We start from the raw sequence: 141,800 nt of genomic DNA, 5'->3' as shown, positions 1-141,800 counted from the left end.
CATTATTAAAAAAATGATGATGAAAATTTACATCAATGTTACTTCTGGTCAAGACCATGTAATCAATACATAAACATTACATCAAAAACGTAAACGATTAAAAAAAAGGTTAACGGTATCAAATACGTGATTCTGCATTGAAGTTAAATCAAGTCAATTTCAAAAACAAAGGTGAAAGATAAAAAAATATAAATTTCGCATACAAAACACAAATTAGTTATAAAGAAATGTAAAGATTACTATCTGCATTTAATAACTCAAAATAACAGCATTTCCGAAGCGATGCTTTCGTGACCGCCATTAAAAGATGCCAAATGTAACAAGCGTTGGTGCTCTCCAGATGGATAGAAGGGTAAAGAAAAGTCGAGAGAAAAGTGGAGGAAAAAAATTCAGAACGAAAGTGTAAAGAACGAAGGGAGGGAGTTGCAAAAGATGCCTGAAGAAATTGTAGGAGCCTCGAAGGAGTAACGAGGAAGGAGCAACAAGGAGCGAAAGGTAGGTAGTACAAGGAAGCGATAAAAATCGAAAAGATTGTAGTAGGCGCGAAGAAAGAAGCTCTGAATAAGATCGTATTAGACGAGTAAAGAAGAGATGTAAAAGAAGAAAGTGGCAGTGGTGGAAACCAAAAAGCAATCAGGAGCGAAGGAATCGTCCGTATCAGGTCCTGCGTGAGGAATGCTGGACGTAACTAAAAAAGCACGATAAAGGAAGAAAGATGGAAGCATCTGATATCTGAAGAACTGCAAGGGAAAAATCGCTTAGGACGCAGAGGTGTAGGAACCCTGAAAGAAGTGCGAAGAAGGCAGACTATGAGATTCTTTGATTCTTGAAATAAAATATTTGACAGGGATAGAACATAAACAATAATTTACGTCACAATCGAGGGTGGTTTAATGAATGATCTCAAAAATATTACAAATAGGACACTGTAATATAATATGTATATAGATCTGCACTGTCAATACTTAAATTTAAATTAATTTTTAGTAAAAAGTAAGTATTAATATCAAAGCTGGATTCTCTCAGAAAACAACGGAGCTATAATCGTTAAATGAATATCAAACACAACACATGTAATAGTTTCAATTCGATTGTATCGAAAACCAGTATGTAATTAAACGTTATATCAAGGAGTCGACGAAAATAAACCTTTGAACTAGTGAGCTCAAAATGGTGCGTTCAGCTTTATCGGTAACAGACCACAACACAACAAACAAAAAAAAAGGAGTAGTGAATAGCGCGGCACAGAAAATATTGCGTAAGCAATTCTAACGTCTGACACGGAGGCAATCGTATACTAAAAACCGTAATTAATATTTAAAAAGCAATTGCACCGTCAAAATTAAGTATCCCTTAAAAGTTAAGCATAACTTAAATCGTTGCCATAGATTCCAAGTTCGACTTAATTTTAAGCAAGGCTTACTTTTGTTGGTGCAACTGGGGTAGTCCCGGTAATTTCAAAAACTAATTTACAAAGCAACGATAGCTAATATCTCAAATAACACAGCTAATCTGAAGGATACAATGCAATCAAACTAACAGAAATGAATTCTCGTAGTAATTAGAAAATAACATGGACAAATTGGGTCTCGATAAGTGTATTCTTCGTAGCGGAACAGGTGGTATAAGTAAAATGAGACATATCGGAACAATTTACAAGATCGTAACACTTCAAGGTTTCTTTATGCTTGCGGTTACAACAGGAATAAATCGGCACATCTCCAAGAACAAACTTCGAGTAGGTCGTAATGTTCTAGAATGAAGTAGATGATATGTAGGTAGAATTTTTTAAGTCGGTAATGTAGAAACCATGGTGTACGTTTGCCAATACCAATTCTAATAAGGTGGCTGATCCAAGTAAATATGCGATGTCGTTCCGTACTGCGTAGGTAGTAAGTAAAATCCAGGCAGGTACAACTTAAAAGATAATCGAAAAGAATGAACGATAAGAACTTAAGAGAAACATATTTCGTATTGTTTATATGCAAATATAGATCCGTACAAACGCTTCAATGGAACACACCCACACACATCTGAAGAAACAGAGAAACCATTACAAAGTTCAGTTTATGAGAAGAATTTCATTTCAATGCTTTTCTAAATAAGAAAGTTGGAACTGCGCATGCGCAAACCTAAATTTTAAAACTAATGTTACATTTTCCTTTGTTCCAAGCGCCTAAGTATCAAATTTCACTTAAATGGTTCCATATATAAAAAAGTTGGCACTGCGCATGCGCAAAATAAAATTTCGAAATTGGCGCTGGATTTTCCTTTATTCCAAATGCCTATGTATCACATTTCATTTAAATTCTTCCATAAATAACAAAGTTGGCACTGCGCATGCGCAAAACCAAATTTTGAAACTGGCGTTTGATTTTCCTTTATTCCAAGTGCCTATGTATCAAATTTCATTCAATTACTTTTATAAGTAAAAAAGTTTGCAATTCGGTTTATAAATGGTCGAGATGCGAAAAGGGCACTGTGGATTTTGAATCGATTCGATTCAACTTTTGGCATTGCGTATTATATGGTTAAAGCTATGCCCATATTGAATTTCATGCAATTTAGTTCATAACTAACGGAGATGTAAAAGCGATCGAACATTTCTAAACAAAGTTATCGTTCACGCGGACAGATAGATGGACAGACAGACAAAGGAACAGACGGACAGACCAACAGGCAGGCGACAGATAGCAATGCAAAATTATAAACGATCTCTAGGATCGTTAATAAACGGCAAAAGTGTAAAAGTTCCATAAGTTAAAAACTCTGCCGAATTGTTGTTTTATAATTTTCTTTGATAAGTTTATAGTTATGCCCTCTCAACCTCTGGTTATCAGTAATTTTAATAAAGTTTTTGCAAATTTTCAGGGAATTGATCGTGCCTAATTCTAAAAATTTGGATGAGGTCTGCCCTGTTGAGTCTATCGGTCAGTAGGCAAGTCTTTCTTTGAAATTTTAACCATACATGCTTCTATAATAGTAAAGAAAAACATAGTTATGGCCTTTTGGGACATACTGATCAATGCATGGAAAATGCGCCGTATGAACTACTTAACGACAAACAGTGCGATAAGACAGCCGGTACATCATCTTATGGAGTTCTTGCGCTACAGTTTAACTCAAAATGTCACACATTTAAATCGTAAATACGTCGTCGGGCATTGCATTAATATAGAAAACTGTTTTTATTAATTTGTTTCGTCCTTAATTAATTCCAAAACAAACACCGCTACCCGAAGCAATAACAATAATTTTTCCACTGTATCCACGGGGTAATCCCGGTTTGAAATTAGCCGCAATTAAAACATCGTTCTCCTAAGCTACACGGATATGAGCCTACTTTATAATTAAAATTCTTCTATTGCCTTTGTGCGTTTAATAATAACGTTCAACTCCCCAATTATGGACGGTAATTGTTATATCAAAGGTTTGATGTCTTAACTCTGCCATATTTTTGGGACTTTTTTTGGCCCCTCTCGTTTTCGTTTGCTAATCTGTTGTCTCTTTCATTGCAGCTGGACGATGCCTCCTTACAACTGTACAAAGATGGAGATTACGGTTCCTATTTAGACCTGGACGCCTCGATTAGCGAACAACAGGAGGAATTCGAAGGATTTCAATTAAAGTAAGTCTTTTTATCGCGAGTCCATAAATCTTGCTCGAAGTCTCCGGTTAATTTAATCAGTTGAATCACCGAAAGTTCAATTCGAAATGAATTATGGCTTAATGAGGTGATACATTTGAAAAGCGTATAAATGGTACTTTCGAGTAAATGATAAATAGCCGTCGGATGCGTAGAAATATAACGAAGGTCCCGAGGGTATTTGAAAATGTTATTAACGATCTAGTGTAGTTGGAAAAATTTAATTGCAGTATTTATGACCGTACGTAACGGTTGTAACCTGCTGATTTCTTAATTGAAAGTACGTTATAACATTTAAGGGCGCTCAGAAGCTTAATGGAATTAAGTTAAGTGAAACATCATAATTAGTTCGACATTCCCACATCGAAGGGTAGTTTCTGAAGTAATCGATATCAAATTTCCAATTAACGATTTATTTTCAGCATTCCACGTTAGACATTTTAATGGGCGTTCCGTGGTCTCAAAAAAGAATGAGGAACAAGTATGTCACGCGTAGCGTGCTGAAGGAAGAGTTAAAAATCATTCAACATTAATATGATAGTTAATCTCGTGTGGCGATTGTAATTCATTCGTGTGCCAAGTTTCAATTTTTTAATTACCAGAGGGCAATAAATTACCTTTCGAAATCGGAAACTTTAAATTGCAATAGTTTAGACTTTACCTTGCCTTATGATATAGCTTGTTACAATTGCAATAAAGTCAACGAGTCTAATGATTAGTGATAGGGAAACTTGAAGGTCCGCTCGTGGAGGCGAAACTTCTAATGCGAATATCTCAAGAAATATGTCGAAAGAGGGTGCTCTCACAGGAAAACTTGACGGTAGGGACGCATTGTATCCGGCGATGGGGTCAAAACTTTAAATGCGAATATCTCGACAACGGGGTGTCGGGAGAGGTACTCACAAAGGGATAGAACGTATGACCTAGACGCAAAACTTAATTCTAGGACCTTTCACAAGCACACATGGATTTTTTCTATACGTTGACCATGACCATAAATAATGATACCCCTATATCGTGGCCACGTTTCTTAACTAACTTACCCCTATTTAACTCTCAATAACAATAATAATATGGTACTTTTATATTTAAAAAAACATAACTTTATGTGTAGCAAAAATGGACTCATTTGTTTTATACGAAATATTGAAAATACAACTTCAAAAGAAAAATTTAAACAAAACTATTTTATATGATATCTGTTCTAATTAGCCAATTTATTCAATAAAATGTAATGCAATTTCTTGTGAGAATGAGATAGAGGACAACAAGAAAAATAATGACGTGTCACGTCGTATTTTTATACAAATTTACAAGAAAAATATCAAAATCAAATTTTCATGCATTGCTCAACAAGACATCCACGGGTAACTAGATCTTGCTGAATCAACATGGCTATGATGGCGACGCATTCAAATGAATTTCTTTTTTGTCCTCTATCTCATTCCGTAAATATCCAATATGGCGTCCATAAGAAATAAGAAAGTAGTGGCCTGTAGCTTCTACTTCTAGTGAAATTCTAATAACAGATTCAGATTCTCCGAAAAGAGTGCCCATGGAAGGTACCAACGGGAACTGTCCATTTCCGACCGTCTACAGAAAATAAAAACGAAATTTGGCATTTTCAGTGTTTTGGTAATATCTCGGTTATTTTCAAAGACTTTCCAAAAATTTCAAATGCATTTTGTTAGTCACAAAAAGGGGTAACTTTGTGCCCATTTAACCTACATTGTATCTCTTACCGTTACGGAGATCCCAGTGGTAAACCACGAATTTGAACCACCGTGCACATATCCATAGTACAACCTCGTTAATCCGAATAGATTCGGACCACTGACCTTTTGGATTATCACATTTTCGGATTATCGTGAAACTAGTGAAAATAATAAATTTGGACACAAGCATTAAGAAATAAACTTTATTCTTTTCAACGTCTTCAGGGCATCGTTGTTACGAGGAACAAAATTATTTCGGACTATCGCGATTTCGGACTAGCGTGTATTCGGATTATAGAGGTTGTACTGTATAGTTTATTTTTAAACGAAATGTTACACATTTTGGGTATTGGGTAGCACAATTCCTGATATTATAGAAAAAAAAAAGGAAATATCTTGTTCCATTTTGGCGTAAATAGCAGAAAAGTTCTCTAAAACAGAACAAGCTCTCGATTATTAAGGTGCCACACCAATCATAAAACCACCCTAATAGGCAGTTAACCGCATTTGCAGCTGAACGCGAAGTATGACACAAATTAAAATCCACCCTACGGTAATTTACAGGTGGGTAACATAACGTTGCAAACGCAAACCGTTTCCATTAATAAAGCAAATTTACACAACCAATCAGCCATAAATCAACTCAATTTCCACACAAGCTCAGATAATGATGACTGCAAAATAAACAAAATCTTTCCTGTAATCTGAATAATGCAACAGTCCACAACTGACCGGCGTCTTAAGTTTTCAAATGCATTTACTAAGTGAGGACAGTATTTCAGGACCACTTATCCACGCACCACAACCAAAAAATTTAAGAATTTCTGCTAAATGATGAAATCGCCACAATCGAGAAGTAAATCATAATCCTTAAAAATCAAAATCCAACACCCTCGCCGTTAACTTCCTGTTGTTTAGTCGCCTCCTACGACATGTAGTGTTCTCTGACAAAAAACGTAGGACCGTACTGGAAAGTACCGTTACAGTTCCCCCCTCGTTCATATTATTGAAATTCTTCGGATTCATCTCATTTTTCAGATCTATGGACTAATTGAATTATTAATTTTTTTTTAATATTTCCATTTCTTTAGATGCTTTTGTTTCCTGGAGTTTTCTGAATTATGCTGTTTGAATTCTTAAGATTCATCGGCACCTTCAGATCCTTACGTTTCTTCAGATACTTCGTTTACTTCGAATTATTTCTATTTTGAAATTCACCCAATGTTTCGATTACATCACATTTTTAGCGCATTTTTTAAGAATTAAAAAAATGTGGTATTGCTTGCGTCCGTCCGTCCGTCCGGATCCACTTCTGCTGTTTCGAACTACTAGGGGAATGGTCCTAGAGTCCTGGAATTTTTTGCAGTAGGTAGCCTATACCTTGAAGGTTTCGCTATCTAAAAGCCCCCCCCCCCCCTCACGAATTATAGCCTGAGATGCTGTTTTTTGACAGTAAACGTGCATAACTTTTACATACGACAACCCAATTGGTCTCAGATTTTGCATACGTATGCGCTTTAGTGTACCAAGTTAAACTTTAGAAGGGGGGGGGGGGGGGGGTAACACTGTTTCTAATCCTTCATGGTCTCATCGAAATAAATTGGTTTGTACCAACTTATATACTTTCCCGTGCGACTCTTCTTCGAGATCAGTGAGCGACGGGGCCTGAGGGGTGGGGGGGGGGGGGGTTAAAATGTCTAATTAAGTTTCTAATTATTTATTTAATATTCTAATTAAAGGTCTCAACGAAAGGAACCGTTTGCTACCAACTATTACCCTTCTTTATGTCCTCTTATCAATGTACGGGATGGAGGGGAAGGGGGGGGGGGGGGGAATTAGTTTTATCCTTCATGGTACTCTAATGAAAGGTCTCAATACGAAAGGAACTAATTTCTACCAACCATAGCCCTCCTCCTCGACCTCTTATCGTGATCGGCTGAAAAGTAATTTAAACTTAAATATTGGCATTTCAGATCTAGATATTACAGTGTCCTATTTGAAATATTTTGAGATTATTTATTAAATAACTCTTGATTGTGACAACAATTATTGTTGTCCTCCCCGACCTCGTATCGTGATCGGGTATATTCCCTTATACCTCAAGAACGGATTGTCGGAAAAGGGTACTCGCAAAGGGCGATTGAGACGTCTGCAAGAAATATATCCATTGGTGATGTCAAATTTCGGTTAAAAAAAATGCGCTTTATCTGCACAAGAGTTGTGCACAATTTATACTTGTTTTGATTGCTTCCGTTTTTTTTCGATTTATTCCGATTCTTCTCTTTCAATTCGTCACATGCTTCAGACCCTTCGAATACTTCAGACCCTTCGAATACTTCAGACATTTCGGATTGCACACCTTCAGAGGAAAATGTAAGTGTTGTGTGACTTATGTTTTGTGTGCCTACTTCACGCATAACAGATTATGATCACTGGTCAAAAGATAGTGGTCACCACCAAATACAGAGCTTTTGCTAATGTTATTAGTTAGGAGTGCCTAGCAATAACAATAATTGTTGATACTGCTGAGAAATTTCCAGCTCGTAATTACTGAACAATGATGCAGAATTGTACTGAAAAACAAGTAAATACAAACTACCAACTTAATTACAAGTTGCCAGGCCGATTATCCATTGCGAAAAAAATTAATAATCTCGCAGAAGTCGATAATAACCCATCTAATTAATTGCACTATTAATTATAGTGGAATGTACTTTTACTTTGCAATTTAAATGGATGATTGCAGGAACGTTCTGAATGCAATAAATGCATTCACTTTCCTTGCAGCTGTGTAATTGTTTTTTTGAGCTAGTTTAGCACGCTTTTCGACGTGCGTTTTTTCGCAACATCGCTCTCGTGAGAAATCAATTGTTCATATCTCCCCAAGACGAAGTCATCATAGCCGATCGAATAGCGTAAGATTTCATTTTCGATTTCTATTATCTGCATTGTGCGTCTTGAAGTGCGCTAACAATGATCTTGAAGGGATTACAATTTTGTTCCGAGTGTTCTCAATTAAGTACCTACGTTTAGGTTGAGAGCGAACTTATAAATTGAATCTCACTTTCTCTAATCTCTCGAGAAGCGGGGAAACTGCTTACATGTTATGTTATTGAAATATTGGTAACCTAATTTCTTGTTACACTACATTTTTATAATCTCATTTTTGTGTTTAATCTTCAGTACTTCACCTAATCAACTTTCACTTTATGTTTCACATGCGATGCTTATAGAGGGCAATATCTTCCTTAAATCTCTAACAGAGAACAGTATCTGTAAATTGGTGTTTCGAACCACATAAAATTTTGTGTTTCGACCTTCCCTTTAGATATGATTATTGCATCTGATACGACTAAATGTGGGAAAATTAGGTAAAAAAATTGCTTTTTTGTTTTAAAATAATTACGTTTTTAGGGGAATTTTTTGAAGAGTTACGGACAACTGTTCCCCTGAGAATTCCTATCGGCCACATTCCGAACCCGGATCATTCGTCTTTGTTTTTCTAGCAGAAACATATTTTCAAACGCACCATTTTTTTTTCACTTGTAAAGTTGGCTTCCTCGGCAGTTCGTCAAAGTGGTTAATAATGAGGTGATTATTAGCTAGTAGTCAATAATTAGAACTCTCACGCTGTCACTTTTAGAGATCACGTTGGCACTGCGTTACCAGCGAGTCCGACCCTGTAACAAAGAAACTGCACGCACCTAAACTCAGTGGTACCGTGGTGAACTAATTACTGCCTGAAGGGCCAATGCATATTACTTGTAAGTCCAATATCGAAAACATATGCACTTGGTGCAGTAATCGGACCCGCACAATCAAATGTATCCCTTTTCTTTGATGACAAAATTTTATGTACCTCTTAGTTAATGAGAGGACGTAGAAACCAATTAATACGAATAACGATGCTATCAATTATTGAATTACGTCGGCTCAACCGCCAGATATAGGATGTCTAAAAGAAAATCCACCAAGATAACGAAGCGTTATGAAATTTTAACTGAAAATGCTTTTTGCAAAGGCGGATTGAAAACACAGGACAAGACAGGGAACATTGTGTATGTTCAAAATCAACTTTGTTAGTTGCAGGTGAATTGTTATGCGCATTTTGTCGTATGGTTTCGATCTTTTCATCTTCGAAGACACGCCATACCAAACTTTTTTGAAGTCAGAATTTTTTCCGTATCCGGATTTAGGGAATGCACAAACAGTTTGCCAAACTCGTTAATCTTCTATGTGTGATAACTACTGGGAAAGAAGTACATATGCAGCAGGCAGAATACGCTATAATTAAAAAAATCAAGCAGCAATCAATTATGAATACAAAATTAGCCTTGACCTTAGCCCTTAATTTTACACTACGCCTTCTGCTCTGCGGATACTGCTATGGATTAGCTTCATAATTAAAAGTGCTTTAAGTTTATGGGCATAATGTAAAAAAGACGGAAAATGTCGGCTTAGTGCAACACTTAAGTTAATAGAGTTTAATGGTGTTTTCTTACGAAAATCACGATTGGGCGCATTTATTTCAAAACGTAAAAAAAAGGTAACCTGATTACATTTCTCACAAAAGACTCCCCGATGAGGTATTTTATCTGTGACTACAGCAGGATTTTATTTATCAGACATTAAGAGTATTATAGGCCCTCGTTTGAGCACTCTTCACCCCCATTTTCGCTAGCAAGTCGTTTTAAGTCAAGGTGATTTTCCATCAACGAGGCCGAAAAAGTCATATTTTTTGACCTCGCTTGTAAATTGTTAACAAAACACTTCTTTTAAGGTTCAATTGTTGTTAGAAAATACTTAATTTGTTGGTTTGGTTGTCTTTACAATGTAGATATTTGAAAAGTTACCAATAAGAACATTACATTAGAAATTGCGAAAAAGTATCAAAAGTGTCAAAAAGTAAATACCAAAGAATATCTCAAAGAACTAAGAAATATCAAAAAGTAAACAAAATCAACAAAAACTACTGATGTACTCTAATCTTAAAGTACGAAGAAGTATATGTATGTACAGGGTGTCCCATTTTCGATACCCCGTGATGTGTTTTTTTTGGGTCAAACTTAAAATGGTAATATAACAATTTGAAAATTTTTTCTCGCTTAAGAGATACGGGGGAAAATCAAAAACTTTCTTACCTACTAAAAAGAGATACTGAACAATGTTTATAACAAAAGTTTCTTCCATTTTTAAAAAAGTATACGGGGTCAGACAAAAAAGTTATTGGACCTAACCTAATTTTTTAATGGGATTTTCTCTCCGGAATATTGCAAATTTTCCATTTCTCGCTTAATACCAAAACATAAATAGAAGTTTATGGTTCACATAAAAATAATGAAAAATAGAGCAAAGTAATGGTGGATGAAATCGGGTAAGCTAAAAGTAGTGTAGCATATAAGATCTACAAAATCGTGGTAAATTATTTAAACATTCAGATGGTTGTTGTCTACTAAAAATTTGTATAACTCGAAAACCACATAAGCACAAAATGCGTAATCATACGCCAAAATTAGCGCTCCCATGAAGATGATCGCGATAAATGGCCTGCTCCCGAATTCAATGAAATAAAGCGTTGCCCTTATTGTGACCCAAAAAGGTGATCGTCCTAGTTTAAGCGTCACCCCTAATCAATAATTTTCAAGTTCAACCAAATCAATTTTGTGTCATAATGGCGCATTAGAAAGGCGTCTATTATGCTATTTAACAAAGTTTATAGCCATGCGAGTATCCGATTGCTTCATGTGATAAAGCAACTGCTTCATTTGAAATTTAAATGCGATTGATTACAAAAATCCATACATTAAAAATGAACGAGTGACCTTATCAACTCTATAATTTTGAAACAATGGGTTTTAATTATTCATTTAATTATGGTGAATCGAGAGAGATTTTCGCATAAATAAATCGGTGTGTTTGTCCTTTTTGTTTTGAAGCTTTTCACCGAAAAGGATTTACGTGTAGGTATTATTTTCCTTGTTAATTATTTAGTATGGGTTCGGCGCCATTGATCCCCTTTTCTTCTAGTCATGCCAATGTACGTCTACAACATTTCAATCATTTCCACCACCGTCATAATTCTCTTCTCTTGATCGGGCGCAAATTCTTCGATATACGGGAGAAAATAAAAAAATGGTCAATTGCAGAACAACCCTAGATACAGAATGTTTACAACAAAAGTTTCTGTATAATTATTGCTGAATAATTTGCCGTTTTCAAAATGAGTATACGGAGCACGATGTTGTCGGACTTGACCTCATTTTTTAAATGGAGCAGCCTGTATATTTTAATCTGCGCCATCCACAAAACATCTGTTCAGCTCGCTCAAAACAAAACAACGTTTATTAAACTTAGAATTGTAATTATTTTCCTCGTAAACGCCCCGTCACAGTGAAAAATTTCAAATTAATCATTTGGAGGACTCAAAAAGCCTCGATCCACTTCCGAAAATTCCAAAGAATTAACTACACAAACTTTTCATTAACACCTGACATGGGCGCGAAAAGAAAAACCTATCCGGTTCGCACAATGGATTCGAATAAACACAATTAATTGATTGTCAAACATTTATTCCGAAACACAAGAAAAAAAGTAAAACAAGTTTTGACATATTACCCCACACGCACGCAGTCGACAGTTAAAATACGAGATCTTAAAATCGACATCTATCTAAACCTCAAACTACTGCCAGATCAAACAATTCAAGTGAACGACTTTTCCATTTATTTGAATATGTACCGGGTGATCCAATAAGACTGTTCCTCGGCCATATCTCGGGAACCGTTCGTCGTATGACTTAGGGGTAAAAAAAATTATTGGGTAAATCGGTCATGAAGAATCGCTGGAAAATATTTTCAAGTTCTAAAAATGACTATCAGAGGGCTTAACTGCCATCTTAAATTTTAAAATTGCATTTTCTTTAAATTTCGCATAATAAACTAAACATTCTTTCATCACATTTTTAAAGAGAACCAGTTTATCTATCATTTTCGTAAACACAAAAACTTAAAAGTTATTTCAAAAACAAAGATGGTGTTCAATTGTTTTTCAATAACCTACTTTAACTTCTTGACCGTTCGACCGATTGTAACAAATTTGGTATCGTTGAAAAGAGCATTCCTTGGGCAACACGAATCAACGAGAATCAACAAGAAAATATAGTTAATTTAGTTGAATCCTTCTCCGCCAGGGGTCTAGTTTTGACACTATGATCCAAAATCCTAAAAGAATCAACGAAATCAAATGGAATGATATGAATTTTTTTAATGAAAAAATAGCCAAATAACTCCCAAAGAGGCCAGTGAAAACCGTTTTCAAAATCTCGTTCCTAACCTCAAATATTGGGAAAATGAGATTAATTAATTAATATTAATTAAAATGCTTAAATTGTATCTTATTTGACGTATTTCCGGTATTTGTCGATGGGGCGAATAATTTACAAAAGCGCTAAAATTAAAACGAAAAATTACGAATCTAACAAATTTCTAAGAGGGAAAACAAATACAGAAATACACATATAAGTAAAACGAACTAAATCTGTGTTTATTCGTAAATAATCCCCCAAGTTTATTTAATAAATTGAAAAAATGTTTAGATCGAAGTAACTTCTAACATGATGTTGTTTAACATAACAAAATTAAATTCTCTTCTCAAAAATATAACCCTAAACAAATTCAATATTGATTCAAAAAGATTAAAAAATTAAAATGTAATTCCTAGTTTTTGAAAAAAAAATGTTACACGCTATCTTCTTAAATTAAAATATACAGGGTGTTGCATTTAAGAAAGTGAGGTTAGGTTCGATAATTTTTGGTTTGGTATTGCATTGGGGTAAATCTTCTTTTTTGACGGAAATACACGTTTTGAAGCGCCAGGAATCCGAATCAAACAAAATTTCGATGATGTTTGTCTGCGCGTGCGTCGGTCCATCTGTGCTCTCATTTCCGGCTAATTGACTGAACCGATTTGAACCAAATTTGGTACACATATTCATAGACAAAAAGAAAGGGATGAAAAGCTTTTGGATAGAACGAGCATGCGTAGGTGTGCGGGTGGTATCTGTGCTAGTCACAGCGAATTTTTTACCTGGCCTTGTAGAAAATGGCAGATTATTCAACAATCATCAGGAATTCAGGATTGCCAAAAAAATTAAAATCAGCCCCACAGATTTTGAGATTTGTTACCTTCTAACTAGACACCATGGCAACAAGGCCTGCGATCGTAACTTACTTTGAAAATATGCTTTTTAACACTTTGCTCTGCAGTGAATGGAATTCTTTTCCACTCTATAAATACAAATGAATAATTTTTAATATTATACTACTCTTCACCTCGAGCTACACGTGGAATATCTGTAACATAATCCGTTCCAGTCACAAAAAAGCATCAAGGAGGAAGTAAACTTATAACGTATTACTACAGTTTCCTTTGCCAAAACACAAACGAGTTCAACAGTACCAAATTGGACGCCGGCCAGAATATTAATTGCAAACTTACAATTTAAACTATGTGCATAAAGGAGATAAAGACAGTAACCTAAGTTAACGTTACATAATCTAACTCCTTAAGTATGTTAATAACAAACAAATTCGCTAAAACAAACCGGCGATGTTTATTGCCCGCCTCTTTGATATAGTATCAATGTTGGAATGGGGCCAAGCAGAATTAGTAATACATCACGCCGACATGAAAATTATTTTCGTTCTCTTACCTACTTTTAACAAAAATTGTGATTTGTGTAACTTAGAAATAATGGTCGGCCGTCCTTGCTCTAATTATAGGTGTTTTTCGTAAACTTTTCCGAAATATTGTCATTGGCTCTCGCGCTTCTTTTTATTTTAGTTGGTCTCTCAGTGTCCTAATGCAAGGTGTTTAGTGAGTTTATTCAAATTCCTTCCGCTTGAGATGGGTTATCTCGTGGACGCGAATTTTGAATCTAGCGAAAGGTAATTGGTGTTACTTACGCTTTGATAAATTAGCATGCCGTTTTGGCCTTAGTAATCGATCACAAGTAGACAGTGTTCCCAAGATCAAACGATTATGAATGGCGTACCTCAAGGTTTTGGATTGTGTCCTGTACTATTATAATTTCTTGAATGTCTGAAAACTAACACACCACACCAGCAGTGACTTGAGGTTGAGCGACCGGATGCGTGGTGGGTCTGTCAAGGTAGTGAGTTGGGAGAAAATCATTGGCAGAAGAACCAATTATCTGTGAATAGTAATTAATAAAAAATGAAGATAATGTAGGCAATAAAGGAATGATTTAAGTTAACTGATACACTAGTTGAACAGGGCTGGACTGAATAGGCGGATCCACCTGAAATGATCCTCTTGCATTCACTTACAGTAGATTAATCAAATCAAAGAAAAGAATGCATTTAAAACGATTATAATGATTATATCAAAGATTAAATATGGACACGAGTAATATATTCTTGGAACTCATGTTGCTATTTGGCAAAAATCCCAAAATTTGCTTTCATGTTCAACATAGAGATATGTCACAAACGGCACTAACTATCTAGGATCTAGATCTTTGCGACCTTTGTGTTATTTGGAAAAATGCTTGGTTCTTTCTTTCACTCAATTTATTTGCGTACTTTTATGTTACGCACTGTATAATATTTTTCAAAACGTGCTTTCATAACAAGTGAAGTGTTTTTGGCGCATTTTTATTTTTCAAAGGTTTCATAAACTGATGAGCGTTCGTTGTAGAATATAAATGAATCATTTTTTATTATTAAGCTGCCACTGTCTAGCTATTTTTGGAAAAAAACGACAGATCGAAATGTTTTGAAAGTTCCTTAAAGAGCTGAGTGCAACGTAAATAGATAAGAATGAAGGCTTTAGATTAGTGGAAAGGGGACGCTAGTCGCGAATGTTGCGGTGGTTCCATTTTTTAAGCTCGTAGCGCCCTTAATTGGGTTTGGGGGATTTCAACCGGCCCGGTATACATTTTTTGTGTGACCGCGGCGAAGGACGTTTCACAAAAAAATGGTGTCAATGACCTAGGATGACGTTGAGCAGGACAGTAACCTCAGATGGTGACCTTAAGAATGTAATTTGACAACCCACAAAATGGGACCAAGGGCCCTGAGACTGTAATTTCACACTCTTAAAACATTGGGTCAGTGACTTCAGTTGATGACCGTGAGAATGTAATTTGAAACCCAAAATAGACCAGTTTCCAGGGTCACAGCCACTTTCCAAGCTTCCTACCAGGTGACGAGCGACATTGAACTTACTTTCCAAGATCACCGCCACGTGACCTTCACCTGCTTCCTAAGGTCACCAGGTGGCTAGCGACCTTGAACTGCTCCAGGATGAGCTTGTATACTTACTTACGCAAACTAAGTCCATTGCAGAAAGCACATTTCTTTTAATTCTCATTGGGCAATTCTTAACCTCGTACTCGTGACGTTGCATATTTCGCACGAAGTAAAATACACCTTGACCAAACGAAAGCTGAAGCCCATATAAACAGAGTTGGACTGGGTAGAGTGACCCAGTGACCCGGTGACCCAGTAGTTTACTGACCCGGTGACCCAGTTGACCCGGTGACCCAGCTTGACCCGGTGACCCAGCTTGACCCAGTGACCCAGTTTGACCCGGTGACCCAGCTTGACCCGGTGACCCAGCTTGACCCGGTGACCCAGCTTGACCCGGTGACCCAGCTTGACCCGGTGACCCAGTTTAACCCGGTGACCCAGCTTGACCCAGTGACCCATCTTGACCCAGCTTTACTCAGTGACCCGTCTTGACCCGGTGGCCCAGTAATTAAATTATTGTTAGGTATCATCCAAAACAATTTCAAGTAACTTTTAATTTTAAAAAAAACTTCCTCAATAATATTCGGCAACAAGCACTTAGCCCAATTTCATTCAAGAGAACTAATACCTAAAAAAATCAAATGCATTTGTTTATAGTTTGTAGTCAAGTAGTCAATGAAAGTATTTAGAGAAAAGATTTATTTGGATTAAGCTAACTAGTAGAAAAAAATTAAATGTGAATGAACACCTGTAAGCAAACTGGTAAGCCCTGAAGCAAAGAAATAACATTATTCTAATACAATTCGGGACATGGAAAGTTTTTTACGGCAGTATTAAAGCAAACATCACAGAAATGGCAGTTGTCAAGCAATCGAGTATTATTTTCAACAAACCAGCATTTCATTTATTTCATAATCTGTACACTTGAACTGAGGGCACTGACTTAACTGCGTTATTCGATCAAACTAGGTGACTGGGTCGAATTGGGTCCCCGGGTTCAATTGGGTCGCTGGGTCAAACTGGGTCATTGGGTCAAACTGGGTCACTGGGTCTAACTGAAAAGAGTATGACGTGACCCAGCGACCCAGTGACCCAGTTTAATTTAGTGACCCAGGTGACCCAGTTGACCCAGTGACCCAGTCCAACTCTGCATATAAAAGCTGTATGGGAATCCCTTCTGGGCGGACCGTAAAGAAAAGTTATCTACGCATTCTGGAACATTGTCATATTCTGTAAACTTTGTATACCAGTAATACGAGCCTTAACCTAGCTAGGTGAATTCTGAGTCAAGACGGCTCTATGGAGATCGATGCCATCTCAAACCAAGACTTATTGAAGATATTGTAATATTTGGTATTGTTTGTATTTCAAACTTCGTGGATTAGGTATATTTAAGGGTATTAATTTTAATTTGCGGGAATTAGTTCGTCTTATTTTTATTGGTTCAATCAGTTTAAATTTGAAAAGAAAGAACCTTTAAGCTACTTCGCTAACGTGTAAATTTTCAATTAGCGGACAAGGTTTTTAATTTATGTGTAGTTTAATAGAACTTTTGAATGAATTAGATTTTTTACTGTTTATCATATTAGAATTCAGTTAATGAACCTACTCCCATTTAAGTACCCATCTAATTTTACGTTGAATTTCGCATGACCCCAAGTTATGAAAAGGGATTTGTATCTTATGGCCAATTGCACCGTCAAAATTAAGTATCCCTTAAAGTTAAGCGTAACTTAAATACCATAGCAACAATTGTCTTAATAATCATTGCCATAGATTTTAAGTTCGACTTAACTTTAAGCAAGGCTTAATTTTGTTGGTGCAACTGGGCATTAGTGTTTGCAGGAAAAAAATTATTATATATTATATTATTAGTGATTTCCTATGATTAGCAGGTCTAATGGAATCAGCAAAGAGTACCTAGATAGAAATTAGTTTTTATACCGATGTAAGTAAGAGTAAGCTTGTCGGTGCCATTAGTTTTAATAATTGTATCTCCTCGTTATACACTCAACTGTAGGGTTTTAAAAAAAAGGTGTCCACTACGACCCTTGGAGACACTTGTCAGACTCTTAAAAGCTCTTGAAAATCCAACCACAAAACATCTTAAAGACCTTCAAGGCCCTTTGAAGTCGAATGTGGCTTTTAAGAGAATATTACAGTATCCTAGAGACTGTTAAGGATTTACAAATACTCTTTAAAGGTTGCTCAAGATTCGGTTCTGAAAGAAGATAAACGCATTTTAAGTGATCCAAGAGCTTCTTGGATACTTTTAAAAATTTTACTAAATTATTTTCGTGATGAATGGGGGTATATCGAACAGAGGAGTCAGGTCTGAGAAAAACCATTCACAAAACTTACTAAATCGCATCCTACCGAGTCAGGGGGAATGATTCTTTCGCATACCCTGTCAGTTCTGAATTCGCTTTAGTGGCAACTATACCTAGAAGGGCTGAGGTTTACCACTTTTATTATGGCTTAAAAATCAATTATGCCATTTTTTCAGGAAATGTAGCATCAATTTCTAATTAATTAAATATGGCAATTGCAATACAAGAACAAATTCAATAAATATTTTACGCCCTCACAAAAAAGAAACAACACCTTCAAATCATCCCGCAAGTCGAAAACAAACTTCGTAATTGAATTTAAAGTCAACTGCTTAAAGTTGTTAAAATATAAAATACTACATACACCTGTGGAAAAATCTATACTATATATATACCAAGTGATAGACAAATCTATGTAACTACGTACAAAATCTTCAAGATACCCTAAATTATCTCACCCTGATTATTAATCTCCGATGAAAGACACTCACACCTATGGAAAATTCCACCCTATTTGAAAAGTATCAACAATTACAACATGCCCTAACTTGTATTAACACTCTGTACTAGAAATAAAAAAGATACGCGAAAAGTAGCTAAGGTAATCAGAGATTCCCCAAAGCGATTGCAACATAATTCGGAATGTTTGAAAGAAACTAAAGCGACATTGACAATAAAACTTCTACACGTACATGCGAAAACAGTACGTATGTACTATTGTTTTATTGTACCATGTGTACTATCTATAATAATTAAACAAATCCTCGGAATGTTTGAAAGAAACTAAAGCGACATTGACAATAAAACTTCTACACGTACATGCGAAAACAGTACGTATGTACTATTGTTTTATTGTACCATGTGTACTATCTATAATAATTAAACAAAACCCCCCCCCCCCACTCCTAAATCACTCATCCTGCTTAACTGCAAATTCATTTACAATTAGTGCAACTTTCACCACCTTCCTTTTCTCGCTTGAAGAAAGCCAAACCAATAGCCAGACATGGTCTTTGTGCAATTTGAATTATGCATTTCCCGGTAAAACATTTCTCAGTGGCGTATAGCATGCGTTTTTTCAGTACTAATTAAATGCTTAAAAGCGGGAACGATAAAATTCAAAAACTACCAGATATGTTACATCACAACCTTTTGTACCTGAGCCAATAGGTCCCAGTGCAAATCAAAATATTTTAAAAAAAATACGAAATTACGACCACTCACTTTCCTACTTGTGAAGATATTTTCCTGAAATTTTTATCATCGTTGTTTCTAATAAAGACAAACGTACTTTGTTATTTGTGCGGTGTAAGCAAACGTATTTCCCTTAGACAAGGAAAAAATATGGGCGCATAATTCGCAAGCGATAGTGTAAAGCCGGATTTATAGTTCCGTAGCCGTAAGAACGTAAGAACGGAACCGTAAAATCTTACGTTAACGAAAATTATACGATTTATAGTTACCGTAGTGGTAAGAGATGAGCGTGTGCATTAGTGCGAAACGAGATCTGTCATTGTATGTCATCTGTCAGTAAGAGTAACGTGCATTTCAAAAGAATAATAACCAACAAAGTGTCAATAATTATTGTAAATAAACGAAACGAACGTCAGCATAAACTCAACTGTTTGAATTATCCGAGTACTGCCGACGACAAACGCGTTAGCACGATTTACCGTAAGAAATAAGATTTGGGCATTTCCTACGTACCGTAACCGTTCTAACGCAACGTTAACGCGAACTATAAATGTTCACACGCAACAAGTAGGGTTTAATTCCAAACGTTACGGTACGGCGTTGCGGGTACGGAACTATAAATTCAGCTTTACTATCTGCCACATAATAAAATTGGCCAGTGGCGTAGCATCCGTAAATGGTAAATGCGAATAGTAGCAGAAGTACCTAAAAAACAAACTACTTTTACGTAACGATATAATAATAAAGCACGTTGAACATACGAATGAAATTCGTGCGTTGTGCTATTTATTAATCAGACACGGGTATAAACGAAACTTTTCTTTTCTTGGAAATGCCTTTCAAACTAATTGTCCCTCCAGTTAAAGATTGTAATAAAATATGAATCTTCATTGTTTTCTGTTTAATTTTTCACGTAAAAGCTGTTTCCGTACCAATTTTCTCTTTGAAAAACGCGGAGTGCTAATGACTACGCCTATGGAATTTATTGAATAATTCCGTCGTTGAAGACGTTTGTTATCAAAACTTGAATGCATAGGATTGGTTCTGTTGTGCGAAATTATGTATAATCGTTCATTAAGTTATGAATTTTAAAATATTAAAAGAAAAATATTAAAAAAAAACTTTATGATGAAAAATAGGAAAATACGTGGTAACGGCATTGGGCAGATTTTCAATATTTACGTCTGAAATGAAATTCCTGGTTCCTCCTTCTCACTCCGGCTTTTGCATCCACAATCTGTGCAATTCACCATGATTTTAAGTTGTTTTTTGTGTATTTTCACTTAATTTAAGCGCAAAAACTCATAAAAAACGATCTTACTTAAATGACATGTGTGTCACATATAAAATGGCAGACTTGTTTAAAAAGGTAACACGATTAATACACGGGCTGTACGGCATACGCGGTATCCATACTCTTTCATAATCTAAGGTATTTCCAATATGAAAAATAGTAGCGCCTATGTCTACGTTTGTACACCGCCGTTCTTGAATTCAGGTCCTGATAATAACAGCAAATAAAGTGCATATTAAAAATATGGCACTGGATGGGAAAAGTGCGACATATTTTGTAAAGGTAATGTTTTCTATAAGTGACCTATTTGCAAAAAATAGATTGGTCCTTCGAGCCAAATCGAACGACGATTACAGATACGGACAAATTCTAATGAGTATCCTTTCATTTCCATAACAACGTGGATCAAAGCAGATATAAGAGTACGCCGATTTTCTATTTGTCGTTTTCAGAGTCTAGTCTGGAGAATCATCTGTTCAATTTGGTCAGTTTAAGGGAGAAGGTGAGGCTGTAAGAATTCTACGAAACTAACCGTATAACTTAATTCATTCTTCTTCTACAGCTGTAAATCGTACAAATCCGCCCAGCGTGAAAAATTCTTTTAACAAAAAGCGCATCTGCGACACTGTCTAGCGTGAAATATTTTAACGATGTCGCTTCAATGATTGCATTCGCTAGCAATGCGTAAAATAAATAAAAGTACCGGTCCCTTATTTATGTTTATGTAAGAAATTTGGACATTTATCCGTTGAAGGAACCGAGACATTACACATCTTAAGCCAAGCTAAAGCCCATGGGGATTAAAGAGTTATTTTTATGGATTCTCCGATGACGAAATCGTGCGGGCTTCTCAAAGAATTCCGTGTCCGGTATAATAGGTAATGCAATTATGCGGCCGGATTTTTATTTATCACCAAATTGAGTCGGACTTAAAATAGCCACATTAAGCCGGCATTATGTGTTTCGTAAGCTTTTGTGCAATATTCAAAATATAAAACCTTCGTCGTTTGGGCGGCATTTCTAAGCAAATTCTTTCGGATTTGAATGGACACAGTTATAACCTCTGGCCAAAATACGCTTTAATCTATTTTTGATTACACGTTTGTCTTATTTTAATCTGTAGGTATTGTAGGTAAATGCAACACCTACCAAGTTATACTTCTGCACATCGAAAACGCTCGTGACTAATTTTTCTCGCAAATAATACGACAATGCTGCAACTCTGCCACAGGAAAAACATACAATTTACAATTTAAAAATGAAAGAAAAATATCTGTGATAGGTATGTCTGCCTGTGATCAACTCGTCACAGTGGCAGACCACGTGCTTTTATTCGCCTCACCGCAGAACATGCACGTTGGGCTATCCTACAAGGTAATGTTACCATCCACTGCCCCGTCTGGCCTCTATTCAGTTTTGGATGCCCAAAAAACTCAGATTCTCTCAGAGGTCCCGATAAGAAGGCCCTAGACTGTCTGAGTCCAGTTGTTGTTGCCACTGAGCCTGAAATTGACTGGGCATCCACAGTGTTCAATCCCGATATGTATTGCTGTGGCCCCACGTTGGGCGCCAAATAAATAATGCGTGTGTTAAATGGCGACCTAACTACATCACCCACAAAACACATGTCCAGGTAGCTCAAATAAATCAAAAATTGAAACTGAGAATTTTTATGATTTCTCCTCGTAAGTACATCTCCGGTATTCGCTACAAAACAAAATCCAAATAACGACTCGAAATTAATAATTAAGAGATTCGATCAACTTCCGAAAATTCTAAAGAAACAATTACAAAAATGTTGTTTTACACCTGTGATAAATCTTGGGCACAAGTAGAAAAATCTGAAAATGAGAACTCTATCTGTGACGTACAATGGATTCGAAATTCTTCAAAACTTTATTTCTTTCTATTACAGTGTACTCAATCACTCGAGCTGGTTTGTTAAATTACAGGGCAAAATTTCTGTTTTATGGCTATTCAGGCAGGAAACACTTTTGTAGTACAGATTATTTTGATTGCGGTAAAACTGCGCCTTCAAATAAGCAAAGCAAAAAGGACAATTATTTGACAAAATTCGCGGACAGAAACGTACATGCGCTTTCTCCGTCACGAGCTGAACAGCATACGGTGAGACAGTCGCCTTACGCTAACAAGCTCCGTTTTTATGTTTAATTTCGTATTTATTATAACACCACTTCCTACTTCCAACAATTTCAAATAGGGAGCGCTTGAGGAGACCCCTCTTCCATAACAAAATCACGCGCAAAAGAATACGTGCATCGCCAAACATACGTGCGGCTTTCGTGATAACAACGTCCTTATCGCATACGGACAGATAGCACTTAAATGCAGTCGACGAGATATTCCTTTATTTTAATTAACAACATCTTCAAATCTAGCAATTCAAATAAACAAATTTAGACGACTGATCAAATTCCGATGAAATAAACCAATTCTATGCTTATTTGTAATCCCCCAGATTTAATTCAAATTAAAACACTCGCATACACAGGGCGTCCCGTTATTATCTTTGATATTATTTCAGCCCAAATAACCTCCACGTGATGTTGTATACATATATGTATATATGCTGATTACGATAACCTTACATGAGGTTCTCCTGTGTACAAGTCATGGTGCCTGAAACTTGCTATGTCCTATGCTGACCAACAGAGAAGTTCATGTCAGTCCTCGGTCGATCACTATATACGTCTGTATACCGAATGACCCCGTCAGGTTTGAGGAACAGGCGGTTTGAGTTCAGCTGCTGTTCGCTGCCTGCTAGAGTGACTTTAAAACTTTTGATCTTAGGAGGGGTCGGATTCGAGGGTTTCCTCTCAGATCCGCCTGTGCCCAAGGCTGACGCGATGCTGTCACTCGCCCCAATCGTTTTACCGTATGGAAGCCTTCTCCCTGTAAGAGGAAGTTTTTAATGGGGTTGACTTTTTGAGTTGGGGGTTGAATTCCGTTAGGGTTAAGTATTTCCAAAATTTATTATTCTACATTTCTTTTTAAGCCAATTGACATCGTTATCTCTTTTCGTTCGAATAGCCAGACCGACAGATAAACATAATTTTCGCAAAATTTTCCTAAAAACTGCAAGTTCGGTATTCGTTTTAGTTCACGTGGATTTGACATAGCTGTCGGTCTGTGTACGGACTATTTTTGATTGGTAGCTGCTCGATCTCACTGATCGATTCGAGTCATATGCTCGGTGTGATTGACCTCGGAATTAACGGAGTGATGGGACAGGGTAACTAAGCTCGCGACTCGGGTCAAAGCGTTGAAATAGATCAGGTCAGGGAACGTGTATTGGGAAGTAATAAACACACTTCGTCAATTAAAGTTCGGGGAGATTTATTGACTTGGCTTCGAAAAGAAAAACCGCTCGAACGGCAATATAAAAAAGTGTAGAATACAGTGGAGAATGAAATTGAGAAAGAAACATTCATTCTATTCTCTTCGGACAAATCTACACGATATTGGTACAAAGAACCCATCTGGTTTTTGCAATAGCTTAAAGTGCATCGGACATAAATTGACTGGATTTCCGTGGATGCTAGTTCCTTTGGTTATTAGCGATATAGTAATCGCAAACCTTTCCACTGCTAAATTTAACACACAATTTCTTCAGTAAAAACAAAAGGACTAACACAAGTAAGCGAAGGCATAATGTCGAGGGTGTTCAGTTGCCCAAAGTACAATTGCTCGAAGGGTAGATTTAGACGTCACGTAAGTAAGGTAAACCAAATTTGTGTATTTATATTTCCTTCTAGAAATTTGACGAGTAGATTTTTTGAATGTTTAAATTCTTAGACACAGGTATCACTTTGTAAAGAGTTAAAAGTATAAATATTAAGATTTTCAATTTGTGTGTAAACCAAACTGACATTGAGTTTTTTTCCACTGTTCGTTTAAGACTTTAAGGGAGTTACTTTAATTAGTACAATAGAGCAGACATTATTTTTTTTGGTAAAATTTGCAATTTGCCGGTATAGGAAGTGTTATACAGAAAAGAGAACGGAATGCGACCATATAAACCGCGTTAAGATAAGAAACGAATGATCAAGCAGATAAGAGTCGAAAGGCTACAGTGTTGCCGGTCCTAAAAACCGTCGTGACGGAGAATGAGGGACGGTATTTCTGCTATCCCTTCGCATATACAAAAAAAGAGAGTGAACGCGTAGGTTTCATTGGGGTCGTTTCATCACTCGAGCTCGTCGAAACATGTAACGAGGTGTGCGCCATTTTTGAGATCGCGTGAAATTTAATTCGTAATTAAAAGTTACAACGAAAGCCGTATAACCGCAGTAAAACAATTTTTGACGAATTTATTGTCGTGTGCACTTTATCAATTCAGTGTGAGATATCCTTTCGAACAAAACCAATAATAAGGGGCTTTTTTAGGCAACAAGGGAACTTTGTCGTGTAGTGAAAACTAATGGATCACGGATTTTATGTTCAACTGTAGATACAGTGCTACTATGTTACTAATACATACGTGTATATTTGCGGGTCACTGCATGATCGGATTAAATTGATCGCATTTAAACAAAATGTTACTACGAAAGCGTTGGGGTCCAAGGTGAAAAACGTTCATTGCGGATATATTTAGAGCGCTTAGACGAATCAAAAAACAAGTTTGTCAATCATAGCTGTGCACCTCTCGTATATACGGGGTGTTATTAGATCTATATTAAACGGCAACCGGTGAAAAAGTTAAAGATAAGTAATTCGTGCTTTTGTTGGCTGTTAAAACACTAAGTTATAAGGGTAATTTTAATTTTGGAATGGACTTACCTTCCCTGAAATTTAATCCCTGTTATACCACAGACAGGCGAGTGTAGGTTACTTATCTGTTTTCTGTAAATTGCCTTACCTTACCTTACCACTACAGTATAAAGCCACAAGGTCCTCCATGTTCTTATCTGCCTTGCTAATGTCAAAAAATTGGCCTCTTTTCTTTAGTTTTGCGCTCGATATCCATAACACATAGACGGATGGGATTAGCAACAAGTAGCGTACCCCTAGGAGGTGTGACAGTTCTGATCTCCCTTTTGAAAATCAAAATAATTCCAAAACTGATTTAAGTTAGTGTGGTTCGTTGGGATTGCTTTCGATACTACCAACGTAGTGGTATTAATCCACTTGCTGATTTCAGAAGGGTGTTTGGGATGCGGTGACAAACCAAATTGATAACACCCACTTGGTGCAGTTTGATAAATTTTGGTAAACAATTACTCGATGGTTTCAAAACATCGTAAATTTTCGAATAGTATGGTGCGCAAAAAAATATCATAGCGAATAATGTCATTGCGTCAACGGCCAATTAACCTTTCGTGTGTTTGGAAACAAATCTCGTGAAGTTCTTAGTTCACGGTTAAACGCATCAAGTCAATATTAATACATACATCTCTTCCAATCGTGGCGCATTAAACCTTAATTAAATTTAATTGATACTCAAATTGCGCACTCTGCAGCAGTTACATTTAACACCTTCCTATTTAAGTTTTAATTAAATCCCTAACGTGCGTGCAATTGAAGGCTCATGTGCATCGCACAAAGAAACGCGATTTGTTTTGCAATTTAATTTTCTGTAAACTCAACCGCTGACATGCAACTATAACCATTGGGTATTAAATTCGTAATTTTTACTCCCAATTGTGGTTGAGGCCTGTTTGAATGGATTTTCGTACGGCTCGCCATTTCTAATTAAGTACGATTTATCCGCATTAGTGTTTTGTGTAGTTATGGGGTTGTTATGAAAAAAAAAGATTATAGGTACTGGCGAGGGTGCTGGTATATGAGTCCAGTATGATCCGGACATCAACAATACAAAATATGTACTTTAACGTCACGCGGAAATTCACACTTTAAAAATTAAAAATAACTGATCACTCGGGGTGTCTAAATTTACGAGAGACTCAAAATTTACGGGGTTAATAAACGCACGTGACAATCTTTTTTAATCACCTTAAATGTAAAATCTCTTCTAGAATTGAACCCTAACTTTCTCCGACACTACCTAAATTAAAGCTACCCAAAACAAATTTAATTTTGATCAAATAGCACAGACGAGTGTTAGCAGATGTGACTACTTCTTTCTCTCTTACGCTCCCTTGTTTTTGCTGCGATGTACTAAAGAAAAAAAACCCGCGCACTTGGATTTAAACCCGCACCATCACTTTCGAAAGGCAGCGAGCTTTGCTTTTGAATCAAAAGAGTGTTACCTTTATCTTCGCTTATACTGTGCCACAAACTATTACGCATAATTAACAAATAATCTTAAATTTATCTTATTTACTATCAAATACGCTTTAAATGTGTATATTAGTCAATTTCAAAGACAAATCGACGATTGTATATTTGCTTTTAAATGGACAAATGCGCTTTAATCAGTCGTGAGCCAGGCGAGCGGGCCGAGCTCGCCTTCCGCTGCGGAGCATTACGTGTGATGACCACAGAATATAGAAGCGTTACGATATTGTAAGTGGCCACTTTCTACTTTACTACGTTAAACAACCTCCTTAATATTGAAATTTAAATGTAAAACTGACTATATTAGCTTCTGAGTTCGAACACGATTGGTTACAGTGGAAAATTTCTTTTTAAACAAATTTGAAGAGGTACAAAATGATGAGACTGAGTCTTTAAAGGATATTTCTAATTACTGTTAAAATGCGTATTGAATACAAATAGAAAAATGCACTTTACCTTAATTATACAGCGTCTAAAACTACCCCCGGAGTCGCCCAAAGTTGTAAAAGTGAATCGCCCTCTATCTAAGATTCGTGGAATGGAACTAAAAACTGCTAACGTTAAATCCTGGATCGTAGCGGGTAAAATTTCGACGTTGCGTAATCCAAACGACAGAGTTAATTTGAAACGTATCAGTTGCGTGCAGGGTTGTTTACAGCTGATGAGGGACCCCTATAATTGCTCAGGAAACGACGTGTACAGTCACTAACGATACCGTCGCATAATTGAATAAGTCGTTTTTAATGTAAAAATTGGAGTTAGTATTGCACCCTCGATTGCACCATATTATTTTTTAAATCGCACGGGCTAACTTTGATTACATGTTTATTAGTATTTCCAATTGAAGTTAGTTTCTCTTTGTCAACCGAAACCGGACTACACACGTGAATTCTCCCAATGATTTCGACTGCTGGTCAATTTAACTTACTGTCTCAATTCAAATTCACGTGTTCTGCACTAAAACTATCTTTGATTTTACGTATTCCAAACGCGTAGCGTGATCTTCCTAACATGCACACGCCGGTGATTAATTTGCCAGACTCAAACACTTGGCTTTCCCGTTGACAGACTCAGTCCCTACTCTTTTTTAATTAACACGCCTACAAAATGGCGCTAATAGGTTAAAACGGCCTTCTTTAATTATTAACCAATAAACTGCACCTACCCCTACGCCAATTCTACTTAATGTTTTCGATATTTTACTCGACTGGCGGATACATCAAGTTCTTATTCTTTATATGTACTCTCTTCCGATATCCATCTGCTGTTGGTTCGACGTCTTCATGTGTAAGTAAGTCTTTCGACACTCCATTTTCTGAGACGCTTCAATATCGTTGCATCATAGGTTTTCATATCGCAGAAATTTGGTTGGTCTTACGGTCTTAAAGTTGTTCTATACGACTCCGATATTTACCTTACCAATTAGGAAAATTGCAGGAAAATCTAATTCGTAGTAGCCGGTAGAATGCTCGAAACTGGTCCAAGGAAATTCCCATCTCTACCACTGATGAAAAATTCTTATCACAGCCCAGGTTCGAACACACGACTTCCGGTTTTATAGCCCAATGCTCTACCACTGAGCCATATAGTCGGACCTATGAAGAAAAAAATCGATAACACTACTAACATAAACAACCGAACTCATGTGGTCGATTTAAAATGTTCTAACAATATTAACAATGGAAATAATCTCTGAGTTAAATGATTACACATGAAAATCTTTACGCAAATTCTTAATAAAAATGAATCATTGTTAATAAACCTTAAGATAGGCAGTCCAGATAAGAGCCGGGCTGTTATCTAAGTACCCATGCGGAATTTCGCGCGAATGTTAGTAAGATTAGCGACACGTCAACCGTGCACTGAATGTAAGTAGCACTCGCTCTACGTTATCGTTAATCAGGATTTAAAAACAAATTGCTGGTATAGTCACAGTAATAAAACGAGTTTGCATAACGGCTTAGCGCTTGTATTAATATCGTGTACGAGGTTATACATCTTTGCCGTTCTAGCACATGGCAAAATGCGCCAAAAAGAGATAACAACAGGTAAGGTATATTTATGACAGAATGGACAACATCCACTTAAAAGCGATTCGAATTCTAGGTCTAGGTTTTGTAGCAGAATTATTTAATGTTATTGCTTTTTTTATAGATAAGACTAGATTTATTCAGTTAGGAATTATTTAGGTATTTGTAAAAGTTATCTCATATTTTTTCTCCAGTCATAGATAAGAAGTTTTGATATCGTCGCATAGGCTAATTAGTTCCAAGATAAGAAAACACAAGTGCAGTTCATCTTTCAACGACTCATTAATTTGTTAAGAAAGTGGTACCGGAAATTGAAAAGAAAGAGAAACTGTTTTAAATAAAAGAGGAAGATGTTAATCGTGGCGTCTTTGCTTGGGGACGTTTGACCATGGATTTTGCATTATTGACACTTTAAGATAATTAAAATTTCATCTGTAAATTGTTGGTTTTGAGATTAATCCAGCCCAGATTACGACCCAGATAAGAGTTTCAAATTAAGTTTTTTTATTTCGTGCTCAGAATTCCATCAGGTGTTAATTGAAAATTTGTTAATTAATTCTTTGGGATTTTAGAGCCGGTTAAGGCTGGTGAATTTTGCAATTTAATAAAATTTAAGTCAATTTCGAGATTTTCGCCGTGGCGGAGGCTGGATTTGCCTTAGAAAAATTATAATTATTTCTTTTAAAGGTTTTGTTAGTACCCGAATTTGTTGCTAGTTGGACAGGTGTTCGTGAGGGTGGTTTGGTGACCGTTTGCATTTTTATTTGGCCCCAACGTGGGGCACAGCAATATGAATTATGAAGAGATACTAGTTGCCATCAAAGTATGCAGTACCAACTCATCATAACGAGTACTTCACTTGTATAAGTTTAGCACAAAATTTGCATATCAATAAGCAATAAAGTAGCATAAAATACTTAGGAACAATATCTGCTAGGATGCTTGCCTCAACTTATCATCACCAGTGCAAAAATGATTGCTCTGTAAATGCCGAAAACGAGTGGCGCTACTTTTGCGAAGTGTAGTCGATATTTTTCTATTCTAGCAACAATTATTTCGTAAATGAATATTAAGGTAATCACACGTGTTACATCATCCGCACGTCGTCGCCATATAAAAAAAATCCACGCGTGCTTGCGTATGCAAATCGCAAAAAAAGGGAAACTGTACTTACATCTTCTTCGTCGATCTTAGCCATCATGATTACTTCATTCATTAAACTGTTATTAATACAGGTTGTAATATAACGGGTATGCGAATGCAGAACCTGTAGTTCCTCATCGATTATGTCTTCGAGGGGCTATGTGGAAATCTGGGTTGTGGGATGTGTGTCATCAACTCTCAGCGAGTCGCCGAAGACGCCGCCGCAATCCACATCGGATATTCTCAAGTGTAGGTGATCTTGCGTGCGGTGTATGTTAACTATTACGTGCTTGGGTGATTTCAATACTACGGGGAGCTAGTGTGGAAAACTAGTGCACCGGCAGGGTAATTGCAATTTCACACACAATTATATCTATTTCAACCAATTTTTGAATTAAAGCGTATTCGCGTAAAGTGAAAAATTTGCCCCGCGGATCTAGGCGTTTTGTCGGGAATAGAAGTCACGGGTCAATAGTTATTGGCCGATGAAGTAATAAAAATTCTTAGTTTGCCATAAATGTCTTTGCACTTGCAGGAAAGAGAAAATCTGATTTAAACATCTTTCAGAAATAGGACATATAATTGATATTTGCGATATTGCAATATCGACTAATTGAGACTAGTCCTCTGCAGAGGAGGAAGATTTCATTTACTATAACGATCAGGTTAGTGCGCCTCGTAAATTGTGTCCAATTAGCAGAGTATTACAGTTATGCTCGGCATTTACTAAAGATTTGTTTTTTTCTCGTGTTTTTTAATTAGTGCGCCTCGTAATTAACTTCTCACGTTTTGTTTGTATGAGATTTATCTACTTAGCCGCAGGGGATCGGCATATTAGAGTACCAATCTGATTTCTAGAAAAAAAAAACATTTTATTGGTCACTTTAATCAGTAATTGAGTTATTGACTTCGATAATTTTGACGAAAATGTACATTTTTTGTGTTTTTTATTATATTTTTAGACATCAAATAAAAGTATCTTGGCCCACGTCAATTTTTTCTAAATTTTTAGTCCAAAAAGGAACTTTTTACCCAAACGTGTAAGGGTATAATAGTATAAGCATTCCGTCACTACCAAAATTAAGTCGGTATGGACGTGGATATTTTGTTTTTTTTTAAATTTATTTAAAACCTGTAAATTTTTTTTTGCTTAATGAAAAAGACTACCTGCGTGAATTCCGTCCTTTCGTCCCTCCGTCTGAGGGTTTGACATCAGTGCATATTCGAATATGTAGTGTTGACTCCATCGTCAGATGTCTTGTCCATACCTTCCATTTTCACTTTAAGCGTGCATTCTTGTGACTGTTTTCGAGGTATCCGAATTTGAAGTTTTGACTCGTTTTGATCTCAACGACGAATATATAGCTTAAGCGAATAAGTAACGATTTTTATATATTTGGATCTTTTTTTGGCAAATGACTCCCATTGAAATAAACAAAAAGATATTTCCGAGACGTACGGCCGTATAAAAAAACTACCGTACGTCCCCACTCGAACAGCGCACATGGCTACTTTTAGGAGGGTTAAGATAATGCATAATTTTTTTGAAAAGTTTTATGCACAGTTATTCTTAAACACATAAAAAGAGTGTATAAATATACCGTGAAAACCGTGCGGTTTTTTCTTGAATTTTCAAAACCTAAGCCTACTAAATCCAAAACTTTTAGTTCTATTCTTTTATGATTACTAAGAAAAAAACTAACGAGCAAACGGAAATTTTGAGACTTGCGATTTTCATAAATAAAATGAGTTGTTTTTCATTTTAGTTTTTCAAAAAAGTCATGTAAAAACTAATAGTTTCCTTCTTCTGTGGTTGCTGAGAATAAAGCCGAAAAAGAAACGTAAATTTCGTCCATAGATTTTGTGAATTTTGGTTTTTGAGATATCTTTCCATTAATTATTTTTCTAAAATCCCTGCGTTTAAACGGAACAGGAATAAATGTGACATAACACCTTCCTTTATAGTTTATACCAAGATCATCAGTTCGTTAACTGTAGAGAGTATCACATGAATACTTCAGATCACGGTAGAAACCGATGAGTTTTAATTTTGAATTTTTTGAAAATTTATTCTAATTTAAACATTGAATCTTTCTCTGAAATATTCTAGAAAAATTCTATGCAAATAGGCGAGTTCGAAATTCAGAATACTTACACTACAATTTTAAAGAGATATCAAAAAAATTAATTTTTTTAGGTTGATTGGTTAATCAAAAAAACTGAGAAATAATAATTGGTACCACTATATTCTCTTTGCTAAGGGGCAAATTAAAGTAACTAAATTTTAATTTTTAACTACAAATCCATTTTTTAAATAAAAATTTATTTTTGTTTTTGATTCTGTTTGCTATGCCGCGTTTAGTCTGGGACACACGGTATATTGCTGTGTGCAATGGCGTGCGGTCACTACACCGCCCACAAAATACCTGTCCAGCTAGCTCAAATCAAATTAAAATTGAAAGTTAGAATTTTTTATAATCTCTCCTGGTGTACATCCGGCATATCCTAATATTGACTTAAAACTTCTCAATTTGAGAGACTCGGTAGTCTCAATCAACTTCCGAAAATTCCAAAGAATTTATTACACACATTTTGATCAACACCGGGAATAAATCTTGGAATAGGAAAAAAATTGACATGAAAACTCTATCAGGGTCGCACAAAGTATTGGAATACACACAATTAATTGATTGACAATGGCAAACAAACATTTATTCCGAAAGAAATGAAACAATGAAAACAAAATCCCTGCAAGAAAGAAAAGCTTACAAAGCTTGTTTGCACATAATACCCCGCAGCAAGCGGTCGTAAATAAAAATTTAAAAAAGTTCAATTACTTGCAGTTTTTTCGTTAATAATCGAAATAATCTGGTCGTAAAAGGTTTGTGATATTCCGGCCCACTTATCAAAGACACAAAAACACTCGCCTCGTTTTTACGTTGATTCCCAGTATTTAAAGGAACACCACTTCCTCCCGCTACTTCCTCGGGATTTTATGAAACGCTACCAATTACAACTACACTTCACAACGCCAGCTTCGAAAGACGCGTTCCCACTTACACCTAACTAACGCGCACATCGCAACATCTGCATCTTCGTCATCTCTTAATAGCGACAAGACACGTGCGCCAATCAAATTTCGTCCGATAATAAAACCTCTTATCGCAACCTACCAGATGTCCCTACATTTTAACACGCAAGTTCACGTTTTAAGAGCCCTATATAGTCTTCTTATTGTTTCATCCGATTTGCATATGTAAGTCAGTTGGCACGATTGGACAAAGAAATCGGGAGTATATGGGTAGAATCGGACGTACTTGCACGTCGTGTAAAATAGCAACTTGACTTGGATTTTCGTCCGTTTTCCTGCCTTCCGATCGAAGAAGGTGTGTGAGCACAGTCCGTCGGGTAATTTCAGTGTCGTTGAAGCCGACAGTGGTTTAATTTAAATTGAATTCGTCTATCCGCAGATAATTGTACCAGTTGCCCGATCCGACCATCTTTCGTTCATTTTGAACGACCTCTGAGTCTGTTTCTTTGCTTTCGTAGCACTAACGCAGCTCTCGAAAACAATCACTTGGAGGAAACTGAAGTTGCTATTGTTATAGCCAAAAAGTCTTTATACTCATTCAACTGAGATCAGGAAATTGTCATTTCAAAATATTTTCTTGGTCGCACTGCCATGATACTTACTGTAACGTAATAGTTATTTACAAGTCCGGAAAATGACACACTACTGGCGAGATAAGAGTGAAGTGCGAGGCCCCTCTGGGGCAATTCCCCAGTCAAGTAATGTCAGTTTACTGACGAGTTTTGTATTAAATTTTATCCAAAATCGTATTTTAATATAAAATTCAATTTGTATATAAAACTTTTGATTAATGTCAATCTGTCAGTGATGACAGGAGTCCATTATAGACGTTTAGTAATGTCACAGATGCGGCCGGTAAAGTAACGATGGGGCCGGTAAAGTGACAAGCGGCAGGAAATGTAATCTGATCTGTCTCTGTCATGGAAATTAAAATTTCCTGACGGAAAGTAGGCTTGAAAGTTTCAGGACGCGAACTATTTATTACTTCGGCGTTGAAATTGGAACTGTGCTGCAACGCAATTCGCTTTGCTTATATAGCAAAGTCGAGTAGTCTCGAGAATAAAACACGTCATATTTCCTAGAAAGATTGCGTCATATCCGCCGTTCTTTATCGGCGATTAGTAATCTTTCTTGGCGTCCCGGTTCCTATCGAAATTTCTGGAATATTCGCTACAATACTATCGGTCGCCGAGTCGATATCGCTAGGCGATCGCTTTAATCACCGCACAGGGGAGTAGAACTAGTTTTATCCTTCATGTAATGTAATGAAAAAAAAAAAAGTCTTCAAACGAACCGTTTTCTACCAACTACTGCCCTTCTTTCTGTCCTCTTATTCAAAGTACGGGCTAGTGGGGGAGGGGGGAGTGCAACTAGTTTGATCCTTCATGGTACTCTAATGAAAGGTCTCAACGAAAGGGATTAATTTCTACCAACCATAGCCCTCCTCGTCGACCTCTTATCGTGATCGGGTACATTCCCTTATACCGCAAGAACTGATTGTCGGAAGAGGGTACTCACAAAGGCGATTGCGACGTCTGCAAGAAATATATTCATTGGTGATGTAAAAAAAAAACTATTTCGATTAAAAAAAATGCGCTTTGTCTGCACAAGAGTTGTGCACAATTTATACTTGTTTCTTTTGATTCCCTGCATTACGCATTGTAAAACCTATTAATCATAGCAAAACATCACTTTTCTACTATACCTGCACAAAATTTAGCCAGAGATTGGAATCATTTTTTCGTATTTAACAAAGCGATAGGGAGATTACATGTTTTGGAATAAGAGTCAATTAGTAGTTCCAAAATAGTATTTTTCCTCGTATCTCTACAGTATTATTAAAATATATCAGTTAATTATTTCCTTTGGTTAAAATCGCCTTCCGGAAGCTTTTTTTTTAAACTGTGTGTTAGAAAATGTAGTGAAACCCGTATACCTTTCAATCATCGAGAAGAAAGCTAATACGCTCGTTCATTCTTGGTTGAAATAGATTTGTTTGTAAGTTGCGAATATTGTTTAAGATGAACTTTTTTGAACGTGCAGACCGTTCGGTCAGTGGGTTACCTATGGCTGATGGCCCTCAATTCGAGCTGCAGGTGTTATGTTAATTTACTACGGCCGTACGTTACAAGACTATTAAGATTCCGGATTTAATTAGTGTGACGGACGTAACAGACTGATACCGAACGGAACTTTTATTGCCAGCGGAGATGCGAAAACCATGGCCGCCCAGACTCTCGTCATGAAGACCGTGCCGAAAAGCGACGCGACAAATAGCTCCTCCGATTTTCTGTCGAAGTGGTTCAATTCACTCGAAAGTATCTGCTCTGGCTGAATCTCGTTAACTGTTCTTTCATTGACGACGACAACGCCGGTAGCGCGGCGGCGGAAGAGGGGGATGCGACGAGGAGGCAACCTGTTAATAAAAGTCAAAAAAATCTACGAGTTCGAAATCGGAACGGATCTACATTCGACGATGATTTATTTAATATCGGCAGAGGATCGAACAAAACTGCAAGAGAATTTCCGATAGCACGATGCAAGTCGATCGCCCATAGAGACAATGAACTTCTATTGGCCCTGACCGAGAATTGTGCTCATGAACCTGTGTGTCACTTTTGCAGGTAACAATAATCATCTTTTCAGATAAACACGTTAACCGTTCAATGGTAAAATTATTGCATTCTCTTAAGGAAACGTTATGATTATTTAAATAATTTCCCGCTTCATTGCATCCAGTCTGCAGGACAAAAGTATGCTAATTTATTCTCGTGTCTACCTTCTAAATTATTATTTTACATTCTATCACATATTGCAATAATAATAAAAATAGTTTTACATAGGTAGCTATTTTGATGCACTGATAATGAATAGTTTGAATTCTCTTAGGAAGACAGTGAACCAGAATCGTGTTGTAACCCTTGAAATTTGGGTTTTGGGGTATTTTGGCAGTGCATTTAGCCATTTCGCCAAACAAATCGGTGATAAGTACCTATATGTTGACTTTGATCATTTAAATTCCACTTTAAATTCTTTCACTTGTAGCTTTATTATACTACTGCACCGTACGAAATACGAATACGCAAAAACTATCACCAAACACAGAATGTATTAAGAAATCTATGGATTTTATTGTCCTCTACCTTTCCGAATGGTAAATATAAAAATGACACTCTGGAAGGTTACTCCAGTCAAAACATCTTTGTGCTCTTGCATCCGAACAAGTGTAACGTGGTTTTTTGACTTCCAGACCAGTTTCGATTCGCACGTAAAGGCGGTTACTCGGATGTCAGTTGTTCCTCCCTTCCTACTCATTTCATAGACCTTAGCTTGAAAGATGTTGGTTCCACGGATTCAGAGATACGGCAATTTGGGACACTGATTCCTACCTCTTTACCATCTTTTTGCGTTGAGCCAGTGGGTTGATCCACTTTTGAATGTGGGCCTTACGTTTCTCTTTTTTCTTCAGGGTAAAATTTGTTAAATCTTAAATAATGCGGATTTTTCCTACAAAAAGAATTTTTCCGTCGGATAGCTCAATATTATTAATTTGTTCTGTTTACCTACAAATACTTCTTGTTTCTAATCAACCCCTGGCCAGCAGTTCTCAATGAAAACAATAATCGCAAATCTCAAATTTCACTCCATATATTGAATAATAAAAAAAACAATTATTTTATTCTTTTCATAGAAAAGCCCAATCAGGCAGCATTTAGGCACACCAAAGACGTATTGTGCCTACCCCGTTTCTTTCGCAACTAGCTTCAGAGCTCTTTCCTCCCAATAAAGGATAGGACCTTGTTTAGCCCAAGTTGCTTCACCCTCCCCGGTGCCTCGCAGGTGATAGTTGACCATCCAGTGCCTTGTAAGGACACCGGTGATTTTCCTAATCTGGCTTCTATTCAGTTTTAGAAGCTTAGAATATCCAGATTCGCCAAGGGGACCTGTTACAAAGGTCTTGGACTGTCTCAGTTCAGTTGCATGTTGCCAGGCTTAGGTAGGTACACAACTCTTACCTTCCTACAATTTTCGGGGGTATACCCTAAAACCAGGGAGGCTCTGAAGTGCAACAAATGCAAGAGCAGCGGTTCTAGGCCTTTCTGCAGAAGAGCCGGTAATATCCCGTCCGGTCCTACACTCTTAAATCTGCTGAACGTGTTGACCGCCCATCTCAGAGATCCCTCGGTAACCACACGGGCAGCTACTTTCCAGTCGCTCGGCTTTGCACCGATCCAAGTAAGATCCTTTTGGTGGGTCCGAAGATACGTAGTCCCCAGAGACTGGAAAGTTTGCTTCCAGGAGACATGGAAGAGCCTCACCCCGCGGTACCCGTATATCTGCCGCATGGAATCCTCAGTATCCCCACTTTTTGCGCTGCGTTTTGTTTGGAGACCCTCCATGTTACCACAGAAGGTACTCCATGATTCTCGTTTAGACACTGCACTAAGCGATCTTGAGATTTTCCCAGTTCGCAGGCAGTTTAGTTGGCATGGTCCTGTTACAGAGCCTGCGAACTACCTTACGAACCTTTTCAAGGTCTGAGTTCCACCAAGGTGTTCTCTTCGTTCCTCGAAAGGTTCTCAGTTTACAGGTGTCCTCATATGACGTGGTTACGGCGTCGCTTACTAATACGACAGCCTCTTTCACCTGCCCTAATTTCCGACAGAGCAAAGGCGAGCCCATCTACCCGCTTTGACAGTTTCGCCACATAGCAGTCCCAGTCAGTGGATCGGGGATCCCGAAACCTACAGCGCTCGCAGTGGGATGACAGGTTTATTTCGAAAGGAACGTGCTCATCAGACACCCTCCATCTCGTATGATCACGTGCTTCCGCGCTGTGACGGCTCCATTAACCTAGCCCCCCCACAATCAAATTTTCAATTTTTTATTTTGCGAAAGTTTAGTGCTAATTATGTGCTGGTTTGTGCCGCGAAGAAAAAGTTTTGTGCTATTTTTTGATTTGCACGATAATTACTAACCTAAATGTAATGCTATTTGGTATGGTTGGAAAGCATTTTTTCAGAGCTTTCCAACGACGTATCACACTTCACACATGGGGAGTTACTATTTAAGATTTAAAAGTTGGGGTGGCTGGGGCGCAGGGGGTTGGAGGGGGTGCGTCGCCAACTATGTCATTGTGATTCCCCCTCCGAATTACCGAAACGGATTTTGATTTTTTTTAATATCTCGTTTATTTACTAAGATATGGGGGGTGGTAAGTTTTCAAATTGTCACCCTGTATATGTTAATCCTTTTTATAAATATTTTTGTGTTTAATAAAATGCTTATGTTCGCACCATATTTTGAAGTTTGCATCCGGTAGTAAAATCTAAAAGTTCTTATAAGTTTATCGATGTTTCGCATAACAAATCACTAGTAGCGTTGATTGAAAATAAGACGTCTAGATCAAGAGTTTATCTATCCGCCCAGCCATCCACCCAGGCACTGTGAAATGTAAAGCTTCTTTTTGTTACTAAAAAATACGTTATAATATTAATATTAATTTGAGGGTAGATATCATTAACTTAGCTCCTTCATCTTAAAAAATTAATATCTCATTAATGGTAACAGCACAAAACTTTTTCTTTACGGCACAAACCAGCACATAACTAGCACAAACCTACTGCATAAAAAATTATTGAAAATTTAATGTGGGGAGGCTATCATTAACCTAGCCCCCCTATCTTGAAAAATTAATATCTCATTAACGGTAGTAGCACAAAACTTTTTCTTTGCGGCACAAACGAGCACGTAACTAGCACAAACATATCGTATAAAAAAATATTTCAATATGTAATGTGGGGGGGCTATCATTAACCTAGCCCCCCTATCTTGAAAAATTAATACCTCATTAACGGTAATAGCACAAAACTTTTTTTTACGGCACAATCGAGCACATAACTAGCACAAACCTATTGCATAAAAAAATATTTTAATATGTAATGTGGGGGGGGGCTATCATTAACCTAGCCCCCCTATCTTAAAAAATTAATACCCCATAAACGGTAATAGCACAAAACTTTTTCTTTGCGGCACAAACCAGCACATAATTAGCACTAAACTTTCGCAAAATAAAAAATTGAAAATTTGATTGTGGGGGGGCTAGGTTAATGGAGCCCGCTGTGACGAAGGTGGGGGCTGCTTAGAACATTCAAATCAGTTGTTTGCCGAGATCGCTGAAACAGAAATCGGCCATTAAATAAGACTCGATTCGTCTATCGACATAAATGCAAGTCTTAGGGTTCAGTTGGGATCCCTCTTATAATAAAGAGACTCCTCTGCCTAACCTGTCGACATCTTCCTCGACTACTAAGGGCATCAGTAGTAACCCCGACGCCCCTTGGAGGTCACTAGCTAGGTTTTGAGCCCCCTCCGTCGCAACGGATCTGAGTTCCGCTGCTGCGATGGAGCCCTTCCCTTTCCTGGCGCAGCCGGAGCACTCGCTTTCGTCACAAATGTGACGTGCGAGACCCTCGCGTACGCTTGGGTACCTCATATGATGCCACATGCGAGGAGGACCCTACTCGGCTCTTCCCTGCGGAAAAATGTCCTCCTTAGCTCGTCCTGAAACCAAGATTTTGTCCCTGGAGGCGCTTCAAGATCGCGACCGTGAAAATAAAACCCACGTATGCTGGTTGTAGTTTATGTCGAGAAACGCTTAACGAATAAACACACTAATTACATAAGGACATTGACAAGTGACGACGCTTACCTTAACGACCTTACATTAAAATTACATAATCGATAGGTGAACGAAAGTAAAGGGTTATCTTACACATAGATTTCGAGTTTGAACGTTTAGTTTTGCGCAACGACCTCTCTAGGTTAAGTTACGTACAATTGGTAATGTTGAAAAGAATTCTATAAATTTGGCGCGTTCCACTATAAGCCATCACATTGGTACCCTAGCAACGATCATCTCCATTAACCTTCGCATTTGGTCACAATGGCACCCTGTGGATTACATCGGAACCCTGCCAGCCGTGGGAAAGACCCCCTCCATCTCGTCAACAAATGCATACGGTCACCATAGGCCCTGCTGCAGCAACTTGCCTATAAGTTCCTGGTGCACCCGCAACTGTAGTTACTCCAGGCTTCTTCTTGAGCTGCTTTGAACCAGACCCTGGAGAGGTTCTCTCCGATCTGAAACGCTTGGTCCCTTGTCCCCCTGAGCCGTCGGCCCAGCCACTGCCTTAAACTTTGGCGCAGGGTACGCTTGACTCGAGGTTTTACCCTCGAGCCGGCCATCGCCTTCTATACGCCGGTCCCGTTACAAGACCTCTTTTTAGGGCCCGGCTTGTTCTCCCCTGACGACGAGTCGAGAAAGGGTTTGAAATCGTCTATACAATTCCCACGGGTAGTACGGAAATGCGGTCTCACCTGGGCAAAGACGCTTGCTCGGAGGTCGCCCGGTATCAGAGGGCTGGCATTCCAGTGACACACAGTCCTCAGCACGGTTGCTAACACCTTGACTTAGTAAGTTGGCCCGCGGCGACGACTTTGATCGCTACCAGTCTGTGTTCTAGTCGCAACGATCCACTTATAATCGTCACTATATCCGAATTACAGTCTTGTAATGACGTCATTTTCGTGGGAAAAAACGTATGTCCTATTAAATTTATTTGTTGCTAAGTAACTGACTACTGGTGTCTAATTACCTGTATGACTTTTACTATACAGTGGTGTACATAATATTTTAGCATTTTTTGATAATAATTAGGTCAATTTCCACAAGAAATCTATAGGTCTTAATAAAAGAAGAAGTCCTAATTAACTGACTGACTGACTGAGATATCAACGCACAGCCTAAACGACTGAAGATATCGAAAATAAATTTTTAACATGTTAAAAAATGCGAATAGTTCATATTTTTTGCGAGCGAAACCGCGATGGATAAAATGTTAGTATTTCAAAAAAGGTCATTTACTCACTAATTATTTTAATAACTTGCTCAACTAACATATAAGTAATATTAACATATTTTTGTTTTTAAATAAATAAAGATTAACAAAACGAAAATCACAGAATATTATTTAGGAATCAATACTCCCGAAAAGACCCAAAAAATAATTAGCAGAGGAGTACATAAAAATTCAAAGAACCACTATCGAAACCACATCTACACAAGAAAAAATTGCACTACCTTGATGAATAGTTGGAAAATCAAAATCGTAAAACAAAAATATACCAATGCCAATTTATTGCGATTGTAATGGTCACAGTATTAGAAGAAAATTAGTCGCCCTCGTCCGTATCTTCAGAGTCAAAATCAAAGTATTCGTCGTCAGTAAGGTCGTCATCTGCGTCTGTAGTGATAACAAGAGGTGGGATGTCAGAAGCATCACAAACTTGTACTGCTCCCCAAGCCTCTTGTATTACTTTGTCCGTATGGTTTACGTATTTCTCCCAATTATCCCTAGAAATCTCCCCGATAACCCTTTCCCATGTTGCCAAAACCTCTTGTGGTGATCCCTTAAAATTTGCAATGTACTGATCGTATTTTCGTTTACACTGAGACCACACCATTTCAATCGCATTAAATTGGCAGTGGTATGGCGGTAACCGTAAAATTTTATGTCCTAAAGGCTTAACATATTCATCAAGGTAGTACTTTTTCTCTTTGGGGCAGTTTGCGCTGACAATGCTCCATATTTGATCCTTCATTGCCTTTTCTGGATAGCCGATATTTTTTTCCCCTAACCATTCTATCATTCTTTGTTTTGTCCATGATTTGGTGGGAATTTTCTTTAAAAGGCCAGAATGGTAGCTTGCGTTGTCCATAATAATTAAAGATTTTTCAGGAAGATTTGGCACCAGTTGAGTCTTGAACCAATTTTCAAAATTACCCCTGTTCATATTATCATGATAGTCCCCTGTTTTTTTTTTCCACTTTTAAAAATCAAACTTGCCCCACCAATAAATCCATCGTTCGTCCCAGCGTGGACAATAATGTATCGATGACCTAAAGAATATCTCTTTTAATAATATTGAAAAGGTATTATGATATCTTATTTTACCTTCATTGGGTTTAATTGATTCCGTGTGCTTAGTATCATCTTGCCAGCTGTTTCGAAATGATCCCTTACTAAATATCCAGGTTTCATCCATAAAAACCGGAGTATAACCCTCATGTCCCAAATTTTTGTTTTCAATGTACCCCCTTAAGAATTTTATTCGTTTGTGGACAATATCCGGTAAATCCATAAGATATTTTCTGTTATTGGACTTCTTCCATTTAAAACCCATACTTTTGATCCACTTTCTCAATGAATCAATGGAAAATTGAAAATATTCGTTTTGCTCCAGAAATTTTTGTCTAATAGTTGCCAGTGTAACATATTCCTTTTGGGAGTACATATAATAGATTGTATCCCGAATTTTATTCTTCAAATATTCTGTGATTTTCGTCTTGTTAATCTTTTGCTTGGTAGAGACATTAGATGCGTAATCTTTGTCGGATTTTACACCATTTTTTCTCAAATTTGAAATGGTTGTTGGGCTGACTTTCGTTGCTTGTGCAGTTCGCTGTATAACATTGTTGATGTCTAGTGGTATGCCATTCCGAACTTGTTCCTGTTCAATTTGAAAGAAAGCCAACACATTTAGAATTATTAACTGTGTTTGTTCGTTAAATCGATGAGGGTTTTTGGCGGCATGTTTTGACGCTTTGGCGTTTTCAAAACTTCAAAACTGACAATCACTTGACAAGCATTTCAGGTAAAATTTAGCCACGACAACAACATTTCACAACAACATTTCGGCAAAATTTTTTGTCATTGTCATTTTACATTAGTTAAACAAGGATAGACAAAAATGACGTCATTACAAGACTGTAAAATTCCGAGTATACCCACACCGAAACACGGTCATTTTGGTGTCTGTATATACTTTCTCTACTCAATTACATTGACTGAAAAACTAGCATTTGACGTGAAAGAGAAGTTATAAACACTTGTAGGTGGGTTCAAATTAAAATTTAAACACAATTTAAACATGAAAGTACCGCTTCTTTAAGAGTTTCTTTTCCACTATTATATTGTATTAAAATCATTAATTCCTTTTTACCCTTAAATGCACGGTAATGGATTGGAAATGCAAATACTATTACCTTAATTTATAATTTTTCGGATATCGAAAGTTTCTGTGCATTCGACTCGACGGGACATCCCATTCGACACAAATTTGACAATGAAAGTTCATTAACTGTGAGCAAAACGTGTGAATTGTGCGGCCAGGTGTCGTCATACTTTATAAATATAGTCCACATTCCTATTTTTAGAAACCACAAGTTAAATTCACGTTGATGTTGATCAGTTGATGCGGCGATTTCCGCTGTCGTTAATTTGCGATTTATTTCCTGTAATCACTTTGTACTTAAAACTGAAAAAAAAGAATTTAATTTATTTAATTAATTAGCATACACTCGAATAGTTTGAAATAAAATAGCGCGGCATGTGTATTACTTTCATCTTCTCTTGTTGACGCGCAACTACCCTGGTAGAATTTTACAGCCGGTTGATTTGATTAAGCGCGATGCGCATATGCTTTTCTGTTCTGGCCACGCTTGAATTTTAGCGCCGTCATGACTTAGCATTTCTACGGCGTAACTCGTGATGTAATGCCCCCCTCCCCTCCGGACTACCTCTTTCGGCTTAATCCACACTTTTACAAATACGCCTTCACAATGGTGCTAATCGAGACATCTTTATTTGTTCTACCAATAGATTTCATGTTCTTGACCAGCCAATTTTTAGAAAAGCAATTTGCCAGAATCCTCTGTTACCGAAAACCTTTGACTCAGCGCTTCACATGCCCTGAAAAATAAGCGGATCTGAATCGGCCGTTTGGTCACGTACAACCCATTGAGTTTGTCTTTATGACGCGACTGACTGGCGCTGCCGCATTTTCTCACGTAATTAATCTACCAGTTCTGTATCCGGAAACCATTGATATAAACAACGATAGAGCGGCAACATTTTTGAGCCTTATAATAAAAACATCCTATCCATACATCTTATACTATTCAATACCAAAATCGCGCAACCCTGAAGAAGTTCATCTCCAGACGGACCTAAAAAAATGAACTAAATAAATCCCATTAAAGGGCTCCCGTTACAGGCAAACTTAGGCTATGCAGTGGGGCGCTTGGCATTGTCTCTTTCTCATTGCGGGTGTAGGACATGTCCTCGTTACTCCTTAGACTAGCGCAGCGTAGGTGACCATGGGTGTGATTATTGCTTTCGATCATTTTTGGCTTTACTCCCCAATTTGTACCAAGTAGCCTTCTGCACTCTGCCTTCCTTTATGGACAGTTTGCCTAAGTAGGAGTTCTTGTCTCGGTGGGGTTCAAGGCCTATTTGAGACAAAGAGAAAGTTCGACCATCAGTCCTCTTTTGTCACAAAAGTGAAATTTCGTCTCTTTCAGAGGCATCAAAACACTTTGGACAAAATTTGGAAACGTGTCATCTGATAAATGGATGGGAAGATGTCGGGGCTTTTTCATGGCGGTGAAAAAAGAAGTTAACGGTAGTAAAATGGCGAGTAAACTGGGTGTTGATTTAGCGAATTGAAAAAATTGTACAACCAGCTTGGAGCCAATTGTTTCAATCAGATGTACTGTACTAACAATTTGTTTTTACAGCGGCACGGTATTTTTCTATTATTATTGGAAATGATGTACGTGCCTACGGTTATCTATCGTTAAAAATGTAATAACGGTACTTAAAGTTGCAAATCTTCCTATCTAAGATCTAAATAGTAAAGACATAACGAACGTTACAAGTACAACTATGCAATCATGACTCTACAATATTCAAAATTACTTTTGCTCGCGTATACTTAAACATTTCATCAATTTCACTTTCTACATTGTCATTTTTTATTCTCCATCCACGTTTGATGCGAATCCTTATTGTTATCCGGATCTATATGTTAGTAATTGGGCGGCATATGGCTTGTAGGTTTTAACAAACTTTCTTTTGATCCGCCTTTCTGCTTAGTCACGCTTAATTTTCGCTCATGCTATTCAAATATCTAAAACTACTTAGTGCATGGCACGTGCAAAAAAATCAGCTGTGTCGAAACGACACTTTGTCGCCTCTCTTTCTACACGCACCTCGTAGTATGCCTACCTAATAGTTGAGCTAAAACGAGGTCGTCCAGGTAATTTTCAAAAAACAATCGCGTTAGCGTTACCAAATTAGTTTGATGGTATCGCCACTATAGCGAGTAATGTGATTGTTTTTTTTGTGTAAAAGTCGCAAATATGAGTGTGTTTACCTCGAGTTGCACAATTACGCGGTATTCAAGTCTTTAATTAAGTTTTAATTGCCGGTTTTAATCCTGTAATTTGTTTCAGTAAGAAGAATTCAATTGTGCTTCGAACGCAACTTTCAGTTCGTGTACATAGCATTATAGGTAAGTTATTTTGTACTAGATTATTATATTAGTAAACACAATCAATTTGTAAATTCAAGAACCTTTGATTTTTAAAAGATCCCTCTGGGCATGTTCCACAGGGATCCATTTTCCAACTTCTCCAACTTCCCTCTAAGTATACATAGACGCAAGTGTCCTTTTTGCGTGAGAAACACTGGATACCCTGCATAGACAAAATAGCACTGTGGAAAATATCTTTTAAACTATAGCCCTCGTTATAGCCTATATCAATAATTTTTTTATCATTAATCATTAAATGCTAGACGTTATAATACAGTCAAATAGATTCATAAAAAAGTCTTCCCCAAATTAATGTTAAAAATGCGACTGAAATGTTCCCTTTTAAATACATATAGTGCCTGGTTCATTTATAATTCTGGAAACGTCCTCTGACACCTCGGTTAAGATTTTCACGTCCGTAAAAGGGTTACATTTCAGGATAGGCACTGTGAACGTTTTATTCAAATTTAGAATGGTTACCTATGGTAAAGTGAAAGTTTTCCGCCCAAACTATATCCACGGCTAGCTCACATTAAAATTACCTTGTTCCAATTCCTTCAATAAAATTGACTGTAACTCAAATACTGATCCTTTTCACCCTCGGCCACCTCAATGGCAAACAAAGACACAAAATTAAAATATTGAAGTGTATTCAAATTCAAATCAATTAATCTTTTCTCTATAGCCTTCAAGCAGATTCGCGCGGTTTTCCCTTTTCTAACTTTCTCTAACAAAACCGTTTTTAGCGCATTTTTGGTAACAAAAAGGAGCTTATCATTTCACTTTGCCCGGCTGGCTGGCTGGCTGGCTGGCTGGGCGGATTGAAAAACTTTTGATCTAGACATCGTAGAGAGGTCCGGTTTTTTGCATTATCTCCGTCTTGTCGAGTTATTGGCGCAATGGACATTCATTAAGCCCGTAGTGGTTGCGTTTAATTAGAATTTGCGAAATAACTAACGCCGCTTGAAAACTTGTCCGTGCGTATATCGATTTTAAGCCGATCCGATTGACGTAGAGGAATGGCTTTTTTATAAAATATACTTTTGGCATTGCCTAACTACGGTCACTAATATGACTTATCTAGGATAACTACTTCAAGGTGAAAACTAATCAAAATCATAACACGGTGATGAGTTTTACAGTTTGTGGTATAATTTTGGTTAAAAATATCGTATCCAGGTCTGAGCGGTTTTTAGCGTAACACAACGAAGTTGAGGTAACGCTTATGTGCTCGTGTTTCCGTCTGTCCGTCCGCCCGTCCGTCCGTCCGTTCCATCGAGATCTCGGCCCCTGGGACACCTAAAGACTTCGGGTTTTCGCTAATTGATAGCTGCTATGGTCTATATTTGCCCATTTCAGACAGTTTTATTGCACTCTCTATTTTGCGCAGACTGCGCATTGCCAACTTTCTTATTTATGGAGATATTTCTTTGAAATTTTAACCACAGATGCTTCTAGTAAAGGCAAACATTTCACACATAGTAAAAATTATGTAGACATGCGCAGTGACTGCGCAATGCGAACTTTCCTATTTACTGAGATTTTTCTTTGAAATTTTAACCACAGATGCTTCTAGTAAAGGCAAACATTGCGCACATACTAAAAATTATGTGTGCGCATGCCCAGTCCCTGCGGAATGGGACTGCGCAATGCCAACTTTCCTATTTATGGAGATATTTCTTTGAAATTGGAACCACAGATGCTTCTAGTAAAGGCAAACATTTCGCAAATAGTAAAAATTATGTGTAGGCATGCGCAGTGACTGCGCAATGCGTACTTTCCTATTTATTGAGATTTTTCTTTGAAATTTTAACCACAGATGCTTCTAGTAAGGGCAAACATTGCGCACATACTAAAAATTATGTGTGCGCATGCGCAGTCCCTGCGCAATGCCAACTATGCTATTTATGGAGATATTTCTTTGAAATTGGAACCACAGATGCTTCTAGTAAAGGCAAACATTTCGCAAATAGTAAAAATTATGTGTAGGCATGCGCAGTGACTGACTTTCTTATTTATGGAGATATTTCTTTGAAATTTGAACCACTGATGTTCCTAGTAAAGGCAACAACTTGTTGATTGCAGCGTTATCGGAGATCGGGGATTTCATTGAGGCAACTGAAGACGTCTTGATTATGGGAGACTTTAATTTCCCATTAACTGTCGGAAATCGGGTAGAGAAATTTCTTCAAGAGAAATTCAATATAGTGATCATCTCTCCCCGAACAGTGACAACGAATGGCGGAACAATAATTGACGGAGTTTTTGGCAAAATGGTCAACTACACTGTTGATTGTTCGGTTTACGAGTCGTACTGTTCATACCATCGTCCAATTATTATTAGAGTTCGTGAAAATTAATAAAGAAATATATGTTTGCATAAACCTTATTTTATAATTAAAATTTTCTGATAAAATACTGATTGCTGATGCAATACTGATCCGTCACGCCAAAAATGCGCTGAAGTCTCATCGATGCACATACGAGGACTTTTGTAATTTTTTCCTTGGCCTCATCTTTACCAACACTTCGACGCAAATACCCATCTTAGTTTCTCTCAATTAGTTTCTGATGCACTCCCTCCTTAATTCCAAAATCGCCTACTTAATATAAAGACCTAAATCAACCAATGAATCTCTGCCAGCCACCAATGAAAATCACTCCACACCCTACCTGACATTTATATGGCTCAAATCCACGTTTACTGAAACGAATGCAGAACTTGCAGCTTACGATAATGAGCCGATCCACACATTCAAAATTGTATGACATTTCCTTGGAACTTGATCTAATCTCGCGCCAAACTGGCGGCTGTAAATTTTAGGGCGCCATTAAAACGACCCATGGGCCATGACGCATTCTGTTCTTTTTTTTTTTTTTTAATAAGGCCTTTTCGGGATCTTGCCCATTTTGGCCCACAGTTTAAACATAAGTCACAATTAGACATTGGGATAGACCCATTTCACGCTCTGGGGCCGATCAGGGCGACTTTATAAACAACACAGGTAGGCTTCTTCGCCTTGCAGAAACAAAGTGCGCTGAATTCTGTTGGAAAAATGACTGCAAAGGAAATTTAGATTAAAAAAATTTGAAAAATCCACTATCTAATAAAACCAGTCTACCCGATACCTGGCTGCCCCACCGAAATTCAATTTCAACTCCTTTAAAGTTTCGAAAAAATAAAACTTGTTTTAATGCTCCCGTGGCATCATTTGGAAAGTGCTAGACTAATATATTTCTATCATTATTTTCTAAAAACTCAATAAAGGCTTTCCAAGACGACTTTTTCTAAGAAGATTCTTGGAATATTTCTTAAAAAATTGTTTTTCAGTTAAGTTTTCCAATATGGTTCGTGTGACTCAACGAAGTTTTCAAAAGGAAGTTCCTAAGAAAGTTTTTTGGGAAAATTGCGAGAAAACCCATCCAAGAAATTTTGCAGTTTTCAAAATCAATATAGGGGTCAGGTAAAAAAGTTATCCGACCTAACCTTATTTTTTTTAATGGACTACTCCATGTTTTAATCTAAAAAGATAACACAATAAATTCTCTGTTCATAAATATAAAAGAGTGATATTAAAAAAAGATTGAAGTGATACAAGAAAATTCAAAAAGATTAAAAACGAATTAAAAAAAATTTAAAAAAAGGGATTCAGATATGTAATGACAGAGATTGTTGGGAAAAAAAACCTATCGTAGAAATCCTGCCGTTTTCAAAATAAGTATACGGGTCGGGTAAAAAAGTTATCGGACCTACCCTTATTTTTTTTTTAATAGACCATTCTGTAACATATTAAATTCTCTCTTCAAAACATGTAACACATCAGAGATGATACTAAAAAAATTCAAGTGATTCAAGAAAATACAAAAGATACAAAAAAATTAAAAGCAAATTTAAAAAAAATTAAAAAAAGATTCAAATAATAGACAAACAAGACGACTTTTTCTAAGAAGATTCCTGGAATATTTCTTTAAAAAAATTGTTTTTCAGTTAAGTTTTCCAATATGGTTCGTGTGACTCAAAGAAGTTTTCAAAAGGATGTTCTTAAGAAATATTTTTGGAAAAATTGCGAAAAAACCTCTCCAAGAAATTTTGCAGATTTCAAAATCAATATAGGGGTCAGGTAAAAAATTTATCCGACCTATCCTACCTTATGTTTTTTAATGGACTACCGTGGACTACTCTATGTTTTAATCTAAAAAGATAACGCAATAAATTTCTCTGTTCAAAAATATAAAACGTGAGAGTGATATTAAAAAAAAGGTTCAAGTGATTCAAGGAGATTCAAAAAGATTGAAAACAAATAAAATAAAAGGATTCAAAATTGTAATGACAAAGATTGTTGGGAAAATTGCAAAAAAACCTATCCTAGAAATCCTGCCGTTTTCAAAATAAGTATACGGGTCGGATAAAAAGTTATCGGACCTACCCTTATTTTTTAAATAGACCATTCTGTAACATACTAAATGCTCTCTTCAAACCATGTAACACACCAGAGATGATACTAAAAAAAGATTCAAGTGATTCAAGAAAATTCAAAAAAGATACAAAAAAATTAAAAGCAAATTTTAAAAAATTAACAAATGATTCAAATAATAGAAAAAATACAAAACAATTTCCAAGAGGTTTCTGAATTTTTTAATTTAAAGAGCACATATGTCTTATTTTACTTTTTTGATAGCGCAAGTGCCGAAAATGGGACACCTTGTACAACCAGTTTAACTAAAAAAAATCGTTTCTCATGACCTATGAGATGAGATTTGGTTATGGTATCTCATTTTATATTATACATTTTATTAGAATTAACAGGTGTTTAATCAAAGAGTCTTGTATACCAAAGTGGTATTATTGCTAACTTCATGACTTTACCAGAAATTCTCAGGACAATATCTAGAAAGATTTTTTAAATTTCAAAGAGATTTTTTTTACTTGTGCACAGACTTTCGTAAATCATTCATAGGACAAATAAAACAAGATTTCTGTGTCAAGTTCTACTCCTGTGATTTGAAAAAATTCTTGAGAATATCTCAACAAAGTATTTTTAAGGAGGCTTGTACGAATATTCTCGAAAAAGTTTATTTAAAAAAAAGTCTCAACTCGCTTAGGCGATGATTGAGGACTCTCATCAGTTCTAGCAAGATTTCGAAAGTATCCATGTAAATGAAATTGCAGCCCGCTTTCTTAAACACCTTTAGACTGTTTAACAAAATTGCGGGAACGAACATATTAATCTAAATCTTTGACTTGGCTAAGATTGTGACCGTTTCTTGAATGAACAGGGGCCTATTTACTTTTATTTCGGACGTGTTGCATTTTTTTTCCAATTGTTTGGAGTTGGTCCATGTCTCATAAAGGAGCCGCAATTACCAAGATCGCTGACCTTGTCTTAGGGTAATGTAGTCCTCCAGGGCCGGACTGGACAGGAGGGATACCGGGAAATTTCCCGGGGGGCCCTAATTCAATGCTTAATATTGTTATTAATAAGTAAATGGCTATTATTACAATAGTGACTCGATTATCTGGGCATTGGTTACACGGTTTACCCGCTAATCCGGATATTATTTTGAAAAGGTATTAAAGAAAAAGGATTTCTGGTGAGATTTAAAGCATTCCTCTACTTTTCAAAACAAGAATTTATCAATGTTTGTTTTGTGTTAAACGTAAACTTCCGAATAATTTTATGGCACGATAAAATATTGTTAGGTAGGACCTTTACCTATAAATAATCCTTGCAGGATAATACACTAATATATGTAAACCCCGCCCAAATAGTATATTAACATACAAGTGTATAATTAAGTCTTTAAAGCACGCGCAACGAGTTTAATGGCACGACGCGAACAACATATTTTTTTATCCTTCGAGCCGGATATCAACAGCGACAACAGAAACGTTGTGAACCTTCAGTCATATACCGGAGAGGTACTACTGTCAATTTAACTAGACATTTGAAGGGGGGGGGGGGGGAAGGATTTTGGGATTTTTAAAGACATTTCACATTTTTTACGTATCTGAGGCTCCCGAATATCTTAAAAGATTTAGAAGATTCCTGATGTGTGAACGTTGACGTTGTGAACCCAAAAATGCATATTTAATCATATTAAAAGTGTGCAACGCGCGTCAATTTATTTCTATATTGTGAGGAGGTTGAGTGCTCCTAAGTAGGGGAAGGTATTTCATAAAAATAATTTTTTTTACTATTTTATTTGCCTTTATTTTTGAGTGGGCGGGGTTTCAGCCAAGGCTGCTCTACCAACCCAACCCACTATACATTTACAAATATCCATGCCCGAACCCGGATTCGAACCATGGACACTTAGCACCACAGTCCAGTTTCAATTGAACTGCGCTACGCCAAAAAATAACTCATTTCAGACCTTTATAGTCTGTAGTCAAATTCCTAGGAAAGTGTGTCAGATAAAAAAATTTCTAAACTTAAGGTTTCTGAGAGTCCCAAAGGATTCCTAAGAAAATTCCTGGTGTGGAAACGTGAACATAACACGGTACGAAAAATCGCATACCAATTTCAGTAGCGGCATTTTTGGACGGTCAGCTCGCTTACGAAATCATTACTTTAATCTGGCTTATATTCAATACCACTGATCCTTAAACTCGTAGAAATTGATTGGTGAAGTCTTGACAACGAGTTTAACGAGGAGCAGACGGACGGACAAAACCATCACATAAAAATGCATATTCAATCATACTAAGGATGTGCAATTACAATTAATTTAATAATACATAGAGAGGGGGTTATAAGCAAGGAAAGATATTTTACGAAACAAAAAAGCGCTCCTGGGGTGATTTCAAACTCTTGTGGATACTCTCCAGTAATATTCCTACGAAGGCTTTTGAGATTTTTAAAAGTATTTCTAAATACAAAAGGTTTCTGAGAGTTCCGAGGAAAGGATTCCTAGAAAGGATTTTGAGCTTGTTTGAAAGCTTGTCTGAATATCTAAGGCTTCGCAGTTCAGTTAAAGCTGAACTGTGGTGCTAAGGGTCCCTGGTTCGAATCCGGGATCGGGCATGGATATTTATAAATGTATAGTGGGTTGGGTTGGTAAAGCAACATTGGCTGAAACCCCGCCCACTCAAATATAAAGGCAAAAATAAAATAAAATACCTTCTTGTAAAATTCTTAAGAAAACTGTTGTGATTTTTTAAAATACTTCCTATTCCATACCTCCCAGACCCCCCGCTACTACGTTCTTCCCCAAAAAAAGTTTAGTTGCTAGTACTTCATACGAGTTGTGAATGCTTAGCACTTGTGTGGGAGATTTTAGCATCGGGGGGGGGGGGGTGAATACATACGCCGACAGCAGAGCACGCTGGGAAATAGACAGAAGACTTGATATTCTTTCTCTATTACCCCTAGCACTCTCATAGCAAGTCTTTGGGAAAAATAATCGAATCATCATACACACTGGGGGGAAAATATGATATAAGAATTAGGTAAATGGGGAAAGATTTGATACCCTTCGTTTTCCCAAAAATGTAATATAAAAAGGTGTTCAAGTTTATTTCATAATAATGGATTACCAATATTAAATTAAAGTAGACCATATTATATTATTCAGGGCTAAATTATCTTTAATTTTTATATGTTGACTTTTTATGTAACTCTGATAATAACGTGGAAAACATTTTAGTATATAACCTCGTATATAACTATAGCTATTCTGGAGGCTATTCCATAGCCTACCTCATAGTAACACGCTGAAGAAGTCGCATGATTAGAAAGAGCAACATATTTTCCATTGTGCATTAGTATGGTCTAGTACGCCAAAGTCTATTCTTCCACTTTCATTACATGTTTATGTTTATGTACATTTTCAACTTGTTTAAGTGCCTATTTGTAGGTGGCCAAACAGTTCAAAAATGCCTGGCAGAATGTCAACGCTGAATTTATTTCACTGTCGTGTTCTCTAATATGTTAAGCATAAATGCTCGATAGCCTTTATACGTATAAAACAAATCGTGGGCAATCGGAACATAAAAATTTGTTTAGCACTTTGCAGTTCTAGATTCGCCCAAACTGGTTTCTGGTAGAAAATCGTTCAAACTGGTTTCTAATACGTTACAAATTGATCAATCAATTTATGCACAATTTTTATCGTTAATTAACACCATCGCTACATTTCTCATTTACTTTCAGAGAAACTATTAAATTCGGAAGGACGAGAACTTCGGAGAGCGCTATTTACCCTCAAGCAAATATTTCAAGAGGACAAGGATTTGGTGCACGAATTTGTACAGAACGATGGGTTGGCATGTTTAATCAAAGTAGGATCCGAAGCGGACCAGAATTATCAAAATTACATCCTAAGAGCGCTGGGTCAAGTGATGCTCTACGTCGATGGCATGAACGGTGTTATACAACATAATGAAACCGTCCAGTGGCTCTACAGTTTGATTTCGTCGAAATTCCGTTTGGTCGTCAAAACGGCGCTAAAATTGCTACTGGTATTCGTCGAGTATGTCGACTCAAATTGTCTACTACTGATAAGGGCGGTGCAAAATGCCGATTGTTCGCAAGGTTTCTCGCCTTGGTATAACATCATGAAACTTCTCAAAGATTTCGATTCTGCCGACACCGAGTTGTTAATCTACGCAATGACGCTAATAAATAAGTGCTTTAATGGTATACCAGATCAGGATACGTACTATGACCAGACGGACGCGTTAGAAGAGCAAGGTATCGAAAGTATTATCCAGCGATACATGTCAAAGCCGGGCACCGATCTTGATCTTTTGCAACAATTTCAAATATACGAAGCTGTACTGCAATATGAAGATGCGGAAGAAAAGGGTATACCGCTGAGAAATTTGGATGAAAGCGTTAGGAAAACATTGAAGAGTAGAAAATCGGTAGCCGGTTCGCAAGAACGTCGAAAAAGTCGCCGACACTCCACCGGAACGGCTCCATTACATTCGTGCATGAATGTAAGGCGAAGTTTACTGCTTCAAGCCAACATGGAAGGAGACGACGAATCCTCAAGCTCGCAATCGTCAACAGGCCTAAACGACCATCACATCAACGGCAGCTACAAGGAAAATAATAAAGGTGAGTTTCTACAGATTTTTATCGCCGAACTAATGCGTGCGAGTTCGCTTTCTTAACAATTTTCGCATTGCTTAGCGAGTGAAGCTGGCGTTACTCCTGCTTTGCGACGGAGACGAGAGCGTGCAGAGAGGCAGCGCAGCTTTATGAGGGAGCAGCAGGAAAGCGCGGCTCTTTTTCGAGAATCGGGTCCTAACGAGAACAACACCGACGTTGTTAACGGTAAGAAATTCACTTATAGTTGAAATTTGCATTTCATGAACTACCCATTCAACAAAATGGAAAAGGGTTACAGCTATTGCTGTGCTACTCAATTTCTTAAGATATTTAAATAAGCAAATACGTACAGCCAACTTCACTAAGCAGTAATCCAGCAAATTTTTGAAAATGTTTAATGTTGTGCTATTTATTGCTTAGGAATACATCTATCCGGGTCAATTGTGATTAGTCAGATTTAATTAATTAATTAATTTAATTTATTTGGGCGTGTATTACGCGCCGTTATTTTTGAGATGATTTTTTCTCTAGTAGAAAATATGCGCTAATGGGCTCCGTTTTGCGCCGTTAGAATTAATAATTTCTACCCAGCAGAAAATAAGTAATCGCCGAGTTTTAAGAAGTGGCATTTGCTTAAACAAAAATAAGGCACTAAATATGAGCCATTTGGCACCCATGAAATGAAAATTTGCGCCTCTAAAGAAAAGAAGATATTGCACAGATCAAACTAATCCTACCAACTACACGTAGCCGCGTATTTTTGCATAAATGATGTTTTTTATGTGGGAAACGCCAGCCCATGTGGTGCAGTTTTGTTGAAGCTGGACTGCGGTACTGAGGGTCCCTGGTTCGAATCTGGGTTCGGGCATGGAAATTTGTAAATGTATAGTGGGTTGGATTGGTAGAACAGTTTTGACTGAAACCCCGCCCACTCAAGAATAAAGGCAAAATTAAAAATAAAATATGCACACATTGACCCCTACTTTGCGCCGTTAGAATCAGTAAAAAATTAGAATTAGATTTGGTTGATAAGATTCAAAAATCCGCGAATTTCCAAGAAATGACATTTACCTGTACAAAATTAAGGCGCTAAATATGCGCTATTGGGCACCATTGAAATGAAATTTTGCACCTGCATAATAACAAGAAATTATAAGAATTTATTCTAAGACATATCGTGATGACCGACAGCTTTTAACACATAACTTTGCATAATCCAATAACTTATTGGATGAGGTTAACTAATAATTGTTATGGTTGATTGGGTTTGTTAAAGATCAAGCCACCTCCATCCATCAGTTCCATTTCGTTGTTCCCCGGCGATTCACGAAACACCGCTTCGTCGCCCGTATTGATAAACACCCGCATTCGTTATCTTTCACGTGGCGTTGTTAGTAAACAAGGTCAATTAATTTGTCCGATAACGTTTTTTTACAAAAAAAAAAATCTCACAGATACTTTTACCTTATGTCGAAATTACTATTAAATGACTCTAACAATTTAACAATTCTGCGTCTATTTGAAGGATATCCTCAGGTCATTCTCAAAGAAATTGAAATATTTTACGTACAGGATGTCCCGACTGCTATTTGCAATGCTTAAATCGAAATTACGTTAACAAAACTTAAATCTTTAACTACTGGGTGGCTCACTCAACATACTTTTAAAGAAGCTGTTTGTGGTATCCAAAATTCTAAATATCTAGTATCTGTGCGACTGTCAAACATAAAATCCAATTTTTTCCTGTTCTCGTTCCCGTGGGACGGGAGGTACAACCATTCTCCCAAGATTTATCGCAATTGGATGAACGAGAACAAGAAATACATCCATTCTGTACATTATGTAGACATGGGTTTAATTTGAGACAATACACAAATGACCTGGTCCAAGTTATAAACCCTAGCTAATGGTTAAAGTTCACCTAAACTCCATATAACTGTTAAGTCAATTCGTGTCTCTGATGTATCAGTGTATACTACATGGTGTCCCACAACGAATGCAGGCTATCTATATTTATAATCAAAATATCCACGCATTCCACTAAAGTGGAACTTCTTCTAAAAGGAAATCAGTTCCAAACAGAATGAATGTAGCCATTTTGTTTCTGAGATACAGGGTGAGCACGAAAATTTTGACTTTTTGAGGTGTTACCATATCTTCCTACTTATTTAAGATAGAAAAAAGGTAAACACTGCGTATTTTAGATATTTTACCAGTGGCGTAGTAAAAAAATTGTGGACCACAGTTTCTGAGATTTGATACAAAGTTGGTATTAATTAAATGCAACACCCCGTATATATCAATTCTTTTCCTGATTATATTGACGCATCACAATTTATTTTTTTTTATATAAATATGGATAATATTTTTCAAAATTTTGAAGTGACATGTTTCTACTGTCACTTTATTGATTGGTATCAGCAGCCTTAATTACCACGGATACAATAAACAAAACAAAATCTACATGAATCCATGACCTGCTATTTTAAAACAGTAGAAAAAATAAAGGTTTTTATGGCTAAAATTAAGTAGAAAAAAACATATGTTGTGATACATCAACTCAGGAAAAAGAATGAAAAACAATTGACGTTAAGATTGACAGAGTGTTGCATTTAAAAATACCAACATTGGATCAAATCTCAAAAACTGTGATACAAACATGATTTTTACTGGTTTCTACGTAAAATTATCCAAAATGGGCAGTTTTTATCCTTTTTCTATCTTACATGGGTTGTAAGATACCATAGCATCTCAAAAAGTCAAACTTTTCGTTTTCACCCTGTACCTCAGAAACAAATATAGCTAGATTGATTCTGTGGGTGGTATTAAAGGTTTCATAAAAAAGTGACACAGGGTCAAGAAAATCGCAAGGCTCTCTATCTTTAAAAACAACTGCAGTCTTAAGCAAAATAGGACACACTGTACCTACAGGGTGTTACAAATTCGATACATTTTAGCATTGTGCTTATTCAATGGCATTACTATCTTGTTAGGTATAATAGAGAGTGCCTTAAATGGAGGCAAAGTTGTGTGCTGAGGTAGAGATAGGTGTAAAAGATGTGATGCATATGAGTAATTAATGGAGCTGTTATTATATTGACCCCGGTTACCGATAGCAACCTTTTGCAATTAATAGCACAAAATTAGCAAAAAATTATATGCTAATGAAAATAGGTGTGCAGTTTGTTTAACACAATAATGTTAATTAGGAGCAATAAATCCCACATGGTTAGCACAAAATAATAGATAGCACTTTTATATTTTGGTAAATGGGTATTGTCTACGTCTCAAACCTGTACTGAACAGTTAATTTCTTTTAGGAAACCATATGCAACAGTCCAAAATACCGAATGGAAAGATGTTGAACAGAACATCAAGCCGAAAAGACATAACGCCACTGAGAAATGCGGTAAACAAGTTAGACTCCGAAGAAAATAGCCTCACTAAACAACCTTGGATCTTGTCAATGATGTACTCCAACAAGAATAACGAGGAAGAAAACCAAGAGAACGACGACGCGAATGAAAACGAACGAAAGATGATACTGCAGTTAAAACGGGAGAACACAGTTAAAGACCTAACGCAGAAATTAGCCAATCAAACCATCATAAACAATAATTTTGACGAGAACAAAATTAATCGGATCGGAGACATGTCGGGATTGATCTCAAAGGCCAAAGAGGGATTAGCGAAATCAAAGTCGAAAATCGACGTCCTTAAAAGTCCTACGGCCGAAAGCTTGCCAAAGATCGAGGTGAAAAAGTCGGAAAACGAGCTGCGGTGGGAGGAGCTCGCGAATCTCCTAAACAGGCCCCTACATTTATGTGATATGGATTTTACGGATTTGCATACGGACGACGAGGTCGACGTCTTGGCACCGGCAGCCGCTTCAAACGGCGTGCCACCACCACCTCCGCCGCTAATCGGCACTATGCTGGCACCTCCACCTCTTCCTCCCAATAGATCCACTCCCCCCGTTCCGAGTCCTCCGGTTTTCGGGGTGCAAAGGATCGCGAAACCCGCCGATAACAAACAGACGATTAAGAAAAATAAGAAAACCGTTAAGTTGTTCTGGAAGGAAGTGCGGGACGACCCCGTTACTACGATGAAATTGAAGACTGGATTAATATGGGACGAACTGAGTCCTGTGCCTGTTGATACTCAAAAGTTGGAGCACTTGTTTGAATCTCGAGCAAAAGATTTGATCACGAAGGTAATGTTTTTTTTTCTCTTCTTAACAGCTTAGCTATTAAAATCTGAGCCTTCCAACTTGTTCTCCTTATCAAGTAAGAATACAGAGTGCCTAATTTTGTTAGGGAAATTAAACTTAGGAAGAACGCTTATACTTGGTTATCACGCGCGCGCCCTCTAGACTCCCAACGTTTATAAGTTGAATGTTCCACTGTACAATGCATTAAGGAAAGTTTTGTAGTTCAAGTGGCGTGCGATATTTACTAATATTTACTATGTCTAATTACTCTGATTGACCTTGTCCATTAGATTTCAGTTTGTCAAATGCAGGAAAACACTGATGTATTTATTTATTCATTTAAATTAGGTAGGTATATGGAGGAACATTTTACATTATTTTGACCCAAACAGATTTTTTAGTTTCAAATAAAGATATATCATTATTAATCATTTATTGCATTAAACAACAAAAATCACAAAAGTATATTACCATAAATGATATTTGCAAATTAAATTTATAATTAACTTAAGCAAACTGACAGAATTTCTTTTCTCGTCTTTTACACGGTTTAATTAACTTTGGGCACTTTGACGCGACCAATTAGAATTATTGTAAATATTCTATGTAACGTCTTTTTGTTGTACAACTGTTGTCAGGTGGAAGGTATTCTAAATCTATTGTAGAACTGTTTTATGTGTTTTTGAAGTGGCTTAACTAATTTAAATTATTGATTTTTTTCCATTTTTCTTTGGTGATCCACACAATGGCATGTACTGTATCCAGGAGGTGAGTCTGTTATTTTCTAGGTGGTGGGCTTGCACGACTACATTTTCATGATTCTTCCTACATTGTTACCTGTGTCTTTTGTATGTTGTAGTATTGAATGTTTTTATGTAGTTTTCTAGCTTTCGGGGATTTTTTACTGTTGTCCTAAAGATACTTAGTTTACTTCCAGTTACAATTTATGTAAAAACTTCTGAAAAGAAGCATTTTTTGCTGTACTGTTAGATATTGTATTGTATCAAAAATTCAAAACCTTTGTCCCAACCATTTTACACACTTTCTTTATTAATGGAGATGATGCCAATTTTTTATTATGGTCATTCGTCTACACTAATAAATTAAACACCATTAGAGGGGGACGCACTATTTTTTTAAGCATGTGCAGTTGCTGATTTTGCTTTTTGAACTGCCAGTTTAGTTCATTTTAAAAACGTACTAAACTTAAACACACTTTTACTGCAAAAAAAAACTTTAGCAATTCACAAATGCCAGTATTATTAGTATCATTCTTAAGTTGTACGGTCAAAGATATGCAGACTAATTTTGGAAATTTGTATCCTTCGACAGATTTGAAAAATACAAAATCAGTATGCGGGCATGCGTCATGTCCTGCAAAATGTTTTTTGTAAAATGTAGAGATCTGTCAGACGTCTTTTACTTTAGCAACCAGTATTCTGCAGATATGGAGTATTCCATGTAATGTTACCAATAAATATGATAGGAATAGGTAACTCTTATGTAGATTTTCTAAATTGCATCAAATACTGCGCTTTATATTATTGCTACTTGAGTCTGCATAGTTTCTGCAGCGACGTTATTGATCTAATATCGAAGGCATGTGCGGCAGTGGGTATGCGTCATGTTGTACGAAAAGTTTGTTGAAAGATGTAGAGATGTCTAAAACGTTTTTACCACCTGTACGTTTGTAAGGGCTGCGCTTTATGTTATTGCCAAGCTATAGTTAGTTGAGTCTACATAGTTTCTGCACTGACGTTATGTAATTGATCTAATGTTGAAGGCATGTGCGGCAGTGGGTATGCATCATGTTGTACAAAAAAGTGTTTTAAAAGATGTAGAGGTGTGTCAAATGTTTTTACCAACCCAATGTTAGTAAGGGAGCTATTGCATTGGGGTAAAAAATGACCCCCCACTTTTTTTATGGAAGTACACGTTTTCAAGCACCAGGAATTCGAATCAAACAAAATCTCGATGATTGTGGTCTGTCAGTCCGTCTGTACTCTCATTTCCCGCTAAACGGCTGAACGAATTGGAACCAAGTTTGGTACACTTACTCTTAGATATAAAAGGGCAGAATCGCGCATACGCAGATGTGCAGGTGGTATCTGAGCTAGCCACATTCACTTTTTTACTTATATAAAAGTTAGCAATATCTAGCCAGAAATAATTTCGAATATTCTATGTGAAGTTAGCAGTAACTACGATGTGGTGAGACTGACTTTAGTAGTCCAAACAAAACAGTGTCTTGAAAATAAAACGGTAATTAGTGTAACTAACTTCAAATTTAATTCAAAGAACAAAAGCAAAATCATTATAAATCACTAGTAAATAAATATAAAAAAATTATTGACCACGGAAGCAGTGCAATCGACTGGATATTCGGTACGGTCTCGAACGCCACGAAGGGGCGTGGTCTTGTCTTTGGACAAGTATTCAGGCTCGCTGCGGAATGGCTACCCCAGATAACACTCGCAACTCCAGGAATTGGACGAAAAAACAACAAAGCACAACTTAATTCCTTCCTACGGGTGGTTACATGCAGGAAATCATCACAATATTCGTCCTTTAAAATTAACGGAGCAAGAAGCAAACCCTCACCTTGAAAATTAAACGGTACGACCAAAAGAAAACTAAGGTGCTAAACTGCTGAAGATGCAAAAGATGAAAAGCTGTAAAGGTTGTGCGATAAACTCAACGTCAAAACAAAATGAAACGGTAATAATGCAACATTACTTCACGGCAAAAGCAAAGGAACTATATATGGTACGGTTGCAAAAATGAATTTATGGAAATGATCTAAAACTTAATCAGTTTGATTCTCTTTTCTTCCCTGGCAAGACAGCTTTCGGCGGCTGTAAAAACAATTTAAATATTCCTACGGGAACGGTTGCAAACGGCGGATTAACTGCAGCTTTATTTACGGTAGCGGCGGCTGAAATACAACTCTAGAAATTAAACCAATTACCTGTAGCTGCGGAAATCTTCGTATTGCAGCGCCCAACTTAAAACGCGTCTAGATACAGGGTGTTTATCTACAGAGTGATCTCTAAAACTGATAATTTCGGACGGACAATTGTAAGAATCTGCGAATACTTAAAAAAATTGCCCTTTGAAAATTTTTTCCCAAAAAATGAACCTTGTGTGTACAAGTTTTATCGTCTTCATTTATCAGTTGGTATATAATGATTTAATATTGTTATTTTGGTAGCTTTTAAACAAAATCCAATAGCAATAGTTAATTGACAAAGGTTTAATATTTATGTAAGTTAAAAGAGTAATAGAGCTCCGTAGTTTCCTATTTATCCAATGTCCTAATTTAATATTCGCTTACGAACTTATTAAGATTCCTGCGTCAGGTGTGGGGGTCAGTTTTAATTCTATTAGAAAATGTCTGCAAATTTTCACAAAATCTCAATGAGAATAAACTTTCAGCAGACACATTGTTTGATTATTGGGATACACACACCTACTAAGACCAACTTTCTTCACTTTTCCATTTCCTTCTATTGTCCCACTACAATTTCAATCACTGTTTGTTACAATTAGTGTCTGAAACTGTTTATTGCTAACTTCACACGGGTCCTTTTCCACATATTAGGCTTGTTTTGGACCATTTCTTGTGGTCAAAGCCCATATATGTAATTATTGTGTATGATAGCGAAACGACCACTAACAATATTGGCAATTGCGAAACCATAGCTACAGCAGAACACAATTGTATAAATTTACGTCTAATAACCCACTTTCTTGTAGGCATCTATACTCTTAGCTTTTAGCAGCGTTAATACAGTTTCCACCATTCTACTATCTACATCTAAATGTACACTTTCTCAGTATGTATTGCATTTTGTAGAGCATGCCGGTAGCGTAGCGAACAACTGCACTATATCATACAAGGCTAAATTTTCTAGTCGGCTAACATTTAACTTTTTCATCTGTAGAAACAACAAGAATTAAATAAGAACAAAGAGATCATCGTTCTGGACCCGAAACGGTCGAACGCCATCAACATAGGCATGACAAAATTGCCACCGCCCAGATCCATAAGGACCGCCATTCTCAAAATGGACTCGACTGTGATGAATCGCGAGGGAATCGAAAAACTCCTAACGATGCTGCCCACCGAAGAAGAAATAACGAAAATTCAAGAGGCGCAAGCTTCCAACCCCAACCAGGAGTTGCCGCTGGGTAGCGCCGAACAGTTCCTGTTAACTCTATCTTCGATTTCCGAGTTACCCGCGCGATTGAATTTGTGGGCGTTCAAATTGGACTTCGAAAGCTCGGAGAGGGAGATCGCCGAACCGCTGATGGATCTGAAGCAAGGATTTGAGGTTTTAAAGGTCAACAACACATTTCGAGGGATACTCGGTACACTTCTTTCAATCGGTATTTTTTTGAACGGCGCCGAAGTGAAAGGATTTCAAATCGAGTACCTTGCGAAAGTCCCTGAGGTGAAAGATACTGTGCATAAACATTCACTCTTGCACCATTTGTGTCACATCGTCATGGAGAAGTTTCCCGACGCTTCCGATCTGTATTCTGAAGTAAGCATTTCATTATACATTGTTTGGATTTTTGATAATTATTATTCGATTGTTGCATTAATACAAAATTTCAGATCGGTCCCATTACTCGAGCGTCCAAAGTGGACTTCGATGAACTCGCCCTAAATATACAGAGGTTAGAAGCGGATTGTAAAGCGTCATGGGATCACTTGAAACTGATAGCAAAGCACGACGCGTCAACTATGAAAACAAAAATGCCCGACTTCTTAACAGATTGCGCCGAGCGTATAATTTTATTAGGTATTGTTCACAGACGTGTAATAAACAGGTAAATAGTGTGTTTGGGGCGGAACAGTGTGCTTTAGTTGCTTGTAGGTTTCATCGCTTCCTACTTTGGTTGGGTATTCCGCTACATCAAATACCCGACACTAAACCGAACGAATTCTGTCGTGTAGTATCCGAATTTGCGTTAGAATATCGCACGACCAGGGAAAGGGTGCTACAACAATTAGAGAAAAAAGCTAACCATAGAGAGCGCAATAAGACTAGAGGGAAGATGATTACTGAAGTAAGTCTCGCAGATTATTAAGACGATTTTAATCTTGGTTAATAGATTGGAAAATTTCGTACAAGCGAAGATCGGGCCGATGCGGAACTTCGCCAGCTGCTGGGTAGTGATATGTCTGATGCGGAAAACTTGCAAGGCACATTCACGTGGCGAAGACGGAGTCGTGACACAAATCGCTCGTTTCTTAGTCAGGGCAATGGCAATTTAACAGACGCGGATGATGAAATATTAGAAAGTTTAGTGAAGACTGCAACCAAAGGACCTTCGAGGACAGCTCCGCGAGAGCGAAAACGAACTAGGCATGCTGATAGGAAATCTTGTAAGTATACACTTTTGGGGCTCATACCTGCAATCATAGTCATTCATTATTTTGTTTAAAATGAAAAGATGCGTATCCTATATCTTTAGTAACCTCAACTTTTGATAAGGTTAGAAAAGTTGGTTTTTAAGAAGTTGTAATAATACAAATTTCATTTTATTACATTTATCGAATTTAGTAGTGTAATTTTCCCACCAATATTTTATCTTATAATCTAAAATCTGCGAAATCATATTGGTTCGAAGTCAGCTGGGTCTTACATGGTTCCAGCTGTAGTCCGTAAAGCACTCTACATGCGCCTAAATGTAAGGATTTAAAACAAAAGTGGTGTGTTCTTGATGGCATACATAAAAACATTAAAAGCCTGTAGTGAATATTTCCTAGATAAATTGTTACGAGGCAACATTTCTCTAACAAAGTAATTCTTTAGTAAAGCGTTCACGAACGAGGGAAAATAATCCATTCGGCAGCCGAGATTCCCCGTGATCTGCGGTCGTCAGTTGGTAGGTTCGAATGAAATTGTGCCTGATTTGTGTTCTGTCTTATCTGTCGCATGTATTTTTTGTTTGTTTTTGCACCTAGGCTCTTGTTTTTTTTTTGCATGATTTGCATTTTGTGTAATTGTAGTCTCACGCACTCTTACGCACGTAGTGATTTTCCCTCTTTCTTTTTAGTAAGAAGAACACTAAAAAACGGATTGTCGGAGGAAGAAAAGAAGTATTTATCGGCATGTATTAAAAGTTACTAATGTGTTTTTAACTTTGATTTTTCCTTGTTATTTCTTACTATTCTGCATCTTTTATAAGATGTACATTCATACTGATTTTATTATGTGATAAATAACTATTGTAACATTCTGTTAAATTCTTTTTTTTTGTAGCTTATAAAAAACGTTTTATACCTACATTAAGTTTGACTTTGCGAAAACTACTAGTAATAGTGATATAAATATTTGAGGAAATAATTTATTTCAGTATTGATAAATCTCGCTAGTCCCAAAAACTGTTGCAAAAGGTCATAAATTTTTGCGTCCTTTTTTTGAAATTATTTTTGATTTTGTATTTTTAGAGTATGTGCCTTAGTTGCAGTTCAAATATAAGCAATAATAAATATAAACGATGTACCGAGTACATTACTTGTAATAAATTATTGTAGATAAGATGCCTATGTGTATTGCAATACGACCTGAGAAACTTGTAAATTGTATGAAATAAATTTTATAAATTTATTTGTTAAAAGGCGATAATTTATTTATTTATTTATGAGCCAGCACTGTTTGCCCCTTACTTCTTTCCTTCAACTGATTTGTTTCAGTGTTCCATTTTACTGGAAAAAAATCATTTAAGGAAAATGGTGAACTATTACTCTTCACCAAAATAACAAGTCCTTAAGGGATACACTGTGTTTTCAGATCCTCCTGGACACTCTCAACTCTCAAGAGCTTAACGGCCATAGCCAGCCAGATTTGTTTAGGCTCAAATATCCCTGGAAAAGGTATAGAAAGCTTTAGAAAGACATCGATCACTTAGGAAAGCACATATCGAATAATGTAAAAGACTCTGGTTCATTTCCTTGGTTTTTTATGACCTTTGCGTTCTATACCATCTTGGAACTTTATTTAGCCCCTCCCCCGGAGGTGTTTAGATGTCCCTTTTCGCTTGAAAAGACGTCTTTGTGGTGTAAAATACTCGGAAAGCTACGAAAACAACCCTAAGTAGACCCAGAAAGACACAAAAATGCATTGGACAGATGTTTAAAGAGTTTGGAATACTAACAACACTTGTAAGTACTTAGGGGCTTTCTAAAGTGTTTTCCAGAGTCTCTTAAGTGTGTACCAACGCATACGGAGAAGTTAAAGCGCATTTTAGGTCACACTCTTAGACCTATCATAGGCTCTTCTCAATGATTTCTAAATCCTTTTAGAGGTCTAGAGCTTTTCCAGATTGTCACATATAGCGCTGAAAGGACTTTAAAGGTCTGTGCTTTCACATACTCTTGCGTACTTTTTCAAGATCAATCAAACGCCTTTTTGAACACCTCTTAGGCGAAGGAGCAAGTAAGGCTCTCCTAAAATTTATTCAGAACTTTCTAGGAACCCGTTCCAGAACTTTTTAGATACCTAAAAAGGTTCTATAAAATGCCTACAAAGCTTTGGAATTGGTCTAGGGAATATTTTAAAGGTGTAAGAATGCCATGGAAATATGTTTGAAAGCACGCCACGAACGACCTATACTTACTCACTTCACGGGGGACGCTATAGAAGACACGGCCTGCCGCTTTTCGGCAGCATTTTACTGAGGAGGGCACACCTATGGCAGACCTGCAGATTATCATACGGCGACAGCTTTCAAAATCCGCTGCCTCCTAGTAGTCCAGGCCCTAGAGCTCAAAACGGGTCCTCCTTGCAAATTTTTGAGACAAAGAACCAAGATGCAGGGTTTATTTTTTTGGGTCGCTGAATCCGAATTTGACATTTGCACAAAAATCCGCATGACTAGGGAGCCGCCATCTTGGAAAAATGGCGGAAAATCGGCAGTTTTTCCACAAAACTCGAAATAACTCATTTGGTATCAGTTTTTTGGCGAAAAAACTTCAGCAATAAATTAAAGTACATAAAATTTGCTTTGAGATGAGCCCTTGTTGATGAAAATCGGATAAAAACTAACGCCACGACAGTGCGTTAAATTCGGCCCAAAAATGGAGTTTTCGCAATCTTCAATATTTCGCGCGCAAAAAAACGGAATTGACGTCATTCACAAGCACTAAGCTCTCCGAACGTGAGGAGCTTTTGAAGAACATCCAATTAGGTACCTACCTTTAAAATGAGCCCAAGTTTGTTTAAATCGGACGAAAATGACATCACAACACCGTCTCAAAGTTTTTTCGATAAAATCGAAAATTTGCTGAATTTTGCAGTCCTCCACTTTAATCACCCGAACTTACTTCTTTCGCCGAAATTAGCGCATTCACGGTGAAATGAGTATCAAGATCATACCTAAGTTTTAAAATTTTTAATCACAATTTACAACATGATTTCTGCATTGAATGATTCAAAAGGCCTAGCTCACTAAAACCCCCGCCGCTCAGGTTATGCCAACAGTCTCTTAGCCATTTTTTTTTGTAGCAAAATGATGATTTTAGAGTGACTGAATTGACGCAACCTAAGCCGAATCCATCCACGACGTTGGTGTGTTGACATCTAGATGGCTGCTCCTTTATCTCTTCCGACTTGATGGACCGGGTTGATCAAACTCCTCAGGTTTTGTCGCATCAGATGAAATTTCTGGGCCTTGTTTGAACAGCTGCATGATCCTCTTTGAGCGTTTTGGAGACGCTGCGGCTTCTGAACTTGATGATTCAGATTCACTGGGTTCTGATTCTGATTCATTTTTAAAAGTGCTGTCTGTTGAGGTACTTGATGTATCATCTTCATCGCTAGACGCCTCGTCGTCTTCTATAAAACTAGTCAGTTCACCATCATCGTCGTCAACTCCTCCTCCTCCTCCATTAAGGCCAGCGTGTCATCTGGCATATTTTCGCAGGAGCCATGACAGTTGGCGCAAACAAGAGAGCAATGCAGTCCTGTTTAAGATCTTTTCCGGGGCAGAGTTTTGCAAGGTGGTAATTGGTATGAGGCCATTTTTGCTCTGTTTCCAACCCCAATTAAGAGCGTTTTTCTTTATTCCACGCCACTGCGGGATCTGATGATAGGCCCGAAATGAATGAAGCGCAGCAGCATCTTCTGTAGGTGGCAAGGTTGCAAGATTTTGAACATTGCAAAAAGAGGTGCGAACATAACTTTCATACCGCAATTTATTTAAAGTTCTCTGAATCACCTTTACAGCCATACAAACGTAGTAGAAATGTATGTTCTGCTTTGGAAATCTCGTCAGGTGTTGCGTCTGGCTTTTCAAAAGTCTCTGCTACTTTGATTAAATCCGGGTGTTTTCTTAGGGTTGCTAAAAACTTTACTTTCCCTTGCATGTAAATTGCCGAGGTTGTGTCGCAGCCACTGAATGCATGAATGAAGAGTAAATGGTCTGCTGCGACTTCATTTTGAAGGGACTCCCGGTTGTATCTTCTGCGGAATTTTCCCTTTTAACCGGTTTTAAGAAAAAGATGTTGCTTAGATTTTTTGATTGGGCAGCAGGGCGTTATGTTCTATCAACAGGAAAATCCGACAGCAAAATTTGACGGCAATACGCGAAAAACAAACCATTTTTTGGTTACATTCCAAAACCACGTATCCTGGTTGAACTGTTCGATGGAGATACATGGTTTTGAAATGTAGCAAAAAAGTTGGTTCCCTTTCGTTAAATGCTGCCCAATTATGCATTTGAAGAACGAATGCCGGATTTTTGACGAAACAGCCAATATAAGGATATAAAAAATCAAAAAACCAAGCTAAAAGAAGCAATCTTACGTCGATGATTGCCAAAATTAGGGATTCAATTGGATGTTCTTCAAAAGCTCCTCATATTCGGAGAGCTTACTGCTCGTGAATGACGTCAGTTCCGTTTTTTGCCGAATTTCGTCGCACTGTAGTGGCGTTAGTTTTTATCTGATTTTCATCAACAAGGGCTCATCTCAAAGTAAATTTTTATGTACTTTAATTTATTATTGATGTTTCTTCGCAAAAAAACGGTACCAAATGAGTTATTTCGCGTTTTGTGGAAAAACCGCCGATTTTCCGCTCCCGCATCATCTGGATTTTTGTGCAAATGTCAAATTCGGATTCAGCGACCCAAAAAACATAATCCTTGCATCATGGTTCTTTGTCTCAGAAATTTCCAAGGTCAAACCCTCTGGGGCCTGGACTATAGTGGAAACCAACCGTATTGTTTCGACTGTCCGTCTGGATATGAGACAGTGGTTCATGGACGAGTACGACGACCTGCAGGTTCTGTCATGGCTGTTCCGTTCCGCAAGTTGTGCAACGTACGAAAGCTGCAGCTCGCTGAACGCAACTTACATCAAAAGCTCGTCTCCGCATTCAGCTCTGGATGCACTCCCGGTATCGTTGATGGGTTCGCTGAGACTGTTGAGAAGGTCGAAGGAGGCCAAACTATAGCCTAACCGAACAGAGACCCAAACGACACTTCCGCGGGGAGCCCCGCTAAATCAAGATCCTTGGGAAACGCCTAAGTGCCTCGACCGCTCGGGATTAAACTACCACACATCCTCAAGCGGGCTGCTCAGGCTTCCCATCAGACACGATGTACAAATCGTCGGATTTGTAACGGTTGATTTTAGAATCAGACCTTTGTGGTGGTCGATTATCTAGCCATTCGTGGCATTCTTGGCGAAACGAAACTCACTGACAATCGGACCGTAATGGACCACAAGCGACATTGGAGCAAGAAAACAACGCCAGCCGGCACATGGGTTACGCATATCGAGGCGCCTGGATATCAGAACCCTCTGTCTGCAATGCGTCTACCAATAGTTACCAACAGCCCTCTGGCCCCGACTACAAAGTCTGCTACACACGCTTTCCGGGACCTTCACGACTTGTCAATCCTTCGTGAGGTAAGGACGGCGAAAATGGCTTCAATCCTTGATTTGAGGTTCGGGTACCGGTAGGCACCGCCCTTTGACTGTCGGTCGAGGAGAGCACAGCCAGAACGAGGCGAGAAACATTAGAAGAATGGCAAGAAACAAGATCAAGAAGCTCATTCAAGCTGTGAAGATGTGGACAATGCGTAGACACAGAGAGAGCTATTATATGAACTCACTCAATACCTCGCAGGCAACGGAGAAGTCGGGACCTATTCGTACAGGATTAGCAAACGAGACCACGATAAATGGGGCGGATGAACGAGCATGGTTCCATTGGCTACAAATGGAAGGCTATTCAAAATTTTATCGAAAAAGTGAGAACCAAAGGAAGGATCTATAAAGAGAGTAAGTCACACCCAGATGAATGCAAGATGTGATGCCTGGTTGTTGTTCTCTTGAACGAATTTCAGGTACCGCCGTCAAGACTAGGGATGGGCGATAACTGTTTTCACCTATCGATAAGTATCGGGTACTTACCTATCGATATATTTTACTTATCGATAAGTATTTTATTTCATATTTGCGAAATTCGGAAATTATCGTTTCTTTTATAGTGTTTGGTTCAGTATAATGACCAGTGTCCAGACTCCAGATGGTGTGTTGCTGAAGAAGATGTAGTATGATGTTTAATTGCCAACAACTGCTCTTGTACTCGACATTTAGTCTCCTATTAGTCTGACCTGTGTATGATCTCATACAATTAGTACAACGAATTTCGTAAACTCCTTGTTTTTACCTGGGATATTGTCTTTGGATTTCTACGGAGCTGCTGTAGAGAGCGGTGAGGTTTAAAACGCTAAATTTATCTTTAGGAAATGTGTGCAATTTTATCTATGATGCCTTTTATGTAAGGTAGGACAACCGATTTTTTGGGTTATTAGTTGGGTGTGGTGGGTTTTATTGAAAGATTATTACACCCTTTGATTGTCTTCTTTATTTTATCTAAAGAGTAGCCATTTTGATGCAACATTTTGTTCAAGTTTTTGAAGTTCTTCTTTTCTTGAGCAATTGTCAGTCAGACGAATCATCTAATTTCTAAAGATGTTATTATTGCGTGGATTTGGCATGGATGATGAATGATGATGTGACGTAGCGCTTCTCTTGAGAAAGGGAGCAAAGTTAAGTTTCCGAAACGTCGAGGAACTAAAAGTAGTAACTTTACACGGGAGTAAAACCCGAAAATAGATTTTATTAAGAAAAATAGTAGCGCTCGTTGAAATCTCAACAATAACATAATCTTATCGTACCAATAGTTATCGACATATCGATAGGTATCGATTTATCGATTAGTATCGATAGTTATCGATTTTTTCAGTTCTGCCTATTGTTATTCGATATATCGATAACTATCGATATATCAAAAAAAATTCCCATGCCTAGTCAAGACCGCTTACCTGCAGTTTTCTCTACCATAAATAGAGTCATAACTACTTATTTCGAGTAATGCCGTTTGGATTAAAGAACGCTCCAGCTACCTTCCAAAAGCTAAAATGAAGGAGGGGCTGCCCGCTGACTATTAAGATGCGCCCTAGTATAACCTGAACAACATTCTGATACATTCGAACATCTGGAAGGAGCATTTGTGTTAAACGTTTACCAGCCGGATTCATGGGCGTGTCTATTTTTTAGGTGTTGTCCCCTTGTAGAAAGTATCACAGTCCCTGGTAGGATGCCTGTTCACCTCAACCCAGGTTCGAACACCCGACCTCCGGATTTATAGCGCAACGCTCTACCATTGAAACACAAAGTCGGTTTTTTTAGGTGCCGTATGTCGATTGAGTTTTGCCGCTGCGGGATTACGCTGCCTATTGCGTGATTGGAGGCGTTGATGGTAACTGCGAGTGGGACTTCTCATTCTGAGTTGCGTCGCATTAAGCAGCTGTTGTTTGCAACATCGGTTTACTTTTCAGTACTAGGGCTTGTTATGTGGTTGGGCTGCTGTCGGGGCGAAATGTCTGTAGTTCGTACCTAGGACCTGGCGTAGTTGTATGCGGAGTGGGATTGTTTACATAAAATGTATTGAAAAGAACACTCTTTATTGGTGGCTCTTTAGAAATAACGTGATAAAGTGAGATTTTCTTTCACTACCTTTTAAATATCGATGATCTAACGCATCAAGACTATCGGATCCGTAACAGCTGACAGCAGATCAACGTCCCAAATTTGCACTTGCCCTCTGCTCATATTTCAATAGGCCTACTAACGTAAAAAAATTGTAAAACGAATAAAGATCAACTTTTTAAAAAAACAATTTACTAAAACTTATACAAAAGTTAACATTTAATTTACTACAACATTCTAATATTTATACAATTTGCGTTGTTTGGAAGTTGTGAATGAATTAAATTACTTGAGTGGATGACAATTATTACAACTCATCATGTTTGGGTCCTGAAAATTCCTCGTACGAAATAAATCCATTTTTATCTTTGTCTTCGTGTACAAAAATTTCTTCTACCATTCGATCACTGTCAGCCATCATGCTCTTTAATTCGTCCTCGTTTCGTTCTCCTTCGCTCGTTTGTAACTGTTGTTTTAGGAAATTGCTTAGCTAAGAGAAAATAGGAATTAGAAAAGAATGGCTAACTATACAATGAGTGCTAAGAATACTTTTCTTCCCGCAACCTAATGCGGAATGGTATTGCAGACTGGTCATTGGTGCCTCAAGCTGCTCATTAGTTTTATTTCAGTTTGTTTTCAATATGTAAATATTGTGCTGTGCGCTTGCGTGTACTCAATGGCGGGCGTCGAATGTATGACCATTTGAAAGCTTTACTAAAAAGGTATTCTTAGCAAATGTTTTGTGTAAGCATCACTGGCGTTAATAAGCGGTGTGATTGAAATGTAAGCTTTTTAAAGCATTAGCCTGTAAGTTCATGAACCAAGAGCTCGACAATAGATTAAAATAATTTATTATCAACAATAATTTATAGTACATTTAACCAATAACATAGCATAAAACAATCTCCATTACATCGCCGACAATGAAGTATAGGTACATGTCGTTGAAAATTAAGTAGTTAATTAAATACAAAATATAATAAATAATTAATCGAGCGCCTGGTAAAAAACCTATGTACCTTAATGACAACAAAAAATGACCCTAAAACCGATGCACAACCAGAAAGGAAACAATGAGGTCGATGAATCCAATTAAGTACTATCTTAGACATCTAATAAACGTATTCGCAATATAAAAATTTAAAAAATCGCACTAACTTTAGGAAATGTTCAAAATACGGCACAGTTCGCATTTTAAACAAATCAGTCCCGACCGTTACAACATTAAAAGTTAGGTAAACGTTAAAGTTCGTCGTGTTTCGGACCGGAAAATTCGGTATGCGAAATGAAGCCATTTTTATCGGCGTCTTCGTGCTGGAAGATCTCCTCAACTAACTTATCCTGCTCTCCTATCATATTTCGTATTTCTTCGTTCTCACCTTCAGCGGCGAGCATTTGCTTTTTCAGATACTCACTTACCTGCGAATAAATGGGCAAGATTAAATTTCTGGATTTTGCTTCATGCAGACAGGCTTAAACAATATAAACCTACATATCTAAATTAAAACTACGCATTACAAAATAAAAAGTTTCTGCAAAGCCTTGTGGAACAAATAAAACTGCGGGGTTTAGCAAAATGCAATGTTTGAAGTATACCTTTTTTCTCCGAAGCAGCTGCCTACCCATTGCCTTATGTAACCGCTATTTTAGATAACCATCCGTGTGACCAAACTTACGATTAGATTAGATTAAAAACTCGTTCAGTTTTGGTGGCATGATAAAAATCCATTAATTGAATTGCGGGTTATCTGAGGCGGTTTTATAACCTCATAATTGTGTTTTAAATGCGACGCGAACGGATTTTGTATCTATTAAACATGTCTACGACTTCCGTCGGATAGAAAGGCCAATTAGATTTCCCTCACTCGCGCACGATATAATCATTTTTTTGGAAACTCTGAAGAAGTTGAGGAAAATCACTTGGATACAATAGTTGGAAATTCTCCTTATTATACAGGGCGTACATAAATGAAGTACATCAGTAGCGTCGCGAACTGTCAACTTCATAAAAATGTGCGATTCTAACAATATACCCCTTGTGGCGATCTACCCCTATATGGATAGGCAACATGACAATGCTTTGTCCAAAGTCCAACTTTTTTTCATGTCATAGGGCCATATAGAGATTTACATTTTTCGCCGAGCGAATAAAAAAAGAACACATGAGTCGTGACGTCTATGTTACTCAAGGCTGAGCGATGATCCACAATATTCAGCTTTTACATTTTTGGAAAAACCCAACAAATAGAATGTCATTTTGTACGGATTTTAATAATAACCGCCTGCTGGCTGCAGCAGAGAACTAAATTTACTGAGTGGGAAAGTAGGTAAGTGGTGAAAAGCTTAGCCCTCCCACATTTCACCATGTGTACTAGTTTTTGTGCAAGAACGAAAGCAAAAGCGTACTCGTGTCATGAAACATGCAGGTGAAAACCCACGGAGTGCGTAACAAACTTACTTCCTCCCTGCTCAACATTTTGTCTTTGTTAGAATCGATCTCCTTGAACACATTCGTCGTTGGTGGGGAATCAGCGATGCTCATCAGTTCGACGTCGAATAAAAGTGTGGCCTTTCCGGGGATGACGTTTCCGGCACCGTTGTCTCCGTAACCGAGAGTCGGGGGAATGACCAGTTTACGCTTCTCGCCGATACACATGTCGACAAGTCCCTGATCCCATCCCTTAATTACCTGTCCTACGCCGAGCTGGAACGTGAACGGTTGCTGACGGTCCACACTGAAAGCAATAAAAATCCGTTAATTTGGAAATTTCGGACAACTTCCCGTTTGAAATTATATTCCCAAAGGAGCGATTGAAACACACACTTCGCGAACTTTTCGAGAGCTCTTCGGGTTCAAGATTGTACAATTTCCTTTTGTGACACGCTTTATTAAAGGACACTCGCCTAATGCAACTTTAATTACTTTATTTTCAATTTTGCCTAAAGGATTTGTTCAATCAGGTGGTATAGGTTTCAAAGGTAAGATTCTACTACCCTCGCAACTTTCTAAATTGGGAAAGTTTACGTAATTTATTATATTAGATCGAATGTCGCCTTACAAACAAGCGAACGTTTTAATCTCAACAAAACAATTAGGCTGATCTCAAAATGCAAATTGAGATTAACGCATCGCCGCTGCCGCCTTTGAAGCGCGATACTCAACAATATTGACCTACTGTTGTGCTGTTTGATGTAGTTATCTGTAACCTAATTATTTGTTAAGCAGGGCCGGCTCGTGTGGCAGAACCATCAGAATAACTCAAATGCATTAAGCGTTAAATATTGTATTAATTTTGATTAATTACACGATAGGATGAGTAAGGATTCGTAATCAGTACAATATTAATTTTTGGTATTTCGTTAATAGTATTCAAATTTAAGTACTGAGATTGTAGGAAGTGATTAAAGTGGCCACAACCAACCGCTTCAAACGTGCTAAGAATGAAATGTTAAGTCCATTCTTTTAGAGTCACTGAACTTTAGAGCGTTTAAAATTTTCGCTATTGTTCGTATTTACCGTAATAGTTTCTAATTCGCGAGTTATCCCTTGAATTTAAGGGCCGCCAAACTTTAATTCGCGCGTTTAAAACGTCCACCATTGAAACCTCTCCGAAATAAACCAACGTCTCGATTATTAGGGTGTCACGACGATATACACAGTGCATTCTAGATAAGAGGGTTACCTCAATATCTCTTTTATTTGGCGAGACACGAAAAAGTTGTGAAATATAATTTTTTGCGCGATCGGTCATTTCTGACTATTTACCATGGATGTTTCTATGACAGTACGTAGAATTTACCAGTTGCTATGATTACGACGACGCCAAAATTACTTACCGATCTAAAAACAGAACAGCAAAAATACTTACCGACGCCTTTTTAAAAATCAACAGTCTTATATTACATTTAATCTTTAATTATTGACGTACAATTTGTGCTGTTGTTTCCTATAGCAAGACGCTCATAAAGTCATAAAGGAAGTGCAAAGCTAGTAAACTACATCAGACACATGCACATTTTTATGAAATTATTACTTTCAATTTTGACATTTCAACTGGTTACCTAGTGATGTACACCAAACCACTTCGATTATTTCGATTTATTCTGCTCGTTAATTTATTAGTGCATATTTATATTGGTTGGATAATTTTAATTTCGATCGCGCAAAAAATGTTATAAGCACGTCGAACGTTAAGGGTTACCGTTCTCAGACAATAATAAATTGGAGTCGTCGCTTCGCTCCTCCTCCAAACAATTGTCTTCGAACGGTAAAAATCCCTTACCGTTCTCCATACTTAATATACTATTGTATGTGACATTACGATCTATCCGATCGCATATTGAAACTTTCGGTGTCACTTCCATTTTGGCCGGAAATCAGTGCAACTTTTGTTTTTCATAAGTTTTCTAAATATTGAACCACGAATTTATCCATTTTTTGTATATCAGCTATATGCATATTTTATATTCTCGTATAGTAAATTGATTGCTCTTTTCAAATATCTTAAAGAACATAGGCATTGCATTTGAAAATCAAAAGTTTCGTATCTCGCCAAATAAAAGAGACATTGAGGTGAGCTCTTATCTCTAACGTGCTGTATACATGTTTTGAAATATAAAACCACCCTTCTAAGCCCGAATTAAAACACACCCCACGGTAATATACAGGTGGTTGACTTGACTGCACTCGTGACAACGCGAATTTTAACTCAAAATACACACTTTATGGTAATTTACAGTTGGGTGACTTCGCTTGCGGTTTAACTCGCATTCTTCGGTTCTCTCAGAACAGCCAATTCCCCACGACTTTTCTTTTTTGTGTGACACACATTAGGGGCGCAAAGCGTTTCCGCCAATAAACTAAATTGACGCAACCAATCAGAGTGCTTGGCAGCCATAAATCAATTCAACGGTGACTAATGTCATGCTGATGCAATTCACATACAGCGTAGATGACTCAGATTTAGGTAACGACGACTGCAAAATAAACAAAATCTTTCCTGCAACCTGAATCGCGCACCATTCCGTGACTCACCGGCGCCTTCAGTTTTCAAACGCATTTACAAATTCAGGACCACTCGTCCATACAACACAACTAAAAAATTTAAGAATTCCACCGGAAAGTTCCGTTACAGTACCCCTTCATGATATTAGAAAAATAACTAACCAATGCTGTGTACAATAATTGCATGTCGTCAACTATACCACTTACAAAGCACATGTCCAACTATCTCAAACAAATCAAAATTGAAACTTACAATTCTATAATCTCTCCTCGTACACTTCCAGTATCTGGTGCAAAAAAAACCAAAACTCGGCAGCTTCGATCAACTTCCAAAAATTCCAAAGAATTAAATAGACAAATTTTGGTTAACAACGGACACAATTCTTGGACACGAGAAGAAACATCTGACATGAAAACTTTGCCCGGGTCGCACAAGGGATTGGAATAAACACAATTAATTGATTGACAATGGCAAAATTTTATTCAGAAACATGAAATGAAAAATTAAAAACAACATTCCTAAAAGAAAGAAAGAACAGCTTACAAAGCTTGTTTGCATAAATTACTCCGCACGCAGCTGTTCGACAAATAAAATAAGAAACTTCTAAAATTACTTCTCTTTTAATAATTCTAATAATCTAGTCGTTCAAAGGATAGCGATAAACAAGGCACACACAAACGGTGACAGCTTATGTTGCGTTTACAAATGAAGCTTCGATAGTTTTGTGCGTGGACTGTATGAATGTAATTGCTTGCTATGCTTTCGTATAAGAGGGATGTTGAAAGAATATCGACACTAATGATTGATTAAAAATACAAATCAAATAAATTGATTCTAATCTTGATTTGGTGAATCGATACGGCAAATGTACTAGAAACTGGACTTACTTGTTGTTTCGAAGTAGGTTCAATAAACAAAGGCGATAAGCGATTGTTTCCTTTTTCGATAGCAATTTCTTTTCACAGCGTTGTGCAAACAAGTTCGGCGACAATGGCATGGTGCTTTTTAACACACATGCTCATTAATGATGGCCGAATGACGAGTTGACATATTGTATTCGATTCGATTGTTGTTCGACAAGTGAGCAAATGCAGACTGATTTACATTATCGATAGCAACACGGTCAGATGACGCCGTGTCCGCTCACGGTGCGGTCCATTATTGTAGCGTGTATAGGGCGATTCCCATCATCGGCATCGGCCAAATCACGATCCGCTCACAATGCGGTCAATTATTATAGCGTGTATTCCTGAAGGCCGATTCACATTATCGGTCAAGTTACGGTAAGAACATGTTCAAAAGAAATGCACGCGACAATAATTGACTGCATCGTGAGCAGACCGTGATGTTACCCATAATACGAATCGGCCTTTCGACGGCTCATGCGCCGCACATAACAAGACGAAATAATTATATACAGAGGCGTGCAAAGGATAATTTCTTTGAAGGAATTTCAAAAGCATAACTAAAGGAACGGATTTTACTTTGGGGACCCAATACCACAGCAACAACTTTTCTTTAACACACAAATCTTGATGAGTAATCAACATTCATTTGATGAATAAAATGACGAGTGGCCGGTGGCTGTTCAGACGGTACAAACTTTTAACTTTTAATAAAAAGAGAACCTTGGCAGAAGGTGCATGCTTTTTCAAACTTTACAGACTTTTTCCATAAAATCGCTTCAAATTCTCAACAATTTTAGTTATCGTCATCGGAGACTGCTGTAAAAAGGATGCATTCGTTGTAATTCCGACTTTCGTTGTTATATTTTTTCGTGATTCATTGGTAGCTGAAGCTATCTTTCTTGAATATTCATTGTGACGTCACGATCACCAGCTATTCAAGATAAAAGGTTAGTTCATTTTCCTTTTATGTGTATGTAAACTGCATTGCGTACGTTTGTTTGAACAATCGTTTATATCGTTGCGCGTTAGGACTTTGGGGGTTGATTATTTATAGTTCAAATTTTGCATTAGGGTATCCATTCAAATTGTTTATAACATTTTGGAGTTTTTCCGTTATTATACGAAACTTACATTTATTGTATTTTATGTGTAATCTATAACGTACAGACGATGAATATTACCTGCATTTAACAGTATTTATTAATTTAAAGATATACCAGGTGACGTACCAATTTTGAGCTTGAGGGGATATTTAAATTTGGCGCTTTATTCGAGCACAACGTTCCCAAATTTTCTTGTCATAAACCTACTCAAATGAAGTTTTGGATGTATAAACAATACATTATTTATTTAACATATAACAGATATTTATATAGGCGAAATAAAAAAAGGTAAGTTTCATACGCCGAGTCAATAAGCGAAGAAGCAACTACGATACAACGAGTCGGAAATAAAAACAATCGAAACCAATGGCGTAACCAACGTGGAGGTCACATTGACATTCTATACATCGTGAAAATACCAAAACCAGCGACGTACAAACGTGGAGGTAAGCTGTAGATTCCGAACCATCGCAATATGACCTACTACAGTACGTGGATGATATTGCATTTTTATTTGAACTCGCCATCTTATCGAGGATTGGTTTTGGGGCGTCATGCGATTGATGGATTTTCTACATTACCGGCTGGAAAAAATTCTACTTCAATTCTACCAAACAGCTGATTCTACCTGTGACCTACTTACATGAACTTTGTTTACAATTTAAGATAGTTCCTACAACTGCAAATATAACGAAACCCCTTTGGAGATTAACGATTTTGTAAATCGCTCCGATATATACCTGATACTACGTACTTTGTTTTTGGCGTGACCGAAGATATCGAGACTCGATGTTATTGACCATCATTTTTGTGATTACGAGGATTCATTCTGTTAGTTTGTTTATATTGTATCCTTCAGATTACGCTTTTGCGTAAAGTTATTCGAATTATTGATTCTTTTTGAGTATTAATTACAGTTTAATATCCGATTGCCTCCGTGTCAGACGTTACAATTGCTATTTCGCAATATTTTTCCGCTTCACTATCATTTTATTTGTTTGTTATTTTCTGTCACAGAAAAGGTGACGAACCGTAGTTCAATGGTAATTTTTATTTTTTATCGACTCCTTAATTAATGTTTCATTGCATACTGGTTTTTGATATAATCGATTGTAATTATTACATTTGTTTGATATTCACTTAAGGATTATAGATCTGTTGTTGTCTTAATTTGGGTGAGATATTTAGGAAATGTTTCAAAACAACCGTTACAGTACCCCTTCCTTGATGCTGAAATAGTTAATAACTCGCCTAGAACTTTGGGCGACAGTAAAGGTGTTATTCAGATAGTATGTCATAGGCATATTACAGGAATGGCAGGTAAACCTTTGTTGAATAAGATCTTAAGTCACACATAAGAGAAAGTAATTACGTAGGAGAACTGGCGTACGTGCGCTCTTGACTTCATTTCTACGAACACCTACGGTGTAAACAAATGAGGAAGTAGGATATCTTAATAAATAAGTGGATTTTGAACTAAGGCTACCGTAGCTCTTTCACTAATGAAAAATACTCCATAAGTTATAGTGGTTTTGGATATATTACTAAAGCGAAGCAATCATTCTGCTCGGTTTCCAAAATGGAGTTATTAGGGATAGTTATGGACGACGAGATGCGCCTGCATTTGTGTATATTGCGGTACCAAATGAATTTTATACGCTACGAGAACATTTATCAGGAAATCACCATAAAGTAGGTTGACAGAAGAAAATCTGCAAGACATTTTGCATATTTCTGACACGAGTATTATTTATTTTACTCATTCCATATGTAAGTTGCCTTTCTTTTTATATTGCGACAAGAATTTTACATTTCAGAATATTAAAGTAAGGTCTCAGTGGAGAACATAAATTTGCAAAGTAAGGAAAATGATTTGAAAATCCTTCCAGGTTTTCGTATTTTATCAATAATTGCGTATACTACGTAAGGTAGGTATATGTGCGGATTTAGAAATGTGTCACGTTCGTTCTTATTATTATAAGTCAGGTGGCCCCATAACCATTCGGGCCGTCTTCCCTTTTCTATATGCATGACAACATTAATATTTAAGACCTTTGTTTTGTCTCCTTTGTTTTAAAAGATATCAAACCTACAAGTTTAGTTAAGAGAAGTTCGACGTTATTCCCTAACGAATCGTTACGCGAACGCCAGAAGGCCCCCAGTTTAAATATTAAAATGAGTTTTTTTTGCCTAAGTTTGCACGCCGCCCTTACAATCTTGTAACATTCGCTCTTCTTAAAAAGTTTACCCAAATGGACTAGTAGAGATTATAGGTGTGTTGCTTCGTTCATTCCTAACTTTAAATTGAGTAATAATTAATGTCGGCGTCTCGCGCGATTTCCCTACTACGCATGCAACTACAATTTTACGAGGCCAATTAACGTAAGGGTTGTCGCAAATCTTTAAATAATACATGCGGTTGAGCTTTTATTTTAAAAAGGGACCTGTTTATCTGTCGTAAAAATTAACCTTCTTGGTCTCGTTTACATTCGAAATCATTTTTAAAAGCCGCATCGACCAAAAGCGCCGACTTTTGAAAATTCCAGGGGGGCACAACCGTTTCTACTAAAAACTTGACACCAAGATAATTCATATTTCTGTATTTTAAAAATTATACCTAACTACGAGCAGTCCAAACTTAAAATTTAGTATATGAAATTTCTAGGGGTGGCATTGTCGCCCCTAAATTGTTCCAGCCGGGGCACGTGTCCCTGTGCCCCGGCGCTTCTGGCATCGACGTGACTACATATATACCTATGGATATTTTTGCATAAAATACAGAAGTAGGTACAATAATTATATCCGAAAGTCCGAAATGAGAAAAAAGCATTAGGACCAAAGAAGGGGTACTGTAACGGGCATTTCCGCTAAAAATTAGAAATTCTAAATGTTGAACGTTTCAGTTTCTACTTATTAGCATAAACCATTGCAAATATGGAAATGAGAAAGAAATAAATTATCAAACATCAGAAGAAACAATTAAGAATGTGTTACAGAAAAATCGGACGAAATTGTGAGAATCGCGAAGAGGGTACTGTATCTCTTGTAGTAGTTACAAACATTTTTTTATTTTTTTTGTGAGAATGTTGTAGGAGGTATGTCTTTCCTGAGGAAAAATCCTGATAGCGGTATGGGAGGGAGGCAGAACGCCCTCTCATCCAGTCAAAAATTATGATCAAAATTATTATTCAGCATTTTCGGTACAATATTTGCAGATCGATTAATCGATATTTAAGGGGTTGCAGAGTACACCTATGATGTGTAAACACCAAATAAGGTCGATAAAGTTGGCACCCCCACTTTGTCCAAATCACGTAAAAAATGTTTATAATTTACGACTAATTAAAGACAAATTTGTACCCACAAGATTAGAATTTGTACCCGCTTAGTTTCACCGGAAAACTGATTTTAAGGTGGGGGTGCTAAATTATAATCAAGTTAGCACCCCCACTTTTTCCAAAACAGATTTCCTTAGCTGCATCAAAAACTATTAATTAAAGACTAATTTGTACCCAAGTTAGATGTTCATTGTTTAAGCAGTGTATACATTATTTAAACAATTTTTTACTAAAAAAGGGCAATTCACAAAATTAATAAAATGAAATGAAACGTAAAAATTAATGACTAATTTGTACCCTCACACATTTGTTGTAAACAAATTGAAACAATGCACTCTGTGGCAAATTATTAACGATACTCGTGAAAGTTTACAACTTTGTAATGCTGTCTGGCTGTCTGTCCGTCGGCCTGCCTCTCTGATTTAGGTTAGGTTAGGTTAAATTTTCATTGCTTAAACAATTACGTATACATTTATAAATATAGAAATAATATTAACAATAACTTAAAAAAAATTAACAATAAAAGCATTCATAATACTTACATATACAGGGTGTAGCATCTAAGCATCATAATTCTTTTACTATAAAAGATACCGAAAAACGTCTTAGAGCAAAATTGCAAGCATGCGGCATGTTTCTAAAATATTTTTGAACGCCAGGGGCGTGCTGTATTCCAGTGGCGTATCAAATTCGAATTTTTTTAAATTGAATACCCCACTTTTATTACTGATTTGGAACGTACTTGAAAAATACTTATTTTTTATGTAACATGTTATACCCCTAACTTTAACGATTTCGCTGGAATAACCTTTTTTCATCAAAATTTCAGCGAAATTTGATGGCCGTCTGGCACACCTAGGTACAAGGTATAGGCTACCTATTGCTAAAAATTCCAAGATCAGCATCATTCCCCTAAAAGTAGTTCAAAACAGCAGAAGAAGAAACAGTTTTTTTTTATTTCTTAAAAAATGCGCTAAAAATGATTGTCTATCACTGGAGCGTTTATCACCACAATAATACCGCGGTGGACGACACGAAATCAAGGGGCACACATTCACCCCCTCCCTCTCGTCACCCACTGATCTCGATAAAGAGTCACGCGGGAAAGTTTGTACAAACGAATTCATTTTGATGAGACCTTTCATTAGAATACCATGAAGGGTAGAACATGTGTTTACCCCCTCCCCCTTTTCAAAATTTTTACTTGGCACCAGTGAAGGCACGCATATGCGAAATCTAAGATCAATTGGTTGTCATATGTAAAAGTTATAAAAGCATCTCAGGAAATAATGAATGGGGAGCCCCCCCGCCCCACCTTAAGACGGCGAAATTTGATGGCCGTCTATCACGTCTTCAAGGTATGTGCCATTCCAAAACATTCCTACGTGCATTTGTCTGTCCGTCGGTTTGAGGGTTTCAAATCTCAGCACTCAGATCTTTTAGAAAACCATAATGGACAAAAGGAATTATAATTTGTTAATCCAACGGTATGCTTACAAAACGGATTGGATCATGTCTTAAAAAATTGGCATACTCAGTGAAAATGTATACCTATTCCTCACCCTAAATCTATTAAATTTTTTTATTTTTTCTGATTCTATTCTCTTAAATTTCCTGCATGATTTTTTTAAAAATTATTTGGGCATTTTTATTATTCAAAATTATTTTTTATTTTGGGGATATTTTTTAATTTTTTTACATATTTTCAAATCTTTTTGGGTAATTTTATATAATTCTTGTGCACATCTGATTTTATAGTTTTCGTATTGATAATGGTGACGAGCAGTAGACATTTCTTGAAATTTTGTTGATTTTTTTGAATCCTTATCAATTCTAAATTTTCTTTTCCAATTTTTGCATGAATTCTGAATTCCGTATACCTTCTATTTTTTGAATATTCGAAATTTTTTTAATTCTTCTGAATGTATTATTTTACAATTGATTTGTCGTTGTCTCCTAAGAGATAACAGAACGGCTTTTACATTTTTGTATCTACTTGTTCAATTTTTTCAAGTTATTGAAATTTATATGAACTGTGTTCATTTTTTTAAATTTTCCGCCTTGAAAATTGAGTAATTTATCTTTAATTTCTCTGAATGGGTCTAATTTTACAAATTTCCCTGAATTTTTTATTCAATTTTACATCCATTCTTATTTTTCTACTTATTTATCACTAATTTTTTTGGATAAATTTCTTGATTTTTCCAAATTTTTCCGGATATTTTAATGTGATTTTTTAAATTTTTTGTTATTACAATTTTTGTGAATTTGAGTGTTTGTAATCATTTAATTTTATAGCTGAAACGATTTACATTTCAATTCTCTATTTCGATTTTTATTTGCCATTGCCTTGAATACTTTTGTGCATTTAAAATCATCTGGAACTTTCCTTTAATTTTTCTTAGCTGAATTTCGTAAAACGTCTTCGAATTTTGAGTAAATTTTGTAACACTAGTGGTTCTGAATCTGTCGAATTCCTCAGAGTATGTTTCGTTGGACAAAGTATAACTTTTCAATTTTTTTATTTAAAAAAGGGGGAAAGCATTCAGATTGTGCTGATATCCACATCTGGATTGATAAATTGTTTGAATTCTTTCGGGATATTTTGAATTTTTGTGATTTTTGTCTGAATTTTTTAGTCTTTTTTAACTTTTTAGGAATTTTTCTGAATCTGAATCGGCTTGTACACGTAGGTTTTATTTCCGTGTTTCTTGAATTTTTGTGCACTTGGAATTTTTTTGAGTTTTTTGTATTTTAAATTTGCTTATTGAACTTCTTGTATCAATTTTTTTAAATCTTTTTGAATTTCCGATAAAATTTATTCAATGCCCTTCTAAATTTTGTCCATTTGGTGTATTTTTTACTTGCCCTGGTTACGCTTAGTTCCACAAAATACGATAATTATTAATTTTGTTACTTAAGGAAGGGGTGGCGATATCCCTATTGTACGGTTTAATACATTTTTGAAAATTTTTCTGGATATTTGGAAATGCTGCAACTTTTTTAATTTCCGAAGTTTTTGAATTTGAGTTTGTATTCACCTAATTTTATAGTTTTTAATCTTGGTTCTCTCTTGCTGGAATTTTTTAAAGTGCGTTTTCCTTAATATTTTGAAGTTTATCATTCACATATGCACAATTTATAACGGCCGAACTATTTATTACTTCGGCGTGGAAATTGGAACTGTCTGAAATGCAATTCAATGTGCTTATATAGCAAACGCACCTGTTTCACGATAGTTGTTGAGCGCTTCCGAACGCTCCCGAGTATTCTAGAATGTTATCGAACAAACACGTCACACTTCCCGGAAAGATTGCGTCACATCCGCCTTCGACTCGCCTCGCATCCGCCTTGCATGGTGCCACGATCTCTATCGGGATTTCTGGAATTTTCGCTACAATGATTTCAAAGAAAAATGAAGACACATTTTGGCTCGTAAAACCCAAATTTCAGACCCTTAACTGATCCCTCTACAACATACTCTCAAACTACTCTAGTAGGCGACAATACCTTTTAAAAACATCTAAATCCTCGACGAGATTTTTATCTACTTTCAAGCATGAACGACAAAAATCATTCTCCGCCTTCGTCCCAGGAGGTTCTCTCGGAAACGTTGAACTATGTTAAATTCGAATTTTCTTCGATTGTGCGTTAGTCTCAAATCCGTACATCGCCCTCGACCACAACCTATTGATAAGTGTGTTTATCTTTAAAAGCTTATCCTCTGGTCGGTTTTAGTTTTTTATTGCGCTTTCAAGGCATTTCGAATAAAGTATTTATCAATGGCTTTAGTGAGAAATCGCCCAGAGAAGGCGCCATTTATTTTCGACTTACGAAACTGAAATCGCCGCTTTCCAATGTGCATCGATCCGATCTCCATTTAGCCAATTGAAGTTTTTGTGAATTTGAAATCTGTCAAAATTTTAAAAATGATTGAACAACTTAAGAATCCCAAGTGAATGACGACTGATCGGAGACTTCAAGCACGAAATCGGATTAAATTTCACTCGGTTGGGCTTAAGAAACTTGAATGGCTGAAATTGTCCAATAATATTGCTTAAGCCTTGCTCACGCCTAGGAGTTAGGAACCAGTAAGCTCTTAGATTTAATTACCTTTTGGGAATTAGCGACAGAAATTGAGGAGACGTCGGTACAGGGTAAAAAAATATAATTTTCTATTGGACAATCTTTTGTGGCAGACAGTGATTCCTCCATTATTAAATAAATTTGCCAATAGAAATCACTTTCAATGCCTCGTTGGAGATGTACAGCTTCGTAGAGAAAATGCGCGTGACAACGCGACAGTAAGGTTCTTCTTTTTTCCGAACATATCTAGATGTAAATAACTCGTACGGGTAAGTTATGCGACTCTAAATAGAATTTATGCTATATTAACAGGCTCAAATAAGATATTATTATTCCTTGAAATGCATTGTCATGTTTACGCTCGAATTTGCATACCGCTTGTAAACTAGAGCCATACTACATAACCGGTAACCGTATTGTTTGCAGTTTACCCACACATTTAACAGAATTAATTCTTCAAAACGAACTTAACATGCAAATATCTAGCGAGAGCTTCATGTATTGTTATGGTAAATACGTATGAATGGTTTCGAATATCGATTGTATTGGCGCGTCTTATTTAAACATAAATTGCACCATACTGTTTTATTTAGTCGTTGAGCGGGACAAATTTTAAGCGGGCGATTCTCGTAATGAGGACCCCAGTATTTTAGTGAAACATATTGTTGTCAGAACACTGCGATGTCACCGGGTTAAATGGCAGAATTTCGTCGATTATTTTATTTGAATTTACCTGTGGGAAATACTTTATGACGAGGGCACTCTAGTTTTAACGACCCACTTAACCCAACTGTGCAATCCACTTCTAATATTTGAGGCAGTAGGTACCTACTGAACTAAATTTGGTCGACCTCAATTATGCAAATTCAGACAGATTGCAAGTTGCAATGAACGTACCGTCGCGTTTGATGTCATGTTAGAAGAGATAATGCGGCTTTCGTCTGATATTTTATTCATTTGATATCTAGCGTCGTAGGAAGTCGACATTTATCAATTGCCAAATGTTGACTTGAGGGAAAAAAACCGGCGCTCTCGAATCCGACATGAATATTTTAATTCGGGGAAAAGCTGACAAACTCGAACGGAGTTGTGGCGGTTAGTGAGAGACGATTGTTTTTTATCCTACGAATTAACAAGCTATTTCCATTAAATTATGAATCTAAGCTGTCATTGTGTTTCAATTGTCATGCACTTTCGAGTAACGTCCGGAATTTATTTACCTTTAAATGTTGCGGCTTCTGTGAGTAAAAGCATCAAGAATACAATTAAAATTGATTGTGTTGAATTATTTAATTGCACTTGTGCAATTGAAATGCTGTGAAATGTAAACTAAAACATTATCCGATTATCTTATTGTTTTATTTATTATTTTTATTATTAATATGTGGTATATCGTAGCGTTTTCCCATCAATATCGCACATGCATACAATTTCACGTTACATTACCCCCATAAAATTCACAATTTAAAGTTAAAATGTAAAGTTAATAAACTCCCTTGAAATCTCCAGGAACTTTTTGTAATTCCCTTAACATTTCTGTGGTATTTCATTTATTGCTTATTTTTCTTCAACGGGAGTTTTCATACATTTCTCAGTAAGTTTGACAATAGAATTCTGAATTCCTTAGGAATATGGGAAATGACTCTGAAGTCTTTCCTAAACATTCCTAAAGGATTCAAAAAATTTCAAAAACTGGAGTTAAATTTTAAATATAGAATCTTGAAACATTTATACTTCCAAAATTATATTATCCTAAAACCGGCCACAAGGCTTCTTCAAACATCGGTGAATTTTGAAAAACATAGGAGTGGTCTTGTTTTATACGGGGCGCTTCACATAGTTTTTGTACACTTGAATTTTGAAATTCACACAGAAGGGTTTCGAGACCCATCACATAACAGTATTCCAATATTCAAATATTCATGAGAAATAATCACATTTGGCATTTATGAAAAATAAGATTGTGATACCATGGTGTTGTATAGCCATAATAAACTTCAAAGGATGATAACATGATAATAAAATATTAGCATAATCTGTAGTTGAGCATAAACTGGGAGGGAAAAGAGGTGTGTGATAATCCACCCTTATGGTTAGGCAACACACCTTTACATCTGAAACAAAAATATGATATGCTCTGTATATAACCAATCGACCGTTTTGCGTAGATGCCGAATACTAGGGGATTTTCGTAACGAAGCTAGGGGAGAATGAAAAGATGGCGACGAGGTCGCGGAAAGGCAGCACGCGTTACCGGTTTTTATTCTTGATTATTTTGGTTGTGGTGTTTTGAAGGTGTATTTACAGGTAGTAACCATTTTTTCTTTCTTGTACTCGCTTATTAATCATTGAATTTCTTGCCACAATATGATATTATTTACATTTTGCTGATTTTGCATAATAAATTACGATATCTGAATCATGGTGTACTCCATGCCTTTGTTTTGAGTACCGTTATCTGAATCATGTTTGTTTGTTATACTGTACAGGTGATTATACCATTAATTTGTTTTATTAAGTATTTATTTATGTTATTCACGAGGAGTTGATTATCAGTGCGATGTTGCTCTGTTCGATTGAATCGTAACTTTTCCGTGAGGGAAGTACCTAATACAGTTTGATTGTTCGCTGTATCTGTTTTCTTATTCGTGGTGCGCTGCAGTTCTTGTGCGTTAGCTATACGAAGGGGGGCGCTCTCTTATTTGATTTTTCGATGTTTGTGTGTGCGAGTGGTTCATTCTGTCTCGGTGGAGTAGGTACCTAATACAGTTCGATCTTTCGCTGTATCTGTTGCCTACTCGCCTCGTGCGGATTGCAGTTCTTAGCATCTTAGCAATGCGAGTAGGGGCCCTCTAATCGATTTTCACATGAATACTTGCTATTGGCATTCTCACATGTACTTTTCGTGTTAAATTAAATTATGTTAACGGAAGGCTGGAGTACAGCCACACCATTTACATGTTTCATATGTACATGTAATTTATTATTTTATGAGTTGTGTTAACTCAATTGATCGTACAGGCATTTGATGTATTTTTGTACTGAATTGATTTATCATGTTTTCAACTGCATTTATGATGTCTTGTGTATTTTCTCTTGCATTTTATTGGTGTAGGTGATTTATTTCATGTATTTGTGTGGCTTTTGTCTTTTATTTAATTCCCTTCCCGATTATGTCTCACATCCCAACACATACAAGAACCGATTACACAACGTAGGAGTTCATTCGTGACACCCATATCGAGCCGACGGCCATCCAAATTCAAAAGTGCCGCGTGGTCGTTTCGACTTGAAAGGTAGGTGGTTCTGCTTGTAGATTTTTTTTGCCAGAGTTGCCAACGGTAAGTATAGGGTAAGTCAACATTTTCACTGTCGGCTTCATAGAGCCCTAGGAACATTACAGGTGAAAATATAATATTCATCCTACTTGATTTCAGGGCTCAGCGAAGGCCTAGTACTGAGTTCCATAGCCAGGTGCAATTCATTTATATTTAAAATAGAATCAGAAACATGGGCTCTGAACTAAACAAGAACAACGCAATCCCAAATCAAGACCATTTGAAGCTCCTTGTGAAGAGGTTTACAGGTTTACTCGGCTAGCCAACATTTTCGAATAGAAGAGTCTGAGAAAAACCATTCACGAAACTCGCTAAATCCTACCGAATCTGGCGAAATAATTCTTATTCATATGCCCAGTCAGTTCTGAACTGGCTTTAGTGCCCTAAGGTTTATCCCTTTTATTTTGGGTAGAAAACCAATTATGCTATTTTTCAACAAAGGCATCATCAATCAATTAATAAAAGATACAAGAACAAATTCAATAAATATTGTACGCCCCCACATAAAAGAAATAACACCCCGACTCATCGCACAAGCCGACAACAAACCGCACGACCTCCGCGTGGTGGGCCCTTTCTTCGGACAAGGGGCTCCGCCCAGGTCCACCCCATTTCCGAACTACTCATGGGAATTGTATGAACGATTATTAAAACAAACCCTTTCTGGGATACTCGTCAGAGGGGACCAACAAGTGGAGAGGGCCCGTTAACACTTCGAAAGAGGGGATGGCACCAACGCAGCGCCTGGTGATGGGCCGCACAGAAGACGATGGTCAGGAAGCGCCAGTTCGAGGGTAAAACCTCGGGTCAACCTTTGGGCAAGTAACTGCGGCGGGTCTCAGGGTGGTCATCGTTCCGGTAGTGCACTTGTATGGTGGCCAGCCATGGGCAGGGTAACCTACAGAAAGCAGGTAGGAAAGGTCCAGAGATTCGCACGTCTGGAAGTCACTGGAGTCCTGAAAATCCGCGCCAACGTTGGCCATGGAGGCATTTCTGTGACTAGAGCCTTTAGACTAAGCTGTGGAGGCAGAGGCTCAGAAGGCCTTCATACGGCTAAACGATTGAGACGAGTGGAAGGATCGAGGCAGCTTTAGGCACGAGCGGATCTCAGATCCTATCTCCTCCTCGCAAGAAGGAATGGGATCCGGGCTATCTTACAAAGGCCAAAGAGTTATAAACTACTGAGTATGTGGTCTGCCACTGTGACACCTTGATCAGAGACAGACATCAACTCCTTGGGTACAGTTATCTGGAACCGGGGAGAGTGAAGCAACGTAGGCTAAACAGGGTCCGATCCTTTAATGAGAGGAACGGGCTCTGAAACTAGTTATGAAAGAAAGGAGGTATGTACAATGAGCCTTTGGTGTGCCTAAGTGCTGCCTGGTCGGGCTCCCCCAGGGATAGATAGATGGATCGCAAATATAAAGTTAATTTTAATAATATGAATTTCAAAAAGGCAAAAAATTACATAATGTAAGGATTATCTAAATTAATTGAGGTTAAATAAAAGGAATTGATGTAGATATTTTAGGCGTGTTAACGAGAAATCATCTGAAAATGACGACCGGAAGTTACGAAGTTGAGTACGAGCATTTGGCAGTGACGCCACCGACGGTTTCCCGTATTTTACTCTCTCCAAAATTTTCGTAACGTGATAAATCAACCTCCTCTGTTCTGTGTAATAACCCAGGGGCAGTTATTAATATGTGGTATATCGATAGCGTTTTCCCATCAATATCGCACATGCATACAATTTCACGTTACGTTACCCCCCTAAAATTCACAATTTAAAGTTAAAATGTAAAGTTAATAAACCCTTGAAATCTCCAAGAACTTTTTGTAATTCCCTTAACATTTCTGTGGTATTGCATTTATTGCTTATTTTTCTTCAACGGGAGTTTTCATACATTTCTCAGTAAGTTTGACAATAGAATTCTGAATTCCTTAGGAATTTGGGAAATGGCTGTGAAGTCTCTCCTAAACATTCCTAAACGATTCAAAAAATTTCAAAAACTGGATTTAAATTTTAAATATAGAATCTTGAAACATTTATACTTCCAAAATTATATTATCCCAAAACCGGCCACAAGGCTTCTTCAAACATCGGTGAATTTTGAAAAACGTAGGAGTGGTCTTGTTTTATATCGGGCGGTTCACATAGTTTTTGTACACTTGAACTTTTTCACACAGTAGGGTTTCGAGACCCATCACATAACAGTATCCAATATTCAAATATTCATGACAAATAATCACATTTGGCATTTATGAAAAATACGACTGTGGCAAAATACCATGGTCTTGTATAGCCATAATAAACTTCATAGGAGGGTAACATGGTAATAAAATATTAGCATAATCTGTAGCTGAGCATAAACGGAGAGGGAAAAGGGATGAAAATAGATCATTCATCTTACTTGATTTCATGGCCCAGCGAAGGCCTAGTACTGAGTTCCAGGTGCTATTCATTTATAATTAAAATAGAGGTTTACAGGTTCACTCGGCTAGCCAACATTTTCGAACAGAAGAGTCAGGTCTGAGAAAAACCATTCACGAAACTCACTAAATCCTACCGTATCTGGGGGAATAATTCTTATTCACATGCCCAGTCAGTTCAGAACACGCTTTAGTGGCCTAAGGTTTAGCCCTTTTATTTTGGCTCGAAAACCAATTATGCTATTTTTCAACAAAGGCATAATCAATTAATTAATAAAAGATACAAGAACAAATTCAATAAATATTTTACGCCCCCCAATAAAAGAAATAACACCCCGACTCATCGCACAAGCCTACATCAAACCGCGCGACTTCGTGATGGGGGCTGGCAGCCAAGTCCTGAGCAAGCGGCTCCTCCCAGGTTAAACGACATTTCCGCACTACTCGTGGAAATTGTGTGGACGATTATTAAAATAAACCCTTTCTGGGATACTCTGAGGAGACCAACAAGTCGGGAGGGCCCGGTAACGGGGCACGCTTCTCGAAAGAGGGGATGGCTCCAACGCAGGGCCTTATTCAAAGACCTGGTGGTGGGTCAGCTTCTATTCGCCAGAAGAACTGGGGCACAGAAGGCGATGGTCAGGAAGCACCAGCTCGAGGGTAAAACCTCGGGTCAACCCATGGGCCAGTCGCTGCGGCGGGGATAAGGGTGGTCATCGTTCCGGTATCACACTGAGCTTCGTCGCGCACAGTTGACCTTGGACTGGTTGGAGAGGACTGTCCCTCTTATTAGACCCTGGGATGGTGCGTCACGTCTCTGAAAGTTCAGGGGCATGTCCCTAGGGTAACCAGGCCGATGGCTGTGTTATATGGGCCCCCGGATGACACGGCCACCACGTCCTCCTCGCATTTGGTGTCGATGAGGCATCTATCAGGTACTTCAGCGGCAGAACTTTCAGGCACACGTGGGGGGTTTCGCGCGTCACTTTCGTGAAGAAAGTGAGGACTCCAGCGGCGCCAGGTAAGGGAGAGTCTAGTTTAGTACGCCGTCAACTTGCTATATAGCAGACCTGCGTATACCTTATAGGTACAAGAACCGTGGATTTACAGGGAAAGAGTAAGAGGTCTGGGCCAGGTGGGGGACTATCTTTATTATAAAGGGGACAGCCAACTGAACTGAATTTATGTCGATAGACGAATCGAGTTTTATCTAATGACTTATTTCTGTTTCGAGGATATCGTAGCTCCAACATTTCGGCTGAAAGATGGCAAAGTACGGAAAAGACACTTGGTGGTCTGCTCAGCCTATTTCTCTTACGACACCAACCAAGTAGGTGGCTAAGTTGATAGTGTACTTTCGAAATAGTGGGATCCCTCTTGTAGTTGGCTGTGATGCAAACGCACACCATGTTGCGTTGGGCAGCATGGAGACAAACTCGAGGGGCAATCCCCTTCTGAAATACTTGCAAACAACTGATTTTAATGAATGGGAGCAGCCCCTACCTTTGTTACAGAACGGAGGCAGGTCATCGATGTGACATGGGGGTTCTTTTCAATAGCTCATGGGATCGTTTGCGTATCTGGAACTGGGACTGGAAAGTTGCCAAACACTGTGAAAGAGCGCATGCAGGAGGCTCTTGAACATGTGGATAGGTGGTGCAGTAACCATGGTCTTTCCGTTAACCAGAAAAAGAACAGGGTTGTTCCATTTACGAATAGAAGGAGAGCGGATCTTGATGGGCTCACTATTCGAGGACGTCAACTGGGTCTTGCCAGACCTGCATGTCTATGGGCATGTAGAAGGGTTTTGGTTGTACACGGGGCTTGAACCCTTGACTGGATATTGATTTTACACTACAGTGCACTTGTATGGTGGCCCTGAAAACCACGCCAACATTGGCCATGGAGGCACTTCTGTGACTAGAGCCTTTACACTAAGCTGCGGAGGCAGAGGCTCAGAAGGCCTTCATACGGCTAAACGATTGAGACGAGTGGAAGGATCGAAGCAGTTTTAGGCACGGGCGGATCTGGGAGGAAACCCTCAGATCCGATCCCCTCCTCGCAAGAAGGCCAAAGAATTATAAAGTCATTCTTCTGGACAGGGAACAGTGACTGAACTCGGAATTACCCTTCCTTAAACCTCAGAGGCTCGTGTGGTTTACAGTAAAGTTAATTTTAATAATATGAATTTCAAAAATGTAAAAAATTACATATTAATGTAAGGATTAGCTAAATTATTGAGGGTTAAATAAAAGGAATTGATGTAGATTTTAGGCGTGATAACGAGAAATCATCTCAAAATGACGGCCGGAAGTCACGAAGTTGAGTACGACCATTTGGCAGTGATGCCACCGACGGTTTTCCGTATTTTACTCCCTCCAAAATGTTCGTAACGTGATAAATCAACCTCTCCTTATATCTCACAAACAGGCGGAAAGGTACCAAAAATACAAGACTGTACAATTAGTCCAATTTTCGAGAAATTTCAACATAATCGTGAGAAAGCCAAAACACGCAAGTCTTCGCGAATGAATACCTGGAGCCTAGTCAAGTACGTTCTGTGTAATAACCCAGGGGCAGTGGAGACGCAACTTAAAACAAACAAAAAATGGAGGAGTGAAACCGCAATCCACCTTTACCTATAAAAACGGTTATCGTGCACCACTTCCATATTTCACAAGACGCGCTCTTTTACGAAATTAAATACTTATATCACACCTAAACAGCAAGTTATCAGTTATCGAAGATATTAAATTTATCACATCTGCACAACTTTTTACAAAATGCCCAAACAATAATCTTAAAAGACAATAAAATTTAATAAAAGAACACCCCTGCAAATTTCATTCAAACTTATCGAATGAAATGAAGCAATCGTGTTGCGCATCGATTTGGCCTACATTATTATAATCAAAGACGACATCATCTGCGGCGTGACCAGTCTCTCTCAAAAAGCCTTCCCCTTACAATACACTTTATTGAAATGTTCTTTGATTTTGTGTGATGTTGTCTAGATCATGTGTAATGAAAAACTTATTAGAAGATGACCTTACTCAACGCAAGCCAAGAGGAAGAAAATAGGACAGTAATTTGCCAGAAGTAGTTTTTAATAGCGTTCACAAATAATGCTAATTTAACCAAGTTTAATGCTCAAGCGATCACACCGTTTCCTTTTTACGAGAGGAAAAACAAGCCAAGAAAAACCTTTTATTTTAAAGACGATCAAAGAGAAATAAAGCTTAACGTTCCGAGGAATTAATTAGGGTAGAAATAAGAGGGTAGAGCTTAACACTACTAGAAAACCGAGCAAATTAAATAAGGAACGACAGGCGTACATGTGCTTCATATAAAAAGCGGCCCTAATACGTTATTTTCTTCTACTGGTTATACTTAATTAAAAAAAAATTGTTAACGGCCCTTCCCGTTTCGCGCAATGTTCCTTTCTTTTCGATTAAATTATATTAGCATAGAGTGACTGGCGGCTGCTAAACAGCGATACGATGATTTAATTAAAACGTTACAGAAACGCTTTACGGTCCATAAACGCGGAACGTAATAATATACGAAAATATGTAAGTAGGGGAATTCGAAATAAATGATGCAAACAATACTAAAAATGATGTAGTATCGCTTTATTTTTTTAGACGGCGAAAACAAATGTTTAAACGGGAAAGCCGCGTTGTACGCATTGTCGCGTACAAGAGGCGTCATAATTTATATTTGAGCGAAACACCTCTCGTTATAAATGACGATGTCGGGTCTTTGCCACTCAAGGTGTCACATCACGTGAAGAAATCGTACAAGATATACCTACCCTTCATGTATCATTACAATCCCAACTTCAAAATCGGACGTGTCGTTTGCCATCTAATTTGACTGTATCAAACGTCTAGGAGTTCGGGCGTTGCTTCCGATATGCGTAGAATTTTTCAGCAAAACTTTACAGACGTCATATTGGTTCAATATGGGTACGTTCCACTTAACGCCCACAACGATCACGACCGCGACCGCGGTTTTGTCGTTCCACTAGCTTAGAGGCGTTGTGGGCGAACCCTTAAGTGGAACGCTTTTGGGTACGGTGTGACGTCACGCGTGAGTGAACAGTTTTCCAACATGGACGCCGTTGAGGAGATCGTAATGCGTAAAGGATAGAAAGTGGGGTGGATTATGAATTCAAAAGTCACATTAAGTTAGTAAAATTTTTTTTATTTTTCAGTACCAATTATTGACACATACTTCTTCGCTTTACACAAGATATGGCTTCTTGTTAATAAAATATTGAAGACGACTTTTGAATTTCTATCATAAATGCTGCGGCCATACTTAATACGATGATAATGAACACTTCTCCCCAGAATTTCTTCTGGGAATGCAGCTTTGAAAACAATTTCTCTTCTTCATTCAAAACAAACATGCATTTTCATTAATCGTTGCATTACAATTTATACGAGTCTCATTCGCATTCCCTGGTAAAGCACTTTGCAGCAAACTAGTTGCAAATCTAAGATCTGCAATAAAGAAAATTGTGTTAGAGCAGAATTTTCCTTAACAAATAACTAACATTCACGAATCAGCATATATACTTACCCGTTTGTGCATGTAGAACATCCATAGTGATGTCCACCACAAGGTTACGTACTGAAACACGTAATTATATTTTCTCCATAGCGAAAACGAAAAATTTGTAACGCATGCGTGTTCAAACAATTAGTGTCTGACAGTTAAATGTCTCTAGAAATGTCTCCTGTCAAGAATGTAAGGTTATAAAATTAGAACGCCCACGCTGACCCAGGTACGATAGGCGAGCACCGTGGGCTCGTTGCGGTCGCTAGTAATGACGTCATATCTGACGTCGCGATTGCGACCATAACGANAGTAAGTACTATCCTTGCCAGGGATCTGTGCCCCTGCGTCATCATTTATATTTTATGGTGTAATATGAAAAAAGCTAGTCAAATTATGTCCGTAATAATTATATGTATAATATCCTTGAATGATAATGTATGCTCAGAGATGGCGGCAGCGGCGCTAAAAATCTTCTTGACATTACGAAGTTTTGTTATGCTGTGAATTATCTGACGAATTTGTAAAGCGCAATTAATGGTCGGCAAAATATCTTAATCTGCGCCTAATTTGTAAATATCCAAGAAATTGCCTTACTCTAATTAAATCAAACAAAATGCAGTGACAGATGAACGAAATGAGAGGTTATGTATGTCGGTCAACAAAACAATCACGTAGCTAGTCAAATGAGTATCCAATTTTATAAACATGAGAAACAGGAGCCACCTTATTTTCATCGGTGTTTTCTCTTTTCACCGCATTGAATCCATTAATAGCGTACGTCGAACGCGTGAAATGCACTTTATTTATGATCTATCCTTGTTTGAATTGCGGTAATGAAATGGCATTATCAACAAGTTAGATGATGCTTGATTCGTACGTTGATGACGCAGGGGCACAGATCCCTGGCAAGGATAGTAGGTAACGTCAATTTGACAAGTAATGTTTGTTCGGGAAATATTCCCCCAAATTACATTCGTGCATCAAAATAAACCTGATAATTTTTTATACAAGCATGTTGTCAGTAAAAAACTGCATTCGGTCATTTTCATATTTTGGAGGAGCTCTTTCGCCAAAATATAAAAATAAACTCATGCAGTTTTTAGACAACAACATGCTTTCAAAAAAATTATCGGTAATTTTGATGCACTTGTGCAATTACCTACGATTATTTCCTTCATGTAGTAATTCATTAGACTTGCTATGGTTACTGTCCATATTTCGGGGGTAAACACACAAGGAGCTTGATTTTTAATTACTTAAAAAATCATCTGATTGGTTAGAATTTGAAACAATCACCAAGCTGATTGGTCGTATATTAATAGAGTGTATTAATCAACAGTAATATCCCAAGTGTTTTGCTTAGAAGGTCGAGTCAATTTGCAACGTAACAAAATAAAATTTTGGGTGGAACATTGACGAGAAGTATTTATTCCTCGATTTATTCTTAGCAAAACAATTATGTGAAAAACAACAACATTTAATCAGGTTATTTTTAAGCACGCGGGACCTTCGGCATGATTATTTCCTGAATAAATATTCACAGCGGTTTCATGATTTGCGAAAGGATTTTCACCAAAACCGAGACCAAAACTGGACATCGCGCAAGAGATAAAGTGCATTCGAAATTAGCGCAATATTTAGATTTGTTCGGAGTGATAGTTTCGTATCTAAGCAACGATCGTCTAAGGCGTACGTTCCACTTAACGCCCACAACGATCACGACCGCGACCGCGGTTTTGTCGTTCCACTAGCTTAGAGGCGTTGTGGGCGAACCCTTAAGTGGAACGCTTTTGGGTACGGTGTGACGTCACGCGTGAGTGAACAGTTTTCCAACATGGACGCCGTTGAGGAGATCGTAATGCGTAAAGGATAGAAAGTGGGGTGGATTATGAATTCAAAAGTCACATTAAGTTAGTAAAATTTTTTTTATTTTTCAGTACCAATTATTGACACATACTTCTTCGCTTTACACAAGATATGGCTTCTTGTTAATAAAATATTGAAGACGACTTTTGAATTTCTATCATTAATGTTGCGGCCATACTTAATACGATGATAATGAACACTTCTCCCCAGAATTTCTTCTGGGAATGCAGCTTTGAAAACAATTTCTCTTCTTCATTCAAAACAAACATGCATTTTCATTAATCGTTGCATTACAATTTATACGAGTCTCATTCGCATTCCCTGGTAAAGCACTTTGCAGCAAACTAGTTGCAAATCTAAGATCTGCAATAAAGAAAATTGTGTTAGAGCAGAATTTTCCTTAACAAATAACTTTAACATTCACGAATCAGCATATACTTACCCGTTTGTGCATGTAGAACATCCATAGTGATGTCCACCACAAGGTTACGTACTGAAACACGTAATTATATTTTCTCCATAGCGAAAACGAAAAATTTGTAACGCATGCGTGTTCAAACAATTAGTGTCTGACAGTTAAATGTCTCTAGAAATGTCTCCTGTCAAGAATGTAAGGTTATAAAATTAGAACGCCCACGCTGACCCAGGTACGATAGGCGAGCACCGTGGGCTCGTTGCGGTCGCTAGTAATGACGTCATATCTGACGTCGCGATTGCGACCATAACGACTGTGGTCGTTATGTGGAACGGCAGCCGGGCGTCGTGGTCGTTGCGGGCGTTAAGTGGAACGTACCCTATGACGTTTTACATTCTATAAGGAAGCTATCATGGTATTTGTTTATGGTTGGAAATGTCCATTGTGACACTAGGGAAACATTTTTTTTTGTCACGCATTTGAGGTTGAAAGGTCAAATGTTTTTATTGTAAATAAATTGTAAGGCGCTTTCTTTCGGCTACTTCGCAATCATGATTTCAAAATCGTGATTCGTAGGATCACGTTTTACGAAAGAACGCGCGAATTTAAATCAAAATATGGTTAAGTTTACGTAGTACACATTTGCATTCGAATTACGTATTTTTTGTTTGGATTATGAAAATAATTTAAATTCAAGTAGAAGTACTTGCGCGATTATGCTCCTCTTCAGTTACAAATATGGACTAACCTAACATTTGAGCAAAAATATCCTTGCATTTATAGGTTAGGAATTCGTGATCATAAAACTTTTATGTTCAGTTTGTTCACGATTTTGGCAATCATGATTATAAGATCACACTTCGAAAGAACGTGATTTGACAATCCAAACGCGTTTGGATCACCGAAAGAAAGCGCCTGTAGTTCTTGGATTTTCCTGTAAGGCGCGAAAAAGGTACGACAACCGACTAAAGTAATGATAATCGGAAGCATACTGCTATTTAGGCAACCAACCATACGCTATCTAAAATGACAACGCTGAATTGTAAGTTTTCCGGCGGGGATTCGTATGGGATGGACCGCACGGTGTCGCGCATTGTCGTCTTTGCTTCGCTATTTCTTCGTCCCTGCTGAAGCAGGTATAATTACAAGAATTGGCAAAACCGGACTTTATGCAATCTATTCTGGACAAATTTAATTTTGCGTAGTGGTTTTCCCATTTGTTGCAGTATACCTACTACTTTATATCAAGACGAGTAAGAAACTGCTAAGAAGGAACAATGCGCGACGCGTGCGGCCCATAACAATTTATAAACACCTTGTTAATTACTTATTAGATAAATAGGTAGTGTGTTCACTTCCATTAAAAGAAAATGTGATGTTAAATAAAGGGAGTATAAATTACCATCAGTGACTTGTTATGAATTGTTCGCTGAAGTTGTTACCTCTATTTTTAGCGCAAAATGTGCTATTGTTTGCGTTTTGTCCGGACCCACTTCTGCCGTTTTGAACTACTTCTAGGGGAATGGTCCTAGAGTGGAATTTTTTGCGGTAGCATATACCTTGAAGGTGTGCCAGACGGCCATTAAATTTTTCGCTGTCTAAAATCCCCCCCCCCCCCCTAATTATTTCCGGAGATGCTGTTTTTGAAAGTAAAACGTGCATAACTTTTACATAACGACAACCAATTGGTCTCAGGTGTTGCATATGCATGCCTTTAATGGTGCCAAGTTAAACTTTAGAAAATGGGAGGGGGGGGGGGTTAAAAATTAATTTTATCTTTCTTAATCTTATCTTTATTGTATTCTAATTAAAGGTCTCAACGAAAGGAACCGTTTTTTTACCAACTACTGCCCTTCTTTCTGTCCTCTTATCGAAGTACCGGGTGGAGGGGGAGTGGAACTAGTTTTATCCTTCATGGTACTCTAATGAAAGGTCTCAACGAAAGGAATTAATTTCTACCAACCTCCTTCTCGACATCTTATCGTGATCGGGTATATTCTCTTATACCTCAAGAACGGATTGTCGAAAGAGGGTACTCACAAAGGGCGATTGAGACGTCTGCAAGAAATATATCCATTGGTGATGTCAAAACAAAAGCTATTTCGGTTAAAAAAATGCGCTTTATCTGCACAGGGTTGTGCACAATTTATACTTGTTTGCGATTGAATACGCAATAAAAATGAAAAAAAGTACTATTTAAATCTTTAAGTTTTATATTTTTTACTGCGTTTAAGTGGGTCTTTTCTGTCGGTGTATAATAAATCTGGATCAGAGAGTATTTGTTTAAAAAAAGAAATTTTGTAATTGTAGTTATTGTAGCATTTATATCAAGGCAGTGACCAAGAAACCCCGAACTAGACGACAATGCGCGATGTCGTGCGGCACATCCCACACGAATCCCCGCCGGAAAATGTACACTTCAATGTTGCCATTTTAGATAGTGTATGGTTGGTTGGCAGTAAGCTTCCGGTTATCATTACTTTAGTCGGTGATCGTACTTATAGGCAAAACCGTATCCACTTTCTAATAAAAAAAATTATTATTACCGTTTATAAGAGTCAAGTTAAAGATTTGCGTACGTGACATTTTAAACGTTACCAGACCCTGAAGGTCATGTTGTGTAGCACACGCAAGATTTCCGCACTAACGAGCGACAGATGTAGTGATGTTGACTTTTAGAGCTTCTTGGCGCTTATAGCGTTATAGTATCAGATTCTCGGAGACTACCGGCCGTACTGGTACAAAGTATAGGATAGGGCGATTGGTCATTGGGGGGCATTTTTCATCATGGCTGACATTTTATCCAATCATATACGACCCACCTGCTGGTTTCAACTGCAGGTTCAATCTGACATCATACAACGGACCCTAGGACGAGCTAACGGTATGCTTCGATCAGATCATTAATGCTTCTAATAAGGCAGCTCTGCATAAGGGGCACAGGAGATTGTTTTCTCAAAAAAAAAAATAAATAATGCAATAAATTGAGTCAGCGGCAAGTAAACAACAATACCTGGCCCCATTTGTGTTCTCGGCGTGGATCAATGTAAGTACAAGAACAAGGAGCACCTCTGTCTTGCATTCAGCCTCACTATTCTAATCAGTAATCAGGTTACTCAGAAACACTCAAACGTGCTACACTTAGTAGCTGAGTGACGAGCACAAGTCCATGACCCCATGCGCCACCCGGGTACGTATCCTCCGGTGCAATCCCTACCCTCATGCGTGTAACTAAACGAGGGTCTGCAAGAGTCTAATCACGTCAACTGACTATGATGGGCCCTCTTTGTCCCGGAAGCACTCACCCTGACAACGTAACTCCCACGAAAAGGGGGCCTTATCACGCCCCAAGCTTGCCGAGGCTTGGAGTACGTAACCCTCATGCGTAATAAAGTGCCATAGCTGTCCTCCATACAGACATACTGTATATCTAGGTGAAAGATCACGTATCCTCCCGTGCAAAAACCCTGACAAGGGCTTAGTGTTTTGGCTTTACCATAATTACCTTTGAAGTGGCTTTGTCTTTCTCTTTGATGTCTTGGTGACTCCATTGAAACGTTCCTTTACGGATTAGTAATTTGCATCTAACCAATTCGACGTATGTTATATGATTACGCATTCTTAAGGAGTATGTATTTTTAGGGTTGCAACCTTCACTAAAAATTGTTGAGTTATCTTTTAAGTTTCTCATCGTTATTTCGTTTGGATTATCTTTTACTTTGTACCCACTTGGGTTTTACTTATGACCCACGCCGTACGTGTGGATGATTTAGCAGTTTTATTTGAACCCGCCATATTTTCGCAAGAGTGACGAACGACGCGTGAATGTTTCTACATTACCGACTTGTGTAATTCTAACGACGTTGGCCATGCGAACCTACTTCATTCTAACAACATTGACCTAGAGATTGAGATTTGTACTTGGAGACTTCGCTATTCGTTCCGGCAGCCTAACCGCAAGTATATTAACGAAACCTTGGAGAACATTACTGTTGTTGTATATTGCTCCGTTATCTATCTCTTCAACATAACCCAAAAACATACTATTTCCTATCGTTTTCATTAAAATCTGGAATGACAATACAAAATGGGTGCACATGTTATTTCGGTTGCATAAAATTAAGCATCTTTCAGAATTATTTTGGTAATTTAAAAGTAGACATACGAAATCCCTATGTCTACTTCTAAACGAATGGCACTGTATATCATTAAAAACAACTAATTTTGCTATAAAGTATAGTATTAGTTTTTAGGTTAGGTAGTTTTGTCTAGACGATCATGTGCCACTGTGTTGTTAGTTTGGGACAGAAATTTTTGATTTTAAATCTTGAGTTGCGCAGTGGTACGTTACAAACTTTGAAAATTTTGGAAATGTCAAACATTTCCTTTAGAAAGTTCCGCACAAGAAACCCCAAAAAACTTTTTAGGAATCTACTTAAATATCTAATATGTTTAGAAACCTTTTAGGTGTTGCAAACCTAGGAATTCTTTGAAACCTTTAAAACGCTTATACGTATACTTTAAGCTAAGGTCCCCCCTCTCTTCTGCATAAGTTTGACGAAGCATATACAGGGTTATTCGCTGACATCTGATTCATCACAAATTTAGGTTGTGAGGTAAAGACCAGTTTATGTCCATGAACCTAGCAGAGCAAGGTGAGCATAACACAATCAAACATATTGCATAATTAGGTGCTAATTAAGTGCTCTAATCCCGAATTAAATGCTCCTTTTTTTTAAATTTATTACATGTTTTGCCAGGTTCATATGAACTCAGCAGAACACTACCTCAAAAAACCAAGAAAATGAAAAGTGAACCTATCCCTGAATTAAGTGCTCCTTTTTTAAAAAAATTATTACATGTTCTGCCAGGTTCATATGAACTCAGCAGAACACTACCTTTAAAACCCAAGAAAATGAAAAGTGAACTAACTATAATTAGGTGCTAATTAAATGCCCTATCCCCGAATTAAATGCTGCTTTTTTAAAAAAATGATTACATGTTCTGCTAGGTTCATATGAGCTCAGCAGAACACTACCTTTAAATCCCAAGAAAATGAAAAGTGAAGTAATTAATATTTAGGTTTTATCTTAATTATCAAGTATCACGTAGCATCCTACGTCCCGTGCCCGTGCTACGCTTGCACTTTGCATAATTCAACACACAATATAGTAATTTGTTTTCGAAGTACGCCTTTGTAAAATTTGTACGAACAATTGTTGTAACTTTTTGCGTTTAAAGCAATACATTAGCACCTTTTAATACACCAAATCACGAACACTTAAAGACGTATTTGTTTTTGCAAACACAGTGCCTGTCTGCTTAAATCATGTAAATATTAGAAGTAAAAATAAAAAAAGGTAGTGTTCTGCTGAGTTCATATGAACCTGGAAAAACATGTAATAATTAAAAAAAAAAAGGAGCATTTAATTCGGGAATAGGGCACTTAATTAGCACCTAATTATGCAATATGTTTGATTGTGTTCTGCTGACCTTGCTCTGCTAGGTTCATGGACATCTTCGGTTTTCCCTTTCCAGTTCTGCCACTTACCACAGTCCGACCCACGCCTAGCAAAATGCATAAATGAGCAACGTACCTGTAACAGAAACGAGAAATTAGAAATTATGTTCAAATTTCGAGTAGATAAACGTCATAAAAGCCATCGTACAAATAAATTATAATTTACATCCAATAAACAGATCATCGACGTAGTAAATGGAGCAATTTCCAGTAAAGCAAAGCAAAGGGTTGCAGTAATATTAAGTAGATATATTCCCGTTCTCCGCATACAAACAGGTGTTATATGGACATTTGACGGATAAAACGTATTTCCCACGGGATCTCTAAATTATTGTTTGGGGTCGCAGCTTTTGGCCACCAAGCGCGTATGTATGTATATGCAAAGCTTTACTTTTCATCTCAAATCTATGAATTTAGTTTCGAAATTTAATAAAATTTATTCATACGTCTGCACGCCCTTAAGCTCTACGGGACGGTGCCGCTGCCTTGCCATCAAGAATTTCGCTTTTTGATAATGTTGCGAGCATATTAGTAAATCCCGCCTTTGATATTACCTAACCCGCGCGTCCATTTGGAATATTAGTTGAAAATTCGTGCTCGCAAACTCAACTCGGGCAAGTCGTGTGTGTGATTTCCAATAAAAAGCAAAATAAATCGACAGCCATAACTCCAGCTTCAGATAAAAGTGGAAGTCTGACTAGATAAAGATCTCCACCTTTTGGGAGAAGAATAACACGTAGATTTATGGGACTTTTTCCCTTTTCTGAGTGAAATCAAATCACAACAACGTATTTGTGCTTCCCTTGCATAGGAAAAAGTTGCGAACTCGACATCTGAAGTTTTATTATCTAAATGACATACTGGCAAAACATTGACATCGCGACAATTTACTCAAAGTTATATTAACTTCCCTGCAAAATGTACCTATTTGTTCGTTACGTGTGATTGAAAATAAATAAAATCCGCGGTTAGATTTGATCAGATTTCTTTTATGCTCTAATACGTTACTAATAATAATTCCCTCTCCAACACGGTGTGTAGGAATCAGATTATCTATAAAAAAAGGAGTTATTATTATTATTATTAGTGGAAAAACGTTATGCATCGCGAAACGGGCGTCAATAAAAAATTAAAGGCAGGGGGTATAAGCAATTCAGAGGAAGCCGTAAGGCAATACGCGTCAAGCCACGAGTGCGTTCACGTTAAGCCCTGGCAAAAATGCAAGGGTGATTTTTTCAACTTGGTGAGAGAATCTACGAAAAAATTCGTGTTAGGAGATGTCGCGTTAGTAAGGTGATATGAACTTTTAGTCACAAAATAAGCCAAAGAATCAGCTCCTTCTGTATTTACACCATATTTACGAACACCCTGTATATAAATAATAACAACAAGGTTTGATAATGACTGCAATTACACTATTTAACTTAAGTTAATCGCGAACTAATTGTTAGTCATTTTACCTCTTGAGGAATAAAAAAGAAAGAGGAAAAATCGACCGTGATCATTTTCTAAAATTGTTGAATGTGTGTAAACCACTGACCGATTTACTGGTCAAGTACCTACCCGTTTTAGTCTTAATTGCATCGAATAAGCTGTCAGTCAGAGCAACTACGAGTACCATAAAGGTCGCGTCAGAAGATCCACCTTTTCGTTTCAGTGAAAGTTAAATTTCCATATAATCGAATTAAGCGAGTTGTAAACAAAGACACTTTCTCTCGCCATGACATCTTTTGATGTATAACTAATGGGGTATTTAAGGGAGATCTGAGAAATATATCGTGATCTTTTCGAAAGTTGCAATTGCACGTGCTCATTACCAGTGCAATATAATAATAACATCCCGCACCATAAGCGTAAATTTCTTTATTTACAAGGTTATTAATTATGCATGTGAATGGCGTAAAAACAGTTTTGCAAGCTTTCTTCTTGCACAAATATTCATACAGTCTACCTACTTTCCAGAGCAGAAGTTGATGACACAATATCAGTTTCACTTTCCGCGAAACGTCCGCCTTTCTACCAGATCGATAAATTAAGTTTTTAACCTTTTCACATTTGCAGAGCATCGATGTGTGTCTGACATTTGAGACCAATTCCTGCTGGTTATGGCAACAAATGTCACGTTTGAAGGTGCGGAACGTTGATCGTAATCGAGATCCTCAATTCGATTAATTAGTGAATGTTTTACTGACTGTAATGCATTACCTCACCGGAAATTATCCAAATACGATGAGAGAAAACGATGAAGTATTTCTTACGACTAAGTATGTGAATATTGCAATAGTTTTTGGATAATTCAAAATCTGTACTGAAAGGCCAAGTCAAGTTCATTTATGTATTTCTACTGTTGAAATGTTTTAGTAAAATTTAAAATAACAACAATGCCCAAAACGATCCGTGCACCTTATTACTCACTATACATTTTGGAAAAGGACCATTGAACGTAGCAGTAGGGTATATATGGGGTATGGGTTAGGAAAGAATGGCCCATATGAATAAAAAGAAGCACATGCTTATACTTGCAAAATTCAAAGTAAATACTCGTAAGTGACCAATTACACTGGGCTGCTCAGCAGCTCTGCCTGCGTCCCGTCCCATGGCTAACCAGCGCTGCTAAGTCGCCCAGTGTGAGGGGGCACTTACGAGTAATTACTTTGAATTTTGCAAGTATAAGCATATGCTTCTTTTTATTCATATGGGCCATAGATGCGATGGTGCCTTGTTAGTGTCCTCAGAGATTAATATATTGCAAGAGAACGTGACATCGAGTGGTCTGGGGCATGGAATACGTAGATTTGAAGGATCATCGAAATCATTGACCCTCTCGGTTCTATATTTTTAACCAAAACGAGTATGGCTGTCTCGTAGTGCTCACTCTACACATTTTACGTAGCATCAGAGACACGTTGGATATGAAATGCTTGATTTATTTATTTTACATTTTGGGAACTGAAATTTTCTAAATTTTTACAAATTTTCAAATCTAACTTTCTTGTGCACATTTGATTTTGTACTTTTCCATTCGAATAGGGAGACGAGCAGTAGACCCTTCTTAGATTTTTTTTTGATTTTACTGAATTTTTACGAATTGTAAATTCCCTTTTCCAATTATTAAATCTTGATTGATTTTTTTTGCACTTTTTTGAAATTTACACTTTTAAATTTTTCTTTCAATTCTTTCCGTATGCTTGCGTGAGCCGTACTTATGACTTTTTAATTCTTTTGTATTTTCAAAATTATCAAACGTTTTATTAATTTTCACGTTTATAAATTTTTGCCTGAATATTTTGAAATCGAATTATAGTGTACACGTGGTTTACTGTTTCCTCTTTCTCAGAGATAACAGAACGGCTTTCGAATTTTTGTATCTACTTGCTTAATGTTTTCCATTATTTTAAATTTTCTGAAATGTAATTTTTGGAATTTTCCGAATTCTCTTCTTCGAATAGTTTGTCACTTGTTTATGTTATTTCTTTCAATTATAGTTAATGAATTTTTTCTTCAATTTTACTAATCAATTCCCATTTTCCTTTTTTATTAATTTTTCTGAAATTTTCTATAATTTTTAGCGCATTTTTTAAGAATTAAAAAAAATGCGCTATTGTTTGCGTTTTGTCCGTCCGTTCGTCCGGACCCGCTTCTAGAGTCCTGGAATTTGTTGCAGTAGGAAGCCTATACCTTGAAGTTGTGGCAGAGGGCCATAAAATTTCGCTGTCTAAAAGGGGGGCCCTCCCACGAATTATTTCCTGAAATGCTGTTTTTGAAAGTAAAACGTGCATAACTTTTACATACGACAACCAATGGTATTCTAATTAAAGGTGTCAACGAAAGGAACCGTTTTCTACCAAATTCTGCCCTTCTTTCTGTCCTCTTATCAAAGTACGGGGTGGAGGGGGAGGGGGGGTGCAACTAATTTTATCCTTCATGGTACTCTACTGAAAGGTCTCAACGAAAGGAATTAATTTCTACCAACCATAGCCCTCCTCCTCGACCTCTTATCGTGATCGGGTATATTCCCTTATACCTCAAGAACGGATTGTCGGAAGAGGGTACTCACAAAGAGCGATTGAAACGTCTGCAAGAAATATATCCATTGGTCAAAACAAAAGCTATTTCGTTTAAAAAAAATGCGCTTTATCTGCACATGAGTTGTGCACAATTTATACTTGTTTTAAATATTTATTAAATTTTCATCTCTTTTAGAGTTGTTTTTTTTCATTGTTAACTTTCACAATTTTTAGTGCTTTAAAAACATAGCTCATTATCCACCTGCATGATTTCCGTCCGTCCGTCTAAGGGTTTGAGATCTCGGCCTTCAGATCCCGTCGACGAAAAAAAGTAGGTATAATAATATAATAATGTATACAATTCCCATAGGTACTTTACAAATTTTTAATTTTTCTAATTCAAATTTTCTCACATTACTTTCGTAAGATTTTTGAGACATTTGATAGTTCGAGAATTTTTAGAAGCTGACGGTCTGGGATTTTGAGATTTAAGATATTGATTTTTGAAGGCCGTGAGAGGACCGCGAGACCTTGAGATTGACTTTTATATTTTTGGGAGGCTAAGATTTTGATGCCTTGAGATCCTGAAACCCCGGGATCCGTATGTTTTGAGTTTTCAAGACCTTGAAAAGTTCACATTTTTTGTCTTGGGATTTGAGTCCCATTGAGATTTTGATTTTCTGTAATTTTTTTAATTCTGAAACTTTGATATTTTGATATTCTTGAATTTCTGTCGACTTGAGATTTTTAGAATTTGTAGTTGAGATTCTGAGGTTTTTGAGATTGTGAGCTTGAAATTTAAGCATATTGAGTTTTTTTGAGATTTGACGATACATAGGCATTATCATTTTGAATTATTGGGAGGTAGAAATGCTGAGATCAAGTCCTGAGATTTTATGATTTTGAGATCTGGAAAGGTTCCAATTTTGTGCTCTTGGGATTTTATGATTTTTTTTTGAATTTTTGATGTTCTGATAATTTTGAAATCTTGAGGAGAAGAGTTCGAGTCACATAGACCTCGCAACTTTGAGATCTTGCGATATTTCAATCTTGAGATTTTTAGATAATGACATATTCAGATGTTGAGTTATTGGGATTTTTAGAGTTTGGTGCCTCAAAATCTGAAAACTTGAAATTGTCAGATACTGAGAGGTTCAAATTTTGTAATCTTGAGATTTTTGACTCTTTGAGATTATTGAATTTTTGCAATTTAAAGGTTCTGATATTCTGTGAATCGTGAGGTATTGTAATCTCGAAGTGAGTTTGAGAAACATAACCTCACGACCTTGAGATCTTGATATATTGAAACCTTGAGATTTTCAGTTATTAAGAGTTGAGATTTCGATACCTTGGAACCTCGAGGGTTTTAGAGAGATCTTGTGATTCTTGAGATGTTCCAATTTTGTGTTCTTGGGATTTTACGTTTGAGGTTTCCAATTTTTGAAATCTTGAAATTTTGTTGACATCTCGGGATCTTGCAAACTTGAGACTATGAAATTTTGGTATCTTAGATACGGGGATATAGAGATTTTAAGTTCTTGGAAGGTTGAGATTTTGATGCCTCGAGTTCCTGAGATCCTCAAATCCAGAGATGCTGATGTACTGCGATATTGAGATTTTAAGATATTGAGATGTACATATTTTGGTATTATAGACCATTTGAGATTTTGAATTTTTTTGAATTGACCTTGAGACCTTTAGATTTTTACATACTAAAGTGTTGAAATTTTGACTCCTTGGGAGTTTAAGATTTTGAAATCCTGGGATTCTAACGTCTTGAGATTCTGAGTAACAATGATTCTTACATAGCAGTCCGTGAACCAAACCTTGAACTTTGAACGAAAAGGTTTGAATAGTTAGGAGAGGAAATGTTTGTTTTCGATATGGCAAATTCCATTTTTAAATTGACCGATTGTGTAAAACTAAAAAAAATGGTGAGGTAACAACAACGCTTGACTTGTTTTTATCTCATCATTTTGTAAGTTGACCTTGGAAGATTAAGGGTTGATACTTGGAGTTGTAGACTGTCAGCAGAAACATTTTCATTCATGTTATTTGAGCCTTGAGCGTGCAATTCTGGATGGCATTAGAGTGGTGAAAGGTCAAAGTGAAACAGTACGAGCAGAAAACCCAGAAAAGGTTTCAATTTTGAAGCTTTAGAATTTAAAATTGAAGCTATAAACTGTCAGTTGAAATATTTACATTATGCGCGTCAATTGAAGCCTTTGGGGCGAAACTGTAGATTTTATTTGAACACTGGGAAAACGCGCGTAAACTACGCGGAGAAAACTTTAAATTGGACTCGTCTACCAATAATGGATCTTGAGAGTTGCCACTTGAAGCTAGAGACTGTAAGAAGAGAATGCAGGAAACTTTGGACTACAGCTTGAGCCTTTGAGATGCATCTGGCGATATGGTCAGAATTCCTTAGGGATATATAGCGAGCGCTAACTGAAGGAAAAGGTACTTACAAACAGAATATGGTAGGTCTGGACGAGATGTCGTATTTAACTGCTATGCAATTGAGTCACTAGAATAACTTAGAATGACGAACATGGAATGCAGTTGGCTTGAGTATACAGGGTGTTACGAATTAGTATGTCCAAAAACAAAAACCGAAGATCCAAAATGTTTCCTCTGGGAGTTTCAAAATTTGCGTTGCTACGATAATTTTTTCTCTCTAATCATAACGAATGATAGGACGGAATTAACAGATTCGCTTAGGTTTTTGGGAATGCCTTTTCTGATCTTCAAGTAATTCTTTCAAATATCTAAAATTTATTTGGTATCTGCGGGTTTTTGAACCTGGAAATAACGGATCGCAGCACGTTTTAACGCAGAGTTCAGTGGCGTAGTCAGTTTTTTTTCAAAATATAAATATTTTTGAAATTAATTTTGAGCACGCCCCGATTTACGAATTATAGAAAATACGTATCATTTTACAGACAATGGCTCGCTCAAAAGGTTATCAGCGTGGATTGAAAAAGGAGCACTCCTAAAACAACCGCATCCCTCCAACTTGCACCCGCTTGATAAAACTATGCTAAATTATGGGGTGGTTTAGCCATATGTTATTGACACTGCAGTATGCAAACAAAAAATTAACACAGTCACAATTTTTCATGAAAAATAAGCAAAAAATGTCCAAACGCTTATCATATTCTGTACCTTATTCATGGATGAAGTTTGTACGTCAACTCATCGACAAGACTTTTCAATTACATTTATAATTAATCGTAAACCACGTGATTTGGTTTACGATTCCTACCCTTATCCCTTGTCGAGTACAAAACAAACTTATTGATAGACATTTTCTTCTCATCTAAAATTAATCCTAGGAAGCGAGGTTAATTTCGTTAGTTATAAACCTATAACCAACCAGATTTTGCGGGCGAACGCAAAACTCCGAAACCCTCGCGTAACAGAAAATAGAAAGGATTTTAGTAAATTAGTTTCAAAATTTACATTTGCCCAATACTCATAGCGAGCGAAAATTATTCGAACGAAAACTTGCACGCCCGAACGATTTTATTTCCTTTATTCGTCAGCCGAAGCTAGACACAAATGTGTATATATCTCGAGAAGGATTTGTAGATGTAAAGAAATTCTGGGAACGTAAAACGTTAATAAATGAACCGAGCTTCCCTTGACGAAATTCGCTAGACCCGATATTCTGCACGGCCCGCTACTGAATTGTTTATAGAGCAAGTTCTCATGCCGTGTTACTTTCGCCGTGCGGATCCTTTTTCGACGACGGGGAAAAAGTGCGCTGTTCGCCTTAAATATTTATAGTTTCTGAATTGGGAATGGGAAAAATATTATTATGTCACTTTCCTTTAAAAATATGTTGGCCAGCGTACATAATTGATGCGTTTGAATCTTAGGTGTTGTCGAAACTTTCGGCTCGGTCATCGGGGCGGTTTTCCCCACACCGAAATGACTTTCTCTACCTTAAACGCTTTAACTTTGTAAAATAACGGTATAATCACGTTATTGGATAATAGCAGTGAGTAATCATTACGCACGAGGCGTTCCTCGAGAAACTCACTGCTGACGGCCAATAAGAAATTAGTATTCAAAATGAATTTTTTTCACTTATCTACGAGATGTCGCCCTGTAATTCAAATACTAAACTCGTCCAATTAAATGAAATAAGAAGGAAAAATGCATAATAGTCAATAATTAAAAATTAAATGCAATATTCTGTTATCAGACTACAATAAATTAAGGCTAAACTTAAAATTTGGTTATACATATATGAAGTACATACACATTTATGGAATGGTAACATTCAAAAGGTACGAGCTTGTTTTCCGAACATGTCCCACTCGTCCTACTATTTAAGGTGGGGTTGGCTATGGGTGTAATGAGAGTTTGTCATATGTACCGGATGTCCCAAATGTTATACGATATCACCGTAATTGTTAGTGCTGCCAAAAATATATTTTTTTAAATGATATCATGTATTCTTTTTGGACCAAACTCAAAATCAAAATTTGAAATTTGAAAAATTGTCCTGTTTCGATATGACCCTATAGTTTCTTAGTGGGTGAAGACATACCGAAAAATGTTTATCACAAAAGTTCTTTTTATAATGACTGTTGAATAATCTGCCGTTTTCAAAATAAGTATATGGGGTCAGGTAAAAATCGCACCTAACCTCATTTTGTAAAGGAAGCACCCTGTATACTTTAATCTTTTTAAAAATATAACACTAGAAATCCCAAAAAAATTCAAAAATTCAAGTGTTTTTTAAAAATTTTGAAATCTTTTTTGAATTACATGAATCTTTTTAATATCATTCTTGGTGTGTTATATTTTTGAACAGTATAATTTTTACATTAAAATATATAGGATCTTCCATTTAAAAAGTTAGGTTATGTCCGATAACTTCGTACGGCAGATTATTCAAAAATACTTTAGTGATAAACATTTTTCGTTATCTCTCTGAACTAAGAAAATATATGGTCACTCTGAAATGCCAATTTTTAGCGCATTTTGAACTACTTCTAGGCGGTAGGTAGCCTATACCTTGAAGGTGTGCCAGACGGCCATCAAATTCGCCGTCTAAAAGGGGGGCCCCCACGAATTATTTCCTGAGATGCTGTTTTTGAAAGTCAAACGTGCATAGTTTTTACATACGAGAACCAATTGGTTTTGCATACGCACGCCTTTAGTGGTACCAAGTTAAACTTTAGGAAATGGGGGGGGGGTTAACACATGTTGAACCCTTCATGGTACTCTAATGAAAGGTCTCAACGAAAAGAATTAATTTCTACCAACCATAGCCCTCCTCCTCGACCTCTTATCGTGATCGGGTATATTCCCTTATACCTCAAGAACGGATTGTCGGAAGAGGGCACTCACAAAGGGCGATTGAGACGTCTGCTTGGGGAATGTCAAAACAAAGCTATTTTCGGTTAAAAAAATGCGCTTATCTGCACAAGGTTGTGCCAATTTATACTTGTTTATTGATATTCCCTTATCTCTTAAGTAAGCGAATATTTTCGGAATTTTACTTAACAATTTTTAAACCCAGGTTCGAACACCCCACCTAGATTTATCGGAAGGGATGAAATCAATTTTTTTAATGCTCGTTTCACCTAGTATACCGATTACAATCAAATCTCTCTATCATAGAAAGTCACTATTTAATCTTGTCGACAATAAAAAAACTCAACATTTTGGTTTGAATATCTTTAATAAAACAAATTAATTGAAAATTCCTTCTTTTGTTGTTTCTACAATTTATACCAGGATTCTAGCCCACCTTATCATGATTTTTCAGTGACAATATAATAAAATAAAATTTATATCGAAATTCTGAAGATAAAAAGAGAAGGTATTATGTCCCCAAGTAATACTCTTCCAGATATACTGACCTTCGTTTAATTCCGAGGTTTTATCTGTTTACAATTACTGACTAAATGGGAATTCTCGCGCATAAAAAATCTCGCAGACGACTGATGCGGCATATGCGTCTTCCCATTTTGCTGTGCTGCATGCAAAACGGAACCACCGCAACGTTTCACAACCAGCGTCCCTTTTTCACCATCTGTAAGCTACCATTCCTGTTACCCGCGGCTCTATGCACCGACGTCAACTTTGTGACTCCGCTGCTATTCTGTTTTACGCCAAAAACCGACTCGCGATCACTATTCGTATGAAGAGGTACATATGCGGTTTTAACCCGGCTCGTGCCGCAATCTAATAAATACAAAAACAAAAAAAATTGAAACAACGTTATAGAGCTCCCGTTACAGACTAAGGTAGGGGAGAGGGAGTAAGGATCGAAAGTGGTTGTTGGTCTAAATTTTTATCTTTGAATTGAAAAATAGTTTTATGGGAAATCGCACAAGAAATTGGGGTCAAAAAATGGGACTAAATCAGATACTTAAATTTTGTTGATAAAAATGCTTCTATCTTCAAAAGATCCCACGTTTCTCAATGTCAATCACGAAAAGCGGATGTGGGGCCAAAAAGTAATCAAAAAAGGGAAAGTACTAGATCGAGAACGTGGTTAAAACTTTTCAAATCAAATTTGTCGAAGACGGACTATCGGAAGGGGATACTCACAAAAGAAAAGTGGAAAATCGGGACGAGACGCATTTGTCGGTGAGATAAAAGCTAACAAATTCATCGACAACGGAATATCGGAAGTGAGTACTGACAAACAAAAAGTGAAGGTTTCAATTAGTCATCCGTATCGGTTACAATCTTTTGCTTTAGATTAGTGTCAGAGGTTCGTTGGATTTACTTTCGCTACTTCCCGATTTTTAGACGGAACTGTAGTCCGATGCCACTATCAAAAATCAAGGCGGCAGCTTTTAATAGACACATTATAAGCACGAAATGGGCGCAATTAAGGCGTGCTGCTTCCGTTCCACGAGCACAGATGCTGCGATCGTCGTCCCACGCAACTCATTCTATTAATTACGGATAGATATCGGCCCAAAATATCTGTATAAACAAGGGAGGAGAGCAGGTTCGCGCCGTATATTCTACGTATACGTTTCGAAATTCAATTAAAATAACAGCACGTGACTGTATTAGGCTTTAAAGTTGGAGATGGTCGTAATTCGTAACCCAATTTCTAAAATTTTATCGGACAGTTTGGAATACTTTGCCCATTAAGAATTTTAAAAGAGTTAGAAATGCAGCCCCTGGGAAATCTATACATGCAATGTTCAATTTATATTCTATCAGTATCCACTACGATTATATACCTACCCCCCTTTTTTTTATACTCAAGTGCAATTAATCCTTAACGATCGCCACTGAGTGTTCATTATTATTAAATCGCCCGAAATTAGTTCCTGTAATCGAAGTTAAAAATGGGGGAACATCAAATATTGACTGCAATTCAATCTCAATTAAAGGATACGTGTTTATTCGCGGATCGACACGAACAAATTCAATCCGGCGTAGAACAAAGGAGAAAAATTGAGTGCAAGACGGTGTTTTCCGATTCGACTACATTTTCGCATTAATGCGCCAGAATGAGATTGGGAGAAAGTCGTTTTCCGTCACTGTTGGAGAAATACTGAAATTACGATAAATCAATTACTCGCAGTTCGCAATTTTCCTTGAAACGCGTCAATGTCATGTCTCAGAAGATAACAGACGATCGCCTAGTTATAATTTGGCAGGTGACAACCAAATGCCAGAAGATACTAGATTCCAGTGATTAGTACGCATAATTTTAGTTTTTTGTGAAAAAAAACTGATGTTTTCGTCCTTAATTAGAATAATGTGCGCTAGATTGTTTTATTTAATTTATGAAACATTTAAATTGTACGAAATTTGCAGGTGTGTTCTTTTGTTAAATCTTATTATCTTTTAAGATGTTTGTATAAAGCTAGACAGGTGCGATAATATGAATATGCGATTAATAATAAAATTGATTTTAGTTGCGAAGTGCAAATTTGTAATACAACGTTTGTGTTACAGTATCCGTTTTTACCGTGACCCAAGTCTCGTTGTAATACATCGTAAGGTCGACCAAGGTAACTTTGGTTTTTGTAATTGTTTAAAAAAGTTTGTCACGTGTGCACGAACCCCGTAAATTTTTAGTTTGTCTGTTTTGGCTTTTTGAAGTTATTTGTTAGGTCACAGCTGGCTTTACTCTCAATTTAACCTCAATTGGAAATTATTTAATGCAGTGCTAATTGAAGTACTTACGACGCCGTCGTGAAGCGGAATTTTAAGATACGCACCTGAAACAAAAAACATTGATTAATGGATGTTAAAAAACAGAGAGAACTGAAAGAAATAAAAGCATAAACACATTTTTACTTTGTGAAAAACCATACGCAACAGAATGTTTTTTGAATTCCGTATTGAATATGTGATGCCTTGTCCGTCCGTCCATCCGCACATTGCTTTAAAGCCGAGTTTAAAGCCGAACGGTTTAACTAAAATTCTTAAAATATTCCTTGAGACACCAGTAACTACTAATATGAGTGATCAAAATCCACAAGTGGATGTTTCCAGGGCAACCACTTTGGGCTCAAAAATTTGCACCTTTTTGCAAAACGATACCCGTATCATTATTATTATTTATGATCCCAACATGGAGAAAACGTCAAATTGTATGACCTCAAACTCCAAGAAAGGAATCTTATGCGTTTAGCTCAATACGTGTAGCCATTCATTGTAAGGAAGACATTTGCATTTAAAATTTTGACCATACCGACGGATATGTAACTCTAACCTCAACTTTCCATTTGTAAATACCCTCTTCCATCAATTAGTTCTCGACATATTTGCATTTGACCCCCACCGGCCGAAACATTGCATCCCCTACCCGCTACTTTCCCTTTACCTTCTGCTGCCGACACCTCTTTATCGAGATTAAGAGGTATAATGAAAGTGTGAAGTCAAAATAAATGCAAGGCGCGCGAAGGAAATAAATTTGAAGTAGGTAGATGTACAGTTACTTCCATTTGTACTTGATTTGCATCGTCTTCTTTCACACCCCCTTCCTTCATCCCTATCGTCTTTAGTCACGTTCACAATAGCGCGTTTTCAAGTACGAATGATAATTACTTAAAAGAGATGGCAAGGAAACATGAATCAAGTGAAGAAAAGATCCTCTAAAGATTCTTAAAGGATGCATAAAGGGGGTATGAAACAATGAAATGCGTTGTCGAAGAAGAGTAAAAGAAGCGTGGCAATATGATAAGTGGAGAAAGACGTGCAGAAGTGTGTAAGAGAGAGGTTATGGTAGAAGTGCCAATGGAAAAAAATGAAAGAAGGTGGCACGATAAAATTGAATGTAAAGGAAAAAGACGTGAGCGAGGGTGGGGGCGTGAAGGATAAAAACCTAAACGATGGAGGCGTGAAAGCGTCATGAACCATGGGCAGAGATGGATTTATAAACCCCTGTTAGTCCTGTAGTATGATCTACGATCCATACGATAGATGTCGCTTTTTGTAGTCCCCCTTCCCCGAGCCCATTGCCCTTTTTATGCACATCCCCGCTTGCTTAAGACCAAGATCAAAAGCCCAGCTAACAAAAAATGAATGGTTTCTAAAGAAGAAGACGCGAAGAAGATGTGAAGAAAGCGCGAAGTAGGTATGAACAGACGTAAAAGAAGGATGCGAAGAGAATTAAACAAGTATAAATTGTATACAACTCTTGTGCAGATAAATCGCATTTTTTAACCGAAATAGCTTTTGTTTTGACATCACCAATGGATATATTTCTTGCAGACGTTTCAATCGCCCAATTCGCCCTCTTCCGACAATTCGTTCTTGAGGTATAAGGGAATATACCCGATCACGATAAGAGGTCGAGGAGGAGGGCTATGGTTGGTAGAAATTAATTCCTTTCGTTGAGACCTTTCATTAGAGTACCATGAAGGATAAAACTACCTAGGTACTGCAAACAATTCCAGGACTCTAGGATCATTCCCATAGAAGTAGTTCAAAACGGCAGAAGTGGGTCCGGACGGATGGACGGACGAACGGACAAAACGCAAACAATAGCACATTTTTTTGATCCTTAAAAAATGCGCTAAAAAAGGACGGCATAAATCAGGTGTAAAAAAAGAAAGCGTTAACAAAGAGTGCGTGAAGGAGAAATGAGGCAGTCACAAAAGATTCATAAAGAAGGGAGTGCGATGAAAGCGCGGAAAAGCTCTGAAGAAGGTGCCAGGAAGTCACAACGAAAGCGTGAAGTAGGTGCGTATGATAAATGAAGAAAGCATGAAGGAGATGCAAAGAAAGATGAGGAATGAAAAAAATATTTGAGAGGCGCCAGAGAGCGCTGAAAAGAGATATGAAGGAATAAGGTGTATTAGAGTAGGAATCCAAGAATCCCAAAGAACATGAAAGTAAGCGGCGAAAACGTGAGAACGTGACGGAATTATGAAATGTGCAAAGTGGAGGAGGTGAGGGGAGGAGATAAGTAAAGGAAGAAGGTGCAAAGAGTAGAAGGCGGAAAGAGAAAGGCAGACATAAAGCTGGAACGGGGGCCCTTTAACGGATTTTATTTGATTCGAATATTTCCTAATTTTTTTCGATTAGGTATATGGGCGAGAGGCGCTGAAATACGGTCCTGACTTTTTCCCGTCCTGAATTTTTGTTAACTTAGCTTAAAATGGCGCACCCCTAAAAGGTGACGATGAAAAGATTCTGATTTCGATGAAATTAGGTATTGCAGTCGCAATTTTTTTTAATTGCAAAAAAACAATTGCAAGGTCGGAACTCGCGAGGAAAAATTAGCACTGAACCGTCGGCCACCTGTAATTTACTGCATGGTAGATTTTGTAATCGAATTAGCGTGAAGCGATTAGCCCAGTTAAGCTGGTAATTTAGAGCAGGAGGTGTTAAAAAATTTCACGGTGGGCCGCGAGCGAAGTTAAGTTAACCACCTGTAATTTATCGTAAGGAAGATTGTATGCCGAATTTTTTTTGTGTAAACCAATACCAATGAATTTTACTTCAAAGAGTCAGCGCAGTAATAAATCTTAAAATATCTAACAATATATTTTAAGATTTTCTCAATAGAATAGGCAGAAGTTTAATTGCGGAATCCGGCGACAAACGCGCTAAGTGATTTTTATTCCAAAGGATATCCTTGGCTATCCAACGCGGAAAAAGTGCATGTATCCTAGGCACTCTCCCGGTGGAAAAACAGTTGGACGAAGTTTATTTGTTATAGTGTTAATGTTTTCTTTGTTAAACAATTTTAAATATTTTGCTTAGTTAAAGTTTATTTATTTTATCAAAAAATATCTAAGATATAGATTTTGATTTTGGGAATGTTTCTTTAAATTACAGCGAAACTCAAAATGGGTTGCAATTCAAAAATTTCCCTAAAAACGCCCCAAATATTCGAATTTTTTCTTCGCTTGTTTGACACTGATCCCTGGACTTTTGGGAAACCCTGCATGTAGGGCACATTGACGAGAGCGAGAATTTAATCTGATTTTGGTAGTTGAAACGATCGAAATCGAAGTTTCATAGAGTCACGCGAATATTTTTAATTGGATATTACAAGATATGAGTCTCAGTAGAGAGCAGGTTCTTCAAATTTTTTTACGAATGGGCCTAGATTACGGTCCTTCAAATTACATCCTTTATGCCTAATGTACACTGCCAAAATGTTAACAAAATCAAAATAACCAGTTATGCGCAGATTCTTTCCAATGACATTTTGTCTCCCGACGGATTGCGTAATTTTGTGCAATCGTGGGAAAAGCCAAGCCGCATTCCCTTACGAAATCCAGGAGTTTACTTCCATTTTTACCATCTTTTGGAGACTTTTAAGCAGATCATATGTTTTTTCTGTACTTTTGCATTCAAAAAATACAGCACTTGTTTAAGGGGATTAAAATTTTTCAGTTCAATTTTAACTTGAAATAATGAACCTGCTCTAGCTAGGTGTTCGGAATATCCTATCTTTTAATATTGTGGATTATTACTTGGTAGGACCAGTACGACCGCAGGCGTAGTTCGGGATTTTTAAGTAAAAAAAAACGAAAGCGGAGTTTGGATTTCGATTTTTATTTGATATATACCTACGTCATTATTTGACACTTCGATTTTAAAAAAAAGAAAGAAAAAGAAATTTTCCTTTGCTCAAAGTATGAATCGTCAACAACAGCAGATCAGCCAAAACATCAAATCATGTCAAGATTAAAAGATTCTATTAACGCCACCGATTTAATGCGTCAATGCTCTTTTGCGTAAGTCTCTCGTGAAAGGTGGGATAAGGTTAAGAAGATGGCCGTAATCATAAATCGAAAACTAACTGACAATTATGTTAAATTCACCCTCCTGAAAGATAATCACGCTTCGTTAATTTGATCGTAATCCCAAATTCAGTGAATCGAATTTCGAGTGATGTTTCGAAATGGAATTTCTCGTAGAAATTTAATAAAAACTTCCTCCCGTTGCGGGCGCGACAAATTTTGAGATTTTGATACTCTCTGCATCGGGCAAAACTAATGATAAAAGTTTCCCAAAAATTTCGGTAATTTATTAGGCCTAATAAACTTTTCCAAATATCCCACATAAAAAATTCGCAAGGTAGGTAATATTTATGTTTCCCATTTTTTAAATAAAAAATGTTTCTCTGTCAAGCTTTACTTTACAACTCGGCCTTTCAGGATTTGTAACATGCCACGAGGGGGACGTAATGGTGTTTTCCTGTTTCCCTATATTCATCGTTCTTAGAGGGAATTGGGTATTTCTCCAACATTAAAGCTTCTTTTCGATATCATTTTACATATACCTTGATGCCCTCTGTCTTCTAATCCGAAAGTCTTAAAGGTGGACGCAACAAAGGGAGACGTTTTAGCGCTCCATTAATACATAAATTTGTAAACGCTCTCTAATGAATGCGACCTCCCGCAGAGGAGCGGCCTATCAAATTAATTTATGCAGATTTCATTTGTCTTTCTTTTCTGCGAAAAGGTGTCGGTTTTTCGAACGAGGAGGTCTTGCTCGCCGCGCAAATGGGTTTTATATTTTCCCAGCGCCTACGAAATTTAGGTTACGAAACAGTGCTAGGCGCTCGGAACTCGGAAGGCAAATTGTTCATAAAGACCACCAAAATACACTTCCCTCTGCCTTTCGATAATTTATTAGGGCGAGAGGGTGCGCGTGGCGGCCGTGATCTATCGGTCGCAAAGAATTACAATTCAATTAGTATCTACGATACCGAGGGTTTCGGCTGCGAAATGGCGTACTAGTTGATATGTTTTAAATGGAACCCTTTCGAAAGCTTCTATTGAATGAGTAGGGACATGTTAAGATAATTTCTGATATTTCGAGTAATTTTAGTGGAATTCTTTTCTCACGTAGGCATAGGTTCGAGGGCAAAAGGTATAGGCGTAGGCTATTGTTGTTTGTTGTAAATATTTCACTTTTGATAATGCGCGGTAAGATTAATAAAACAGTATACCTACTAGTCCGGTCAAGTTAGTTCGAAAAATAGGGGTACCCTTGCATAAATTTACATGAACGTTAGGGATACCATTATAATGAAATTGGGAATGAAAAGTCTCCATCGATCCCATGTGTACCAAAAATTGTATTCAAGGTCAAAATTCGCAAAAATCGGTTTTTTGGTTTTTTTAGCGAAACTTTTATGATAAAAATAGCAGAGACAAAAATTGCAGAAAAATTGTTCTTACGCTTTTAACGTAGTTTCCCCAGTAGGCTTTCTCCATAGTCTATTTTATTTAATCCTAGTAGAATAAAAGGTCTTCTCATTCAATCTTCTTCGTTTTCTCTTTCTTCATATTCTTCCTGAATTTACATAAATTGTGCAAACAGCTGATTCCTCGTCGATGTAAGGATCTTCTTCTGTGGCAGATTCAAAATTTGAGCACCACTAGCCTTGACAACTGGTGCATGCTGGTCAACAAATTAAACCTACTTTTTGCAGCCCAATTTCGAATTACACCCCTTTTTTCAGTTTCAAAAAATAGGAAAAGACGCTAATTGCACACGTTTTTTTTATTACCAATAAGTTTTGCAAAAGATAAGTAACGTAACTTATTTATTTGGAGCTGCATATACTGAAAGAAGAAAACGAGTTCCTTAGAAAAAGGAGCAGGAAGGCGGGCACTTATAATTCAATATTAATGTTTCCGTTTTGCTAAAAAATCCAAAACCCATTTTTGCGAACTTGGCTGAGAGTAAGTTTGTTTGCACATATGGGATCGATTTCATTATAATGATATCCCTAACGCGTTTATGTAGATTTTCAGCTTCTTGAAAATTTATGCAAGGGTGAATGTCTATTTTGACAGGACTATACTTTAACATAAATTGAATTACGTCGTATATTTATTTACAATTAGTTAACAATCAATTTACAACAATTTTAATATCGATTAATTTCGAGATTAATTTATAACAACAATTACAATTTATCACTCACAATTTATCTATGTTAGAACTCAACTCTAAGCACAATTCGATTTGCTCATATAACAAGCATCATTCTTTATAGAATGTTCTCGAGTGTTCAAGGAAGCTTCAGAATGTTCTGGGACAAACACGTCATATTTCTCGGAAAAATGACGTCACATCCGCCTTCGTTCTTTATCGGCGATGATTAATCTTTCACGCCACCTCGATGTCTATCGGGATTTCTGGCATATTTGCTACCATACGAAGGATCGCATACGATTTGCAGTAGGGGAATTTTTTGATACTGCTCGCATTCAGAAACGGCTCATATGTAGTAGCACTGCTCCTTTAGATACTCTTACCGGAACGAAATGGTTTTCAACGTTGGATATGAAGAGTGGTTACTGGCAAGTTGGACTCGAATCTCAACATCGAGAAAAGACTGCGATCAGCGTTGGTTCGGTTTGATGGCAGTTTAAAGTTATGCCGTTTGGGTTATGCAACGCCCTAGCGGCTTTTTAGCGCCTAATGGAATTAATGTGTTCAATGAACACCTCAAGCACTTGGGAGACTTTTAAAGGTTCAGAAGTACTAAGTTCCAACTAAGTACGAAGAAATGTAACCTCTTTAAACGAGAAGTGTAATATCTCGGGCATGTAGTATTTGGAAATGGAGCTACAGCCTCTCTTGTGGGGAAATCCGATTATCCGGTGACTAGGCATTCGGTATTAGACCCGGGGAAGCGAAAGTAGTCAAGAAAAAGTTCGAGATCGAATTCAAGTGACAAGCAGCAGAAGAGCAATACGACATCAAGGAACAATCAGGAGAGTATCACAGAGGCCAAGAGCCCCCCCCCCCCGCAGTACGTACTTTATGACTGGTACCTAGGCCACGTGATACATTTGGTCACTTGAATTAAAACTACCGCCATCGCGGTTAAGCCATGACAAATTTTCAAAAAGTGTGGGGGGGGGGGGCAACTTAACGTTTTTTAAAGTTACTTTTTTAGGGCATTTTTTAAGAATTAAAAAAAATTTGCTATTGCTTGCGGTTTGTCCGTCCGTCCGGACCCACTTCTACCGTTTTGAAGTACTTCTAGGGGAATGGTCCTAGAGTCCTGGAATTTTTTGCAGTAGGTAGCCTATACCTTGAACGTGTGCTAGACGGCCATCAAATTTCGCTGTCTAAAGGGGCCCCTCCACCCACGAATTATTTTCTGACATGCTGTTTTTGAAAGTAAAACGTGCATAACTTTTACATACGACCACCAATTGGTCTCAGATTTTGCATACGCATGCCTTTAGTGGTGTCAAATTAAACATTAGAAAATGAGGAGAGGGGGAATACATGTTCTACCCTTCATGGTATTCTAATGAAAGGTCTCATCGAAATAAATTGGTCTGTACAAACTAACTTTCCCGTGCGACTCTTTTTCGAGCTCAGTGAGCGAGGGTGCCTGAGGGGGAGGGGGAGTTTCGAGATCAGTGAGCGAGGGTGCCTGAGGGGGAGGGGAAGGAGGAGGGGGGGGGGGGTTAAAATTAATGTTATCTCTCATTGTATTCTAATTAAAGGTCTCAACGAAAGGAACAGTTTTCTACAAACTACTGCCCTTCTTTTTGTCCTCTTATCAATGAACGGGGTGGAGGGAGAAGGGGAACTACCTTCATGGTACTCTAATGAAAGGTCTCAACGAAAGGAATTAATTTATACTAACCATAGTCTTCCTCCCCGATCCCTTGTCGTGATCGATTATAATTCGTTATATCGTAAGAGTGAATTGTCAAAGGAAAGTACCTACAAAGGGCGATTGGGACGTTTGGAAGAAATGGGCATTTAAATAAAATTTGATACATAGCCACTTGGAATAAAACCACATTTAACACCAGTTTCAAAATTTCGTTTTGCGCATGCGCAGTGGTAACTTTTTTATTTATTGAAGGATTTAAATGAAATTTGATACATAGCCACTTGGAATAAAAGCAAATGTAGCCTCTCCCCTATGTATTTTGTCGAAGATCAGATATGCGCATGCGCAAACTACGCAATCTCAACTTCCCTATTTATAGGATTTTTTGTTTGAAATTTGATCCACAGATGTTTCTAGCAAAGACAGAGCATAGTGCATATTAATATGCAATGCGCATGCGTAGACGGTGCATTGTAAATTTTTTTATTTATACAGATATTTCTTTGAAATTTTAACTACAGATGCTTCTAGTAAAGTCAAGCATATTTTATATTGTAAAAATCAGATGGGCACATGCCCAAACTGCGCATTGCCAACTTTCTTATTTATAGAGATATTTTAACTATTTCTTCTAGTAAAAGCAAACATATCGCATACTTTAAACATCAGGTATGTGCATGCCCAGACTGCGCAATCCTAAGTTTCTTATTTATAAGAATATATAATATGCCATAACTTAGTTCCCTTTGTACACCTAAATAGTCCATTTTTTTCGGGAAGCACGAATCAATTCATGGAAAATGCGCAAATTACTCGCCTCAAGGGGGCTCATTTGAAAGGACTTGGTCCAGGGATTCCGTGCATACCGATATTTTTTGGTTTTGCGCATTCGCAGTGTCAAACATTTGGATTAACGCATGTGTGATGCTAACTTTTTTAATTTTCATTTATGAAGATATTTAAATGAAAGTTTATATTATGTAAACACTACGAATATAAGTAAAATTAACGACGTTTTCAAAATGTTGTTTTGCGCATGCGCAATGCCAATTTTCTTATTTATGAAAGCAGTTAAATGAAATATCACATGTAGCAGTGCCGCGTTTTCGCCTAGGCACAGTAGGCATGAGCCTAGGGTCCGTTGAAATTGGGGGCCTGCTAAGTTGCATAAAGTGCAAAAAAGAAGATCGCAGGAGACAAGGAAAGGATTTATAAAACTCAATAAACCAATGTACCATGAACTCTTTTTCTTTCTTTGGCATTATCACCAACAAAACACAAAATAACGTACAACATAGTCTATTACAGTCACGTGCACGTCGGAGCAACAATTCTGTTTACCCTCTACGCACGTGTCGAATTGTTGTGTCGTTTACACGTTCATGCATTTGCATCAACCACATGCAAATTATCTGACCATCCAGATTTTACTCAAGTCAAACTTTCTGGCTTGTGCAAGTAAACAATTTTCGTTTTCATGCATCAATTTACTTGCACAAATTGGCATGCACAAATCAATTTGCGCAAATTGCATGAGCGTGAAAACGCACCTTTACACATTATACAACATACTTTATCATTAATATAATTGTGGGTGCATGGTGCACACAAGATAACACTCTCTATTAGTAGTTTAATAGTAAATTTTATTATATTATTTTCTATGGAAGTTTGTTAAGTTAAATGAATAAAATTGAACCTTTGTTTTTATGAGATATAAGTACAAACCAGGGGGGTAAGGGGCCCTACACTATTTGTGTGCCTAGGGCCCGAAAAAGGTTAGACGCGACTCTGCATGTAGGCACTTTGAATGAAACTACAACTAATACCCGTTTCAAAATTATAACAGATGAGCACCTTTCCGGTAGATTAGCTCGATCTTTCGCTTCGAAGAGGCACCGATTTGTTATTCGACAGTTAATTTAACCAAATTTCCGTCTAAAACATTTATTTCAACAACTGATCGACCTCTGGTTATTTTCTGTCAACGTGAGAGAGGTCGAGCCGTCCCTCTCGAGAATACCGTGACACAATGCATATATTGAGCAAATCCCCCTTTAACTAATCGTGCGAAGAAGTGGATTTCGATTCGATTTCATAAATGCTTGATGCCTATTACGACTTAGACAATCCAACAGATGAAGTTCAATCAGAACGTCTTCTCCGGGGATTATGCTTAGATTGCTAGATTAAGTCGAATTGATTTTGTGCGAGCGCTACGTGTGTAAATATTTGGAAGTAGCATTTAAAGACATTGAAAATGTAACGGTTTGGTTGTTTTAGACGATCGTCCAAATGGTGGAAATGTCGCAATTAGTGCCGGTAGTGAATGCAAAGAAAATCAACGAATTAAAATGGTATAACTATGTTACACATTACGCAGTAAGTAGTTCACAACGAAATTGTGTTACTTTGTTACTCTATCAGAACGCAAAGTTCCCAAGAGAGAACGTTGGCGCAGCGTGTCTCGCAAAGTCCGTGAATGTGTAAGCCTAAAACTTTTCGAGAATATACCACTGCAATTCTCAACTTCGTGGGAAATTCTACACATTTCAATGAGTTTTTCGTACGGCACATTCATATTTACAACTTCACTTTAATGAAGTCGTAAATTAATTCTATAGTCGCTAATAATGGTCTAAAACGCGTGTTGCCATCTCAGGAACTTCTAATTAACTTTGCTACCTAACACCATTCTTTACTCTGTTATAATAAACTTGCGCACACCTGCGAAATAGTGTCTTAAAATATGTTGAAATGTTTCTTTGTAGTAAACAAAAACCTTCTGACGACGCCATTCCCCCGGCAGCATTTTAAATTATATAGCCTGAACGTAAAACGACCGCTAACATATCTTGTAATTAATTTACCTACGCAGTTTCCTGTAACATTTATGCGCGCATTTTCATTTACCGTGTATAAATATACCGGATTTTCTACATCAATCAATTTAACTTGTTATTGTGTAGAAATATTTATATGATCAGTTCTCGAATTGCATCTGAACACAACACATGGTGCTGTGGCCAGGATCCATTGAGGATTGTTGTCATCCCCATCTAGCCAAACTTACGATCGAAAAAAATAGATAAACCGCAGCTGGGGTAGTTAAATTATCTGACAAGAATACGACATAGGAGACTCCACAGTTCAAACCTAGTAGTGTGTATACACTAAAAAACCGACCTGTATAGCTAGTGTCCGACCTTTTGGTTTGGTAAAGCAATAATATTATTATTAATAATAATAAAATATGACAGCCAGATCTTTTTTGTTTTGTTTTAGGAAGATATTTTGGAAGCATAAAATTAGGCGCCCTTCAGAAAAGTTTGTCACTTCAAAGTAGACATAGGGAAAAACAATACACATAAATCCCTATGTCTACTTCTTAATAAATATCACTGTACGCACACTTGTTACGTGCCGCGCATGACCCGCTGAAGTTAGAATTAGTTTGTATATGACTGTGCATGTTAAAAAGCAACATGCCATTTTCGTCGAACTTATTTGTACAATGCATGTGAAAGCATTCATGGTTAACATCGCCTTCGTCGAAGCAAATCATTGCCTTTGTCGTTTAATCAACGAACACAGCTTATGCTATCGTTACTGCAAAGCGGCAACCATCGCCACCATCGTTTATCGCCCTCTCTAAATAGGTACCCGACTCCCGAGTAAATCAATTTTTTTAATCTTCAAAAAGTAAGTTTAATTTCGTTACCTATATTCATAGTCAAAGATACCAAAATACCAAATTTCGTCGAGGCCAAAATTTTTTCGCAACCCACGTTGCTATATACCTACAGTTTGAGTATACACGCAACAAAATTACCTTTAGTTAAGCATGGTAAGCTCAGACAAAGTAGAGATGGTTCAGTCTGGTTAATGGATTTTCTTCTACGGCTAGTCAACAAACCAACAAAAAAAATAAATAAACCGGATAGATGCCATTTCTTTATGTATAAAATGTACGTGTGGTTGTGACTGAACTCTTCCTAAACGGCCTCGTTAAAGTACCTTCAGTCTCATGCGTGAAATTGAACTTAAATAACTAATAACTTCGATTTATTATGTTATTTCGATGTAATTTGTAACTCGCTTTGTAATGAGATATTTTTGAAAAAAAAAAGAGAGCAGTTTTTTTAAAAATGCGCAGTTGCCAAATTTCTCACATTTTTCAAAATACCAAAAGAACACAAAAGATAAAAGTTCGGATAAAAGTTACTTGTAATCAAACTTTATTACTTTACATTATACCCCGCCTTGGAATTGTAGGCAAAGAATCGGAAAACTGGTTCTACGGATAAAAAGGGGACTAAGAAATTGGGACACCCTCTATACTATACTATACTACACTATACCTATACTATACAGGTAGATATATACAGGGTGATTTTTTTTCATTTTAAGCATTGGGATTTCGGAAACCATAAGACATACAGTTTCGGTTAAATGAGGAAAGAGTTGTCGTTTTAAGAGCTTATTTTAGATATGCTTTTGTTTTTTGAAAAAAATCCATTGTTTAATACTCGGTTTAATACTAGATATGAGCGAAAAACAGATTTAGTGATTATTAAAAATACAACAAAATGACACGAATAAAAGTTTTAGACATTTTAATGATTAACCTGATGAACATACTAATTTCCTTCTATATTTTACAACTTTTGTGTTATAATACAAACTTTAATTTTGTTAAATGGTAGTCATAGTTGGCTTTGGCATTTTTAAAAAGGACAAATGTTTCTAGGCTTACTAAACGTACGCGCTGCAGGAAATTTCGTATTATTGAGAGGTAAATAAACAGAGTTTGCCATGGAAAACAATATCTAGTGAGATATGTAATAGTGTGACTGTGGCACATTTAACATATTTAGAGGCCATTTTCGAAAATTCACTATGAAAGTTAAATTAATAATCATATTCATTACACTATTTGTCATGGAAATAATGCTGTTTATTGTAGAAAGCCTCAAAGAAAACTTGGATTTAATGTTTGGTGCGGAATTATTGGATCGCGAATTCTTGGACGTTTTATTTACGACGAAAATTGGACAGGCCGAAGTTATCTTCATTTTCTACCAAATGAATTTCAAGATATGTAAATTCCTTTCGCAATTTAGATGGTAGGATAATTCGGAAAGCTGTAAATTTTATCGCGCAAAGATGCTGCTTGTATGTGTAAATATTAATGATGGACCTTATGAACATTTGCCGAGACAGATTAATTTTTTGACATGTAATTACTTCAAAGTAGAAACTTATTTGTGTCCCTAACGTTTTAAGTTAAATATTATAATTGACTGAGTAATTAAGGGGACAAAAATGTTTCCCATGGCAAACTCTGTTTTTAATAAAACAACTAGTTCTGTATCATGTTTATTTGTCAGTGTACAACGAACCCTGTATCACTGTAAACGGAAAAAAATGCACTTTTTAAAAATGTCACAGCCAATTATGGTTGCCATTTAAAAAAATGTAAGTTTGCGTTATAACTTGAAAATTATAAAAGAAGAATGGAAATTAATTATTGTATATTATTAAGCGGAAAAACATCTACAATTTTTTCCTGTACCTATTTCTAATACTAACGACTCTACAACATTTAAAAGAAAAATCATTAAAACTGTTTTTCGCCCATATCTAGTAAACTGTGGATGCTTTTCAAAAAACAAAAGCATGTCTTGAATAAGCTCTAGAACGACAACTCTTTCCTTATTTAACCGAATCTCTATGTCTCACGGTTTCCAAGATCCTAATGCTTAAAATGGAAAAAAGCTCACCCTGTATATACAATAGGTTTGTTTTTTTATATTTATATATAAGTAGATACTGTATTGAGCAGCATTTTTTATTGCGAATACAACGATATACAACGCACACAAAAAAAGAAAACTGTCGGTTTCAACAGGGCGGTGCATCCACGCACAACGCCGCTAATCGTGCGACAATACCTATCGGACAAATTTCCTGGAAAATGGTAAATTTGGCCAATGTATTCTCGCAAGATTAACACATTGTGCGCGGGCGCACCATCCTGTTGAAACCTAGTTTCCAACTTTTGTTTTATTTGTGTACCGTATATTGTTGTATTCGTAATAAAAAATGTTATACGCAATACGGTTGCGGTCATGCCATGGTTGCGGTGCTCAAAAAGTGGCAATGAGAAAGTGTTTTTTATTTTTTTGTATCTTTAAGTAACATTTTTAATACATCTTATGATACCTATGCAGGTTTATGCTGTAAATGGAAAGAATATTAAAATATGAAAGATATGCAAAAATACATTGGCTATTTCAAAATGTTGCAAATCGGTTGCAAATCAAAAATGCACAATATCTTATACGAGTACAACCAAAAATGAACGGTATACATTTTGCATATATTCGCAGCTTTAGTCATAGAAAAAAAAGGAATTACGAGTGATCGTAGATCGTATTAAGCAGAAAATTTTAAATTAACTGCACAAATTAGCACAAAATTATAGTGAAGTTTGAAAATATCAATGTTGACACTATGTAGTGTGATCTTGGAGTGTCAACAGAAAAATTGAATTACTTATTAACGTGACGAGCACAAAATTTTGAATTAGCAGCACAAATTAGTACAAAATGAGCACAAAATTATGAGATACTTAGACTTTAATTCCTTACAAGTAGTCACTACAACTTCACGGACCAGGTGCACACCCCGATACCTACTGAGATATTCCCCTCGAATTTCTAACCATTGTATCTTTTACACTTAGCTCACCCATCAGTCCTGGTCTTGCACAAATAAACACAACATACAGGTACACAATGTATTTTTCAATACCTTCCTGATACTTTTTGGTAATAGTTTGATTTTTAGTTCTTAAAAGTTGAACATGGACATTAAGCAGTGGCTCAAAGCTACGGGCTCCGACCTAAAAGGGGCCCCGGCAAAAATGTACAAAAAATGTAATTCGTTTATAAAAAATTGTGAAAAAAATTTAAAATTTCCCGTATCCTTTAATGTTATGCTTCTATTAATTATTTAATGTTTTCCGTTACTAAAGGAAGAGATAAAACGTAAAAAAGCGTAATGCAAATGCTGGTTAATGTTTTATTTACCAAGGGCTATGCTCATGCTTTCTTTTACAGTTTACAGTTACGGTCCGAAGAAAATTCTGAATCATTGTTCACGGAGGGTAAGTAGAGGTGAAGAATCTCGAGTAATAACTGCAATATACAAAAATTAACAATCCGCAGAAGTAACTCTTGAATTTCAATAATTTAAATCTGGCTTTAATCTAATACAAAATTTTATATGATTAAAAGTAATAGCCAGCTCAAGTAAATTTAAAAGCAACTCCACTCCTTTCCTATTTGTTAAAAATAACATTCCGAAGTCTGTAATCAAACTAAACGAGTTTAAACATCGAAGGAACATTAACATTTGACCAATATTAAACAAATCTGACCGAGGCTCTGACTGAACGCACAAAGCAAAGTGACGCTATTTTACAATGGACCTGTGAACCAATGAATTCCAAAATGCAAAATCAGCAAAACTAAATCACGACACTATTTTCTACATATGTATACACACTAACATTGTTTAAAAATTGCTGATATAAGGAAAGGGCCGCCAAATATTGCTGTGTTTATTTCGTCTGGCAGGATGCAATTTTGGAAATCATAATTAAGATGGACAAGGGCGGTCTCCTTCTTATGTAATTAACTTTCATAATTAAATTTTGTAATTTGTCGTTGGTCTATGTGACGGCATGGAAATTATTGTCATACGAGAAAGAGGTGAAGGCTGATTTTGTTTACCTTTTTATTTTATTTAACGTAGAAATTTCTGAGAATGTTGTATTGATCTTTTTCTGTTAGTAATATTGTATATGCATAATTTAATTGACAGGTGGATGTGATTTATCGCATTTTCCGTGTAGTTAAGAGATGAATTTTTTATTTTTCCTAGTATTTTAGTTAATTAATGTCTGCTAAGAATTTGTTTAGTACAATTATTTGACCTCTATTACTTTGGCCTTTTAATTTATATTGAGGGGATATGTTCTGTTGTCAACTGTGTAATGATTGGTTGTTATAACTTTGATTTTCGGAGAAGGGTTTCGCTCTAAATAAGATTCTGAACAGGGGGTCGCTTTATGCCACGTTTATTTTTTATTGAAATTTAAATCAGGTTTACGCCAAGAGTCAGAGCAGTATTACGTTTTTTTGAAATTTGAAGATAGAAGTTCCGTTTGCGTAGCCGGAAGCCGAGTTCGCGGCTAATTATTATTCTACATTTCACGGTTGTTCCGGTTTGTTCAAGCTGGAGGATTGTCGCAAAGTTTTGACCATCTAATAAGGTGCTTCAAAGAAAAGAGGTTGTCGGCGCCCCCATGTGTGTGTTTTCAACGTGTGTTCAAAGTGTAGTTGTTGAATTGAAATTTGTAATTTTGTGTTTTGTGTACGGATACAATTTTAGTTGGATTACAATTCCCGGACATGTAATGTAAGAAATTAAGTTTTAATTTTAGTCTTTGTGTAATAATTGTTTGTTTTTGTATCATTTTCCTTGTGTGTGTTAGAATTAAATCGCACTTTTGTAATTTTCACTCAATTTGCGTGTGTTTCATTCTAACGACTTCATTTCTAATTCAACTGTTTTTGTTGGATGCTTGCCCACGGTCCATTTTAATTATTTAAAATTTTGAAGTTCAGTTTGGAGTTTGTGATGGAACCGAATTTGCCCGCTAAAATTCGATTTAAATATTTCCCGAAACCGACCCTGGCGCGACGAAAAAAGTCAAGATTGCGCCTTGTTTCGTTTCCGTGGAACACGTGTTTTTTTCTTCTCTGCTCTACATTGAAATGGGCCATAATTTACAATAAAAGTGTCAAATATAAAGCTATGCGAGGGAACTTAATGATCCCTATCGACCCGACGTCTCGGAGCGCGATCGATATTAACAATTTTCGTCTAGGATTTGTTTGAAAAGGGGAAATTTAGGCAGAGGTATTTATGCTGTTCTTGAGGGCAGAAGTAATTTTTACGTTGCTAGTGCAGCTTTGACAATTACAAAGGTGATGTACTCGTTTTTTTTATCTCTACGTCTATTGCATCCATCTAATAATGATATTATCGTGTTCGATTATTTGCCAATTTAATGTTATTCTCGTACACCATATTATTGCCATTTATGACACATTCTAGATACAACTTGCACTTTTAATTATACTAGTCATACTTTGAATTAAATGCATAGAGATTTTACATAAATATGTTGTTTTCCAAGCGCTGGCAACATGAATTACTGACCGATTTACGTTTTCTTATTTATATTTAGATACTGTATGTTCCCTTAGGGGCGATATTCAATACAAGTATACAGAACTACAGCAGAGGCTGGCTAAAGTTCAGAACGGACATACGCAGAGATATATCTTTGTTTTTTTAATGTTTTTTTGTGTCTTTGAAAAGAGCCATCTTGCCGATATTGCTAATCAATCCGATTAGTCGATCCCTGACATGTAGTGACCGAATATTGGTTTTGTGTCAGTCTTTGTTATGCCAGTGCAAATATGTCAACTGTCAACACCTACATAAATTCTGTATATTTTGTTTATGATTATGTATGCGTGCGAGTTTGCCGATGGTTGCTGTGTTATTTTTGTTATGTCATGATTTGTCTTTTGATCGGTTACTGTCAGTACTCATGGCAGAGAGCCTGGAGTTCGGTAATTTATAACCCGGCACTTTATAACTAGTGGGTTGGACTGGCCCTAGAGATGTGTGAATGAAAGAGTTGGGGTCCCGCTTAGTCGTACATGAGGGCGCAGGCAAGTCCCGACCTCACTTGCGCAGGGATCTGCTAAAAGCGTACGGCGTGTTCCCGTTGTGCCCTTTGTTTTTTTTGTATCCATTGGGGTATCCTTCTTGTGTGAAATGCTCTTCTGAGAGGCCAACTCTTAGCGATTTCATACAATGTTGACATGTCATGACCAGAGCAACTAAAGACTACTCGGTATGGGATTTGGACTGATTATCCAATATCCAAACTTATTATGTGAATTTATTGTACTGTTTGCATTCATGCCATTACAGACAAATAATTTTACTATAAAGTTCAATTATTAATTTGTTGGCTGGGTTTTTTCTTGGTTAGTTCTTTTTTTCCCAGCCTATTTTTATATTTGTACTCGGTGAACTACCATTTTCTAAATTTAATCTTGCAATGAGAATTATTTGGATTAAATCTCCGTTTTTAAAGCAGGTACTTGTTTTATTTGTATTCCTTACTTGATCCTCATTCCGACAAGCAACACATATCTTGTAGCGACTCTTAAAAACACAACGTAGTAAGTGGTCCTATTATTTTGTTATTCAGGTTAAGTAGCTTTGTCTAGACGATCACGTGCCATGGGGTTCAGTTAGTTTGGGAGCGAAAGTTTTGAATTTAAATCTTGAGTTGAGCAGTCTCTCGCGGCTGGCCTGGGTACATTACAAGTTTATGGTATTTGGTCTGACTCACTATCTGTTAGAAGTTAACAGGTTAACTGAGAGAAGAGTCGAATGCGAATCTCTCCTCTGTGTTGGGGACAAGTTTTGTGCTGGGGCTGGGATAATAAGCGAACGTAAAGAGCTAGCTAGGTTTTTGTTTTGGTGTGTTGTGTACGGTCTTTCTGGTCTACGGACCAGTGCACACAGCAATATTTTTGAAGACGGGTCTCTAAAATGAAGTTACGTCACTGGCATTAAGCTAACAATGGCAATACTTAGATATTACCTAATACACAAAATAATAGGTATACAAAATCCACTAATCATTGGGTGTCAAAAAATATCGATTCAAAGAAAGCAACGGATGTCCGAGGATCCATCGATATCCGATTCTTTCATCCATAAAGTTCATACACGTTGGATTTCCTTTGTTTCAGCTAAAGTTATCTGACATTTAGTTTCCATGGAAACAACCGGATTCGAATAGGAGAGTTATCTACCACATAAGTTTTATCGCAACATGAAAAACTGGCCTGAAGTGGTTTAACCTGTATAATATAGCCTCCCTTTGTCGTGATTGGACAAAATTTACCGAATCGTGTTATTATTGGTCAATTTAAATGGGAAGAAAATGCTCGGGGAAACAATCGTATTTACACTTTCTTATCAACGTAAGTTATTTTTAGTTTAAACTATCTCTGACATTGCTAGATAGTGAAAGTATACGTACTGGAATAAAAATCTTGATACCTAGAGCTTTTATCATTCGACAACCCCAAAAGTTAATGGCCAATATCTCGGCTACGTTGAATTTAGCTTCCAATTTCTGAGAATGAAGAAACTTGGAGCATATGTATAACGTATTGGCACCGAAAATACAGTTAGCTAAGTCCATAGGCGGAAAACGGATACAAACAAAACGGAACGAAACTGACAAAGTTCTAAATTTAAAATTTAATTAAATGCGAGCGCGAAGCGAGATATGAAAATTTAACTTTTCCAAACTTTTCTTATTTCATAGAAAGACGTAAACTGCAGGTAGGTATTTGATAGCCGGTTACCCGCGCTCTTTCGCAAAGGTCGAAATTAATTCGACTCGTTAAAATTAATATTCGAGTTAAACTGGAACAATTCGATTTTGGTGCGACTTTCACGCTTGTCGTCGTGTTTGTGACACGCGTCACATTTTCAAAAGTTTTCCGACCACATGTTCGCGAATTTATCACCGATCAAACGGAAGCAAATCGCGCGAAACGCCTACTTATCAACTTACTTACCTTGAATCAAATTTGGTACCGTCAACGAGTGTACCGGTGTAATGCATGGTTAAAGTATCCCCCTTTTTACTTTTGACATCACAAATTTCGGGACGGCTGACAACCTCAACTTTAAGTTCGTCATCGCACCTCGCCGCCGCGACGAAGACGGCGACGTAAAGTACGGATACCGCGAAAAAATTCATATTTAACTAACCACAAGTTCAACAACGTCAAACTGACTGAATGAGCGCACAAAGTTTTCGTTTCGCCAACTTTGCCACGTTCCGTAGACGAGCGGGAGTGGGAGTGTAGTAATTTTGTTTCACTCGAAACGGGTTTGTTAGTAAAGGACGCGAAATGGTAATGCCACAGGTCCCACGCGGATTGGGTACTGCATACACGTGATTACGTGCATTCTAGGATCCGCCGCTCTAATATAAACTCTTGGAAAGTTTGTGACCCTGTCGAAACTACTTCCGCAAACGCAAAGAAAGAGTTGTCGCGCACAAACGTTGCCGTAATAAAAGTTTTCTTGCACATCGCGAGTGAAAGCACAAATTAACCGAATAATGATGTGTGTAAACTTTTACTTTTCGCACGCTAATTGTAATTTTCTATGGTATTTATTCGAAAATTACCATAAACACGATACCTAATGCTGGGCGCATTCTGTTGTTATACAGCAAATTTGGATGGTCTGGTTATTTTCCACTTTTCACGTTTTGATTGCACACAGGCACACAGGCAATAATACAGGATGTGTTGAAATTATCCACGGACATTACCAAGTGCTACCATTTTCAAATGTCCCCAAAGAAAGAAATCAAGCAAACTCAAGTAGTAAGCGCATGGCGGGCATTCTATGGCACCTCTATCGGTCCAATAATTTGATTTCCAAGAATAGCTGATATTTTTGCGGAAATTTGGTACGATCTTATCGTCTATCGACACTAGTATGGATTTTTGTTATCCCAGTACCTACAATGATAATGCATCCCGGCTTCATTTTTTACTTCTGGTCTACGCAAAGTACATTAAAAATAAAAAGACCCGTGTGTCCTCAATTTTTATTTGCGAAAATTATTGCCCAAGCCCAAAATAAATTATTGAAAAGCTGTGTTTTTAGTCCGAATTTGAAACGCTTCTGTCTAAAGTCACAAACCTACAACCAATCACGTAGAAGTGAGCCGGCAACCTTGTGCGAGGGTCTGACGTTTCCCGGATTTGACCATAGCCGTCTATAATTACAAGCCATGCTGAGAAGTTTGGCAACGTTGCCCGAAAGTCAATCGGTGGGCCGATATAATTTTAATGGCGTCTTGTTGCTCTTGAAAAATTGCATTTTTCCTCTCTCCTGTGTTTCGCCTTTGGTGGTTTTAATACAGAAGAAAGATACTTAGGCAGCTTACAATTGTACATATATTTTATTTAATTACAAAAGTGGATAATAACATTTTTATTTGACGTTAGAATTCGGAACCCTGTAAATTGGTAACTGCATCATAATGTGTTTTCCATCGAGATCTCCGAAATTGGTGAACTTCTGTCGAGAGGTCGAGGTGAAGCACACGCTTGGGCACTTAATTTCGGCAAAAGGACAGTAAATCGCTGTGCATCAGCGAGGTTTTATCAACGACCAGGTGTGATTCGGAATGGCAGATTTTAAGCCAATCGCTACTCCAGTGGGTCTAGGTACGAAGCTTTTAAAGAGGGGAGCCCCGTAGACTTCAAATTCCCGTACCGTGTAGCCCTGGGAATAAGTCGGAAGGTTTCTTCAGAAAATCGACTTGACATGTCCGTGCTAGAATATCTGAAATACCCACTAATAAAATAATTCTTGTATTATTTCACGTTAAACACTTACCGTACTTACGTACCACGTAGTGTGTAGCTCATATTTGAGCTTAGTACAGGTACTTTGAACAAATACAAGTGCTTGAAAAGCGTCCACTAAGGAGTAGCCTGCTTTAGAGGTTATGACAAGAAATCGATATATTTCGTTTAGCAACTTACCTGAATAATAATTTCTGTTCATTCCGTACGGAGTAACACAAATTGTCGCAATCTGGCTCTGTAAAAACAGGTAAAAAGGAATATTACACCCAAAACACACATAAAATACACCTGAAATCTGTCAATTTGAATTAGGAAATCGGCCTACCATGCAGTGTTGCCATAATTCTCAGCACGGCTTGTAATTATAGACGGCTGTGATTTGACGTTTTAAGAGGCATGTTTAACTGCATCTAACGCGAAAGCACAGCCGTCTATAATTACAAGCCATGCTGAGAAGTTTGGCAACGTTGTTCGAAAGTCAATCGGTGGGCCGATTTAGTTTTAATGGCGTCTTGTTGCTCTTGAAAAATGGCATTTTCCTCTCTCCTGTCTTTCGCCTTGGCGGTTTTAATATAGAAGAAAGATACTTAGGCAGCTTACAATTGTGCATATATATTATTTATTTACAAAAATGGATAATAACATTTTTATTTGACTTTAAAATTCGGAACGCTGTATATTGGTAACTGCCTCATAATGTGTTTTCCCTCGAGATCTCCGAAATTGGTGAACTTCTGTCGAAACAGGTCGAGGTGAAGCACACGCTTGAGCACTTAATTTCGGTAAAAGGACAGTAAATCGCTGTGCATCAGCGAGGTTTTATCAACGACCAGGTGTGATTCGGAATGGCAGACTTTAAGCCAGCCGCTACTCCAGTGGGTGTAGGTACGAAGCTTTTAAAGAGGGGAGCCCTGTAGACTTCAAATTCCCGTACCATGAACTCTTGGGAATAAGTTGAAAGGTTCCTTCAGAAAATCGATTTGACATGTCTGTGCTAGAATACCTAAAATACAAACTAATTGTATTTTTTCATGATAAACACTTACCGTACTTACGTACCACGAAGCGTGTAGGTCATATTTGAGCTTGTACAGGTACTTTGAACAAATACAAGTGCTTCTAAAGGGTCCAGTAACGAGTAGCCTGCTTTAGAGGTTATGAAAACAAATCGATATATTTCGTTTAGCAACTTACCTGAATAATAACTTCTGTTCATTCCGTACGGAGTAACACAAATTGTCGGAATCTCGCTCTGTTAAGACAGGTAAATTGGAATATTACACCCAAAACACATATAAAATACACACAAAATCTGTCAAGTTGAATTGCGAAATCGGCCTACCATGCAGTGTTGCCATAATTCTCAGCACGGCTTGTAATTATAGACGGCTGTGCGCGAAAGTGAACGACAAGTGACAAGTGCATATGACAGATGACGCAAGTTACAAATGACAGTCTCCTGCAATATTCGTTATGTCATCTGAATGGTTCCAGGAGCTGATTGGTCGGGCTTATTACGTCACAGAGCCCGCCACAATCATATCGTTTTGAATAAACCCTTAAAACCGCACATGTTCATTATTTTTTTGCTAATCAGCCTCTGTTTTTAAATAAACTTTTACTATCCAAAAAAATGTTTTATGGTTTTATGGAACTACGGAATTCAACTATACTGTAAACCCCCATTGTACCAATGCGCGTTGGTTATCGATTGCACACATTCGTCTTCCTTTTTCGATTGCGAACTGTGACAGAGTGCACTTCACTTTTAATTAAACAGCTGAGGTGTTTGTTTGAAAACGCATGGAATTTTAATTGCCACCATTCATATGTTATAATTCTTTGGCGATTGAATTCTTAATTTAGGGATTCCGTTTGGATGTATTTACCCTTAACTCCGATATAGTTAGGATATTAATATTATTAATTTGTTTTTGCTTCTTCGTAAGTTCGCCATTTGCATTGCATCCACTAGAAGTGTATGTTTCGTTAGGTTCGGCCGATATCACTGCCACATTGTAAATTCCATTGTTGCATTAATCTATATGAGATATTGGAGTAGCAGAGTTTGCAATTAGCCTCGTTAACTGTTTATTAATAAAGATAGGAAATACAAAACTTGTGTAACTGTCAATCTATATTAATTGTGACAATTCTAACCCACTTGATCTACAATCTACAATGTGACTCGCTATCCACATTCCAACAATCTATATAATATAATATATAATATCTTATTTAAACAAATATATACATTTTAAAGTTATCAAGGAAGAGGGTTACCTTTGATTTTCTTTTAGGGTTCAAGTCTAGTTTAAATTTTGGGTTTAAGTCCTATTTTAATTGTTACCAGTTTAACGGATTGAATTTAATGCAACTGTAAGGACCAGCTTAAGTTGAGAGATGCTTTACCTACCATTCTGTCGACGTAGGTACGAGTGCGTAACCTTGGGGTAAATTCACCGTTGTCTATACCTGTCAACACCTCTTTACAGCCTTTCCATCTGCTGATAAGTAGTCGACATTTGCTGGAATTGGGTCATGCACCAGATTTGATATCAAGGATTCGATCATTAACCATGCAACAACTTCCGTAACTGTTTAGCGTAACAATTAATCATTATTTTGCTCCTTCAGGGTTATAAGCTCTGGCCTTCAATTAATTTGTTACCTTCAGTACCTATTTATTATCTTTGCGAACTCTGTTATGGTCGAGTTTAACACGCGAATGTTATGGTAGCCCGCCACTTCCCGCGGGAGAGGTTGGCCGAGTCGGTATCGTACTTGTGATCGAAGCTTACTACGAGTAAGCATTGTTCAGGTTCAGTTCATTGCATTCCAAATTCTGCGACGTGGGAGTTTTCTTTTGTTTGCAGGTTTATGGATCCGGGAGCTGAGCTCACTTCTCTGGATGATATCTAATTTACATTAAGGTAAGCGTTGCATTTTTATGTTTTACTTGTATTTGGCCTATACGTGCGCATTTGTGTTCGGAACATCAATTTCTTTGTGGAAACTTGAAGATCAAGCAATCAATTCAATCGATCATTCTTGATTGGAGTTTTGTTAGACTGGGAGATTTCAATTATTGTAACTTACAATTTTGAACATTTGAATATTTGTGTATTACGCTATCCCATTGTGGCGCCATTTTTATTTTTGCCATTTGCTTCAATAAATTGTTTTGTAATTGAATTGATTTGTACTCTTTTTACTCCCCCGCACATTCTCAATTTCATACGGGGAGAATTAAGTTAGAAATTGAGTGGAGCTCAGCCCTTGATAAATGCTACGAAGTTACCATGATCATTTTACCCAGCATGAACTACCGCTGTGGAAGATTCTCAAGCTCCTATTTTGTGTTTAACCCTAAGGCAGTGCCAATTCTACATACCCGATATAACCCATTGTTCATTATTATCAGACCATTCAAGTGTCTGGTCCTGATAGGTTTTTTCCTGTTCAATGGCTACATGGTCATGTATTTCATGTAGCATAAGTCCGTGGTACGAAGCAAACTTTTTCCCTATTTGTAATCCCCTCTTGTACCGATTCTTTGTAACTACAGGGCAGTAGAAACTCTCTGCAATTAAGTACGTGAATGATTATAGTAGGAAACGCGTAGAAATCAAAACACTTACCTGCCTGCTTCTTTTTCCCTTTGAAGGGACTCAATCGACTTCAAAATAAAATCTTGGTCACGTGTATCGGTTAGTCATATTTATATACAATATTGGATACGAGAAAGTCAATCTGGCATAAAGGATCCATCCCCGTCGCACAATGGGTTCGAATAAACTCACAGTTATTTGATTGATAATAACAAAAATGCATTCTAAAACACATGAAATGAATATTAAAACAAAATTCCTAAAATAAAGAGAAGTTTACTTT

The 141,800-nt window shown here is 37.2% G+C and overlaps 2 protein-coding genes across 5 annotated transcripts; one reads left to right on the top strand and one right to left on the bottom strand.

Moving 5' to 3' along the window:
• Positions 1 to 3,518: 3,518 nt before the first annotated feature.
• LOC116160997 (FH1/FH2 domain-containing protein 3) lies at positions 3,519 to 65,295 on the top strand (the record flags this gene model as incomplete). Of its 3 annotated transcripts, XM_031474165.1 has the most annotated exon segments (11): positions 3,519 to 3,628; positions 45,331 to 45,389; positions 53,564 to 54,472; positions 54,548 to 54,691; positions 57,787 to 58,679; positions 62,621 to 63,223; positions 63,298 to 63,512; positions 63,560 to 63,752; positions 63,798 to 64,071; positions 64,502 to 64,574; positions 64,746 to 65,294. In XM_031474165.1, coding segments are annotated over 10 exon segments (3,456 nt in total), but the record flags the coding sequence as incomplete, so codon positions are not given.
• A 6,571-nt stretch (positions 65,296 to 71,866) lies between these two features.
• On the bottom strand, positions 71,867 to 136,363 carry LOC116161705 (FK506-binding protein 2). Of its 2 annotated transcripts, none has more exons than XM_031475150.1 (3): positions 136,089 to 136,354; positions 74,150 to 74,426; positions 71,867 to 72,181 (listed from the first exon to the last, which is right to left on the bottom strand). In XM_031475150.1, exons 1-3 carry the CDS (start codon positions 136,271 to 136,273, stop codon positions 71,999 to 72,001), a joined length of 645 nt encoding a protein of 214 aa, XP_031331010.1. In that variant the 5' UTR covers positions 136,274 to 136,354; the 3' UTR covers positions 71,867 to 71,998. The 2 variants fall into 2 exon arrangements, with proteins under 2 accessions (XP_031331010.1, XP_031331012.1); XM_031475152.1 differs by lacking the exon at positions 71,867 to 72,181 and adding an exon at positions 72,526 to 73,110 and having other exon boundaries at positions 136,089 to 136,363.
• Between the last annotated feature and the right edge of the window lie 5,437 nt (positions 136,364 to 141,800).

This window comes from Photinus pyralis, unplaced genomic scaffold, assembly GCF_008802855.1.
Source record: "Photinus pyralis isolate 1611_PpyrPB1 unplaced genomic scaffold, Ppyr1.3 Ppyr1.4_LG10, whole genome shotgun sequence".
Lineage (NCBI taxonomy): Eukaryota > Metazoa > Arthropoda > Insecta > Coleoptera > Lampyridae > Photinus > Photinus pyralis.
The sequence above is the reverse complement of the archived record's forward strand: the minus strand, read 5'-3'. Positions and strand labels throughout refer to the sequence as shown.

Bases quoted from the DNA above. Each gene is read 5' to 3' on its own strand.
- LOC116161705 (XM_031475150.1), bottom strand. From the start codon at position 136,273: ATGAATTTTTTCGCGGTATCCGTACTTTACGTCGCCGTCTTCGTCGCG. The intron at 74,427-136,088 runs GTAAGTAAGTTG...TATTGCTTTCAG, and splicing joins GGTACCAAATTTGATTCAAG to TGTGGACCGTCAGCAACCGT. The intron at 72,182-74,149 runs GTAAGTTTGTTA...ATTTTCTCTTAG, and splicing joins AAATGTTGAGCAGGGAGGAA to CTAAGCAATTTCCTAAAACA.